The sequence below is a fragment of the Haemorhous mexicanus genome, chromosome 29, assembly GCF_027477595.1.
Source record: "Haemorhous mexicanus isolate bHaeMex1 chromosome 29, bHaeMex1.pri, whole genome shotgun sequence".
Lineage (NCBI taxonomy): Eukaryota > Metazoa > Chordata > Aves > Passeriformes > Fringillidae > Haemorhous > Haemorhous mexicanus.
Genome location: NC_082369.1, coordinates 4,988,020 through 5,108,782, shown reverse-complemented (window position 1 = coordinate 5,108,782; position 120,763 = coordinate 4,988,020). Strand labels below are relative to the sequence as shown.

The 120,763-nt window shown below is 56.7% G+C and overlaps 10 protein-coding genes and 2 non-coding genes across 21 annotated transcripts; 5 read left to right on the top strand and 7 right to left on the bottom strand.

Moving 5' to 3' along the window:
• Nucleotides 1-3,092: 3,092 nt before the first annotated feature.
• PCSK4 (proprotein convertase subtilisin/kexin type 4) lies at nucleotides 3,093-10,758 on the bottom strand. Its single transcript, XM_059869804.1, has 15 exons — nucleotides 10,555-10,758; nucleotides 10,051-10,155; nucleotides 9,875-9,970; nucleotides 9,145-9,273; nucleotides 6,973-7,055; nucleotides 6,783-6,871; nucleotides 6,137-6,309; nucleotides 5,850-6,062; nucleotides 5,527-5,627; nucleotides 5,130-5,233; nucleotides 4,916-5,033; nucleotides 4,605-4,775; nucleotides 4,284-4,408; nucleotides 3,634-3,753; nucleotides 3,093-3,562 (listed from the first exon to the last, which is right to left on the bottom strand). The coding sequence occupies exons 1-15, from the start codon at nucleotides 10,756-10,758 to the stop codon at nucleotides 3,174-3,176; spliced, it is 2,220 nt and encodes a 739-aa protein (XP_059725787.1). The 3' UTR covers nucleotides 3,093-3,173.
• A 146-nt stretch (nucleotides 10,759-10,904) lies between these two features.
• REEP6 (receptor accessory protein 6) lies at nucleotides 10,905-15,610 on the top strand. The gene is made up of 5 exons (XM_059869799.1): nucleotides 10,905-11,111; nucleotides 13,188-13,281; nucleotides 13,521-13,659; nucleotides 14,358-14,526; nucleotides 15,210-15,610. The coding sequence occupies exons 1-5, from the start codon at nucleotides 10,997-10,999 to the stop codon at nucleotides 15,257-15,259; spliced, it is 567 nt and encodes a 188-aa protein (XP_059725782.1). The 5' UTR covers nucleotides 10,905-10,996; the 3' UTR covers nucleotides 15,260-15,610.
• Nucleotides 15,611-15,674: 64 nt separating this feature from the next.
• On the top strand, nucleotides 15,675-17,753 carry C29H19orf25 (chromosome 29 C19orf25 homolog). Of its 4 annotated transcripts, none has more exons than XM_059869801.1 (3): nucleotides 15,675-15,760; nucleotides 16,279-16,452; nucleotides 16,772-17,753. In XM_059869801.1, the coding sequence occupies exons 2-3, from the start codon at nucleotides 16,305-16,307 to the stop codon at nucleotides 16,951-16,953; spliced, it is 330 nt and encodes a 109-aa protein (XP_059725784.1). In that variant the 5' UTR covers nucleotides 15,675-15,760; nucleotides 16,279-16,304; the 3' UTR covers nucleotides 16,954-17,753. The 4 variants fall into 4 exon arrangements, with proteins under 4 accessions (XP_059725784.1, XP_059725783.1, XP_059725785.1 ...); XM_059869800.1 differs by having other exon boundaries at nucleotides 15,707-15,786; XM_059869802.1 differs by having other exon boundaries at nucleotides 15,726-15,795.
• LOC132339508 (granzyme M-like) lies at nucleotides 17,727-20,622 on the top strand. Of its 3 annotated transcripts, none has more exons than XM_059869798.1 (5): nucleotides 17,727-18,265; nucleotides 18,356-18,500; nucleotides 18,870-19,130; nucleotides 19,375-19,497; nucleotides 20,374-20,622. In XM_059869798.1, exons 1-4 carry the CDS (start codon nucleotides 17,727-17,729, stop codon nucleotides 19,468-19,470), a joined length of 1,041 nt encoding a protein of 346 aa, XP_059725781.1. In that variant the 3' UTR covers nucleotides 19,471-19,497; nucleotides 20,374-20,622. The 3 variants fall into 3 exon arrangements, with proteins under 3 accessions (XP_059725781.1, XP_059725780.1, XP_059725779.1); XM_059869797.1 differs by having other exon boundaries at nucleotides 19,282-19,497; nucleotides 20,379-20,622; XM_059869796.1 differs by having other exon boundaries at nucleotides 19,282-19,497.
• On the bottom strand, nucleotides 19,483-35,031 carry APC2 (APC regulator of WNT signaling pathway 2). The gene is made up of 15 exons (XM_059869795.1): nucleotides 34,930-35,031; nucleotides 30,756-30,914; nucleotides 30,569-30,659; nucleotides 30,327-30,495; nucleotides 30,146-30,254; nucleotides 29,945-30,058; nucleotides 29,639-29,716; nucleotides 28,365-28,445; nucleotides 27,902-28,283; nucleotides 27,711-27,806; nucleotides 27,476-27,615; nucleotides 27,299-27,376; nucleotides 27,099-27,215; nucleotides 26,753-26,967; nucleotides 19,483-26,386 (listed from the first exon to the last, which is right to left on the bottom strand). The coding sequence occupies exons 2-15, from the start codon at nucleotides 30,894-30,896 to the stop codon at nucleotides 20,998-21,000; spliced, it is 7,200 nt and encodes a 2,399-aa protein (XP_059725778.1). The 5' UTR covers nucleotides 30,897-30,914; nucleotides 34,930-35,031; the 3' UTR covers nucleotides 19,483-20,997.
• Nucleotides 35,032-36,531: 1,500 nt separating this feature from the next.
• Nucleotides 36,532-38,765, bottom strand: RPS15 (ribosomal protein S15). Its single transcript, XM_059869938.1, has 4 exons — nucleotides 38,684-38,765; nucleotides 38,256-38,341; nucleotides 37,253-37,487; nucleotides 36,532-36,693 (listed from the first exon to the last, which is right to left on the bottom strand). The coding sequence occupies exons 1-4, from the start codon at nucleotides 38,684-38,686 to the stop codon at nucleotides 36,580-36,582; spliced, it is 438 nt and encodes a 145-aa protein (XP_059725921.1). The 5' UTR covers nucleotides 38,687-38,765; the 3' UTR covers nucleotides 36,532-36,579.
• A 1,491-nt stretch (nucleotides 38,766-40,256) lies between these two features.
• DAZAP1 (DAZ associated protein 1) lies at nucleotides 40,257-65,147 on the bottom strand. Of its 3 annotated transcripts, none has more exons than XM_059869789.1 (12): nucleotides 64,980-65,147; nucleotides 59,262-59,302; nucleotides 58,645-58,811; nucleotides 58,317-58,382; nucleotides 57,677-57,784; nucleotides 55,352-55,400; nucleotides 51,041-51,123; nucleotides 47,642-47,795; nucleotides 45,250-45,279; nucleotides 44,677-44,817; nucleotides 43,752-43,934; nucleotides 40,257-40,846 (listed from the first exon to the last, which is right to left on the bottom strand). In XM_059869789.1, the coding sequence occupies exons 1-12, from the start codon at nucleotides 65,009-65,011 to the stop codon at nucleotides 40,674-40,676; spliced, it is 1,227 nt and encodes a 408-aa protein (XP_059725772.1). In that variant the 5' UTR covers nucleotides 65,012-65,147; the 3' UTR covers nucleotides 40,257-40,673. The 3 variants fall into 3 exon arrangements, with proteins under 3 accessions (XP_059725772.1, XP_059725771.1, XP_059725774.1); XM_059869788.1 differs by having other exon boundaries at nucleotides 57,677-57,787; nucleotides 64,980-65,146; XM_059869791.1 differs by lacking the exons at nucleotides 51,041-51,123; nucleotides 58,317-58,382; nucleotides 58,645-58,811; nucleotides 59,262-59,302; nucleotides 64,980-65,147 and having other exon boundaries at nucleotides 57,677-57,790.
• Nucleotides 64,764-68,987, top strand: GAMT (guanidinoacetate N-methyltransferase). The gene is made up of 7 exons (XM_059869792.1): nucleotides 64,764-64,926; nucleotides 66,423-66,608; nucleotides 67,185-67,330; nucleotides 67,410-67,473; nucleotides 67,825-67,892; nucleotides 67,985-68,095; nucleotides 68,285-68,987. The coding sequence occupies exons 1-7, from the start codon at nucleotides 64,785-64,787 to the stop codon at nucleotides 68,423-68,425; spliced, it is 858 nt and encodes a 285-aa protein (XP_059725775.1). The 5' UTR covers nucleotides 64,764-64,784; the 3' UTR covers nucleotides 68,426-68,987.
• A 526-nt stretch (nucleotides 68,988-69,513) lies between these two features.
• Nucleotides 69,514-74,875, bottom strand: NDUFS7 (NADH:ubiquinone oxidoreductase core subunit S7). The gene is made up of 9 exons (XM_059870265.1): nucleotides 74,785-74,875; nucleotides 73,718-73,786; nucleotides 72,986-73,022; nucleotides 72,656-72,724; nucleotides 72,209-72,323; nucleotides 71,220-71,399; nucleotides 71,092-71,138; nucleotides 70,107-70,195; nucleotides 69,514-69,708 (listed from the first exon to the last, which is right to left on the bottom strand). Exons 1-9 carry the CDS (start codon nucleotides 74,873-74,875, stop codon nucleotides 69,611-69,613), a joined length of 795 nt encoding a protein of 264 aa, XP_059726248.1. The 3' UTR covers nucleotides 69,514-69,610.
• TRNAN-GUU (transfer RNA asparagine (anticodon GUU)) lies at nucleotides 73,503-73,576 on the bottom strand. The gene has a single exon. It is a non-coding gene; the product is annotated as a tRNA-Asn (tRNA).
• On the top strand, nucleotides 73,795-73,867 carry TRNAF-GAA (transfer RNA phenylalanine (anticodon GAA)). The gene has a single exon. It is a non-coding gene; the product is annotated as a tRNA-Phe (tRNA).
• PWWP3A (PWWP domain containing 3A, DNA repair factor) lies at nucleotides 74,387-84,050 on the bottom strand. 3 transcript variants are annotated; one of them, XM_059869786.1, is made up of 15 exons: nucleotides 83,955-84,050; nucleotides 83,183-83,225; nucleotides 82,442-82,537; nucleotides 81,935-82,026; nucleotides 81,618-81,688; nucleotides 80,274-81,212; nucleotides 79,695-79,808; nucleotides 79,272-79,342; nucleotides 78,752-78,828; nucleotides 78,205-78,265; nucleotides 77,875-77,950; nucleotides 77,562-77,612; nucleotides 76,979-77,409; nucleotides 76,205-76,293; nucleotides 74,387-75,974 (listed from the first exon to the last, which is right to left on the bottom strand). In XM_059869786.1, the coding sequence occupies exons 3-15, from the start codon at nucleotides 82,496-82,498 to the stop codon at nucleotides 75,899-75,901; spliced, it is 2,205 nt and encodes a 734-aa protein (XP_059725769.1). In that variant the 5' UTR covers nucleotides 82,499-82,537; nucleotides 83,183-83,225; nucleotides 83,955-84,050; the 3' UTR covers nucleotides 74,387-75,898. The 3 variants fall into 3 exon arrangements, with proteins under 3 accessions (XP_059725769.1, XP_059725770.1, XP_059725768.1); XM_059869787.1 differs by having other exon boundaries at nucleotides 83,949-84,019; XM_059869785.1 differs by lacking the exon at nucleotides 83,955-84,050 and having other exon boundaries at nucleotides 83,183-83,485.
• Between the last annotated feature and the right edge of the window lie 36,713 nt (nucleotides 84,051-120,763).

Below are 120,763 nucleotides of genomic sequence, written 5' to 3'. Positions count from 1 at the left end.
CTCCCGCTTATCTCCCTTCCGGCGGAGCCGAGCGTGTCCCCCCCCCCCGTAACCCAACCCTGGGGCTGGTGGCGGCCACCGCGGGGCCCCTGTGGGGACAGGATGTGACCGGGGGGGCGCTGGGGCACTTCGCCCACTCGGGGGTCCCTTGAGGTGGGCTTGGAGCTGGTGCCAGGGGAAGCTGAGACCTCCCAGCTCGCGTGGCTGGGGACTGTCCCCAAACTGGGGTCCTGGGGACAGCTGCCTGCCCAGGAGGGTCCTTGGCACCTCGGGAGCCAGAAATGAGCCCCGGGACCAGCTGGGGAGCCCAGAGCTGAGCCCAGCTGGTGCTAGAAAACTCTGAGTGATTCCAGGTGCTCCGGGGTGATTTGGGCTGCAGAGGTGCCTCCACCCTATAAAAATGCCCCCTCCCGCCCCCACCTCACGGTTAATTTGGGGCTGCAGGAGGGGGGGATTTGTCCCTGGCAGGGTCGCAGCCATGGCGGGTTTGGGGGCCACCCCACGCACGAAAAAAACCCCCAGGGAGGATCAGGGGCTCTCCACCCCGAGGGCTGCGGCTCGTGGTCGGACCGAGAGCCGGCAGAGAGAGGAGGAGCGCGTCCTGCGGGGGTGGGCGCGGGTCCCCAGCTCCCCCACCACGCCCGGGAAGGGACGCCTGGTCCGGCGGGGACCCGAGGGGAGTCCCGGCCCCGGGGAAAGCGGTGAGCGCGTCCGTGCCCGCGGAAATCCCTGCGCGGGGCAGGGGGGCTGCCCTGGCTGTGCTGATGAGACCCCTCTGCCCCACAGACCCTGCGAGACCCCCAGCACCGCCCGGCCCCGGGCACTTCTATTTCTCGGGGCTCCCTGAGCTGGAGCATCAGGACCCTGCTGGCCCTGCAGCCCCCAGCCTGTGAGTGTGAGGGGGGTCCCCATAGCCCCCCAATATGTGGGGGGCTCCAACAGCCCCCTCAGCAGCGCTGACCCTCTGCCATCCCCCTCCAGGCCGAGCCCTGGGGCCCTGACCCCCGCCAGGGACGGTGCCCGGAGGGTCCGGAGGAAGCTGCAGCACACCCTGGTCCTGGAGCTGGTGAGCTGGGGGGGGGTCGGGAGGGGCTCTGCAGGGTCTGGGGCTGACCCTGACCCTGTTCTCTGTCCCCAGGATGGGATCCTGCTCTACTCCTCCCTGCTCGCCCACGGGCAGAAGGATGCCACTGCCACCTTCACCACGGACTTCCAGGCGAGTTCCTACAAGGTGGGTGCCAGGGGTTGGCACGGTGGGTGTTGAGGCTGGGGGGGCCTGGGGAGCTGTGGTTTGGGGCCGTGGATGATGTGGCTCTTCACTGCCACCCCGTGTGGCCTCTGTGCCAATGCCCCTTGTAGCTGAAGGGGCTCTGAGATCCCATGGGTGAGGGGTGGGGGATCCTGCTGAGGGCACTGAACCCCCCTTGGGGCTCCCCTCGCTGTCAGGATGCGAGTGCTGGAGGTTTTCCAAGATGCTGTTCCCTCCCAGGTCCACGTGAAGCTGCGTCCACACGTGCAGGAGTTCTTGGAGAGCCTTTCCAAGACCTACGAGGTACCCAGAGCCCCCGGGGTCTGTGGGGTGACCCCTGGGGGGTTGGGGGAACTCGAGCAGCCCACGCAGGACCTTCACCCTCTCTCTGCCAGATCATCATCTACACCACTGCGAAGAAGGACTATGCCAAGAAGCTCCTGGAGGTGCTGGACCCCAAGAAGAAGCTGATCAGGTGATGGTGCTGGCAGTGCCCTGCTGGGCACCCCCTGGGCGGCAGGGCGGGGTCCCCACGGCTCTGTCTCTCTGCCAGGTGCTGCCTCTCCCAGTCGGATTGTGTCTGCTCCCAGGGCTGCTACTGGAAGGACCTGACCCAGCTGGGCAGGGACTTGGCCAAGACGGTGGCCCTGGACCACACCACGCAGGGCTTCCCTGCCCAGGTAGGGCAGCGCCGCTCCCGGGGGGATTCGCGTGTCCCCCGGTGCCCGGGAGCTGTGTGGGATCCAACCCTCCCCATGTCCCCCCCCAGGCTGCCAACTGGATCCAGGTGCCACCGTGGTCTGGGGACCCTGAGGATGAGGAGCTGCTGCGCCTCATCCCAGTGCTGGGGCAGCTGGGCCAGGCGGTAGGATGGGAATGGGGCAGGAAGGGGACGTGGGGATGGGGACATGGAGAAGGGGGGATGGGGATGGGGACATGAAAGGGACAGGAGCTCTGGCACTACCCCATCTCTCCCTGTGCAGGAGGATGTGCGCCCCGAGATCCAGAGGCAGTTCCAGCCCCACCAGCTGCCCACTGAGGATTAGGCCAGCCTGGAGGAGCAGGATGGGGAACACCTCTGGGGGAGGTGGGCATCCAGCACCTCATCCTACAGCCCAGGACTCACCCTTGGTGTTTGCAGGGATCTCAGCTCATCCCTGGGGGCTGGGGGTGTCCCCAGGGAGAGCCCCTGCCTTTGGAGACAAACTCCATCCTGGCTCCCTCCTCCCCCTGCTCTGGAAGGTCCAGCCAAGGTTTTCACGGGTCATTATAAGCTTGGAGAAAAGTCTGGCTCTGCCCTTAATTCCCAAAACTCTTCAGCTGAGCAAACACAGTGCTGGGGAAGGGGAGGGGACACAAACCACCTCCCCAGTGTCCTGGGGCAGTCCAGGGTGCTGGCACGGGGCCGGTGCCCCCGGGACAGCCCCAGCTGGCAGCTCTCCCTGTCCCATCCGTGCCCGGTGCCACGGGTGCCACGTGCCGGGGCACAGCTGCCACTGTGCCTCTGCCAGTCCCCGTGGGACAGAGTGGCTGGGGGCGCAGCCACCCTGGGACCCCTTTTCTAAGGCCTAAAGCTGCTGGGAACGGGAACTGGGGACTCTGGAGGAGTTCTGGGCTGGCCTCGGCTGCCTCCGCTCTGCCGGAAGCCTCAGGGGCTCCTGGCCGAGCTCCTGCCGTGGCCACACGGGTGCAGCTGTTTGGGGACACGTCACAGCTCGTCCCTCTGAGCCTGGGAAAGGGCACAGGCCCCTCCGGGAATGTCTCTGTCCCCTCGCACAGCTGGACAGGGGTGGGACCATCCCAGGCGCTGCTGGGAAGGGGAATCACCCTTGGAGAGGGCGGCTGGAAAGGAAAGGCAACAACCGGTTTATTTCAGAAGGCGGGAACGATCCCTGCTCTGTCCCTGCAGCAGCCCAGGCCGGTGTCACTCTGTCCTCCTGGCCCGGGGACAGCACAGAGCTCCTTTGCAAGCACGGAGGGCCAGCCGGTAGGTGGGGTACAGCACCCCTGCCAGCAGCAGGCTGCTGCAGGCGAGGACAGTGACAACCACGAGGTCCCTGCGCAGCCTCACCGGGCTCGGGGAGCCCTCTGCGGGCCGCTGGCAGGTGTGGGTGATGTCCCAGAAGGTGTGGCCCGAGGGACAAGACGTGCAGTTGTTGGCCGAGGAGCCCTGGCAGGTGTAGCAGGAGGGGTGGCAGCTGGCACACACGAGGGCAGTGTCCCTAGGGGTGGCACTCCGGGTCCGGCCGTAGTAGCGTGGGGGGCAGTAGGACAGGCAGGAGCCGTGGTGGGTGTACAGGGAGCTGCCACAGTCTGTGGAGAGAGGCTGGGGTGAGACCTTGGGGACCAGAGCGTTGTCACTGTCCCCTCAAAGCCTCGCTCACCCTCGCAGGCTCCCTGCTTGTCCCTCCTGAGGCACTCGTCGGTGGCAGTGGCTGCGGAGCGCCTGGCTGGCATGTCCTCATCTGTGCCATGCAGGTGCAGGATGAAGCTGGTCAGCTGGCCTGGGGACAGGAGGGACAAGGGGCTGGAAGGTTTGGGGCCTGGGGACAGGAGGGACAGGGGGCTGGAAGCTTTGGGGCCGGGGGACAGGAGGGACAGGGGGCTGGAAGCTTTGGGGCCGGGGGACAGGAGGGACAGGGGGCTGCCAGGTGAGGGATACAGGGGGCTGGAAGCTCTGGGGCCTGGGGACAGGAGGGACAGAGGGCTGGAAGCTCTGGGGCCTGGGGACAGGAGGGACAGAGGGCTGGAAGTTCTGGGGCTTGGGGACAGGAGGCTGCCAGGTGAGGGATGCAGGGCTGGGAGCTTTGGGGCCTGGGGACAGGGGGGACAGGGGGCTGCCAGGTGAGGGACATGGGGCTGGGAACTTTGGGGTTATGTCCTGCTCCTGGCCCTGTTCTGGCCAGGGAGACCCTCAAAGCCAACACAGGAGGGCTCATGGCCAGGAAGGAGAAGGCAACAAATTGCCCATCCAAGGGAAGGGAAGGAAGGATGACCAAGCACAGGGTGAGCCCAGTAAAAATGGGGCACCCACCTGTGTTCTCAGCATCACCCTTGTTCTCCAGCCGGAGGGTCCAGATCCCCTTGGGATTCTCATCCCAGAAGTGTGTGGACATGAAGGTCCAGTCCTTGTAGCCGTCCTGGCTGGTGTCGTAGGGGCTGGAGGAGGAGAGCAGAGCTGGGAGTGCCAGCCCAGGGCCCTGCAGGGGCAGGGTGTGACCTGAAGGGTCACCCTGTGCTCACTCTGAGGGGGCACTCCCACCTGGCAGGGGTCCAGGGGGAGTTTTGGGCCATCTCTGGGAGTCTCCAGGCCCGGGGGTGGCTGTGGGAGCCCCGGTGCTCCCTCTGTCCTTACCGCACTGTCACCAGCGTGGACGTGGTCCCCATGGGGCTGCTCAGAGCCACCACCAGGTCCCCCCTGCGGCTGTAGCTCAGGGACAGCTCCACCTGGACGTGCTCCAGGGAGCGGATGCTCTTGGAGCAGGAGGAGACATCCGTGGAGATGATGAGCCTGGAGCTGATTTTCCTGCCAGGGACGAGCTGTGGGTGAGGGCGTTCCCTCCCCTGTAGCATCCAAGCACAGCAGACCCACATTTTGGGTCCCTGTGCCTGTGGTGGCACACTAAGTCCCCGTGGGAGGCTGGACCTGGGGTCACTGTCCCTTACCTGGGCACCTGGACAGCCTGGACCGAGCACTTCTGCTGGGGCCGGGTCCCTGTCCACGTGGTGGCCTCCTGCACCAGCAGCCCCGCGTCCAGCAGCCCGTAGCCGTAGTAGTGGCTCACTGGGACACAGGTGCCACCCAGAGAGGGACCTGTGAGCCCCTCAGAGCCACCAGGGGCTGCTGGAAGGGGTTTGAGGGGCTGAGCCCTGCACTCACCCCTGCGCCCGACACCGTTCTCAGCCCAGTCCTCTGCCTGCAGGTGAGCGGGTTTGGAGGCCCTGATGATCAGGTGCTGCAGGTCACGCCAGGTCAGGGCTGGGCTGGAAGCAAGGAGGATGTGGGGACAAAGGTCTGGGTGGGTTTTTAAGGGGGAGATTTGGCTCTTCTGGGGTGGGTAAAGCAATTATCTGGGCCCAAGCTGATCCCCCCCACGACCTCCTTCAGTGCCAAAATGGGAGCAAAGAGCTCCAGAGGACAGCCCTGCTGCTCTCCATGGCCCAGGGGGAAGGCCACAAATCTGCACCCCAACCTTCCTGCTGCCCCTCCCCCTTCTCATCCCTGGTTAGGCACCAGCTCTCCCTGGGTAGTGTCCCTGTGTCTCGGTGTCACCTACTTGGCCTCCAGTGCCAGGGCCACCATGCCCGCGGCCAGCGGGGCCGAGGCGGAGGTGCCGGTGTGTTTGTCTGTGCAGCGGTGGTGCAGGTCAGTGGTCACCTGGGGGGACACGGGGGGGGTCTCAGGACTGCTCCCAAGAAAGCTGCCTGGGGTTGGGTACCTTCAGTAAATTCTCCTTTCAGATCCCTTTGAGCTTTTGGGGCTCTACACAGACACCAAACTAAGGAGGACTGGGACCAGCCCAGCCCATGCTGGGATCTGTGTCTGGGATCTGTGTCTGCCCTGGAGCTGCTGCTCTGGCAGAGCTGTTGTGACACTCACAATCTGCACCTTGCTGATGGTCCTGCTGCTGTAGGTGGTGGTGAGGATGGCAGGGCAGCCCTCGCTGTAGAGGGGCCGGTGCCCATCCCCCAGCACGCTGCCCACCGACACCGTGTAGATGCTGTTGGTGTACCCGTCGCAGTTGCAGTTGTCATAGTTGGTGCCACCGTTGCCTGAGGCCCAGATGAAGATGGAGCCGAGCCCACCCCGTCCCTGGTGAAGAGCAGAGGGGGGTGAGCAGGGTGTCCTCATCTCCCTGTGGCCCCTGAGGCCAGGGCTGGGCTTACTTGGGTGACCCCTCTGCGAAAAGCAGCCGCAGCCAGGACTCCGGGCCCATCCACCGTCCTGCCATCGTCCTCGGGGCCCCAGCTGGCGCTGTAGATGTGGATGTACTGGGGCTGCAGGCTCAGGGCCTGGGCCTCCACAATGTCCACGATGGAGCCGTCCAGCATCCTCACACCTGAGGGCAGGCACCGAGCAGCAGTGGCCGAGGGGTGGCAGCACCCGGGAGGGGACAGGAGCCACGAGGGAACAGAGCCACACACGTGCCACACTGAGGGAAGGACCTGGGGGCACCTTGCCAGGCCCCCCCCAGCCCCCCAGAGCTCTGAGCAGCTTTCACATGCCCCTGCCCTAAGGAGATCAGTCCCCCACTGGTCTGTGCCCTGCCATGAGCCACTTCCCAAAGCTCCTGTTAAGCCTTTTGTAATTAAGTCCAGGGAGCACTCCCAGCTTTTAACCCCCTTTGCCACCCTCACTTCCACAGCAGAGCCTGAGCCTGCCCTGCTGGGTGTTGGGCTGAGCATCAAAGCCCTGGGAGCACCTACCCTGGGCCCCCCTGTAAAGCCCAGAGCAGCCCACCCTGGGCTCCTGCATCCCCACAGGGGGCTGCAGCTCATTTCCATCTTCCCTCCCAGGGGAGCCACCTCTCACCTCCGATTTTGGCGTTGTAGGCGACGCCTGCCCCACAGATTCCATTGTTGGCCACAGCTGCCACTTCCCCTGCACAGCGTGTCCCATGCCTGGGGGGGACAGAGTGACCCTGTGAGGGGTAGGGACAGCCCCAGCCCCCAGAACTGACCCTCCCCCCAGTGTAGAGAGCTGGGTGGAGCCCAGGACCCACCAGTTCTTGTCGCTGTCACTGTCGCTGTATCGGGGCTGGGGATCGGGGTCGTTGCTGTTGAAGTCGTAACTTGCCAGCGGGTCCTGTTACAGAGGGAGGCAGTGGCGTGTCCCCGAGGGCCCGGGCAGGGCTGTGACAGCTCGGCACAGGCGCCTGGCACCGAGCCCGGCGGTGGCACCGCCTGCCAGCCCCGGGGACAGCGGGGCCCCTTCGTGCCCGGCTGCGCTGGGAGCTGGAGCTGAGTCCTGAGAGGGAAGGGAGCACCAGGAGGGGCTGTGGGAGCTGGGCAGGGGCTCAGCCTGGAGGAAAGGAGGAGCAGGGGGGACCTTGTGGCTCTGCTCAGCTCCCTGACAGGAGGGGACAGCCAGGGAGGGTGGGCTGTGCTCCCAGGGGGCAACAGGACAAGAGGGAACAGCCTCAGGCTGGGCCAGCTGGAGACACCAGCAGCAATTTCCCCATGGAAAGGGTGCTCAGGCCTTGGCAGGGGCTGCCCAGGGAGGTTTGGAGTCCCCATCCCTGGCAGGGCTGGAGGTGGCCCTCGGTGCTCTGGGCTGGTGAGGAGGTGGGCACAGGTTGGACTCGATGACCCTGAAGCCCTTTGCCAACCTCAGTGACTCTGGGGCTCTGCACAAAGGGGTGAAAGCAGCACAGCTTTGCTGTTTCCCTGACAGAGCCCAGCGTGCTCTGTCACCTGAGGGTGACCCTCACTGGCCACACAGCCCCAGGAGAGGAGCCAGGAGCCACGGGAAGGGTTGGTTGTGTTCCACACCCCCAGCACTGCCTTTCCTTCCCCGTGCAGCACAGGAGGCTTTACCAGCTGTACTGGCTTTGCAGCTTGCTGTAATTACACCTATTTGGGGGCTCCAGAGCGTGTACAAGTTCTAACATTTCCTCCGTGTGAGATTGCACTGAGGGAGGCTCCAAACCTTGGATCCAGCCCTGGAGAGGCCAAGCTCCCTGTGCACAGTGCCAGGGTGAAGGCACTGACCCCCTGAGCTCCTCCTCACAGTGCCAGGGTGAAGGCATTGACCCCCTGAGCTCCCTGTGCACAGTACCAGGGTGTAGGCACTGACCCCCCGAGCTCCCTGTGCACAGTGCCAGGGCTGGGGTGAAGGCACTGACCCCCTGAGCTCCTCCTCACAGTGCCAGGGTGAAGGCACTGACCCCTGAGCTCCCTGTGCACAGTGCCAGGGTGAAGGCACTGACCCCCTGAGCTCCCTGTGCACAGTGCCAGGGTGAAAGCACTGACCCCCCGAGCTCCCTGTGCACAGTGCCAGGGTGAAGGCACTGACCCCCTGAGCTCCCTGTGCACAGTGCCAGGGTGAAGGCACTGACCCCCTGAGCTCCCTGTGCACAGTGCCAGGGTGAAAGCACTGACCCCCCGAGCTCCCTGTGCACAGTGCCAGGGTGAAGGCACTGACCCCCTGAGCTCCCTGTGCACAGTGCCAGGGCTGGGGTGAAGGCACTGACCCCCTGAGTTCCTCCTCACAGTGCCAGGGTGAAGGCACTGACCCCCTGAGCTCCCTGTGCACAGTGCCAGGGTGAAGGCATTGACCCCCTGAACTCCCTGTGCACAGTGCCAGGGCTGGGGTGAAGGTACTGATCCCCTGAGCTCCCTGTGCACAGTGCCAGGGTGAAGGCACTGACCCCCTGAGCTCCTCCTCACAGTGCCAGGGTGAAGGCACTGACCCCTGAGCTCCCTGTGCACAGTGCCAGGGTGAAAGCACTGACCCCCCGAGCTCCCTGTGCACAGTGCCAGGGTGAAGGCACTGACCCCCCGAGCTCCCTGTGCACAGTGCCAGGGTGAAGGCACTGACCCCCTGAGCTCCCTGTGCACAGTGCCAGGGCTGGGGTGAAGGCACTGACCCCCTGAGCTCCCTGTGCACAGTGCCAGGCTGAAGGCACTGACCCCTGAGCTCCTTCCTCACAGTGCCAGGGTGAAGGCACTGACCCCCTGAGCTCCCTCTGCACAGTGCCAGGCTGAAGGCACTGACCCCCGAGCTCCCTGTGCACAGTGCCAGGCTGAAGGCACTGACCCCCTGAGCTCCCTGTGCACAGTGCCAGGCTGAAGGTACTGACCCCCTGAGCTCCTCCTCACAGTGCCAGAGCTGGGCTGAAGGCTTTCCCCCCCCCTCCCCGGAGGAGCAGCCCCCTGGACCCCCCCATAGTTACGTAGTTGGCAGCCAGGTCGGGATGATCCTTCTCCAGCCCATCATCCAGGACAGTCAGCACCACCCCCAGCCCCGTGTAGCCTCTGCTCCAAGCTGTGAGGATGTTCAGGTCGGGGTGGATGTCGTTGTTCTGGAAAAAGAGATTAAATTTGATGGGCAGCCCGGGGTCACCTCAGGGTCCTGCTGCCTCATCACTGCCGGTGTTAGCTCGCTTTATGCCCTGAGAAGGGCATTGCCAGTGGTCAGGGAGGGATCCTGCCCGTCTGCTCAGCCCTGGAGGCACTTCTGGGGTGCTGTGCCCTGCTCTGGGCTCCTCAGGACATGGAGCTCCTGGAGTAGGTCCAGTGGAGGGTCACAAAGTTGAGGAAGGGGTGGGAGCATCCTGACAGGAAAAGCTGAGGGAGCTGGGGGCTGCTCAGCCTTGAGAGGGACCCTCAGCCCTGGGTGTCCCTGTCTGCAGGGAGGGCTCTGGGCAGGGCCCAGAAATGGCACCAGAGGAACGGGCAGGGACTGATCCCAGGAATTCCCCCTGCACAGAAGGAAGAATTTCTTCAGTGTGCAGTGAACAGAGACCAGAGGGGCTGTGGCGACTGGAGACATCCCAGAACAATCCACAGCGATCCTGTGCCCTCTGGGGTGGTGCCGAGCAGGGAGGTGGCACTGGATGCAGCACTGGTGCCTTCCATCCCGTGACTGGGGTGGGATTAGGAGGGGAAGGAGCCTGTTCTCACCATGTACCACTGCCTGGGGAACCAGGGATCCGTGGGCACCACGGCCATGCCTCTCCTGGAGCGCCTCTTCAGCGTCTGCTGCTCAAACCACAGGACCTGGGCAGGGAGCAGCGCTGTGGGTGCCGGGCAGGGCCTGCCCATGGCTGTGCCCTGGCTCCCCGTGCCCTCCTCCCTACCTGGGGGTCCCTGCTGAGCCGCATGTGCCACCCCCAGTGCCTGCTCAGGGCTCTCTGCCTGGTGCCACGGTGGCTGAAGTGATAAAAGGGCTCTCCCTCCATCACCTGCGGGCACAAAGAGCCGCTCTGAGCTTTTCTAGGGGGCAGCTGTGGAGGTCAGGGTGGTGAATTGAACACTACAGTGCAGGACAAGCAGGAAGTGTCACTCGGGGACAGAACGGGGTCCTGGGTGCCCCTGGGGGGTCCCTCGCTCAGCCCTGCATGCTCAGAGGCCGTTTGCTCTGAGGGTGGGGGGGACGCTGGCACACAATTCCCAGATTCCCAGGACACGTTGGAAGGGAAGTGCTGAGGAAGTGTTGGACAGGGCTCGGAGCAACCTGGCCTAACAGAATGTCCCTGCCCACGGGACAAGCCATAGGGACAAACAGTGGCGAAACAGGGCGGGTACGAGCGAGAAGGTCGGGCCAGAGGCACAGGGATGGGCTGGGCCCAACCAGGCCGCACCTGGCCCAGGTAGAGCAGCCCGTGCCGGCGGGCCAAGGCCCGGGCGTCCCGCAGCCCCGCCGCCACCCGCACTGCCCAGCTGCTCAGGTAGACGCGGGGCTTGGCGGGGCCCGGAGGAGCGGTGGCGGCCACCACGAGCAGCGCGAACAGCACCGGGAACAGCGACAGCGACAGCGCCGGGCCGGGCCCGGGCCGAGCCGCCATGAGGCCGCGCCGCCACTGCGCGCGTTGCCATGGCAACGGCGTCGGCCCCGCCCCCGCACGGCCTCGCCTCATTGGCCTGCCTCGCTCCCCGCCCCGCCTTCTCATTGGCCCCGCCCCTCCGCTTTGCACCGCCCATCTCCGCTGGCCACGCCCCCCGGGCCGCGCTGACCGGGGCGCGGGGTCGGGGTCGGGGTCGGTCCGGGGCCGCCGCCGCCGCTCCAGCTCCCGCATCACCGCCATGGCCGCCATGCAGCAGCGCCTGGAGCGCTTCCTCCACAGCCCCGGCCCGATCGGCGACCTGCTGGGTCAGCTGGAAGCCCGTACCGGCGTCCAACGGCTCTACCTGGCCTCAGGTGCGACCGTTACCGCGGGGCCTCCCCGGTTCTCCCGTTCTGTCCCCTTCTCCCCCGTATGGTGGGGCGCCTTGGCAGCTGCTCGCTGTGGCTCTGGGCTCAGCACCGGGGAGGGCAGGCAGGGCCGCCCTGGTTTGGGGGTGCGGAGCGGGGCCGGGCTGGGAGGGGGCTGGGGGTGTCACCGCACTGCCCTCGCCTTCCACAGGCACAAAATCCCGAAACCCTAAAGCTCCCAGGGTCCGAGTGTCAGAGGTGTCAGAGAGACCCTCGAGACCCCTGGCCCTGACAGGGGGGTCCCCGTTCTGGGTGAGCCCCCAGCTCATGGTAGCTCAGATCGGGCACTGGGGATGGGAGCTCGTCCCCGTGTCCCGCCGGTGGGACTGTGGGGATCCGGCCTTTAACCGGATCCCTGTTGTTCATTAATGAGGAACCAGCCTGACTCTCCCTGGGGATCCTCCTCCTGGCACGCCGTGCCCCCTCTCCCTTGACCCTCGGCCCTGTGCCCTCTCTGCCAACTTGAACTCATCCACGCGCTCCAATTTGAGATTTCATATCAAACCTCCCGGGGGGAGCTCGAGGCTTCCTTGTTTGCTGTGTCCCTCCAAGCCTTTGACCTCCAGGTGTGATTTCCTGGCCCTTCACCTGCAGCAGGGCTGGTGTTCCCACTCTGAGGGGAAAAGTGCCCGTGAAGGAGCACGTGCTGCTGTGCAGGCTGTGTTTGGATGTGGTGCCACTCAGGCGTTTTCCAAGCAAAACAATCCTGGGGATTGGTCAGGCTCAGCTGTGATGGTAGAACAGGAGTGGACACACCAAAAAGGGATGGTTTTGCATTCTGGATCCCTGTCCTGGAAAAGAGAAGCTATTGCTGAACTAAAAATTCCCAATCTCTCCCTCCTATGGCTCTGGAGCAATCCCTAATTTGTGTTTGAAGCCGTGGGCTGGGGTTTGGAGCAGCCTCAGGGCAGCACCACCTCCAACTGCTCCCGGAGCAAAGCCTTTCCCTGGGCTTTTGCTGTTACATAAATTTCTCTGGGGGTTCAAATCCCGTGAAATCCCTTCTAAGGCTCTTGGGGAATGAAACCCAGCACTGCCTGGACCTGCCTGCCCTCCTTGGAGGGAGGTTTGGGATTTCTCCAAAGCCACGTTGCTCCTGCCCGTCTCCCGGGAAAGACCCGGAGCTGTGGGTGCCCGGATCGGGGCCGGAGCTCAGCCCAGGAATGCTGCAGCGAGCAGAGCTGGGATTATCCGCCCTCCAAGCCCGAGCAAGGACTTTAATTCACCCACACAGACAGGTTAATTCCCAGCTTTCTTGCTGCTGCTGCTGCTGCTGGAGGAGTTTGTTCCGGTGCTGGGCTGCACAAAGCGCTCCATCCCGAGTATCCCTGAGGTTTTCCTGCCCTCTGAGCCCTGCTGTGAGCGGGGCTCTGCCGTGGTTTCCACCCCAAAATCTCCCTGTCCCACCTTCCCCACCCACGCTCCGCTGCTCCAGCCTCCTGCGAGTGTCCGAGCGCTGGGCAGGCTCCGCCAAAGGCTGCGGCTCACATTTAACTGAGCGATCAATTAAAGCGATCTAATTGAGTGGCAGCAGGGCAGCGGGGTTGGATTGCCGCTCCCAGGGGAGCCAACCCTTCCTCTGCCGCGGGGAGCGCCTGCGGGAGGAGCCGGGAGCCTGATCCGGGAGCGGGGCTCGTCCTTGAGCCGCAGCTCGGGGAATGCCGAGCGGGGGAGACGAGCGGAGCCTTGACTTTGGACCATGGGTGTGTTGTCAGCGTCTCCGGTTCCTGCCGCCCTGGCCCCGCTCCAGGGGCCGAAAGTGCTGCGAGTTTGGGGTGGTAAAGTCCCATCCGAGCCAGGGGAGGGGACGGACGGTGACAGGAGCGGGTCACGGGTCCCTCGGGGAGGAGCGGACTCCGCCACGTGCCCCGTTCCGTCGAGCGCCTCCTGGAATTAACCGGGGGTGGTCGTTGCCCCCTGGCACGCCCCTGTTCCCGCTCTGGGATGAGAATCCCCCTCAGGAGACCCAGCGGGGTCTCCCCTGGTGACAGCGGGCTCCAAACTGTCCCCTGTCCCCCGCAGGCTCCGTGACTTTCCTGGGGCTGTACCTCATGTTCGGCTACGGCGCTTCCCTGCTCTGCAACATCATCGGCTTCGTGTACCCCGCCTACGTCTCGTAAGTACCTGTCCCACACCTGGAGAGCGCTCCCTGCCCTTCGCTGAGGGTCTCCCTGCTCAGTCAAGAGGCAATTATGGCTGGGAAGCTCTTGAGACCTTCCTGGAAGAGCTGGGACCGTGCCAGAGCAGTGGGCAGGCTCCCTCCGCGGTGTGGAGGATTTGGGAAGGTGGAGCCCAGCCCGGGGCTGCAGCAGCCGTGTCCTTCCTTCCTTTCTTCTTTCCCCTGCCCTGCCGCAGCATCAAAGCCATCGAGAGCAACAGCAAGGAGGATGACACCATGTGGCTCACGTACTGGGTGGTCTACGGTGTCTTCAGCATCGCTGAGTTCTTCTCCGACCTTTTTCTCTACTGGTTCCCCTTCTACTACGCCGGGAAGGTAACGGCTGTGCCGGGCTCCTCCCGTCCCGGGGCTGTGCCGGGCTCTTCCCGTCCCGGGGCTGTGCCGGGCTCTTCCCGTCCCGGGGCTCTGCCGGGCTCCTCTCGTCCCGGGGCTCTGCCGGGCTCCTCCCGTCCCGGGGCTGGACGGGAGGAGCTGGGTGTGGTGGGCTCTGCTGGTGGTGATGCCCAAAGAAGCTCCCTGGAACAGAGCTGGGCAGAGTTAAAGGAATTAAGTAGGGATTTATTAAAAGGCCTTCAAAGGATTCACCTTGGGCAGTGCAAGAGCCCAGCCAAGGCTACACCCAAGCTGGATGGCGTGTCACGAGTTGTCACACTTTTATAAGTTTTGGTCTGTTTTCATATTGGGGTTAATTGTCCAGTTCCAGCTCCAGGTGGGGCAGTCCCATCCTCCCAAATTGCCCTACTCAATTCACTGTTGTTTTACACTTTTTGGGCCTGAAGCTGCAGCGGTGTCCTTGGTTCTGGTGCTGGAAAAGAATTTTTTTCTGACAGAACTGTGAGGAGAACTGCTAACAATTTATATAAAGTTCAGAGTTATACACTAAAGCAGTACACAATCTGGAAAATATGAAAGCTGAAACTTAAGGCATCAGAGGGGCTGCACCCCGCCCAGATCCTGGGACCTCCAGTGAGCTGGGGGGCCCTGGAGCAGCTGAGCCCCTGCTGTGCCCGCAGTGCCTGTTCCTGGTGTGGTGCATGGCCCCAGTGCCCTGGAACGGCTCCCAGCTCATCTACCACAGCGTCATCCGACCCTTCTTCCTCAAGCACCACCAGGCCGTGGACAACATGATGGGTGACATCGGCACCAAGGCCCTGGACGCGGCCTCCAGTGTCACCCGAGAAGGTGACTCCGGTCCCCCTGTCCCTCCACCTGCTCCGTGTCCAGGTTTTCCCAGCGCAGGGGCGTGGGCAGCTCGTTAATTAGCGGCGGGTGATTATTTCTCGGTGCCCATGGACACCGTGACAGGAGCCCCGGGGTCACCGTCCCCTCTCTAACCTCTCTCTCCTCTCTGCGCTGCACGGTCCAGTCCTGCAGACTCTGGCCAAGAGCAGAGCCCGGCTGGCGGCCGGGGTGGCCCCGCAGCCCAGCCTGCCCGTATGTACCGAGCCGCGGCTCCCGCTGCCGGGAACGGGGCCGGGCTGTGCCTCGTGTCCCCCGTGGCACCGCCCAAACCGCTCTGCTCCCGCTGCACCGGCGCGGCTCCCGCACAACCGGCCCTTTCTCCCGTGGCGTGGGTAGAGCAGGCGCTTCCCTCCCGCTTCTCCGTAGCCAGACGCCATCCGTGTGTCCATCCGTGTGTCCATCCCTGTGTCCATCCCTGTGCCCACGTGCCCCTCAGCGCTGCTGCCGACCTGGGGCTCCCCTCCGAGCCCCCCGGGGACGGGGAGGGCAGGGCTGGCTGTCACCGCCGTGTTCAGCGGGACCGGCAGGGAGCGGGACGGTCACGCGGGGCCGGGCCGGGCAGTGCCCCAGGACACCGGCCACTGTCCCGGGGACGGGTACTAACGGCATCCGTGTCTCCGCAGGCGTCAAAGCATCCTTGAACCTGGCAGAGTTCGTGGAGAAGGTGAAGTAAGAGGGGCACCGGGACCACTGGTACCGGCACCACAGCCCCGGTACTGGGACCAGTACCGGCACCACGCCCCCAGTACTGGTACCGGCAACCCCCGTTCTGGCACCGAAGTCCCCCACACCGGCACTACAAACGCCGGTACCGGCACCATGCTCCCGGTACGGTACCGGCATCCTCCGTTCTGGCACCGAAATCCCTCATACAGAGGCCGGTACCGGTACCGTGCTCCCAGTACCGGCACCGTGGCCCTGCTAACGGCACCGGCCAGCCCGGGCCGTACCCGCCCGGGATCCCGAGTTTCTGCAGTCCGACTCTGTTGTACCCCAGCCCCCCAATAAACCCCGGTGCCCCCGAGCGCCGCTCCCGTCCCGCGTGTTCCGCGACCCCGCGCGGCGCCTTTAAGAGCGGCTGGGGGCGGAGCCTTTGGCCGAAGGGCGGGGCTGTGTTGATGACGTGTCCGGGGCGTGGCGGAAGTGCGGCCGGAATAGAGGAGTCGGTCTGTCTGTCCGTCTGCGGTCCGGGGGTGGTCGGTCTGTCCGGTGGGGGGATCAGGGGGCTCTGTCTGTGTGTGCGGGGGGCGGAGGGAGCCGGTTTGTCTGTGCGGGGGTGGGGCTCTGGCTGTCTGTCCGTCTGTCCAGCGGCGGGGGTGGGGGCAAGAAGGGTTCTGTCCGTCTGTCCGTCCGTTCGAAGGGCGGGGTGGGGGAGTCTGTCAGTCTCGGGGGAAGGGAGTCGGTCTGTCTCGGGGAGGGGAGCAGCACAGGGGATCTGTGTGTCTGTTTGGGAGGCAAGCAGGTGTGTGTCTGTCTGTCTGTCCGGAGGAGAAGGTGGGCGAGTGTTCTGTTTGTCCATCCGGGAGTACAGTGAGGGGGCTCTGCCTGCTGCGGGAGGTCCGTCTGTCTGTCCAAAGGGCAGCACAGGGGGTCTGTCCGTCTTGGGAGGATAGAAAAGGGGAGCTGTCTGTCTGTCCGGGGGGGGGGGGGGGGGGGGGCAGCGCAGCGCCCTCACCTGCCCCCCTTCCGCAGCCCCTCCCACATGAGCCTCCCCCGGGATGAGCTCCAAGGCCAAGAGGGTGCTGCCCACCCGCCCTGAGCCCCCCAGCGCGGAGCAGATCCTGGCCGACGTGCAGGGCACGCTCCCGTCCGACCCCGTGTTCGTCCTCCCCGCCGAGCCCCCCCAGGACCCCGGCCCCGCTCCAGGTGAGCCCTCGCTGGGGAAGGGGGGACACGGGGACCCCCCCCCAGCCCCGCTGAGCCCCCCCAGGACCCCGGCCCCGCTCCAGGTGAGCCCTCGCTGGGGAAGGGGGGACACGGGGACCCCCCCCAGCCCCGCTGAGCCCCCCCAGGACCCCGGCCCCGCTCCAGGTGAGCCCTCGCTGGGGAAGGGGGGACACGGGGACCCCCCCAGCCCCGCTGAGCCCCCCCAGGACCCTGGCCCCGCTCCAAGTGAGCCCTCGCTGGGGAAGGGGGGGACGTGGGGACCCTTCCAGCCCCGCTGAGCCCCGGCTCTGCCCGCCAGGCTGCCCCGAGCCCGCGGCCGAGGAGCGGGAGCGGCTGTACCGGCAGATCCGCTCCTACGTGGGGATGAACCAGCGGCTGCAGCAGTCCCGGGAGCAGCTGCGGGAGCGGCGCCGGGAGCTGCAGAGGGTCGGGGAGGCGCTGGACCGCGGCATCGCCGAGATGAGGCAGAAGGCGTTCTGAGGGACCGTGGTGGGCGCCTCGGGACACCCCCACGCTGTGGTTTCACCTTCCCAAAGCGATTTGCGTCGGGAGGATCCGGATTTGCCAGGACAGCGCCGGCTGTGCCACCCCAGTGAGCTTTTCCCAGGGAACACCGGGATCTGCCAGGCCAGCACGGTGGCACCTTCCCGGTGCTGGGATAAAGGCTTGCACCCCTCCTTCTGCCCCTGAACCGGCTGCCATGTCCCTCGTGGGTGGCACATCCTCTGCTCCCTACGACTTTTCCCTCTGGTACTTCCCCGAGGATGACCCCATCGCCTCCCGCATCGCGGAGCGCCTGAGGGAGGAGGGATTTCGGGGCTTCACTGAGCACCAGGACCGAGTGGCCGGGACATCTGTCATCCTGACGGCCGTGGAGGCCATCGAGGCCAGCCGGGTGGCCATCCTGCTCCTCTCGGCCAAGTCCCTGGGTGACCGGTGGTGCCAGCGCGTGTCCCAGTGGAACCTGTTCCGCAACATCCACCAGCGCGGCCCCAGGGTGGTCCCCGTGTGCGTGGGGGTCACCAGAGCCGAGGTGCCCCCGTTCCTGCAGCACCTCGTCCCGCTGGAATACCAGAACGAGTTCTTCTTCCCGCGGCTGCTGGCCAGCCTGAGGTCCCGCCCAAGGAGCGGGGCCAGGCGGGTCCCGCCCAAGGGGACGAACTGAGGGACCCCCCTGAGGGGGGCTGGGTCGGGGGCCAGCACCGCCCCATGGTGTGAAAAACTGCCCTGTTTTGCTAATAAAGGTGGTGGGAATGGGTCACAAATCTCACAAAACCCCATTTTTGGGAGCTGAAGGTGCCGCTTTCTGTCTGCAACGCCGAGCTCCGGGGGGGCCGTGGGTGTTTCCCACCCCCACAGGTGTGACCTTGTGGGTGCTTCTTCCCCTTCCTGCCCCCCTGAGCTGCGTCCGTGCCCCGCTGCTGCCCTGCTCTGCTGTCACACGCCACCCGGGGCTCCTCCAGCTCGGCAGCTGCACCGGGAGACGCGGAGCGGGCGGGATGGGGGCTCGGGGCTGCCTGGGGCCGCTGCTGCTGCTGCTGCTGCCGCCCCTCCCCTGGGGTGAGCACCGGGCCGGTGGGTCCGGCGTGGGCTCGGAGTCCCTGGCCGAGGCGGTGGCAAGTGCTGGTGGGGACGGGACGTGGCTCCAGCCGTCGATCATCGGGGGACACGAGGCCAGACTCTGCTCCCGGCCCTACATGGTGTCCCTGCAGTTCGGGGGCGTTCACGCCTGCGGGGCAGCGCTGCTGCACCGGCGCTGGGCTCTGACGGCCGCGCACTGCCTGTCTCGGAGGTGAGTCCGGCTCGGCGGTGTCCTGCCCGGGGAGGGAACGGGGCTCCGGGTGACCGGCACCGGGCTGACCCCGCTCCCGGGGCGGGCCAGGTCGTGGCACAAGGGGCGGTTGGTGGTGGGGCTGCACCGATGGCGGGACCACGGGGCGGACACGCAGAACTTCGCCATCCGGGCTGCCTGTCCCCACCCCGGCTACGACCCACAGACGATGGAGAACGACCTGCTCCTGCTCCAGGTGGGGCGCGGGAAGGCTCCGAGCGGGGCTGGAGCGGCGGCGGTGCCGGGAAGCGCTGCCGGGAAGGGGCGGGGTGTTCGCACGGGGTCGGTGCAGCGGAGCTCGCAGCCGGGGCGAGCGGCTCGGTGACATTTCCTCTTCTCACCCCCAAGAGATTTCACACCTGGGTGTCATCTCCTCGCTCCCACTGGCGCTGCACCGTGCTCGGTGCTCCCCTTCGACCCGTGGTGTTGGGGGGGGGCTCCCCCTCAGTCCCCCACCTGCAGCATTGGGGTGCTCCCCTTTGACCCCCCCACCCGCGGTGTTGGGCTGTTCCCTGCCAGCCCCTCTGCCCATGGAGGGGGTTCTGACACAGCCCCCCGCCCACAGCTGGACGGGAAGGTGACACTGAGCAGGACACGGCGGCTGATCTCGCTGGCGAGCCGGGAGCCGACGCCGGGGACGCGGTGCAGCCTGGCGGGCTGGGGGGTCGTGGACCCCCGGGACGGGAGTCTGTCGCCCACCCTGCAGGAGCTGGAGGTGACGGTGATGGACACGCGGATGTGCAACAACAGCCGCTTCTGGAGCGGCGAAATCGGCCCCGCCATGATCTGCTTCCAGGGGCAGCGCCGCGGCTCGGCACCCGCCAAGGTGAGAGTTTGGGGGTCCAAGGGCTACCAAAACCCGAGCCTGGCTGCGGGGGGCTCCGGGGAGGATGCTCACCCTGAGCAGGGGAGATGTTCTCCTGGCCGTGGTGGGGGTCCCTGTCCCCTGGTCCACTCCCCGGTGTCCCCCCCCCCAGGGTGACTCGGGGGGGCCCTTGGTGTGCGGGAAGCGGCCGGCAGTGGCCGGCGTGATGTCCTTCAGCAGCAAGAACGCCGCTGACCCTTTCAAGCCGCCGGTGGCCACCTCGACCGTGAAGCACAAGAAATGGATCCAGAAAACGCTGCGGAGGGGCTGCGGATCCGGCCAGCTCAAACACACGGGATAGACCAAACACCCCTTCCTATTTACACAGGTTGGCTTTTAATTGGGAATACTGTCCAGAGTCTGGTAAAATAACATCCTTAGTACATAGATACAGTGATGGCGAGCGGAGCCCGGCAGAGCTCGGCGGGATTGTCGGTGGAGGAGGGGGAGGGCGGTGGCTTGCAGCGGGGGGCGATGCTGGCCCTCCTGCCACACCTGCTCTCCGGAGTGCTGCTCCTGGGATTTTCCTCCCTTTCTTCAGTCCCAGCCACTGGTCTCTCCCTGCCGGCCACTGCCAGGGCAGGGGGGCTCCACTGGGTACCGAGGTGTGCCCGTCCCCACGACCCCAGTGCACATCCCTGGGGACCCCCTGCATATCGCCACGGTCCTGGTGTCTCCCTGGCCCCACTGCAACTCAGAGCTCCTCACTGTGTCCCCTCAGCCACCCAGGTGTGTCCCCTGCACATGTCCCCATAGCCCTGTGTCTGTCCCTACAGCCCCCTGTGGCACTGGGATGGAGGGGCACAAAGGTCCACCCAAAGCAGGGAGTGATGGTGTAGGACTGGAGGTATCCGAGGGGTCTGGGACCACCTGGATTGGGGGTCCCTCTGCAGCCCATCCCATTCCCAGGGGCTGAGGCACTTCCCACACATCCCAGTGTTGGCACCTGGGCCCGGCTGGCAGCAGGAGTGGGGGTGTCCCCAGGGTTTTGGAGCTGGCAGGCCCCGTGCTCGTGGGCGTAATCCAGTCCTGGATGGATTCGTGTCCACATCCACAAGGACACACCGGGATCCTGGCTGCGAGCCGAGGCTCTCCTGCCCTGGGGGTGGGAGGCTGGGGGGCTGTGGGTGAAGGTGAGGGACCCCAGACCCTTTCCTGGGGGTTGGGCATACTGGTGCCAGCTCAGCACCCTGTCCCCTCCCAGAGCAGCCCCCCAGCCTGGTGACAGCACCCTGGGATGAGCCCATCGGGACCCCGGCCACGCCCCTGCTCCTCCTGCACCATTTCCCCCTGCCACTACCTCGGACCGGCACAGATCAGCCATCAGGAACCTCCAGCACGGAGTCCTGGTCCCTCAAACGGGGGTCCTGGTCCCCATGTCCCCCTCCGAAGCCTCTCCTCTGCGTCCCTTCCCCTGTTAATAAATGAGCTGCCATGAGCTGGTGCCAGACAAGCCGGAGCATGTGGGGTTTTCCTGGTACTGGATGTGCTGTGTCAGCTCCCCGGCGTGCGGGATCAGGCTCTGGGTGAGCAGAATGGGGACACACGGGGACACAGCCCCACCTCAGCTTGTCCCAGTGGGAGGGGATGGTCCATGAGAACCACCCCAGCTCGGGCTGTCAGACCCAGAACGTTCCCAGTTCTGTCCAGTCCTTGCTGCTGGGAATGGTGATGCTTCAGCAACAGCAAGACCCCAGCCGGGGCCAGCAGCAGGTTGGGGATGAATCGCTGGTCCTCAGCTGTCCCACATCCCCACGTGTGTCCCAAACACAGCCCTGGCCAGCTCCGGTGGGGCTGGGGGCATCGCAGGACCCTCACTGGGGCATCATCAAGCTTGGATTTTCTCCACCGCCTTGTCGGCCACCGCTGTCACCGCCATGGGGCTGGGGACGTAGTTGAAGGGGGTGACCCGGGCGGCCTTGCTGGGGGAGCCGTGCCGGCTGCCGGGGAAGGTCCCGGCGGGAGCCTCGTGGCCGAAGGAGATGGGCAGGGCGGCCTTGGCGGGCGCGGGGGCTTCGCCGTCGCCGGTGGCGCGGGGGTGCGGGGGTCCCTCGCGGGTCTCCAGCGTGGGAGAGGTGCTGGAGTTGGTCTTGGAGGTGGCGAAGTCCTCGGTCTGCACCACGGCGTCGCTGGTCTTCCTGGGCGTGCCGGGGGTGCCGGGGGGCTCCTCGTCTCCAGAGCCCGCCAGCGGCAGCGCGGTGGAGGGCAGCGTGCTCTTGAGGATGTGCGGGATGTCCTCGTCCCGGATCCTCCGCCACGTGCCCTTCATCACCACCACTGGGGGCTTTCCCGGCGGCCCGCCGGGAGCCGGCTCGTTCTGCCGCCGCCGCGCCGCCGCCTCGGAGCGCACGGAGGACGGGCTGGCCGCCCGCCGCGCCACGCTGATGTTGGGCGAGGACGAGTAGCGCTTGAAGGGCTCGGCTGCGGGCGCGCTGGTCTTCACCGGCAGCCGGGACGGGCTCTCGGAGCTGGTCCGGCGCGGCGGCTTGGCCCCGGCCGTGGCTCTGCCGCCGGGCTGGGCTCTGGGGATGAGCGGCCGCTGGCCGGGGGTCGCCGGTTTGGCCGCCTTGAGCTCGTCGCAGCGGGAGGAGCAGAGGAACACGGCCGGGAGCGCGGCTCGGCTGCGCTGGGGGGAGCCCCGGCGAGGCAGAGAGGTGGCCGGCGGCGCCGGGGACAGGTCGGAGCGGTGCCGCAGCAGCAGGCTCGAGGATTCCTTGATGAAGGTGAGCTGGCGCAGGAAGCCGGAGCGGTCCGAGTCGCTGCCGCTGGAGCGGGCGGATGACATCCGCACCAGGTTGAGCCGGCTGCCCCCCGGCCCCCCGGGCCGAGCCTTGGAGCCATCGACCTGCTCCTCCAGCACCGGCATGGCCCCCCGGCCCGGCAGCACCTTCCTGCTGGGCTTCTGCATGAAGGGGATGCGCACGGGCGACTTCTGCGTCTTGGACTGCTTGGGAGCCGGGGATTTGGGGGCCGGGGCTCTGGCAGGGGGTCCCGGCGGGGAGGAGGAGGAGGAGGAGCCGCTCGCCTTGCCCGCGGCCGGGCCGCCCTGTTTGGTGACCTGGGAGGGCGACGGCAACTTCTTGGGGGCGTGCTGGGAGGGCGTGGAGGTGCGGGACGAGCCCGAGGAGGGGGGACCTTTGCCGATGCGGGCGGGCGGGGTCGTGCTCCTCTTGGGCAGCGCCAGCTCCCCGGTTTCGGGGGCTTTGCCCAGCCGGTGCAGGCTCCGCGAGCGCTGCTGGCTCAGCGAGAGGTTCTTGGCCGGCGGCGCCTCGGACTTGGCCGCGGGGGTCTTCTTCGGGGTGGCTCTTGGGCTGGGGGCATCTTTGGCCAGGCTGGGCATGTAGATGACGGTCCTGCCGCGGAAGACCACGGGCAGGTTGGGCACCGGCTTGGCGGGCGCCGGGCTCCGCTCCGCCCGGGAGCTGGCGCGGCCGGCGGGACGGGCACCGGCCGCGTCCTTGCGCTCCGGGCGGCCCTTGCTGTGCTCCCTCCTCGCTGGCTCCCGGCCGGAGGCGCTGCCGGGCCGCTGCTTCTCCTGCCTGCCCAGGGAGAGCTGCAGCGTGGAGCCCACCGAGAGCCCCGACATGAAGGACAGGATGGAGTCGGACTCGGAGGAAGGCTCCCGGGACAGGGAGGCGGCAGCCTGGTGCAGCCAGGTGACGATGGAGTTGGCTCCCTCCTGGATGGCTTGCCACTCCACGCTGTCCAGGTCGGAGCCCCGGTCGGAACCGGCGTCCTCCTCGGGGTGATGCCTGGCCTCGGCTTTCCGCTCCCTCCCGCCGGCTCCCGCCGGCTTCTGCTTTCTCTCCACCAGCCTGCGGCGAGCCGCGGGCCGCCGGCGCTTGGGCATGGCCGAGCCGATGCACTTCTGCAGCAGATCATCCTCCGAGTTGAGGCTGGGGGAGCTGGGCGAGCCCCCCTGCGCCTGCCCAACGGCAGCAGACCGCGGCCAGGCGGCTTTGCCGCAGGGCTGGCCCCGCTCCTCGCCCTCGGAGAGGTTGGCGTCGCTCAGGGAGCTCATGGAGGAGCTCAGGGAGTAGCACGGCGGCGTCTCGTCCGCGATCAGGTTGTTTTGAGGCTTCGTCTTCGCCGGATGGGGGCCGGGCTCGGGGTCCTTGTGCGGGACGGAGCCTCCCCAGCGCTCCCTCCGTGGCGCCCGGCCGGGCTGGGCTCTGCTGCCGGAGCCGTCCCTGCCCGCCTCGGGCAGCTCGTCCAAATCCGGGTCGTAGAAGCAGTAGACGGCTTCCTCCGTCGGCGTAGTGTGGCACAGCGACTGGAACATCACCCCGTCCTCCAGAGCGTCATCCTTCCTCCCGGGGGCACCGCTGGCCCGGCCCACCCCCAGCTCCAGGCTGGCTGTGCCCTTCGCGAGGGTCTGGCCCCGCTTCCCCTCCCCGCGGCCCGGCCCCGCTTTGCCCTTCCCGGCGGAGCTGAGGCGGGCGGGGGCCGAGCTGCCGGAGGCCGCCCTGCGGGCCGGGATGGTGCCGGGCTGGCGGCGCCGCTCGGCCAGGGGGTGCTCGGCCTCCTCGCCCGCCGGGTACCGCAGGGTCTCGTCGCTCAGCGAGGCGGCGCTGGAGAAGTTGACGGGGGTCCCGTCGGCCGAGTCGGTGAAGGAGTCGTCGTCCTTGAAGAGGTCGCGGGCGGTGGCTCGCAGGTGCTTGGGGACGCCGGGGTGGGTGTGGGCCGGCACCAGCATGTACACGGGGACGTGCAGCGGCTTCTTGCTCTGCGGGTGCAGCACCTGCCCGGACAGCAGCGAGGTCTTGACCTTGCGGAAGCGGGAGGGCATGGCCGAGCTGATGCACTCCTTGAGAATCTCGATGTCGTCGTCGTCGGGGGGCTCGGGGCGCTCGGCCCTTCGCCGGCCCTCCAGGTACCGCTCCTCCCGCCGCTCCTCCCTCTTCTCGTGAGCCGCGAAGTTCAGGCTGTTCTTCTCCGGGAAGGTGGGGATCAGCTTGAGCTCCACGTCCTTCTGGACGTAGTGCTCGTGGAGGGGCAGGGCGCTCAGGCTGGAGGCGCACGAGAAATTCTCGTTGGGTTTCTCCACCGTGAAGTAAACCATGGAGTCCAGGTCTTGGGGCAGCTGGAAGCGTTCCTTGAAGTCGGTGATCTCCATGAACTTCTTGACGTTGTTCTCCCACTGGATGTTGAACTGGCTGGTCTCCTTCTCCGGCTGGCAGCCCAGCTCAAAGAGCGGAGTCTTGCTGCGGCTGGGGGGCATGGTCTGCCCGGGGCTGTCGGGCAGCTCGCTGGGGCTGATGGTGCCGCTGATCATTTCGCTGCACGGGTCGCTCTGGATGGAGCTGGCGATGGAGGGGCTCTCGAAGCTGCCCAGGGAGCTGACGGAGCTGCAGCGGCTCATCACCAGCGGCGTCTCCTGGATGTAATTCTCTGAGGAGCTCGAGGGCGTCAGGTCCTCCTGGCGCGAGGGAGAGGCCTCCCGCAGGAAAACCTTGTCACGCTTCGGGAAGGGGATAGTGATGGGCTGGGAGATCCCCACCGGCGTGGTGGGACCTGGATCCACCACCTTCTCCTTCTCCTGCCTCCCATCCTCCTCCCCTTCTGCGTCCCCTTCCTCCATCTCCAGGATCTCCAGGGAGGAGTCGCTATCCAGGTCGTTCTCGCTGTGGCTCTGCCCATCCAGCACGTTGTCTGCAGAGGAGAGGGAGGACAGGGAGCTGCACCGGGAGAAGCAGATTGGGGTGTCCTCCACCGAGTACTTCTGCACCGACTCCTGCTCCGCTGAGGCCGGTGGCTGGGCCGGCAGCTTCTCGGGGATCTTGCTCAGGGGCTCGGCCGCCTGCAGCAGCGCCGGGGGGAGCCAGGCTTGCTTCCTGCCCGGGAGGGAGGGCTGGGGGCCAGCAGCCGTGCTGCTCTTGGCCAGGGTCTCAAGCATGGGGACGTGCTGGTAGGATGGAGACAGCTTGATGGTGCGAACATGGGGGGCGATGGGGGGCTTGGTGCCCACCTCCTTCTTCCACTCCGTCTCCTTCTCCGGCACCTTGGGGCTGGGGAAAGTCACCACCTTCTTGGCCCGTTCGGGCAGGTCCCGCTGCTCGGGTTTGTCTGGCTCGGCCGGATCCCGCGCGGGGGGCTCGGCCCGCTCGGGTTTGCCCAGGATGCTCTTGAGGTCGAGCCGGCTGGGCCGCTTCTGGTAGCGCTGCAGCTCGTCCCGATAATCCAGGAAGGCGGCCCTGGGGCAGGGCTTCATGTGCTCCTTGGTGCAGTAGCCGTCACTGGTGCTGCCGCTGTTGAGGCTGTCGGTGGACAGGCTGGTGTAGGCCGTCTTCAGCCGCAGCAGGGTGTGCGCCCGGCTCAGGCTCTCCCGCTTGGCGAAGCCGCCGGCGTCCGACAGCCGGCACGGCGAGCAGGACTGGGCGCGCGCCTCGTGCCCGTCCTCGGGGCCGTACTGCCAGTCCAGGCAGTGGTCCTCGGAGCTGAGGCTGAAGCTGTCGTCTGAGGAGTTGTGCATGGTCGAGATGTCCTCCACCAGCTTGTCGATCTTGGCCACCGTGCTGGAGATCTTGTTGGCCAACTTCTCGGCGGCCAGCGAGACGTCGTCCTCTGGCAGCGGCGGCTTCTTGGGCTCGGTCGCCTTCCCGCTGCCGTCCTTCTCCGGCTCCGGGCAGCGCCGCTGGGCCAGCGCCCGCGGCAGCGCTTGGCCCTGCAGGAAGGAGGAGTTGAGGAACATGGAGAGGACGGAGGCGCTGGCCGTCTCCACGCCGGTGGAGATGTTGGGCACCTCGTCGTCGTCAAAGCAGCCGGAGTCGGAGGCGTAGTCCTTCACCAGGCTCTCCATGTGCCTCATCGGCTTCTTGGCGCTCTGGCCCTTCAGGCTCTGCTTCTCCATGGTGTCGAAGGTCTCAGCCAGGTGTTTGGCATCCAGCTCGGCCTCCAGCGCCTTCTGCTTGCGCATGTAGAGCGAGGGCATGCAAGAGCCCGGCGACACCACGGCCGCGTCCTTGTACTTGGGGGGCCGGTTGGTGAGGAGGTTGCGCAGCGCGGCCGCGCTGCCCATGGCGATCATCTTGTGCTTGGAGTGGATGAGGTTGCGGAGCATGCTGACCGCCCCCAGGTCCCACAGCAGCTCCTGGTCGCGGGGGCTGCGGGCTGACAGGTTCCAGAGGGTTCCGCAGGCGTTGCTGACGATGGTCAGGCTGTGCGAGCGCAGGTGCTGCAGCAGCGTCTGCAGGCAGTTGTGGTCCCGGAGCACCTGCCTGTGGGACAGAGGGGACCCCCCCTGGCCGTCAGGGTGGTCCTGGACCTGCTCCCTTCCCCATCCCAGGGGTGCAAGCTGATCCCACACCTGCCCAGCCATGACATCGCCTCAATGCTGTCCCTGGGGGCCGCAGTGCCCCCCGATCCTGCAGCACCCCCAACCATTGCATTCCCCAACACCACCCTCAGAGGCCAGGGTCCCCCATCTCCATCCCTCTTGTACCTGCAGACATATCATCCCCTGATGCCACCCTGGGGTCCATGGAGCCCAGGGTCCCCCATTCCCATCCTACCCTCAGTGCCATCCCTCGGTCCGTGGTGCCCTGGGTCCCTCAGGTGTGGCCCCACCCCGCGGTGCCCCTCACCTGTAATCCTCCCGTGTGGCAACGAGGCTGGAGACGTTCCTGAGGATGCCACCGCCGCTCTCGATGATGGCCAGGGAGTTGCTCTGGCACTTGTAGGTGAGGGTGCTGACCAGGAAGCCCAGGGCCCCCTCCACCCCGCAGATGGCCGCCTTGTTCTCCGTGCTGTGCGCCGAGAGGTTCCACAGCGCGCTAAGGACGCTCTTCAGCGTCGACTCCTGCCCCAGGAGGGGACACACAACTCCTGTCAGCCCTGTCCTGTCACCCTGTGCCCGCTGTCACCCACCCCAGGGGGACACACAGCCCTGCCAGGTCTGTCTGTGGTCGCTGTCACCCACCCCAGGCTCACCTTGCCGGCGTGCAGGGCACAGCGCATCAGCCCGGTGACGCTGCCCACCTCCCGCAGCACCTTCTTGCTGTTGATGTCAGCGCGCCAGGAGAGGTTCCTCAGGATGCTGGAGACCACCTGGAGAGACAGAGAGGGTTGAGTGGGCAGGGGAATTGTCCCCCTACCTGTCCTCCACCCCAGGGAGCCCCACCAGCACCCACCTGGTGCAGCTCCTCGCTGTCGGAGCCCAGCTGAGCCACGATGGCCTCCATGCAGCCCCGGCGGGAGCACAGCGTGGCCTGCAGGGAGGACGAGGGTGGTGAGGGTGATGCTGCGACCCCCAGACCATGCTGATCCCCCCCAGACCCTGCTGATCCCCCCCAAACCATCCCCCCCACCTTGTTGACCACATCTCCAAAGGTGAGGTTGGTGAGGGCCATCCCCGCGTAGCGTCGCAGCGCCAGGTTCAGGGGGTCGTTGGTCATCTTGTGCATCTCATAGTCCACCTGCAGCAGCTCGGCCACTGCCTGCAGCCCACCTGTGGGGCGAGGCAGGGGTTATTTGGGTCTCCCCCACCTCCAGCAGCCCGTCTGGGCAAGGTGCAGAGGGAAGGAGCCCCCTCCCCGTGCTCACCCAGCTCGTTCATGGCCCGCCGGTACTCCTCATCAAAGGACAGCTTCATGATGGCACAGGTGGCCTGGCAGATCTGCGGCTCGATGGGCACTGGCACTGTGGGGAGATGAGGGTCAGTCCCCTGTGTCACACACGATGCTCCCAGCCCCTCCCAGCCCCTCCCGGCACCCGTGGCTCCCGCCCGTCCATACCGGCGCCCTCGGGGCCCCGTCCCCCGTCCCGGCTCTGCATCTGCAGCCAGTCCCAGCAGGTCTCCGAGTAGGAGCGGATCTGCTCCAGCACGTGCAGCACCCGCATCTCCTTCTTGGCCTGGCCCTCGTCGGGCTGGGAGAAGACGATGTTGTGCAGGGCGGCGTTGGCTCTCATCCGGGCGTCCTTGGCTCCCGTGGGGCTCTCGGGGGGCCCCGGCTCCCCGTCGGAGTCGTGCAGGATCTGGATGAGCAGGGGCAGGCAGCCCGACTTGCGCATGGCCAGGCAGCTCTCCTGCGAGCTGGACATGGCCAGCAGCGTGCGGGACATGTCCTCCTTGTCCCGCGTGGCCAGCATGGACAGCAGCCAGAACACCACCTCCACCTGCGGGGGGCACACGGCGTCACGCTCAGCCCCACCGCGGGCTCAGCCCGCCCCGGCCGGGCTCCCGCTGCCGCCCCTCACCTTGGTGTTGCCGCCCTCCTCGGGGTGGGTCGGGGGGTCCAGGCTGCCGTCCCCCTCCATGCCCGGGACCTTCCCGCAGAGCTGCAGAGGAGGGGGCAGGTGGGGGGGGTCTGCATTGCAGTGCCCTCGCCCCCGTGCCCAGCCCCTCCCCAGTTTCCTGCCACCCCCTGTGGTCCCCAGTCGTTGCTGCCGTCAGAGCCAGGGGTGGGTTTTGAGCTAAAATCGGGGATGATTGGGATGGGGGGGCTGCTGCAGCTCAGGGAAGGGAGAGCGTGGGTGGGCAGCGGGGAGGGGGCTGGGACTGAGCCCACAGAGTGATGGAGGGGTGGGAAACGGGGGGCTGTGAGGATCTGGGGTTGTCTGGGGGTGATGGGAGCCGTGGGTGTTGCCATGTGGGGCTGTGGGTGATGGTGGGAGGAGGGTGATGGGACCGTGTTGATGGCAGAACTGTGGGTGACAGTGAGACAATGGCAATGGCAGGGCTGTGATGGTGACACTGGCAGGGCAGTGGGTGACAGTGGGACAATGGCAATGGCAGGGCTGTGATGGTGACAGTGGCAGGGCTGTGGGTGACAGTGGGACAATGGCAATGGCAGGGCTGTGATGGTGACAGTGGCAGGGCTGTGGGTGACAGTGGGACAATGGCAATGGCAGGGCTGTGATGGTGACAGTGGCAGGGCAGTGGGTGACAGTGGGACAATGGCAATGGCAGGGCTGTGATGGTGACAGTGGCAGGGCTGTGGGTGACAGTGGGACAATGGCAATGGTGGGGCAGTGGGTGACAGTGGGACAATGGTGATGGCAGCCTGTGATGGTGACAGTGGTGGAGCTTTGGGGGGTGACAGTGGGTCCATGGCAATGGTGGGGCAGTGGGTGACACTGCGCCGATGGTGATGGCAGCCCATAACGATGATGATGGTGACGGAGCTGTGGGTGACAGAGGGACAATGACAACGGTGAGGCTGTGGGTGACACTGGGACCATGTCGATGGCAGCCCATGGCGATGACGATGACGATGACGATGGCAGGCTGCCCACCCTGGCGTCTCCGTCGGCGGCAGATGCCGCGGGAGCCCCCGCGCCGCCCGCCCGCCATGGCCTACTTCTGGTCTCCATGGCAACTGCCCATTTCACGGTGCCCGAGCCACACAAAGCCCTGGCTGTGCCGGTGGGGACAGCGCGGGGACAGCGGCAGGGGGGCCGTGCTGGCCCCCTCCTCCCCCGTTCCTGGCTCCAGGGCCCCTCAGGGAGCAGGGACACCCCGGCCCCGCTACCTGCGGCTCCGGCTGCTGCGCCTTGTCCTGCGCCTCCATCAGCTCCTTGTCGATCTGCTCCAGCCGGGATGCCCGGATCTGGGGGGGCACAGAGGGCGTTGGAGAGGGCTGGGACCCCCCAGGACCACAAGAGATGGGAGGGAGGGGTGTAGGTGTGCAAGGAACGGGGTGTGAGCAGCTGGTGTAAGGTGTGAGCAGCTGGAGCAGGGCTCCCAAAGCCAATTGTGAGGGTACCCAGAGTTGAGCCCATCAGTCTGGGGCCCCCCAGAAGCAGAGCAGGAGGAGTTTGGGGGTGAAGGACCCGACCTGTGCCCGCTGCACCATCTCATCAGCCGTCCCGAAGCGCTCCTCCATCAGCGAGCGGATGTGCTGCGCCTCGAACTGCAGCTGCTGCCGGATCAGATCCATCTGCATGGAGAACTGGGGGCACGGGGGGTGCCGTGAGCGGGGCAGGGTCCGGGCAGCTCCCCGTGGCCTGGGGGGGGACAGGGGGTGTCCCCCACTCACCGTCTCCACGTGGGGCAGCTCGTCCAGGCGCGTGGCCAGGCTCTGCAGCTGCGCGTAGTACCAGACCTTCTCCTTCTCCTCCTTCTCGATCTCCCCCAGCAGGAAACACCTGCCCAGAGGGGAGACCCCCATCAGCACAACCCCCGGCTCCCCCAGCCCCTTTGACCCCCCAGACCATCACCTCTCCCGGTCCAGCTCCTCCAGCATGCGGAAGGTGGCCCTGCCCAGCTCCCCGGGGCCGTCCCGGTGCGAGGCGGGGCCCGGCGGGCTCTCCTCACTGCCGCGCCCGGTGCTCATCACCTCCGGGGCGAACTTGAGGTTGTAGAGGCTGGTGATGTCCATCTGCAGAGCTGGGGACAGGGACAGCGGTGTCAGGGTGGGCTTGGCGGGGTCCCTCCCTCCCCACCGTGCCCGGGCACCCACCTTTGAGCTGGTCCAGCACCTCCGTCTGCCCCGAGGACACCATGACTCGGGCCTCCTGCTCCAGCTTGCCCTGGAGGTGCTTCAGGACCTCCTAAAACAGGCGTGGAGATGTTGAGGATGGGGAGATGTGGATGGAACCCCCCCATTTCGGGGTCTGTGCCCCACCCCCAGGCGGGCCTGTCCCCACCTTCATGTCCGAGGTCTCATTTTCCAGCTTGGAGAGGTGGTTGGAGTTGTCCTCCAGCTCCCGCCGGAGGTGGCTGTTCTCCTTCTTCAGCGCCTCCACCTGCCGCACCAGCTGGTCGTACGAGGCGATGGAGCCGGACATCTTCACCTCCTCCAGCGCCTGCGGGGGGGTTTGGGGGTGGGCAGCACCCGGGGGGCTCCCCAGCACCCTCACAGCCCCCCAGGACCCACCTGGGACCACGGCACAGCGCTGGGCACCCCACCACCCGCACCCCCGAGCCCTGGAAGAGCTGGTGCCCCCAAACCCCCCCGGAGGGGCGGCCCCGGCTCAGGGTGGGGTCCAGCGCCGCCCCCACCCCAGGCAGGGCCCCCCAGCCCCCGCCTGGTTCGCAGCCTCTGCAGAGCTCCGCTCTCCGCTCCCTTTGTCTCGCTTTTGTCTTCTCCCTCTCCCAACCTTCTCCCGCTCCGCTCCCTCCGGCACCGGGGGCAGCCCCGGCCCCTCCACGGCCCCCACACCCTCCTGTGCCCCCCCCAAACCTTCTCAGCCCCCCTGTGCCCCCCCAGCCACCCCCAGACCCCCAAAGCTCCTCTTGCCGCAGTGCTCGCCGCCCCTCGCACCTGCCCGGGGGGGACACACTCGGTGCTGTCACACGGGGGAGGGGGGCCGGGGACCCCTCGTCACCCCCCCAGAGGGTCGCGGCGGCAGCGGGACCCGACGGCCCCGCGGAGCCTTCGTCAGCACCACGTGTGAGGGGGGGGAGCCGGCAAGGGGGGGACAGTGGGGACGGGGGCTCCCCTCCACCCCTCGGCTGCCCCCACCCCACATCCCCCCACCACAGCGGGTCAGGGGCGGCAGCGATCGCCCCCCCCCGGCTCTGACAGCCCCAAATCTGCTCACGGCGGCTCCCTGGGGCCCTTCTGCTTCCACGAGTCCTTTTGGGTGTCCCAGCACGCCCTTCCAGCACACGCGACAGTGGTGGGACCCAGCAACCCCCCAGGGCCCCCCCATCGATGTCCTTCACACCCCCAGGAGCCATCCCGGGCCCCCCCAACTGCTCCTTCACCCCTGCACCCCATAGTGGTGGGACACCCCATGTCCTGCCCTGTGGGTGCTGCTGTGGGGTCCCCCCCTGCCACCACCCAGACCTGCCCGTGATTCCCAAAGACCCCCACGGTGTCAATCCCACCCCCAGCTGCCAAAAATTCCCCTCGGGAGAGAAATAACCCCGGGCAGATGGGCCAGGAGAGGGTGGGAGGCAGAGGAAGGAGGGAGGTGTGGGATGAGGGATGTGGGATTGGGGATGGAGGGTGGACAACGAGGGAATTCGGGAGGGAGGGGGGCAGGAGGGTGGGTGAGGGATGCAGGATCAGGGAATGCAGGAACAGGGAATGCAGAGCGAGGGATGCAGGAATGTGGAAGGTGAGGGCTGTGGGATGATGGGTGCAGGATACAGAATATGGGATTCAGGGTGAGGGGTGGGGGATGTGGAAGGCAGGAGGCCACAGGAGGGAGGTGGGGGGATGGATGCGGGCTAGGGGATGCAGGATAATGGATGCAGGATGCGGGATATGGGATGCGGGATGAGCACGGCCTGCTGTTGCTATGGCGACAGTGATGGGGGAGCACAGGCGGTTCCCAGCCCTTCCTGAGGACTCAGATGTGGAGGATGGGGGGGTTCAGCCCTGTAGGGGATAATGGGAGCCAGGGGCTTCCACTCCTCCAGGGGAACACGTTCCCCCCTCCCCAGCACCCCAAACCTGTGGGTACCCACCCAACTGCTCAGTCAGGGCCCCCTCCCCTGGGGGGACCCCCACCCTGTCAGAACCCGGGGTGCTCGGGCAGCCCTCCCAGGGGGTCAGGGCTGGGATATTTGGGGGGGTTGATGGAGGGGGGGCTGAGCTCTGCTCTCCCCAGTTCCTGACAGGGCCGGCTGAGCGCGGCGGCGCCGGGATCTGCAGCCTGCAGGGAGGGGCCGGGACCGCACCTGCATCCACAGAGTGGCGAGACACGGCGGGAAAGGGGGGCCGGGGCTGCGGGAAAGGGGGGCCGGGGCTGCGGGAAAGGGGGCCAGGGCTGCAGCTCCATTCCAGCACCGTGATGGTCACTGTCCCACAGGACCCGGTGTCCCCCCGCGGGCTGGATCCCTGGCAGGGCCGTGGGCTGACCCTGAGGCGATGTGATGGCTCAGGATCCTGGGTGTGTCTCCTCCTACCCCCAAAATCTGCCTCTCCCTGCTGAGGGCACCCCAGGACTGGCCGAGGCCACTGGTGGGGCCTGGATCCATCCAGCAATTTCTTGGCAGGGCAGATGCTGTTGCAGATGAAGCAGCAGCTGCACTGCCCAGCACACCCTGCTGTCCTCCTCGCTGCCCAGGTGCTCACTGCCCACATCACTGCCCAAACCACTGCCCACCTCACTGCCCACAGTGCCCACTGCCCAAACCACTGCCCACCTCACTGCCCACAGTGCCCACTGCCCACCTCACTGCCCACAGTGCCCACTGCCCACCCCACTGCCCACCTCACTGCCTGCAGCACTCACTGCCCACCTCACTGCCCACAGTGCCCACTGCCCACCCCACTGCCCACAGTGCCCACTGCCCACCCCACTGCCCACCTCACTGCCTGCAGCACTCACTGCCCACCTCACTGCCCACAGTGCCCACTGCCCACCTCACTGCCTGCAGTGCCCACTGCCCACCACCCCACCTTCCTCTGCTCTGTTCACCACCGCAGTGCCTTGCCCACTGATTGCTCACCACATGTGATGCCACCTTGGCCAGGGCCACCTTGGCCTGGGCTGAGCAGGGCAGGGCCTGGGGAGCCCTGGGGGTACCCCAAGCTCCCTGCACCCCTCGCTCACTCCAGCCTGGCAGCAGCTCTGCGGATGAGGCTGGGGACAGGGACCGCAGCCATCAGCCGAGTGCGGCCACACCGCCAAAGGCACAGCTGAGCCCCGGCCGGCTGCGGCTCCTGCAGCCCCCGGGGACATTAAACAAACAGCGTGTTGTCACCAGCCCGGGCTGATCGACCCGGCCCCGGGGACCCCCGACCACAGCAAAACCCCCCCGGGGAGCACAGGTGCCCCCCAGGTCGACCGTGCACACGCAGGGACACGGGGATTGGGGATCCATCACCCTCTCCTCACACGGCATCGACCCCCGCAGCCCCCCGCAGAGCACCTGCACACACACACACAAGGACATCGTGGCCTGGGGATGGATGTAGGACCCTGGTGGGGTCCCCAACACCCCCAGCACAGCCCTCTCACAATGCAGGGCCCCCTTTATCCACCCCACGCCCCAGGGTACCCGTGGGAACCAGCAAGGTGGAATGTGCAGCCACCTCCCCACCCCCATCCGGGGTGACTGGGGACACCCCCGCCTGGGGACACGGCACGGGGACCCTTGGGGTGCCCCCCGGGTGGGGTTGATGTGCTGGTTTAGAGGCCGAGGATTTTGAGGGACCAGTTTGGGAGGTGGATTTGAGGTGTGGGTTTGTGGGGAGGGCTGGGGGTGCTGGTTTGGGTGAGGTTTTGGGGCTCCAAGTCTGAGGCTCAGCCGCAATGCCCGGCCCAGCCATGCTGGGGGAGCATCGGGAGGGGGGGGTCTGCACGGAGCCGAGCTCACATCGGGGCGGGGGGAGCTGCTGTCACCCCTGGGACGACCCCTCCGCCTCGCCCGCAGGATGGGGATGGGATGGGGATGGAGGCGGGATGGGGGATGAAGGTGAGAATGGGGACGGGGGATGCTGCTCCCTCCTCCCCCCCTCCCGCGGACTCCCCGCCGAGCCCCGGCATTGTCCGGCCTTTGTTCCTGTAGGATGCGGGGGATAAAGGCTGCCCGATCCTCCCGATTCCCCCCGAACGCCCCGATCCGCCCTGAACCCTCCTGCCCCCCAATATCCCCCCGACCCCCGGATCCCGCGGGACGGAGCCGCGCCCGCCGCAGGACGCAGCGCAGATAGGGCCGGGGGCATCCTCGCCGCGGGGAGGGGGCGCAGATCGGGGCCCCCCCGGTGCATCCAACCCCCAGCAAGCCGACACCGCACCCGATCCCCCCCGGCCCCGCCGCGTAGACCCCCCCCGCTTTCCCCCATCCCCGGCGGCTGCAGCGGCCGGAGCCGCCGGGACCCCCGGGGGGCTCGGGGGGTGCGGGGGGCAGGTGCGGCCGTACCTCATCCCCGGCGGTGCGGAGCGGTGCGGGGCGGTGCGGAGCGGTGCGGAGCTGGGCGAGGCTCCGGCGCGGCCCCGAGCAGCCGCATCCCGCCCCCGCCCCCCCGCTCTCGGTCGGGATTTTCCAGCGGCGCCGCCGCCGTTAGAGGGCGGCACCGGGGGCTCCCCGCGCCCCCCCGGACTGTGCCGGGCGGGGGGAGACGGGACCCCCGGGAGGGCTCCGTTCCCCTCCATCCGCCTCTTTTCCAGCCTCTGCAAACACGCCGGGATTTGCCCCGTCCCCATGTCCCGGGACGCACCTGCCGCTCCCGACCGGACCGGTCCCTCCAGACCGAACCGGCCCTTCCAGACCGAACCTGCCCCCTCAAATCGAACCGGTCCCTCCAGACCGAACCTGCCGCCTCAAACCGAACCGGTCCCTCCAGACCGAACCGGCTTTTCCAGACCGAACCGGCCCTCCCGACCGAATCTGTCCCCCGCGAGCCGCCCGGTACCGCCCCCGTGTCCTTGGGGACCCATCCAAGGTGCGGCAGCACCGGCTGCACCCCGGGGTCCCCCGTGGGATGAGCGGGACCCTCACGACGACCCCTCTGCAGCTTCTGCCATGTGCTCAGGCCACTGTCACCCACCGAGGCCACTGTCACCCACTTAGGTCACTGTCACCCACCTCCCAGCTGGGGCGTCCTGGCCCTCTGGTTATCGCCCTAAGGGGCTGAGAGACCCCACACGGCCCCAGCTGGACAGTGACCCAGCAGGACAGTGACCCCAGCCCCCTTGTCCCCGCCGCCACCAGCGAGGCCACCCTCTCGAGGTCACATTGCTTGAACAAAAAGGGACCCAGAGGCCGGGGACTTTCCCTAAAGGACAAATGGCCCCGGCACCACCAGCCACAGGAATGGGATGTGGAGGGGGTGAGACTTGAAGAGCTGGAGCTGGGCCCCAAGGGACCCAGCCAGCAGTAGGGACAAGGCAGGACCACCCTAGGACAAATGTCCCTCTCCACGGGACGTGGCACTTGTGACCAGCATTGGGTTCATTTGGCTCAGCTCAGGATCATCCACCTGGAATGAACTCCTCATCCCATCTTCCTTCCCATCATCACTCACCCCTGAGCATCCCCCAAACACATCCCTCCCTCCCAGCCTGAGCTGCAAACCCTCAGCTCACCCCCCCACCCGATGCCACTCTGTGATCCCTGTCACCAAAGTCCTTTGAGTTCCCAAACTGGGGACAAAAAAAATAGTTTGGGGTTTTGACATCCTGTGATGGGCCTTGGCAGCTTCTCCTGGGACTCGGGCTGGTTCTGAGCCTGGGAACCCCCCCTGCCTTCCCCAGTTCCACATTTCCGTATTCCCAGTACTTATATTAACAAATGAAGTTAAATACATGGAAATGCTGTAAATATTAAAGTGCCATTCCCCACTTCCCAGAGAAGAACAAGGAATTTATTTCATTCACTAAACCCACACGAAGATGATTTGTTTGCTGCGGGTGCTGACAGAAAGCAGTGCCAAAAACCCTGGCAATACTCAGGAAAGCATCCAGTGATGGTGGAGTGGGGGTTGAGCACACCCCAGGAATGGAGAGGCAGGAGACAGAGGGATCCAGGTGGAATTTCTTTATTTACACTGCAGGAGGCTCCCTCCCGGAGCTACTTGAGCGGGATGAAGCGGGAGGAGTGGGTGGCACCGATGCCAGGCCGGCCGTGCTTCACCGGCTTGTACGTGATGGAAAACTCGCCCAGGTAGTGGCCGATCATCTCGGGCTGCAAGTGGAGAGATCCATGCTGAGGACAGCGCCAGGGGACACGGGGACATCCCCCTCCCATCCCCATCCCAGGGCTGCCAGGAGCTTGGCACAGCCCGTTATTCCAGCTGGGCTCCTCCCCTGGTGCCTTGATGGGCTTCCCCAGCTCTGCCCCTCCTAGGAGAGGTGACACAGGAGCCACAGGGGCATTTGTGCCCTTCCAGGTGGGATTTAACGCCAGGTAGGAGCAAGAAATGGCATTTAATCCCACTGGTGTTATCAAGTGACAGCAGCCCCTGGGGTAATTCCACTCCTGGGAAAGCTCAGGGATCTGTTTCATCCCAAAGCAGTGCTGGCAGGCTGGGAGCCAGAGCCGAGCACATGGATCACTCCACAGCTATCTCAGTGCTTCAGAGCCACACTGAGACCCCTGTGGGAGCTGGCCCTCCCTGGGATGGCCAACCCCACTCCAAGGAGGAGCCTGGAACCCCCCCAGACACAGGGAATGAGCAGGATTTACAAAGAGTTACAAATGAACACTCCGGACCCTGAGCTCAGTGCGAGAGCCACCAGCTCACCTTGATCTCCACCTGGTTGAAGGTTTTGCCGTTGTAGACGCCCACCATGCTGCCCACCATCTCTGGCAGGATGATCATGTCCCTCAGGTGGGTCTTCACCACCTCGGGCTTCTCCATGGGCGGCGCCTCCTTCTTGGCCTTGCGCAGGCGCTTGAGCAGCGAGTGCTGCTTGCGGCGCAGGCCGCGGTTCAGGCGCCGCCGCTGCCGCGCGCTGTACAGCTGCATCAGCTGCTCGCTGCCAAAGGGACAGGGACGGCTCAGGGACAGCCCAGGGACCCCAAACCCAGCCTGAGGAACAGCCCAGGGACACCCCAACCCAGCCTGGGGAACAGCCTGAGGAGAGCTCAGAGACCCCACAGCCAGAGAGTTACCCAGACAGAGCCTGGGGAACAGCTCAGGGACACCCCCAGGAACCCCAAACTGAGCCTGGTGAACAGCCCAGGGACCCCGAACCCAGCCTGGGGAACTGCCTGGAGAGAGCACAGAGATCCCAGAGCCACAGAGTTACCCTGAACTGAGCCTGGTGAACAGCCCAGGGACCCCTAACCCAGCCTGGGGAACTGCCTGGAGAGAGCACAGAGATCCCAGAGCCACAGAGTTACCCCGAACTGAGCCTGGGGTATGTCCTGGAGAGACCCCCAAGAGTCAAGGTGATCTGGGGTACAGCCCCGAGGAGACCCTAAAGTCTGTGTCACCCAGACTGAGATGGGGTACACAGTAGGGAGACCCCAAAGTAACAGTGTTACCCCAAGTGAGCCCGGAGCTCGGCCTCGAGGAACTCCGGGGAGCCCACAGCCTCAGCATCACCCGAACCGAGCCTGGAGCAGGGCGCCGGGACCCCACACTGACGGTGTCACCCACTGAGGGACATTAAACAGCCCAAAAAGCAACTGCTGAGCACCCAAACCCCCGTTATTGTCGGAATTTGAACACAACTTGAGTATGGGGCAGAATCGGCTCCCCCGACCCCCAAACCCCGGCCCGGGGGGTCCCTAGCCCTTACTACGACATGTCGAGCAGCTGGTCCAGGTCCACCCCGCGGTAGGTGAATTTGCGGAAGGTTCGCTTCTTCTTCTGCTCCACCTCCGCCTGCAGCGGGATAGGGGGGTCGGGTCAGGGCTGGGGGTCGCGGCCGCCCGAGAGGGGGACCCGGGGATTTAAGACCGCTCGGCCCCGCGCTCCCCGCCCTGCACACGGGAAGGCCGCGGCCCCACCGAGCTCCGCGGGGCGCCCAGGCCGCTCCCTCCCCTCAGCCCCGCTCCCGCCGCGCTGGGCCCCGCCCGGCCGGGGAACCCCCGCAGCGCCCCGGTGAGGCCCATTCCCCGACCCCCAGGAAAGCCCCGAGCCCCGGTCGGCGCCGCCGCGGCGGGTGAAGCCCAGATGGCGGCGGATGGGGCCCGATGGCGCCGGCGGGGCCTCCCCAGCACCCACCATCTTGGCCGGGGCTGCTCGGAAAGGCCGGGCTCGGGCCGGAAGCGGCGGATCTCGCGAGAGCGGCGCGGGCGGAACGCGCGGAGAAGCCGCGCCCGGGCGGCGCTTCCGCCCTCACTGCCCTTAAAGGGGCCGCAGCCCGGGAACAGCTGTGAGGGACGGAGCTTCCTCTTCCCCCCGAAGCTTCCCCTGGTGATCCAGGGAAATCTCGGGTTCCAAAGAAACCGCTCCTTCCCGCTTGCCCAAGGTGGAAACCCTGCAGCGACAGGTCAGTCACCTGGACCTCGCAGCCACCCCGGGCCGGCTCTGAGCATCCCGGGCCTTTTTCGGAAGCCGCCTTCCTCTTTCACCCGTGGAGCTTCACCTTCCCACAGGGGCCAGAGCTGCGGGGTGAGGTGGGGACACGCCGGGCACGGCCAGCAGAACCGGCTCGTTTGGCACAGGTTGGTCCGGTCTGGCCCCCGGCAGGAGGTTCCAGATCTAACGGCCCACACGGGCCTGGAGGAGCTGGTTCTGCACAGACGGGAGCCAAATCCAAAGGGTTTTGTCCCAGTAGAGGGTGAAGATGTTGGGTGTCCTCTGCTCCAGGTGTCCCCGAGGCTCCAGGGTAGTGCTGTGCCATTTCCACGGTTTTACGCTCCTGAGGGGGTCCAGCTGGTCACACAAGTGACACCTGCACAGCCATCCCTGGAGCAGCTCCTGTTCCAGCAGGAATTTCGAGCTCACCGATGTAACAGAGCAAGAGCAGAGCCACGAGGGTTCGAGCCCGGAGGATTCACACACAGCAAGCAGAACCAAAGCCACAAAAATACAAAATTCCTTCTGAACTGATGCAAGTCCTGCCAGGAGCGACGCAGCGACGTGCACAGCACAGACACATCCCAACACACCCCCAGCTCCACCTCATAAACAATGATCAATTACACCAGGAGCGAGCCCTTCACTGCATCAGGCTGGATCAAAGCTCTTCAGCCTGGAGAATCCCTCCCCAGGTCAGACCCCATGCAGCAGTGGCTTGCTGGCAGTGCCACCCAGCAGGGTGGGCACAGGGCACAGCTGGTGTCACCACACAGACCCAGCAAAGCTGCCCCAAGGACTCCAAGGGCTGCCGAGGGACTTCTCCAGAAAACCCACACTCACAAAAGCAAAAAAAACCCAGAAAAATGGAGACAGGCTGGTGTTTCTAATCCAAAGGTTCTTGTCTTTATTCAAACCAGGGCTTGGCACTGCTCAGTGCCAAACGCACCAAAACCTTTTCGCCTGAGGGAAATCCACATCGGGCCGAGGCCTTGGGAGGGGAGGCAGGTGGAGCCGGAGCCGGCGCTCCCCACGTGCCTCTGAGCAGCTCCTGCGCCCGCCCCGGCCCAGCTCCGCCCCCGGAACAAACAGCAAAATACACTCAGCAGGTTTCTGTCAACTCCCAGAGTTTCGGAACCCTCCGCCCCAGCACTGCCGTGGGGAGGGAGGGAGGGAGGGGCTGCAGCTCTTCCCCCGCCTCCGACAGCGCTCACGGAAACCCTGTTTTAAATTAAAAAATAAGCCAGCATACATAGTAGAAAATTTCTCTTAAAAATTTCACAATCTGTAAATGTATATATTTTTTTTTCTTTTAAACATAAAAGTTTACAATATACGGTAAAACAAAGGCTCAGGAAAAATAATTTCAAAAAAAAGAAACCTGAAGTTTTGAATTAAAGCTGAAGACATTTTTAAAACCCTGTAATTTGAACCAGTGACATTTTCTTTATTTGTGCTGATGGGTTAGAGAAAGGAAAATCTTTAAAAACTGCAGTCCAAACACCCACAGCTCTGCCTTCAGAAGCCATCTGCCCCCAACCCCCGCCCCCCCCCGCCCAAAAAAAAACTGTTGTTAGGTTTTTCTTCCATCAAGTAATGTGATTGTCACAAGTTCAGAAGTCTGGGATCCCGGGCTTCAGCTGGGCCCAGAGGTCCCTGTGGCCAGCACTCACTCCCTGATTGCCAGCCCAGGCTAGCGCCGGTAGGGGTGGAATCCTTGCACGTTGTGGTTCTGTCCCCGGCCGAAGCCGCTGCCTCCGGCCGGGGGGCCGCTGGATGGCTGCACCGAGGGGCCTCCGTAGGGAGGGGGCTGCTGGCTGGGATCAGAGAAACCTTGTCCAAACCCACTCAAGTCTTGTCCATACCCTGGGGAGAAGGGAAAGGCACAGGATGAGCTTCCAGGAGCAGCCACGGGTGTGAATCCCACACCTGACAGCGCTCCCTGCCAGGAACACATCCTGAACAACACCTGGGAGGAGCAGCAGCAGCTCCGGGGTCCTGCTGGGATTTTCCCTCCTCACAGAGGAAATGGGCAAAAAGCAGAAGGGAACAGGTGAGAAGGAAGGGGGAGCTGTGTTTGGAGTAATCCCAGCCAGGCTGACAGTTCAACCATCTGCTCACAGCTCTGGGGTGCCTGGGAGCAGTTTGATTTTGGGTTGGGACCTGCACCACAGGCCACTCTAGAGTGAATTTAGGGACAGGGAGAAAAACAAGAGAATCTTCTCCTTTCCAAGAGAAAAGATTGGCTGGAATCCCTGCTACCAACACAAAATTTACAACTACATGTAAATTAAGATGACTGAGAAATTGAGAAATTTAATTCAAATTCTCATAATTAAATATCACTCTTAATCCTGGCATCAGTGCCAGCCCCTGCTCTGAAAGATGCTATTAAGGCTCCTAATTACCAAGAGCATTTCTGCAGTGCTGCCTCTCTCTGTGCAGGCTTAGAGCAGGTTTAACTCTCTTAATCCCAAACAAAGTCTCTTAGCACATCTTCAGCAGTTCAATTTCAAGCTCTGCCTGTCCCTCAAGGACTTGCTGGTACTAATGAGCACTGAAACACAGCAGGCTCAGGCTCTGGGAGCTGCAAATGCTCCTCCTGGCATTTGCTCAGACACAGATAAGCAGGCGCCCAAAACTCCAAGGGGATTGTTTGCCAAGGGGCGAGGCTGGGAGTGGAAAAACACAACCCTCGAGTTGCTCTCCCTGCACAGTGCTGCAAACCACAGCCCAGCACGGGGCTCGGGTTGTTTATGATGAGGGAAACCCACAGCACACACCTGCACAGCCACTCAGGACTCACTGGGTGCCATGCCTGGCTCTGCTCCAGCCCCTCTGCTCCCCTGGGCTGTGCCAGCTGCGTGGTTTGAGTGTCTGGCTCCTGACCTGAGCCTGGATGGATCACCAAGATAAAGCCTGGCCTGGCACAGCTCACTGGGGGGCTTCACCCAGCAGGAAGAGCTGCACTGCCCCAACACAAACCCAACACCTGAGCCCTGTCCCTGCCTCTCACCCTCTGCAACAGCTCCAGCAGGGAACAGCAGGGAATGTTCCAGGACCTGCCTGAGGCTCCTCCTCCCTGCTCAGCCTGACCTTGGGAGTGCAGACAAAGCTTTGGGGTGTGGCCTGAAGGGTCTGGAGTCAGAACTGAGGGGACTACAAGGACAAACCTCAAGAGTGCCCTGCACGGAGATAATGAATTTTTAATTATTTTAAATTAATGTAATTAATTTGATTTTGCAGGGTGAGTGTTAGTGCTGACACTCATCCTGGGTGCACACACTGAAGGATTTAGGACACTGCCCAGGATAAACCTTGCACTGCCTTATGCTCATTAGGGAACTTTGTGGCCCTTTAAAGCTCATAAGCTTTACACATTTATGTAAATAAATGCAAATTAGGGACACTTCCAGGGATGGGGCAGCCACAGCGTCTCTGGAGAACCTATGCCAGGGTCTCAACAGCCTCACAGGGGGAAGTTTTTACTAATACCAGTCTAAATCTATTCTTTTCCAGATCAAAGCCATTCCCCTTGTCCTGTGATCACAGCTCCAGATGAAGAGTCCTTCTCCATCAGATCCTTCCTAAACTTCCAACACCTCCCAAACTCTGGCTCCTCGCTGATGGAACTGGCTGTGCAGGGATTTGTGCTTTATTTAGAACAGTCCAACCCACTCCAAAAAGAGTCTGCAAAGAGCCAAGTTCTGGCAGAACAAGAAAAACTTTCGAGTCACAAAGGCAAAACTATCCATGAAATCAGCTGTAAAGAAACAAATGAAAAAACATTTTAAACTCATCAACATGAGAACATGCTGCTTCACAAACACATCTCAAAGGCTCATCTTCCTTCAGAGGCTTCTTTACATTGCTGGAACTTTGAATATTATCTATTTAAATAAAAGTTGTGAAGTTTTCATCTCATAGCAGTTTCTGCAGGAACTTGAGGCAGCACTACCACATGGAGAACATGTTCCAGCAGGGAACAGCCTGAATACATGGGCTGCTGCATGCAAAATTCCCTTCAGAAGTAAAAACTGACCAATTACAATCCCTTAAAAAAACATTAGTACAGAGCTCTTTGGAGAGATCTCTGTAGAGATATTTGGAGAGCACTGCTGAGAGACAGGGCTGAGAGGAGCAAGATGAGAATGAGAATTCCCTCTGAGCTCCCTCAGGGAGCAGCAGCAGAAATTTTACTCTGGAGCACAGGCACTTGTCTAGCAGTTTTAAAAGGAATTTGTTTTTTGTAGCACTGCCTGCCTGCTGTAAAACTTGTTAGCTCAGTGCCTTCTACCTCAAAGTTACCTACAGAGCACAACAAAGCTTTGCACAGAACTGCATCCCCAGAGAGATGGGGAAGGGATGAGAAAAGGGAGGAAAAGGCCCCGGTTTGGATCCTTACACATGCACTGCCTGTCTCTCCATGCTGCTTTTACTCTTCAAGTCTGTTCTCCAAGGTCTGGAGACACAAAAAAAAGTTCACTACAAGCTCTGTGAAGCTCTTGGAGTGGAAGTTTTAGCTGTAAGTTTGGGGAGAGTGTAAACCAGGAATTCATCCTGGCAGTGCACAAATCCCTGAAGCTTATTTTACAGCACAAAAGCAACACTTTAGAGCTAAGAAAATTCCCTCTGGCTAGAACACTGCATGATTTAAGGATGGCTTGAGCTGGTGGGAGCATTCCCATCCCAGAGAAATGCCTGCAGCAAACTGTGTCCAACACTCTGTACCCAGGACTAAAGGGAAAGGGGATAAATTGCAGTTACTCACCAAACTGACTATAAGGGAATTCTGGCTGAGCAGTCGGGGGTTTGCTCATGTCCTGAGTTGCCTGAGATGGTGGTGGTGGTGGAGGAAAAGCGAGTGGTGCTGCCCCTGGAGTGGCAGGTGGAGGGGGGACTCCAGGGGGGGCAAACTGGTCAGGTGGAGGAGGTGGAGCACCATAACTAAAACCTGGAAGGACAGAACAGGTGAACATCAACGTCCTGCTTGGCTTTAGAGATGATACAATTTAAAACCAACATTTCTGAGGCTATTACACCCCAGGTGTTTGTGACCAGTGGCTGTACAGATTCACCTCGACACGCTGGTCACCCCCATGGCCCAAAGATCTCAGCAGCTCACCTGGCACAGGTGGGAGAAAGGCAGAGCACAGAGAAAGGGATAAAGCAGAACTGGGGACCAAACTCTGTGCTTACAGACATGAGAAGTGAGGAGGAGGCCATATTATCCAAGATTTTAGGAGGAAAAAGTGATAACTGGATACTATTTTCCATCTTCTTTAAACCAGGTTTGTGACAGACTTTTGAAATGGTGGCCTGAGAGGTGGGTGTTAAAATCCTATTTGTATTTCCAGTCCCAGTTATGACCTTAATTCCTTAAGCTCCTCCAAAAAACTCTGCCTGTGTTTGGCCCAGGTCAACAGCAGTGAGCTCTAAGTTTTCTCTCTGATGTCCTAACAAAGGTGCACAATCTATCTAAATTTATTTAGCAACACAGCTTTAAACTAGAGAACAGAAATGATTACTGCATCCAAGAATAAAATAATCCAAGAAAAAATGCTATAAATTAATTATAGCTTTGAATATGTAATATGGGAAAAATAATTAAGGACAGGTGAAACACAGGGGGAAATCCAAGTCTAGCAAACAATGAGGAAAAGCTGGATGTGCTCCAGCTCCTGGGGATCACTTACTAAATGGTGGAGGGGTGCCATAGCCCTGTGGAAATCCTTGTGGAGGTGGGAATCCCCCAGGAGGTGTGGAGACTATGTATGAGGTAAATGGTGGTGGTGGGGGAGGAGCTCCTCTGCCTGGAGGAGGGGGTCCATATCCACCTGGAAAAGAAAGAGAAACCCAAAAACTGAAGCAGACCAATATCAAGGAGCTGCTGCTGGAGTCAGCTTCCTCTAGATGGGGTAAGGCTGTTGGGTGGATTTCAAATGCAGGTTCAGCCTTCTATGAATCCTCACTATGGGAAATGTTTGTCCTCCAAGTATCCCCACTGTAAATAATTGCAGTTTAGCTTGTAATCCCTTGGTAACAAATTAATGTGGCTGGAACAGCAGGATGTGTGTCAGCTCCCATTACTGAGCTGCTAAGAAGCCCCTGTCTTCCCCTCTGTTCTTCCAGGACAAATTCAATCAAGCTTTTAAATGTAGGTTAAATCCTACAGAAATCCAAAAATCACTGTGAATGCTCAAAGAAGCTGCACCCGTGCTTGGGAGGATTTTTTTCCTTTCAGAATTGGTCCCATATAATGTACTTACCAATTGCCTGTCCAGCTGGCACCCACATCCCTACAAGAGAACAAAAAAAGAGCCTTAGACATCAGTGAAGCTGCGCACTCTGGAGCAGGGATGATGCAAGAAGAAGGATTTGGCTCTGGGATAGACTGGGTATCCTCCCCATGTCCCTTACAGAGCTATTTTTATGGCCTAAGCAACATTGTGGGACTATTTCTGAATGTGTAATTCTGGAAAGAGTCTGAATCATTCAGCAAATGACACTGAGAAAAGACAGCAGTTCCCAAACCCAAATCAGATGGAGCATTCGAGAGCTGCCACGTACCAAGTGCAAGAAACTACAGTACTACAGAGAACAAAACCCTGGAGAACCCCAGCAGACTACAAACCCAAGGGATTCTTAATTTGCTACCAGGTTTATCTGAGTTATTTTTGCATTTTTTGAAGCATAAAAAAAGCCTTTCCCATCCCTTGTGCAGTGCTGAGATTGAAGGATAAATGTGCTCGTGTCTGACATTAATCTTTCCAGGAGATCAGATATCATTTTCCCTACTAATCACTGCATGGAAAATAATAGGAGTTTCTCAGTTTGCAGATTAGCACATCTGTGCACAATGTCAACCCTCAGCTGCAGCTTTCAAGTTAATCAGCACCGTGGGGAAATGAGCAATCCCTGTGCTGCACTTCCATCCATCGGAGCAGGGATGGAGCAGCCACACTCCCTGCAGCCCCCCCAGGTGAACATTTCTCATCTCTCAGAGCAAGCAAGTCACAGCAACTCAATTATCCCTCTGCATTTCTCTAGAAGTTATCAAAATTGTCTTTGGATGAACTCAGCATGTTTATCCTGCCTCTGGAATCTCAGGGGGGTTGAAGCCATCAAACCCAGGCTGCTCCCGAGCCCTGCAGGGCTCCTGGTGTGCACTGAGTGCTCCCTGAACCAGAGCTGCCTGGTGCTTTCTCAAGCTACATTAAGCAATAAAATTCAAAGGCAAGGCCATCCATTTCCCCCTCATCCCTTTCAGATTTTCCTGATAACTTCCTTTGAAACTGCCTCATCCTTGAAAAGCCATTTTTCAGCCAAATTTGTCATTGGGGTGTTGTGCAGAACTCACTCCACAGCTGGAGTCACACCTGGAGCCTTCCCAACACCTTCTCTGAGTTCCCCCAACCCATGGGAATTCCATGTGGGGAGAGGCAGCTCCAAAGGAAACAGGTAGGACACACCTGGGACACGTGCCAGGCTTGGCACTGCCTTCTGCCAATGAAACGGATTTTTGGGAAAAGCAGTGAAAAAACCTTACAAAGAACTTCGGGGTGGAAACCTATGGGAGGTGGAAATCTATGGGTGGTGCTATCAGGGAGATAAAGCTGGGAATAACATCTAGACCAGAAAACCGAAGTGCAGTGAGCTGGAAAGGCCGGACAGGGAAGGGGTGGCACCCTGACCAGGGCAGGCAGTACCTTGGGGTGCTATCAGGGAGATAAAGCTGGGAATAACATCTAGACCAGAAAAGTGAAGTGCAGCGAGCTGGAAAGGCTGGACAGGGAAGGGGTGGCACCCTGACCAGGGCAGGCAGTACCTTGGGGTGCTATCAGGGAGATAAAGCTGGGAATAACATCTAGACCAGAAAAGTGAAGTGCAGTGAGCTGGAAAGGCTGGACAGGGAGAGGCTGGCACCCTGACCAGGGCAGGCAGTACCTTGGGGTGCTATCAGGGAGATAAAGCTGGGAATAACATCTAGACCAGAAAAGTGAAGTGCAGCGAGCTGGAAAGTCCGGACAGGGAAGGGGGGGCACCCCGGGCAGGGTGGGCAGTACCTTGGGGTGCTATCAGGGAGATAAAGCTGGGAATAACATCTAGACCAGAAAAGTGAAGTGCAGCGAGCTGGAAAGGCCGGACAGGGAAGGGGGGGCACCCTGGCCAGGGCAGGCAGTACCTTGGGGTGCTATCAGGGAGATAAAGCTGGGAATAACATCTAGACCAGAAAAGTGAAGTGCAGCGAGCTGGAAAGGCCGGACAGGGAAGGGGTGGCACCCCGGGCAGGGCGGGCAGTACCTTGGGGTGCTATCAGGGAGATAAAGCTGGGAATAACATCTAGACCAGAAAAGTGAAGTGCAGCGAGCTGGAAAGGCTGGACAGGGAAGGGGTGGCACCCTGACCAGGGCAGGCAGTACCTTGGGGTGCTATCAGGGAGATAAAGCTGGGAATAACATCTAGACCAGAAAAGTGAAGTGCAGTGAGCTGGAAAGGCTGGACAGGGAGAGGCTGGCACCCTGACCAGGGCAGGCAGTACCTTGGGGTGCTATCAGGGAGATAAAGCTGGGAATAACATCTAGACCAGAAAAGTGAAGTGCAGTGAGCTGGAAAGGCCGGACAGGGAAGGGGTGGCACCCCGGGCAGGGCGGGCAGTACCTTGGGGGCCGTAGCCCTGCTGCCAGGTCGGAGGGGGCTGCCCTGCCCAGCCGTTGGCAGCACTTGGCATGATCCTGCTCCCCCACTGGCTGGCCCCTGGTGGCCCCGGAGTTTGGCTCTTGCTATCCCGAGGCTCGGCGCGTTTCACCTCCACCTAAACAAACAGAGGCAGCGCTCAGAGGGGCTGGGGGGGCCCCGCGCCCCCCGGCCCCTCACACACACCCGCAGGTACACTTAAGACTACACTTAGCATCTTATGACTTATGTCTAAGTACTTAATTATTAAAACTTAAGGCCAGTAATTTACAATGTTTCTCAGGTACAGTGTAGGTGATGGTAAGGCATTACAAGTCCTACTGTTGAGGGATTCCGAGAAAAGCATCCTACAAATCGCTTCAGTCTCGTTGGCTTTAATCTTAAAACAGCAGTACCCTCTTACAGCAGCTCTGCACTTAAAACAGCAGAATCCTGGGCATTAATGACAGACTGATTTCATGTTCAAGGCAGGAGATACGAAGATGATGTTTTCAGTTAAAAAACCAGAATTTTGAGTGAAGAGGCTGCTCTGAAAAAGGGTACTAATGCTTTAACCAAACATGTTTGGGGTCCATTTGGAAGTGACAGTTTAACCCACCCCAACTAACTGCAATTTCAGCTCTGCTCATACCTGAGAAACACACATTTTTTTGAGATTTTTTTTTTGTATTGTTGTATTTTTTTTTAAACTTAAGATTTTATTTAAATGTCTAATGGAAGATAATGACTTACCTTCCCCAGGCTAACGCTTAAAGAATCTCAGTTAACTCAAACAATGTCAGAGGGAATGGATGTGATAAGAGAATCTTACATTACATCTAACAAAAAAGTAAACAAACATGCAAGTAATAAAAATGGACAGTTGAGTCAATAAGAAGCAATCTTCATACTGTGTTAAGTCAGTGACAAAACCCCTCCTGTTTTAAAAATCAGTAACCACAGTGCTTAACTTATTTCATTCCAAGATAAAATGTCCTAGTGTTCCCAGCCATGGAATAAGTGCATTTGACCTACTTAAAATAAGCTGCACATTCAACATAAACCTCTCAAAAAAAAAAGAAAAAAAAATCCAGTTCTGATTTAATGAAACCCTCTCAGCACTTGCTGAATCTGAGGCTTTTTTTTTTTTTTCATTTCATGATTAATTTTAATGGGTGCCAGAGTACAAAGAAAATAAATCTCAATCATCAATGGGCCTGAGTAGTATGGAAAATAAAGTATTCAGAATTCTTCCTGCCATGTCTTAAAAGCCATTCATGTTGGAGAACAAACAGGAAACAGGCACAAGGCAAGGACAAAGCCCCCCCCACCCCCCCCTGCCAATGCCCCAAGGACATGAGACATGACAGTAACCAAATCTCTGTCAGCTCAAGGCCCTTCCAGAGAGGAACCAAGGGAATTTTTCAAAGGACTCAAATTAATGAGTCTTAACACATTTGCCTTGAGGGAATTCGGTTATTGCTTACAAAAGCAGAGGCCTTCTTGCAATTTTAATTTTTTCTCCCTCCTTTCAACAACATATGGATTCATTTCAGCAATACCTTTTTAATTACCAAAAAGACAGAGATACCATTTTTAAAGCAGGCATGATTAGGCAGTGAAGGAGAGAGCAGGGGATCTGGAGCTCATTAATCCTTGTGGAAGAATCCCATTAATTTTTCAGTGCACACTTGGAAGCAGGGAACTGCCAAAGTGAGGACTGAAAATTCCCTGTGCAATAGGGAGGTTCAAATTCCACACCTGCCTAGAGCCCAGCTTACCCAAGAACTGAGGCAACTCTATTAATGTGAGCTAAAAATCCCTGAATGCTGATTTTTTTTTTTCTTTTGTCACTGAAAGGGTGGGGGGGGGGAAGGGCAAAAATCAATTATTTCAGGTTGGAATTGGGTTTGTTTGGGGAATGCAGAGAATTCCAAGTCCCAGGGCTGTGCCAGCAGCAAAGCAATGAGGTGACATCCAGGCTCACACTGGGTTCTCCATCCTCTCCCAGCACCTTGTGGATGTTTATCCTTTGTTCCCATTTGGATCTGCTGCTTTGTGGGATCAGCTCCCACTTTTGGGTTTGCTCACTTTAGGGTAGGCAATTCCAAGGGGAGATCAGGGAATATTGAGGGGATACAGGTGATCCTTACACACCTGCTCACACCAGGAACCAAGAAATGATGTTCTGAATCCCACAAGTCCATTCCTTTGTTCCCATTATCAGGAAACCATCCAGCCCTGACCCCCAAAACAAGTTCACAGGAATTAAAGGCATTATTACACTGCAAAATGAACCACAACTCCACTGATAGGCAGAGTGTGTCCCTTGCTAGCTAAGTCAAGGCTTATGAAATATCAGCACATAAAAGCCCTTAAAGACAATTAAACACTCACACAATGCAATAATTTAAGGAATGTGAGAATCTTCTGTGTCTCCCTGAACACCCTCACTTCTAGCAGTTTTAACATTTAGTTTAAAATCTGGATATACCTTAAAGCTGTGCAAGGATTTAAATTTACCAGAATTTCCTGTGGTTTATTTTTCTTTAAATTACTCTTTTAAAACTTGGGTGTTCTGCAACAATTTATTTTGCATTTAGGTTTGGGGTTTTTTGGATTTTTTTCTTCCACAGGTAAAAGTATGTTCCTAGCTGAGTAACATCAAAGGAGCCTAAAAAATTCCTGCCTATCCAAGCCCCGTTTGCTGACAACACAGTATGAAGATGAAACAACCAGAGGTCACTTAACTGCATTGTGGTTAAATACTATATAGAGTACGTGGGTTGGTATCAAAGTTTCACAGTAAGTGACCCAATTTTTTAAAAAACCAATCCTTCAGGATGTTTTTTTTTCTCCCTTTTTCTTTTAAAGTTTATGATTATACAAAGCACATCGTCTGACACCACCTCAAGATTTGAGTATCAAGTACACATCTGAAGGAGTGGTATCTTAAACCAAGCCTTGAAGAACTCGGATTTCACTGGGATTCTGCTTTTCCAACAGCTGGAAATCACTGATTTCTCTCCTTGCACCACAGCAGTGCTCAAAGCAGAGGCAGTGAGCACCAGTTCACCCCAGTGATGATGATCCCAGCTCATCTGCTCAGCCAGAGCAGCCCCCAGGTCTGTACACACAAGGCCTCACCCCAAGCAGAGCCCACAGCCTGAATCCTCAGGCTTCCAAGCCCTCCCTTCCCCAGGCTGCCTCCATCCTAAGTGCCCTTCTCCAGCAAACTCAGACTTTCCCCACCTCCATGGATAAAGCCTTGAATTTGGACTGCTGTGCTCTCCCATCAACAATTAAGTTGGATTCCCCAGTGAAATCGCTCGTTGCCCAAGACTTGGTTCTTTCTTAAGGTAAAATAAAACTACAACTACACACTTTTTTGCCCATGATGTCGTGAAAATGCATGTTGACAGCCTGGTCCACTGATTGTTCGTCCTCGAAAGTAATAAATCCAAAACCTAGCCAACGACGAAGAGTGAATCAAGGTAGCAGGGTGTTGTGACACAAAACAGGATGATGAACAGTATTAGGGGCAGACCAAGGGTTCAAGCAGGGGTTTCAGATAACGACACTTGTGTTCAATTGGCAAAAACTCTGAGGAAATTGCAATGGATACTTCCTGTGAAGAGGCTTTAGTGCCTCGTCTCGATTGCGCGCATGCAGCTTCGAACTGAGCTCGTTAACCGGCTTTTAATTTGATTTTATTCCTCATCCACCTACCAGGAAATGGAAAAAAACTGCTAAAATCAAAATACTTGTGGGACAGCAGATTGAAGTCAAGCAACTTTGCTGCTCCTCCCTTTGATTCAGCCTAATTTCCCAAGGAGAACCTATCATAAATCCCTGTTCCCCAAAGCTGCAAAGCAACTTCCTCCCAATCCCTTAGCCCAGCTTCCAGTTAGGGATTATTTTCCATAGAAAAAAAAGTTAGTTTTGAAATGTAGCTGTTAAAGCATGAGAAATTTTACCACTCCATGGATGAATGAGAAGCTTCAGAAACTAACAACCTACATCAGAGGTTCTCAAGTTTTCCACACCTTGGAGAAAAAGCACGGAACAGGTGTTACTCCTTCCCAAAAAGGCAGCCCCCTGTGAGGTGTTGCTCACACAGAACGTGGTGTTGCTGCCACATCCTGAATCTGTTTCATTTCTTGTATTTCCTGTTGGTTTCCTTTTGAAAATCCACACAACTTCCCAATGGATGGCTCATTCCCTTCCAGTTGACCACAGCCCCGGCTGCTGGCAGCTCAGCTGGATCCAGCAGCTTTTGATGCTTGGAGAGAAAACTCTGGGAAAGGAGGCACAGCTCCCCTTTTGGAGGTGACTCTGAGAACCACTGCACGTAGGTTGTAGCTGCTGACACAGCCGAGAGAGTGGCAAAATAGTGGTTAATCCCCCAGGACAAGGCGGCTGCTTCATGCCATCACCCACTGGCTGCTGGTGGGGACAACCCAGGGCAGGGAGGGACACATGCAGTACAGGAATTGTGCCATTCTTTGGATTAGCTACAGAGGGGGGGAAAGGGGGGAGAGCAATAAAAATTAGAAAAGAAACCCGAGGTGCGGCGTGGGAAGCGTTTATGGAACATGGATGCGGTTCTGCTTTTCTGAAACCCAAGATTTCCCCCTTGGTTTGCGTTTTGCTTTGCAGCTAGTGCTGACAGCAGCCAAATCTTGCTCTAAAGCGTTACAGAATACAGATCTAGCACAGGAATGTCTCTCCACGCTTATCCAACTGCGTTGGGTAAGCCCAAAGAGGCCTAGTGTAGAGAAAGTTTATATATATATATATATATAAAAATACACAAAGATACAGGCCAAAATAGATTCCAGCAGGTCAAATTCTGCTGTCAGCAACAAGAGCAAAAGACATCACTAAAATAAACTGAAAATAAAAAGGAAAAAACTTGGCATTTCCCACACACAAGAGACTGGCAGTATAAACGAAGTTTTGTGGAGCTGTGATGAAAGCAGCCTTGAAGCTGAGAGCAGCATTTCATCACAATATATTTGTCTGAGTTAACCAGAAATCTGAGTGTTGGAGCCAAAGGAAAAGTGTTTGTATTTAAATCACGTTTAGTATTCCAGCCTTTGTCTAAAAAGAGATGGGGAAGAAAAACAATGGATTCCATCTGGATGTGAAGGTTGTTGTTAAATTTGATTCCAAAGCTAAAGGAGGGGAACAGAGTGTGGGATGGGGTTGGAGGGGTGGAACAGGGAGGGCAAGAGGACATTGAGAAAAGCAATAAATAAATTTTTAAAAGGGGATTTAAAAGGGTCAGACAGCACAAGATAAAGAAGAGTACAGAAATCAGAGTAACACAGCCAAAGTCCAAGGTGAAGTTTTAAGCAGAAGTGATGAAACCCACCACCTGCAGCTTTAGTTCTTGAAGGACAGGACTCTGTTAAAGGCTGGAGAAATGAACTGCATCCAGCAGGAATCCAAGAGGAACAGAGCAGAGTGACAGAGCTGGTCTGCAGCCAAGGGAGGAGGAGAACAGACACAGCAAGAACCTGGAAATCCCTTCCCAGCTGTTGGAACCAGGAGAAGCTGAGACTGCACCAAAACCACTTTGTGCCTTCAGAGATGTGACATGGCTGCTGTGCTTGGGGCTGTGGGAAGAGATTGGATGAGGCAGAGCTGGCAGGAGCAGGTAGGACTGGGAGGAAGCAAAGATCATGTGGATACCTGACCCCAGTCAGCTCCTCAAGGACATCACCTGAGCATTTGGTGCCTCCTGAGGGGCTGGAGGTATATGGATGCCACAGGGATTAGAACAGGGATCATTTTCCCTCCCCCTAGCAGTAAACCAATGTGCACTTCCACAGGAAGGGTGGTGAAGTGAATGGCAAAAGGCAAAATTCAGAAGGGTCTAAGGAGAGATGGCACTGAATTGGCCTCTGGAATTTTATCTACAATCATTAAAAGGATAAGGGGACAGAGCAGCAAGAGAACACAGAACACAGAGAGAAGGCAAGAGAAAATGTGTTCTGGGATGCACAGCCAGGAGTACCCAATACAAACTCGAGGAATTTTTCCTAGCACCCCCCAGGGACTGCAAGGGCCATTTTGGGAGATGTGTTAGTCAGCACACTAAAAAAAGCCTGGAACAGCACAGAAACAAAAGGCAGAGGGAAAAGATTCAAGAAGTGCTTAAGAAGTCTGATGAATCAGGGGAGGAAGTTTTCTGTGGGTGAAGACAAGACCTTTCCCCCACCTGGCACTTGTGCTTTGCACCCCAAGCCCTCCTTTGCCTGTGTTGCTTTTAGTAGAGCTTGAAGCAGAGAAGCCATTAATTGAGACAGGATTAATCCAGACCAGGCATGATGTTTAAGCACCTTTTGCACAGAGGCTGCAAGGCTGGGATTAAATATTGCAAAGATAGAGATGATGCAATAATTACTGAGATATTTCAGAACTTCAGCCCCAAATTACATTTGATTGCCAGTGCTTTTGTCTCCTCTATCCAAAACCAGTTGCTCTAAAGCATTGAAACAGATGAATTTATGTGCTGCTTAAATCAAAGGTATCTGCTGGAAGAAGATTAGGATAGCTAAAGCAAGAAAACAAAAAAACAAATATATTGAAACTTCGTTTACACTCCAATAAAAGACAAAGCCCGTCCCTCCTCTGACTGCGGAACTGGCCTGTACCTCTGTGATAAATTATCACCTAGAGAGAAGAAATCTAAAGAGATATCGTTAATCACAGTCAAACAATTCACAGAGAGAAAAGAAACAAAAAAAAGAACTTACTTAACGTTACCATACTTTACTATGAAACACTTAAATATGTCACTAAGGATGTATGTCTAAATTAAAAATAAAACTAAGACTTAACAGCTTAATAAATATGAAGTGAAGGATATATTTCTTAATAATGAGGCAGAAGAGAAATGAAAAGTTCAGATGGCAAACTATTCTCTAGCATGTCCAACATGCTACAGGGTGGGAGCACAGCTAAGCTTCACGTGCCAAAATATTGCCTCTACCTTGGCAAACAAATGGTGGATGCAAAGGGACGTGGGTGACATGGAATTGCTTCATATTTTGACCAAAGGTTCCCAGCTTGATTCAATATCTAGTGAATTTTTCCAGTTTTTGGGGTTTTTTATTCCCCTCCCCTCTTAAAAGCAATCTGGTATACAGGGATTGTATATTCCAATTAAAAATATACATCTATATATATATTTAAGAATTATTTTGTGGTTGTTTTAAGAAGAGTTTTTCTTTAATTTGAGGTGAAGCCATTTAACCAAAACAAAAAGCAGGTGATGGATGGATTCTGTCCTGTCTTGTGCTCTGGCTGGAGCACCCCACATGCACTTACAGACCCAACGTACCTTTCATGTGCAACAGGAGGAAAATCTGATTATTTTTCCCCCCCTCAAAAGTACCTTAAGCCACAGGAGTGGCTCGAGAATCAAATTTCATTCAACTATAAAAAAAACCCCAACCCATCAATGAGCATGAAATATCTGAGTTGAAATGCACAGACCCAAGTGAAGCTGGAGATGAAGAGTCTAGACTTGAAGTGATGTTTGCCCAGTGAATTATTCTTTTTCCTGAGGCAACATAGGAGAAAAAAAAAAAAAAAATCTACCTTTTCTGATGGTGTGAAATAGTTTGCCATCTGACTATAGGAGAGTATGAAGAAATTTCAAGGACAAACTAGATCAGCCTTTACCTCGGGGCCTCTGTTTCTCTGCGTCATAGATCATTACAACTTCAGTGACCTGGAAGAGAGAAGGGAAATTCTACTCCCTGTGCTACAAGGGGAGGGCTGGAACAGTCACCACCAGCTGGTTCCTGCTCTCTACCCACAAAGCACAAGCTAAGTGCAGCCATCATCCCAGCAACAGCACAAAACCAGGGAATATTGCTCTTCCTGGGAGTTTAGAAAGCCTGAGCTCATCTCTATTGTCTCATCACACTTGACATTTTAATTTAACATTCAGGTTTTGCACTGTTTGTACCCACTCTACGGCCTATTACACACCCCAAAGGTTTGTTTCCCAACAACTCATCAGTGTAGCTTTTTAAAACATGATTTTCCCCATTTTTAACCATTTTCACTTTTGCCATGAAAAGCAGCTTGAGCTGCAGGCAGCTCTAGGAACATGCAGGGCTCCTCTGATTGAATTACTGGAGCACCAGAGAGGCCCAGAGCACCAGTTAAACCAATGCTTTAAACAGCTTTACAAAACCCCTCTAAGTTCTGGATGAGCAGTATCAGTGGGATTTTAACCCAAAAAAAGAAAAAATGGAAACTGCAAGCTGTTCAAAGGCTTCAGGATTATTCTTCTCAGAATGAGCACCACAGTGAGCTACAATTTAAACAAAACCTGAGGTGTAATGTTTATGTCAACATTAAAACAGCTGAAGGGAACTGCTCTGAAATCTCTCAGATGCAGAGAAGTGGTCACAAAATGGGTGTGATTTTGTAAAATTGCATCTTCAAGACAATCTTAGGATATTTTTACTCGTGAGTAAAAATGAGTTGAAAGTCTGACACAATTTCATCTTTACTTACAGCTAGAAAACATTGGGGTTTGAGTTGCTGCACTCACTTGAGCACATCCTACTGGATGCTCCCAGCTGGGGCTGGGGGATCCACGTGGGGATTGTGCCATGGGACAATCAGTGCCACATTTGTCCCTCCCCTGGTCCATTTGGGTCCTCTTCACCCTGGCCTTAATGACCCAGCAATTACCAGGGCTGAAAATCAGTGCCTGCCTTGGGCTCTTCACTCTCGTGGCCACAAAACATTTGTGAGACTCCACTGCTCCAAAGGGACTCGTTACAACTTCAGGAAGATTTTCTGATTTCTATACTATGAGTAAAGTGCTACTACTTACTTTTAAGGGCACTTACAGTTGTGGCTGTTGCCTTCTACACCTGCAGGACATACCCTGTATCTCCCCAGCATCCAGGGCACAGCTGGAAAGCCAAGTCTGTGAGGAAGAGCCTTTAGAAACTACATCCCACAGCTGTGGAACGTGCTCCCTGTTTTTATTATTAGTCTACTGCAGCCTTTCAAGCTAAAGAAACAGTTGTTACCTGTTGCTTTTTGTGTTTTTAAATGAATTATCTTAATGGAATTTTAAACACTGATTTAACTTGATAAACTTAAGAATTAATTTCTCAATAAATCCTTTGCTGCCACTAAGAAATGTCAGGAAAAGGTAATGGAAAAAAGTATCAAAAACTACACTAAATGCCAATCAAGTTTATTTTTACCAGCACAGTCCTGAATTTATCTCACACAATCTTTAACTTCCTCAAACTTATTCACAGCTGGATTTTTTAATTCAGTAGTTTATCATATGCCCCCACTTCCTTGCGGGCAGTGAGAGCTGGGATAAATGGGAATTAAAACTAAATAAAAACTAAATTAAAAAAAAAAAAATAGAGAAGATACAGTCATTTCAGTCCAAGGTTACAAAGTGAATTAAAGAAGGTGCATGAGGAGCAGTTTGTCTCAGAATAGAGGTTCTAGGGACATCAGAACTGAGATTCCAGATGGTTTGAAAGCAGCTACTGCTCTCCAAACAATGGCAGGAGACCCAAATTTAACCTATCTGTACACATAGTCAAATACCAGGATCTCAAAACCCAGCCCATTGAGAGGCTCACTGTTCCCAAAAAATAATCAGCAGACATTTTTAATTGCCCAGCTGAAAGTTATCAAGAGAAAAGGGGGGTGAGGGTGGAAATAATAACAATAAAAAGAATCATTTTAAAGGCACCTCAGGAGTTTTTGAAAGAAGGGACAGAATAATGCATCAGGTAGACTTAAACATGAGGAGACAGAAGCAGCAAAGTAAATTCCACATGAGCAGCAGGTTCTGCCAAGGGACATTTCCAGATGATGAATGTTCACTACAGTTTCTCACAAAATGCTTCAGGTGCCCCTCCAGCAATTTGTCCAAATTACCCCCAAATTTGACAGCTTGAGGAAATGTGAAAAGAGGCAGCAGGGAGGGGAGACACCTTCCCCCCCAGGACTCACCACTCCAAACTTCTTGAAGTATTCCCTGAGCTCTGTCTCGCCACAGTTATGAGGAATCCCACCAACAAAAATTTTATTGGATTTATTGTTATCGCTCCTGGATCCTTTCTGCTAAATCAAGGAGGAGAAAATTCAGTCAGAAGAACAATAAGGTTGCCTGCTTCTATCATTTTACACTGAACCATGAACAATGGGCTCTGGCAGGCTGAGGGGAGAGCTCCAGCCTTGAAGTCTCCCAGGCATGAAAGGGAAGCACATTCTGAGCTCAGAGGTTCAGTGTCCCCTGTTCTTCAGAGGACCAGGAATCCAGGTCCTGTGTTCTGAGGCCATTGACTCATTCTAAACTGAAATCTAGTGAAGCTGCAGGGTGTGGAGTGGGCTGGAACAGCATCAGCCCTGCCAGTGCTCTCCAGACACTGCTCTCAAATCTGAAGAACTCCACTAAAAGCATCACTAAGAGCTTAGGAAACACCACACCCAAACTGACACTGCTCTGCACAGAGCCTGCCCATGGAAATCTAAATTAAAGACACTTTTTATGAATGAGATTTACACTCGAGTTCTGCATACAGACTTCTGCCTTTGAAACATGGCTATAATGCAAAGGAATTCCAGAGGATACACAGGGATCTTTCCTTACCCATCCTTCCTTCGGCCGTGTCCGCTCCGGCTGCATCCCCCGAGGTGTGCATGGCTTTGGATCAATCTGAAAAAAGTTCCACTTTGGTCACACTTCAGCAGAATTTTGCTCTAAAAGTTACATTTGTGGCAGCTGAACCCAGCCCTGCTGACATGCAGCTCCTCAGAGCTTAAACAACACAAGCCCTGGAGTTAAGAGCTGCCTTACAATAAATCATTTAAACCAACAACCAGGTTAACTCTGACACTGCAAATAAGGAGCCAGAATTTAAAGCAAATCTTTGAATCTGGTGCAAGAAAAAAAAAAAAACAACACAAAAGCAACTTACATTTCGGCCATCTAACGTATGAGGTCTGCTGGCCAGCACTGTTCCCACACAGTTGGGATCTTTAAATTTGACAAATCCAAATCCTCGAGATTGATTTGTTGTTTTGTCTTTCATTATTACACAGTCTACAACTTCTCCATACTGGGAGAAGTAGCTACGAAGAGTTTCTGTCAAAGAAAAAAAAAAGCAAGTATTAAACAGAGCCAGATATTAACAACACCAGACTGTGTTTGCAATTATGAGACAACAGATCAGCAAACATGGAACACAGCTTCAAACTCATCTTTTGAAAATGATCACATCTTACTTCCTGTAAACAAATGGCAGACAACAGTTTATTTCCACTCATACAAATGGAAAACAGTAGGAAATTGATTATAAAAAGGGTTGTCTGTTGATCTGACAAAAACTTCAGCACCAAACAATATAAACCTAAAAGTATTAACATATATAAAGACTATGTATACAATCATATAGCTGAGCTGTCTCTACAGGAAGTTTTATTAATTAGCAGAGGAGGAGGCTCTCAGCCCCATCTCCTCCCCACAGCAATGCCTGTTAGGAGCTCCTGGCTGGGTTTTCGCTGTGGCCCAAGGCCTGCAGCACACATTGCTCACCTTGTGTCGTGCTCCAGTCCAGGCCACCCACGAACAGCTTTCTGCAAACAAAGCACAGGGCAGGTTTAGGGGCTGCAGCAGATGCTCCACCTTAATTAAGGCACAGCTCAGCTCTTCTGGCCAGGTTTGGGGGTACCAGGACCTCCAAGACACCCTACAAAACTGTCAGCATACTCAAAGCCGCTGATGAAACCAAACCCTTCCTCCATCCCTGCTCTCTGCTCCTCCCTCACTCACCACAAAACACTCACTTGGCTGCCAGCACCTTCTCATGGGGTGAAAGCAAAAGCAGAACTGCCAGGCTCAGGCCTGAGACAGAAGTCAAACCTGTGCAGCAGGTACTAAATAACAGAGCAGCACTAATCCAGCAGTTGTGAAACCATTGTACAACCCAGTTTCGAGATAGTGATGAGCAGGTGAGAAAGCCATGGCTAAACCCCAAACTAAACTCCTTAAAACTGATTCAACTCTTCTCTGCAAAGAGCACCCAAATCTGCAGGGTTTCCTGTCCCAGCATGCCCAACGATCTGGGTGGGTGCTGCAGGAGCTCCATGCCAGGCTGCCATCTCTGCAGCTCTTTATCAACTCCTGGGTGTGCCAAAACTTCCAGCAGTCATTTACTCAGTAATTAAAGGTTGGTTAGAGCCACCTCAACACTTGGCCCTTGTCAGTACCAAGAATCAACCCCAAAAAATACCCTCACAGCTGTCTGCAGCTTCCTCCTGAGGAGCAGCACCAACCTCTGCTCTCTGGGAGCAGAGGCAGGTCCCAGGGAACAGCTGGAGCTGTGTCAGGGGAGGTTCAAGCTGGAGTATCAGGAAAGGTTCTTCCCCAGACAGTGCTGAGGCACTGCCCAGGCTCCCCAGGGAATGGTCCTGGCCCCAAGGCTGCCAGAGCTCCAGGAGCATTTGGACACTGCTCTCAGGAACAGGATGGGATTGTTGGGGTGTCTGTGCAGGGCTTTGACGATCGCTGGGCTTCCCTTCCAGCTCAGGAGATTGTGTGATTCTGTGAAAAACTCTGCTGTTAATGGCTGGCTCCATGACTCTGCACAGACAAGCACTGGGATAGTTTATTTTTGGATACCCTCTGGTTCTCCATTGGACCTCAAAAAGAAAAAACACCTTCTTGCTTTGTCTTCTTCTCACCTTCACCTATACCCGAGTACAGCTGAGGGTGGTGGGGATTCCTGCATCCTCACTTGCATGGGCAAAGTGGAATTTCTCCTAACAAAAATAAGAAAACTGAACTTCCTCTCACCTGCTCTTTTCATGGGCATGTAATGGCAGGGAGAGCCCAGTCACCCCCAGTAAGAGCTGCAGGTGCACTAGGACTACCAGGGAAGTGAAAGCCTTGCAACTGGAAGTTCCTGTGGAGCAGGGCAGCTCACTGACAAAACCAGCCTGTCCCTTTCTACTTTGATTCACTTCTCTGTGAGAGGACATCATGTCACGACCCTTCTGCACCAGCCAAAGTGACAAAATTCAATACTACACAGCACCTACGAGCCTTGTTCCACTGAGGCCAGTTCTGTTCCTAAGTTACAGGCCGAGACGTGACACGAGTCTTGTCTTTCACAAAAACAAACCAACTGTTAAGCGCTGATCAAAGCGTCTCCTTGAGCAGCCAGCAAACAACTGAGCTGGTGACACGAGAGGCAAAGACAGCCCTCAGTGTCACAGCAGCAGTGGCTGCCTCTGCTGCATTATCCTCATGCTAGAGGACGTGCCAGCCCTCCCTGCCCTCCCCGAGAGCAGCAGGGCAGGACCTGCAGCCCTGCCCTCTCTCAGAGCAGGCCTGTTTTCTGTGGGCACGTTGGGCATGACGAAGTTTCCCTCAAGGATTGGAAAAGTGCCCCCAGCTCCCTCTGGCAGCGCTCTGGCTCCTGGCACGGGCTCAGGGCCTTGTGCAACAGCAGCCAGTTCACAGCAACAGGTCGTGCTCTGCGACCAGCCAGGCTTGGCCAAGGTGGCACCACCATCCTGTCCCCCGACCACCTTCCCTCTCCACACACAGGACACAAACCCCTCTGCTGTGCCGTTATGTTTAGGGAAAATAAGTAACTCGAATTTCCTAATAGCAAAGTAAAACCAGCTGATCTACTGCTATATTCACAATAAAGGTTTGATATGTGTTAGCTACATTTTCTTCACCAACCACATATGAGGTTATGGTTTGTTTTGGGGTGTTTTAAACTAAATTTGATGGCTTGGTATAAAAGATTAATCGATTTTACATCCTTGTAAAAGTACCGGCTGTGTTCTGAGAGAACACCAAGCTGTCTGCAGGGAGGGAGGTCACTGAAACCTTCCAATTCCACCATGAATTATTTGTAGTCACCCTACATGGACTGAAACAGCAAAGCTGGGTAGCTCAAGGCCAGCGGCAGCAGCTGTATGGAAATCCACAGCCCTGGTTTATACAAACACTGTGGAATACCAAAAGCCAGGAATCCTCTGCCTTGGGATCCTCCATGGTTTGAAGACACTGAGCAGGGCCAAAGTTCACAAAAATCCAGATGTGGTATGGCACAGGACAGCTGTGAGGCACGATGGGTGTGTGAGTGCTCCTGCTCCCATGCTCAGCTGCATCACCAGCCCTTTCCCAAGGTCTCGCCCACACTCCATCCCAGAAAACTTTTGGTCCTAACAGTTTATGGGCTGGCAGCTATTAAGTTCATAGAAACATATAAAATTGATAGAATATCCTAAGTTGGAAGGGATCCACGAGCATTGAGTCCAGCACAGACACCCCAACAGTCCCACTCTGGGAACAGTTTCCAAACGCTCCTGGAGCTCTGGGGGCTGTGACCATTCCCTGGGGAGCCTGGGCACTGCCCAGCACCCTTGGGGGAAAGAACCTTTCCCTGATATCCAACCTGAACCTTCCCAGGCACAGCTCCAGCCTCAGGCTCTGCCCCTGCTCCCAGAGAGCACAGGTGGCTGCTGCCTCTTGGGAAGAGGCTGCAGACCCTGCTGAGTCTCCCCTCATGCTCTTCAATGTTTTCAGTTCACACCTGCTGACACCACACCTCCACAAAGCTCCAAATTTACAGGCTGGAGGACACTACAGTCCATCCCTGCTGGAATGCAAAGCCACTCCAGCACAGCCAGTGACAGCACAAACCACCAGCCTGGCTTTTGGGCAGGTGAGTCTGTCCACCACGAGAGTGAGATCCTGACAGGTACAGCACCCCTGAAGCAGCAGAATTCCCCACAGGGATCACCTTGGGAGCAGAAAGTGGGATAATGACTCCTCAGAAGTTGCAGCTGTATAATAAGTTTTAACCAAGTGTTCTGCCTCACTACTTCCTGGGAGAATTTTCATTGCTAATTTCTTTGTTGCCATAAACATACTTGCTGCTGGAGCAAATCAACTCAGCATTAGTAAAAAAGCATGTACAGGTATTATAAAACCAGCAAAACTCAACAAAAGCACAAAGTCTTTGCCTACATAAATAATCTGTGGTTTGATTAATAGCTCTGATCAACATCTCAGCACAGCCCCCATTAGCTGCAGGACAGAAGGATCAAGATCAGCACCTTTCTTCATCCAAACCAGGCCCAAGTAGTAATTAATTATAATAACACCCACAAGGCCCCTCCCTACCCATGCCAACACACCTGCAAGGCTTAGAGCTTCCTCAGGTACTTTTTCTGAAAATCTCTGCCTAGAAAAGAAGCTGAATTCATAACTTCCCATCCAGACCTGCCTCTCACAACAGCTTTAAACCAGAGCTTCCTTCTGAGGGCTGGAGCAGCTGAGTTTGTTCTATGCTCTCATCTTCCCTCTGAGTGCTTTTGGGGAAGGAGAATAAAGAAAATTTCCCTCTGTGATTAACCCCCAATTCTTCCCAATCTGATTACAGCTCTGAAGGATCACAGCCTGTGACTAGGAACAAACTCTGTGCCAGCCCAGCCTGCTCAGGAGGGGAGCTGATGTTCCATGGAATAACCTGGAGCCTGGCACTCACCTACAGCTCGGGAAGTCAGACCTGATCAGGTCTCTCACAAGGCACCAGACAGTGACTAAGGCCCAGGAGCAAATAAAAACACTTTCAGAGCAAAATTCACTTATTTAAACAGGCCTCATATAATGTGTGCTGGAATTGGATCACCTCTAAGGTCCTTTCCAACCCAAACCATTCCAATGTGATATTCCAATCACTTATCCTGCCTCCTGTACTTTTAGGATTTACAAATTAAGAACATGCAGTAAATAAGCAGCTTACAAAGCAGTGCAAGCAGCATGGGACAAGTGGTTCATGTTTCCAATTTCAAACAAGGTGACAGTCCTGATGGGCAAATACTGTGCCAAAACTTGCACTGGAAGAACCAGTCAAGGATTTTTTTAAATTTGGTTTTTTCTACTTTGAGCTCTACCATGCCCAAGCCTGCAGCCTGGTAATTTCAATGTCACCAGGGTACAGCTCTCAAGCAGAATAATACTGAGTGCAACTGGATGATCTCTAAGGTCCCTTCCAATCCAAGCCTTGCTAGGATTGTAAAAGCACATAAGAAGAACCAGACCAGTGTCAGGTTTTCGGTTTGAAGCCCCCAAACCCCCGGGAACGCTTAAAACCGGGATTTTCCAGCCTGGAACACATGCCGGGCAGAGGACAGCAGAGGGGAGCTCGGGAGGGCAGCCCTGCCCTGCGGGGGACACGGAGGGCGAGGGGAGGCTCCTGGTGCCACCTCTGGCCCACCACCTTCCCCCTCCTCCACCGCAAGCCCCTCAAGGTGGCCCTGATGAGTCACCAGAACAAGGTCCCCAGCGGGGTCACAGAACCACAGAACAGACCCTCAAGGACTATCGAGACCAATTCCTGGCCCTGCACAAAACTCTTAAACAATCCCACCCTGTCCCTGGGACCGTTGTCCGAGCACTCCTGGAGTTCTAGCAGCCCTGGGGCGGGGACCATTCTCTGGGGAGCCTGGGCAGTGCCCCCAGCACCCTCTGGGGGAAAAAAAACCTTTCCCTGATAGCCACCCTAAACCTCCCCGGACACAGTTCCAGCCCTTCCCTCGAGTTCTGTCACTGGTGCCTGAGAGTAGAGATCGGAGCTGCCCCTCTGCTTCCCCTCACGAGGAAGTTTTAGACTGCGATGAGATCTCCCCTCAGACTCCTCCAGGCTGAACACACCAAGTAACCTCAGCCGCTCCTCCTAAGGCATCCCCGCAAGGCTCTTCACCATGTCCGCTGCCCTCCTTTGCACGCTAACACCTCAGTATCTTTCTTATACTGTGGCGCCTAAAACTGCACGCAGGACTCAAGGTGAGGCCGCACGAGCAGAGTGGGACAATCCCCTCCCTCGACCGGCGTGTTGTCCCCCCGCCCCGTGTCCCCGCGTCCGGTGACAGGAGAGGAGGACACGACGGGGCAGAGGTGGGACGCGGGGGGATCCGGAGCGGGCGGGCGCGGGAAGCGCCGCGGGCGGGTGACCTTGGGCGCGCGCACCTGCCGCAGCCCCGCGCGCGCACCGGTCACGTGACGGGAGGGGGGGTGCGCCCTCACGGCCCCAACATGGCGGGACCGGCCCCCCCCTCAGCACCCCGGGTCTGGGACCGGCTCCCTCTTAACGCTCCCTGGCCCGCCACCGGTCCCCGCTCAGCCCCCCGGCCCGGGGGAGCTCCGGAGGGACCCTCTCCTGAGGTTGCGGGAAAAGGTGACCGAACCTCGCACCATCGTCCCAGCGCGCTGCCCTCCCCTTCCTCTCACCCGATCTCATCGGCGCCTCCCACGCTGTTCATGGCGGCGACTCCTCCGGGGCCGCGCCCGGCTCTTCCCTCCGGTGGCGGCGGTGCCAGCGGCGGGTCGTGGGGCCGCGGGCGGGCGCTCCCGGCCGTGTCCCGGTTCCCGTGTCCCGGTTCCCCCCCCGCCGCCCCCGGCCCGGCCCGGCCCCCCCCCGCCGCGCGCTCGCGCTCCCTCAGCGCCGCCGCTGCGCGCGCACCCGCCCCTCGCTACGGGGTCTCCGGGGCCGCGCCCTGGGAGGGGCAGAGAGGGGCGTGGCCGCGCGCGCGCGGGGGCCGGCGGGAAGGGCAGTCCGCGCGCGTGGTGGGCGGGGCCTGCGCGGGGTCCCATTGCCCATCCCGGGGTCCTGTTACCCATCCCCAGGGTCCTGTTACCCATCCCGGGGTCCTGTTACCCATCCCCAGGGTCCTGTTACCCATCCCCAGGGTCCCATTGCCCATCCCGGGGTCCCATTGCCCATCCCGGGGTCCTGTTACCCATCCCCAGGGTCCCATTGCCCATCCCGGGGTCCTGTTACCCATCCCCAGGGTCCTGTTACCCATCCCGGGGTCCTGTTACCCATCCCCAGGGTCCCATTGCCCATCCCGGGGTCCTGTTACCCATCCCCAGGGTCCCACTGCCCATCCCGGGGTCCTGTTACCCATCCCCAGGGTCCCACTGCCCATCCCCAGGGTCCAATTGCCCATCCCGCTGCCCGTTCCCGGGATTCCATTGCCCACTGCGGGGTCCCATTGCTCATCCCCGGCGTCCCACTACCTATCCCGGGGGTCCCATTGCCCGTTCCCAGGGGTCCCGCTGCCTATCCCCGGCGGCCCCATTGCCCATTGTGGGATCCCATGGCCCCTCCCAGGGTCCCACTGCCCATCAGCGGGGGTCTCACTGCCCATCTTGCACCGCCTGCAGCCCCCCGAGACCCTCCCTCCAGCCCTTACGGTCCAGCCCGGCTCTGCCCTGGGCGTGCGGGTCACCCCAGGCATGCCCAGCGCTGTGCGTGGCCCGGAGTGTGGCACTGTCCCCGTGTGCAGCCCTGGAGGGACACAGCACGGTGCACAGGGAAAACCCCTTCCTCCGTGTCCCCCGTTCCAGCCTGGCCTCACCCTCAGCAATGCGGGTCATTCCCGCTCCGGCCATGCACAGCACGGTGCCACCGGCAGCGGGGACACCCCGGTGACCGCCGGGCCACGTGTGACCCCTCAGGCCTGGCAGCCCCGTGGTGCCCCGTTCCCGATAAGGGCTCCCATTCCCGATAAGGGCTCCCGATCCCCGGAGGGGCCCCAGCCGGCTGTGCACACTCAGCACTTTCCAGCAGGGCTATTTAAAGCCGGCCAAGAGCCCAGTGGCCCTTTCTCTCTCTCCCTCCCTCCCTTCCCCGGCAGGCTCAGCCCGTCCAGCTGGACTTTCCTCCCGCAGCCATGAGCTCCGGAGCGGCGGCGGGGCCGATCTTCGCCGAGGGCGAGGACTGCAGGGCAGCCTGGGGGGAAGCCACGGCGGGCTACGATGAGCCCGATGCCCACCTGGAGATCCTGGGCAAGCCGGTGATGGAGCGCTGGGAGACACCCTACATGCACTCGCTGGCCACCGTGGCCGCGTCCAAGGGTAACGGGGGGCTCCGGGACATTCTGGGGGTGCAGCTTCCCCGAAAGCAGCTGGTGTGGGGGGAGATGTTCTGCTGGGGGACCCCACTGCACTGCATGTGCCCCCCACTGCATGTGGCCCCCGTGCAGTGACAGGGGCAGCAGGGCCATGGTGGCACTTGCGTCTTTGTGTCAGGGATGGGGACAGGGAGAAAGGATGCAGCCACCTCCCATCCAGATCCTGCTGATTTTGGGGCTGTTTCCCTGCCCAGCATCTGCCAGTTTTGGGGCTGTTTCCCCTCCCAGGATCTACCACTTTTGGGGCTGTTTCCCTGGCAGAAGGAGGGTTGGACATTGTTTGTTCTCACTGGGATCAACTGGGGGGTTTGCTGGGGACAAAGGGCCACTGTGGGAGGGCAGCAGGTGACAGGGACATGAGGCTGCTCCAAACTTCTCCCCTCAGTGCCAGCAGCACCGCGTGCTCCCAACCTCCACACAAAGAGCCAAATTTGGGGAAAGAATGGGTCAGAATTGAGTGCTTGGGGGAGGTTTGAGGCGGAGAAAAGCCAGAGCTGTGAGTGCTGGGTTCCACCTGCAGGCGGCCGCGTGCTCGAGGTGGGGTTTGGCATGGCCATCGCCGCCTCCAAGGTGCAGGAATTCGGTATCGAGGAGCACTGGATCATCGAGTGCAACGAGGGCGTTTTCCGGCGCCTGGAGCAGTGGGCCAAGGCACAGCCACACAAGGTCAGGGGCAGGCTGGGCTGTGCCAGGCTTGGGGGCTGCCTGTGGCCCCCCAGCTCACCACTCTGCCCCCCACCCGCAGGTGGTGCCCCTGAAGGGGCTGTGGGAGGACGTGGTGCCAACGCTGCCAGACGGGCACTTCAGTGGTGAGACACCAACAGCAGGATGGGCAGGGGCTGGGCTGGGCAAAGTGGGGGACAGCAAAGCCCAGGGCATCCCAGGACATCCCTGAGCCATGGAAAGGGGGCAGCAGTTTGGCCAGGATGCAGGTGGAGCCCACAATCCTCCCATGGGGCTGGGGACAGGGCACAGCTGTGTCCCTGGGGTGGCTCCTTGTCCTGGGGGCCATCACATCGCTGCCTTCCGGGGTCAGAGACATGGGGAGGGAATTGCAATGGGAACAGAACAATGCCAGGCCGTGGAGAGGGATTTTCCCGGGACACAGGAGCCCCTCAGGGTCTCTCCCAGCTAACGGCCAGCCCCGCGTTCCCGGGCAGGGATCCTGTATGACACCTACCCGCTCTCGGAGGACACCTGGCACACGCATCAGTTCAACTTCATCAAGGTGACACCTCGGGGAGCGGCTCTGCGGGGCGGAGCTAGGGACGGGGGGCTGAGCGGGAGGAGCTGAGCCGGATTCCCGCATTCCCGGGGCAGGGCCACGCCTTCCGCCTGCTGCGGCCCGGAGGGGTCCTCACCTACTGCAACCTCACCTCCTGGGGGGAGCTGCTCAAGACCAGGTACAGCGACATCGAGAAGATGTTTGAGGTGAGTTGCTGCCCTCCCCGAAGCTGTGCCCGGGGTGAGCCAGAGCACTCCGAGGCTGTGGAACTCATCCGTGGTGATGAGGGAACGCCAGAGGGGAGCTCGGAGGGTTTTTTCACCTGCTGTCCGTGTCCCTTCTCACATGAGACACCCCAACCCACGGCTGCTTCTCCCTGCCCTCCTCTCCTGCAGGAGACCCAGGTGGGGCCGCTGCTGCAGGCGGGGTTCAGGAGGGAGAACATCAGCACGAGGGTGATGGAGCTGCAGCCGCCCCGCGAGTGCCGCTACTACTCCCACCCCAGGATGATCACACCCACCGTCCTCAAACACTGAGGGGCCTGCCAGGGGAGCAGGAGCTGGGCGTGAGCTGAGGAGGAGGAGGAGAAAAGCTCAGATCTCTTTTAAAGCCCTTGAGAGATGAGTGGAGGCTTGGGATGGATTGCAGGGGACAAAAGGACAGGAAACCCCCAGCCCCAGGAGCCCCCTGCCCTGGAGGGGTCTTGTGGGCTCTGGGGAAGATTTCACCCTGCTCTGTTCCCTCAACACTTCAAATTCTCAATTAAGCTGGAATTTCAGAGTGTGGTTCAGAGCCTTGGGCCAAACGGGTTCCAGAACCAGCCATTTCCTCTAAAAACTGCATCATTTTGAGAAATCACAGGGTGGCTCCCTGCAAGAGTCAAATAATCCAAACCAGGTGGGAGAAATGGGGCAATCTGAGGCATTTGGAGGCATTTCAGCTTCTCCTGAAGCAACTCCCCAGGAAAGTTTCCCAACATTTTCGGCCAAAGCCCACAGCAGCAAATCCTGACCCAAACACCCCCTCACAGCTCAATAAATGTTGTTTCCTCTCTCCCCAGAAGGGATAAAGTCCATTAAAAGGAATGAAATACCCAAACTGCTGTTCCCGAGCGATTTATTTGTCTTTCCAAAGTGTGTTTGTCCCTCAGGCATGACCATTCCTCATCCCAGGCTCCTGGGATGCATCCAAGACAGGCTGCTTTATCCCTGCCCTGCTTAGGAGCTCTACATTCAGATTTATTAATCACATTCTGATTTTAAGTATTTGACTTGTTACAGAAACAATTAATTTCTGGCCCCTGTGCACACAAATATTATGGGTTTAATAGATCCTGTGTAGGAATTACCAACAAGGAGCAGGTGGTGAGTAAGGGACGAGCTCAGGGAGGGCTCAGGAATTACCTGGACATGTGTTGGGTCTCAAAACTTCCCAACAAAACTAAAAAAAAAAAAATTCTGGCAATGCCTTTATGTCACAATATGAACAATATGACATCACCTTCCCTGAACGATTGTCCAGAGCAGAAACCAACTCAGCAGTGTTATCAAACTCAGCTCCTGCTTTTTAGCCCAGTTTTTCAGCCCCTCAGATCAGAGGGGCTTATTAAAGACAGAAAAGCACCTGGACCAGGTAGAGTTTTATTGGAAGGCGTGAGGAGCCGGATTTGTGCGTAAATGTGAGCAGTGCCCTGGGACAGTGAGTGGGGACATAAATAAAGGCTATTTCCTGTACCAGATCTGCATCCTCCTCTCCCTCTTGATTTTCCTCTGCAGCTGCAGGATCCCATAGAGCAGAGCTTCAGCTGTGGGTGGGCAACCTGAGAGAGAGAAAGGAGAGAAGGGAGGAAGGTCACAGGGCAGGTACCTGCACGGAGCTGGAGCCAGCAGCAAAGGTGCCAACCCCAGGACTTATCCCAAAGCTGACTCCCCTCTGGCTTTGTGGCTGGCACAGGCAAGAGTGTAAAGAAACTAAATTGATGCTGCTTATCAAGAAGATCTTAATCAAACATAGCAATTATTTAATTTCAAAGTGTATCCAAACCCCCCTCCCACCCCACTGACGGTGCCACCACCATCACAATCCTCCCCATCCCACAATCCCTGGAGCTGCTGCAGCTTCCCCACCACTGAAACAGGAAAACCTTTCAAACCTGCACCTGACTGCAGAGGATTCCCCTCTCCCTGCCCTGCTCCCAGCTGGAGCTGCCCCTTGTACCTGGCACATAAATGTCCACGGGCACGATGCGGTCACAGCCCCTCACCACGGAGTAGGAGTAGTGGTAGTAGCCCCCACCGTTGGCACAGCTGCAGGACAGGGACAGTGACAGTGTCAGCCCAGGAAGGTGAGCAGGAGGCCAAGGGAAGGTGGCCCTGGGCAGGTGGGCACTGCCAGGCTCAGGGCCACCAGCTCCAAGGGTGACACTGCCCCATCACGAGCCCTGCCTGGGAGGGTTTCAGATGAATCCAACCCAACTGAACTGTGCCCATCACCCTCACAAAGCAGATTCCACAGCCCTCCCTCTCTGCTACAAACCCTTCTGTTCTGCTTCAGAGCTTTCCCAGAATTTGTCCTGTTCCAGCCTGGATTGGCCACCCTCAGCCAGTGGGGACAAGAAAACTTGTGGGGACAATTGTGAGAATCACAGAATCATTGAGGGTGGAAAAGACCCCTGAGACCATGGAGTCCAGCTGAGTCCCCCATGGAGCAGATTCCAGCTGAGTCCCCCCCATGGAGCAGATTCCAATTGAGTCCCCCATGGAGCAGATTCCAACTGAGTCCCCCATGGAGCAGATTCCATCTGAGTCCCCCATGGAGCAGATTCCAACTGAGTCCCCCCATGGAGCAGATTCCATCTGAGTCCCCCATGGAGCAGATTCCAGCTGAGTCCCCCATGGAGCAGATTCCAATTGAGTCCCCCATGGAGCAGATTCCAGCTGAGTCCCCCCATGGAGCAGATTCCAGCTGAGTCCCCCCATGGAGCAGATTCCAGCTGAGTCCCCCATGGAGCAGATTCCAGCACAGCAGAAGCACTTTGAAAGCCAAAAGCAAACTCTGGCATTCTGGATATTTACAAGTTTGGCAGCTGCAAAGCCCCTGAATCCCTCCCTGGGAGGATTCACACAGACCATTCCAGAAGAACTCAGAAACACAAACAAGCAAAGAATTCCCCCCACGGCACCGAGGACGTCCTGGCACTCACCTCCCCATGGACACCACGTAGCGAGGCTCTGGCATCTGGTCATAGACCTGCAGAACAGGGATGTTTGGGCTGATGGCCAGCTCCCCCCACCGTGCCCGAGCTCCCTGAGCTCCCCGAGCTCCCCGTACCTTGCGCAGCGCCGGGGCCATTTTGTTGGTCAGGGTCCCTGCCACGATCATGACATCGGCCTGGCGGGGGCTGGCCCGGAACACGACCCCGAAGCGATCCATGTCGTAGCGAGGGGCTGCCATGTGCATCATCTCCACGGCACAGCAGGCCAGCCCGAAGGTCATGGGCCACAGGGAGCTCTGTGGGGACAGCCAGGAGCTCAGGGACAGCGAGGGTGACACACACAAAGGGAGAGTTCGAGGTACAGGGAGCAAAACGGCCGGTGCTGGGGGAGTGGATACAGGGAGAGCTCCAGAGCTGCTCCCCTGACACTGCTGAAGCCACCTCAGAGTCACCCAGGGACAGCAGAGATGGGACAGCTCAGAGCCACCCAGGAACAGCAGAGAAGGGACAGCTCAGAGCACTGTGGGGACAGTGGTGTTCCAGCTCAGGGACAGCAGAGAAGGGACAGCTCAGAGCCTCATGGGGACACTGGTGTCCCAGGTCAGGGACAGCAGAGAAGGAACAGCTCAGAGCCTCATGGGGACACTGGTGTCCCAATTCAGGAACAGCTCAGAGCCTCATGGGGACAGCAGAGAAGGGACAACTCAGAGCCCCATGGGGATAGTGGTGGCCCAGGTCAGGGACAGCTCAGAGCCCCATAGGGACACTGGTGGCCAGAGAAGGACCAGCCCAGCTAAGGCAGAGCACAGCAGACCCAGAGCACTGTCACTTGTGTCACCTTCCCCACAGGCAGAGCAGCTGCTCAGGGCAGGGACAAATCCAGAAGTGCCTTTTCCTGGTGACCAAAGGGCAGTTCCAGACCCCCCACACACCCTCAGCACCTTCAGCCCGTGTCCCACACTGTCACTGGACCCCAGTGTCACCCTCTGGCCACAGAACTCGGCCAAGGGAGCTCTGAGTCTATTTTTATCCTGAGCAGGAGGTGCCGCTGGTGTGTCCCCCTCTGTCCCTGGATGCCAGGGAGCCTGCTGGCTCAGGGACTCACCCGCCGTGCCCAGTTGACCAGGTCATCGAGCTTGGCAATGACATACTCGCCACGGCTGCTGGGGACATAGGACTTCCTCTGGACAACAGCAGAGCTCTTCTGGACCTGGACAGAGCTGAAAGGAACCATCACTCCGCAGTTATTTCCTTGCAGAATAAGCATTTAACCCTCCACGGGGCTGTGACTCCCTGAGGAATGACAATGCCACCCCTCTGTTTGTAGCAGAGGATTCTCTCCAGTGTGGGATCTGTGGGTTTGGTGCTCGGGCAGAGCCCTTCAGCTATACCCCATACCCCACCCCTGGCTGCCTCTTCCCAGGGCTCCCAGAACCCCCCGGATTTTAGGAGGGAAGGGAGGAGACGCCTCACAGGAGGTGCCACTGGGAACCCCCGCCCGGGGATGGTGGCACAACCGGCTGTTCCCTGTCCCCAGGGCAGGAGCTGTCACCTGTCAGCGCGATCGGCCGCCGGCGTCTGATGGAGCAGCTGGGCGTGCACGGGACTCACAGAGCCGGGCCTGGGGACAGAAGGGGCCCGCACAGGGTGACAGGGTGACAGAGCCCCCGCGACACACTAGAGCCCCCGCGGGAGCCAGTGCTCCACAAACCCCAGCGGGGAAGGAGCCCCCCACTCACCCCCGCAGCTCGGGGAGCCGTTCAGCCGCGGCTCTGGGGTGCCCCCACCCATCACCCCCAGCCCCGGGGTCAGCGCTGTCACCGACCCGGCCCCCCCTGCCCCCGCGGTCCCACCGCCCCGGTGCCTCCAGCCCGGTGCTCACCGCCAGCCCAGCACACCGTGCGCGGGGAGCCGGAGACCTGCAAGAGAGGACGGGAGAGCTCAGCCCGGCTGCGGGCCACGGCCGGGGCCGGGAACGGCCTGGTGTCCCCTCAGGTCTCCCCCCCTGTCACTCCCTCGGCGGAGGGCCGTGGGCTTGTTTCGGTGCCCAGACAGCTCCCGCTCCCGGTCCCGCTCCCGGTCCCCATCCCCGTTCCCGGTCCCGTCCCCGGTCCCGCTCACGGCCCAGCGCCGCCATCTCTCCGCAGCCCTTCAGGCAACCTCTGCGCGCGGTGCACCCGCTAAAGGTGCCCGCGCGGCACCGCCTCAGCGCTCCGGCGGGAAACGCGTCCCCGGCGAGGGGTTCCGGAGGCACCCTCGGGCTCCGCCGCGGCCCGCGGCAAAACGATCCCAAAACAATCCCGGGTGGAGCCGGCCTCCCGCAACCGCCACAGGACTGAGCGGGAAGGGCCCGTCCCGGTGCTGTGGAGCCGCGGTAGCGTAGAAAAATAAGAAGCGGCCGTCCCTGGGTGGGCTCGAACCACCAACCTTTCGGTTAACAGCCGAACGCGCTAACCGATTGCGCCACAGAGACCGCGCTGCCGCCGATTCCCGCCTGGCGCCGTGTCCCGCCTGTCCCGTGCCGCACCTGGCCTGTATCCCACATTGCGCCTGTCCCGCGTCCCGCCCGTCCCTTGTCCCACATGCCGCCCCTCGGTCCCCACGTGTTCTTCCCACAGTGTCCCCGTGTCCTCCCGCCTAGCGGGGCGCCACCGGCGGTGACGGGTGGGGGGGGCGGAGCGTCCTCAACCAGCCGAAATAGCTCAGTTGGGAGAGCGTTAGACTGAAGATCTAAAGGTCCCTGGTTCGATCCCGGGTTTCGGCAGAAGCTTTTCTTTTTTTCCCCCCCTGCCGGCACCGGGGTTGTAAAAGCGCTGTTTTCACCCCAAAACACCTCCGAGGCTTCGGAGCTCGTTTTTCCACCCCCCCAAATTCTGCACTTGATCTTTTTAATATCCTGGGAAACACACACAAACAACAGGGAGGGGCAAAGGACTGTGGGCTGTAACACTGGATTAATGATAAATATTATTAAATAAATATGAATTATGAATTAATAATAAATATGAGTTAATGATCTTAAACTGAGCATTGAGGAGGCAGCTGAGGGAACATGGATTAATTAACACTGGACAATCACAAGCAGAGGTGGTGTGTGTCAGCCCATTTTAAATAAAACACAAGAACAAAACCCAATGAGTCCATTTCCCAGTGACTAATAATGTGAGACTGAGACAGTTTTTATGCATCAGACAAAGCTGTAAGATCCTATATTCAGGTGCTGTAACACTGGGGTTGAAGCACCACCCACCACAGATTAAAATAATCAAACAAAAGCAGCAAATGTTGATGACTCATTTCATCCCACTTTATTAAGTCCACATGATTGATACATGGTGAGGCTGAGCCTGGTGCCCAGTCCCAGGGAGTGACTGGTGGGGCAGCACTGGGAAGGGGTGGCACAAGGTCAGGATGATCCCTGCAAGTGCCCAAGGCCAGGCTGGAGGGGCTTGGAGCACCCAGGGACAGTGGGAGGTGTCCCTGCCCCTGGCTGGCCTTTAAGGTCCCTTCCAGCCCAAACCATTCCAGGATTCCACAGGTGCAGTGAAGGCGAGGTGAGGTGGTTCTGCTTCTGTGCAGGGGCCTGGAGCAGGATTATAGCAGCACTCAGGGAGTTTTGATGGAGAAGGGAACACAGGATTGATGTAAAGGAGGGGGGAGTTGACCCCCATTCCAAATTACCCCAGAGCACTGGGATGAGGGGCAGGCAGTCCCTCCCCAGCCTCTCATCTCCAAAGGGAAAGTGCCACTCACAGCTCTCAGTCAACTCCATCATTAATTTTTTATCCTAAGCCACAAAATTCATTATCCCTCCTCCCAGGCTTTAATAAAACCCTCACACTTCCTGGCCTGTCCCTATAATTGAGGTACTTGAGATAACGGGAAGAAGGAGTCCATGGAAAAACTCATTAGAGAGCACAGAGCAATTAAAAGTGTAATTAAAATATATTCAGATAATTACTAGAGCCAGGATAGACATCTGGATCCCAATTTCAACTTCTTCATTTCAAATCATCTTGGGTTTTACTGGACAAGCAAGGAGATCATATTTCATTATCACAGAGAAACCCTAATCAGGCTTTATGTATCATTTATCATTATTCATCATTAATTAGTTCTTGGTGACACTGCTTCCATGTGCCACAGCTCCAACAAAGGTGAGCAGGGAGCTGGGCAGGATTAAATTGAGAATTTAGATGAGAAAAAGACAATTAAAAGCCTCCCAAAATTCACAGAATTGTGAATTTATTGCCTCAGAAGAGGTAATAAACCAGCATTCCACTGGTTCAGGTAGAGGAAAAGGGAATGTTTTTGTTTAAGCAAACCTGGATTCCTCCTCCATGGAATTTTACTTGTCATAACAAAACAAGAACCCAAATCTTGGCGATCCAGGTGGCAGCTCTGGGCACCAATCTGATTTCCCACCTTTGGAGATCCATGAGGCAGGAAGGGTGAACCAGGAACCCCCTGGTTTTATCAGGAGCAGGGAGGCCACCAGGCACCACAGAGCAGGACAAGATCCCTTCCCAAGTCGGGTGTTTGGCTAAAAGAACCCACGTGGAAGTCGGTGGAGCAGCAGAAGCTCGGCACAGCCCTGGGGGTCTCTGGCAGCCCCCCAGGAGGGCACTGATGGATGAGGATCCAGTGGATCCTGAACACAGCGAGGCCATGAAGCAGCAAGAGCTGGGAGCAGAGGATTTGGGAATATACACACGGACTTTACAAAGAATGCCACGTTTGATACAAATCACCACTGGTTATTTACACCTGGCCCCAGGACAGCCCCGGCCACTCCTCAGCTCTCCGCAGGCTCTGCCTCAGTCTTGAGCTTTTTGCTTCCCAGAACTTGTTCATCAAACAATTCCCTCTCTCTGGAAAGAAAAACATAGAAAGTTTTAAGTTAAAACAGGGTATTATTGTCCAGATTACATCCCCTGGACCAATTACATTCACAGGGTTGGAGTAGCTCCGCTGGGACATTTTCTACATTTTGTCTCTCAAAGGACGAGGACACTGAGCTCTCCTGGCCTCACCTGAAACCTTTTCTGTATCCAACAATAAAGGAGTAAAAACCCTTGGAAAATCCTGAAGGCAAATCTACCTTTTGCTCACAGGTGGTCCTTTGATGTACTTCTCTTCTGCCTTCTCATAATCAATGTCATCCACGGCAGCAATGGCACAGATGATGGCCTAGAAAAGCATTGAATAATTAATAATAATAATAATAATAATAATAATAATCAATAAGCAAAACTAAACCATTGCCAGGGATTTGAAACTGCCTCAGCTGAGCACGTTTTGAGAAAAGGGTTCCTCAATAACTTAGAAAACTTGGATGAAACTGTTCATTGAGTGCCTGAAAATCTTAAATAAAAAATATGAAATTGTTCTGTGTCATCCCCTGGGGGGTATTTAAATCCTCAGATTAAAATATTCTTCACAGTAATTTTGTTTCTACACGAGTTAATGTTCTCCTGGGAAAATTCCTGGGAAGAACACAAAGTATCCACAACAGCTGCAAGAACAGCCAACTCACCACCCCCCATCTCGACACACACAAAGGACCAAGAAAACCCTGAGAAGTTGCCAAATTAAATAAAAAACCCCAAAACAAAGCTTTGAAGTATTTCAGAGGTAATTAAAATACATCAGGAAACTATCAGTCTGCTTTTAAAAACAACTATCTACCTGAAGCTTCTCCTTTCTGTGTTTAAAAATCAGCATTTGAGTGACTCAAGCTGTAGGCAGGGGTGAATATTCCTGCCTGGCTCAGTTCTGGGAACTCTCCCCACGTCACAACAAAGGAATAAATAATGGGAACTAGTGTCATTTATCACTCCCCAGCTCATTTTCCCCCTGTTTCATGCTCCCTCACCTCAGGTAAAAGCACATCTGAGATGAACCTGATGCCATCCCCCAGGATCTGGTGCAGGTTCTTGGTGTCCATCTCCCTGTACACCTCCTTCAGGTACCCAACCACCAGGTCCAGCTGCTCCTCATCCTCCAGATAAGTCTCCACACAGGTAATGTACCGGCTGGAATTCAGGAATTTCTTCAGCCAGCGGGATTGTTTCCCACTTTTCAAGATCCCCAGGAGATGCTCTTCAGCCCCTTTGGTCTTCACTATGAACTCCACCAGCTTCTTGTTCTCCCTGTCCCTGGCAGCTCTGGTCCTGTCAGGGAGGAGCTTCCTCGGGGGTTTTTGGGGGGAGGTGTCTGAGGAAGACTCTCCAGCCCCTTCCTCCCCTGTGTTTGGGAATGCCATCTGCACCACACTCTGGTAGCCCTCTTTCCTCACTGGGTAGCCTGAAGAAGAAACCACAAGAATTTATATTTAAATGGGTTTTCAAAAATGACAAAGGGTTTTCAGAGCCATATCAATAGAAAATAAGGAATTTTATTGCTGAGAGGAGTTTTTACCCAGCCAAGAGAATTCCCAAAGGGATGGATTCACTTACTGATATCAGCAGCAAAATACTCCAGGAAGGACCCAGTGAAAGAACGACAGCCTAAAAACCCAAAACAGGGGCAGAGATCAGTTCCATTCACCCAGGAATCAAAGCTTGGGGTTCCCTTCTCCTGGTGGATCTCAGGATGAGATGCCAGAGAAGCTGGGAGTGTCCAAGGCCAGGTTGGACAGGCCTTGGAGCACCCTGGGACAGTAGAAGGTGTCCCTGCCCATGGCAGGGGGGGACTGGATGGGGTTGAAGGTCCTTCCCACCCAAACCTTCCTGGGATTTGGTGATTCCATGGTCACCTGCCCCTCCTTACCCACTCGGATCCGATAGTCCTGGATCAGCTGGAGGCACCACTCAATTTCCCTGGAATAATTCTCCTTGGCTCGTTCCTGCAAAACAAGGAGGATTTTCTGTCCCAAATCCAGCAGCTCTCCAACAGTTTCAGCCCAGGATGCCAAGCAGGGGACAGAAATGGCCCATGACAATTCTTCCTCGCAGTAAAACAGCTCCTGCCAGAGCTGTCACAGGGATGAGAGTGGCTTTGAGGGGGTCAAGCCCCACACTGCCCCCCTGGCCATTTATATCCTGAATTTCCTGCTGCATTTGCCCAAACCCTGCAGTTCCACATCTCTGGGATACTCACAATGAGCTCCTGCTTCTCCTCACAGTCCAAGTGCTTCAGGCTCTTCAGAGACACTGAGAAACTTTTAAAGAAACACAGTCAGAGGTGCAACTCAACTGCCCCACTTCCCTCTTCATTTACTGCAGTTCTGCTTCTCCATGAAAACCCCATTTCCCAAAGAATTAAGGAGCACAAAATTTAATGGTTTTTGCTTCCAGAGCAAGTTAAAAGTATGGAATCTTCTAACAAATGAGAAGTACCTGGTTTAGAGAAAAGTTAAAGGCAGCTCAGTGTTTCCAGAAAGTCTGGGCAGCACAAGGAAAACACTGGCTGCATTCCAGGGATTTTTTTTTTTTTTGGTTTTGTTTTGGACTCCTCAGCTCTTCCCAGCAACAGGGAGCTGCCTCAACCTGCAGCATGACAAAGCACCTACAACCCTCACCTGCCCCAGCCCCTCCCTCCCAGATCAACCTGGAGAGGACTGTCCTCACCCTGCACCAGGAAAAGGGCACAGCACATGGAATATCAGAGACTGCAAATCCAGGATGGGATGGAAATCCACATTTACCCTTTTTTCTTCTCATTTGTGGTGCCATCTATGAAGAGCACACAGGCCCTCCGGTGCTTCCTCTTCACTGCTTTCACCTGGAGGGAGGATAAAGCCTCAAAAATCCTAATCTTGATAAAGCATGGATATTTTTTCTGTGGATATCACCCACTACAGCCCATAATTAATTTTTCCTGTTGCTGTAACTTTCCTTTATTACACAAAAATGAAAAACTCAAGCAGAAGCTGCAACCAGGTCCCCCAAGAGACCATTTTTAGTGCAGAAAGGGCCTTCCCCTTTCTTTTGCAAATTGGGAACCAAGTTCTGCTCCATGACAAAGGAACTGGGCTAAGCCTGTGCTCAGTACAAACAGGTGTGAAGCGACCACATTTTGAGTGCTTTTAGCACAAATTTACTCCTATCAATTTTGAAATGCTTCCACTGGAAGGTCTTTAATACTTTCAGGAAGGGCAAAAGTCACTGCAGAACTGGGAGTTGCTCCTTATCAGCAGGCTATGAGGAGGCAGGAGCTGCTCTTACCACGGCTGGCCAGTACGGATAGCGCCGCAGCTTGCACCACACCAACATCCCTTCCTCGAAGAATTTGGGTTCTGGTGTGAAAAAAAAGGGAAATTTTCCTTAAATACAATAAAACAAAACAGATGCTGCCCCTTTCTTCTTCTCCTCCAGGAGAGACTCCAGGAGTTTCTCTTTAGTGCTTTTACAGGGACCCCCAAATGCAGCACAGGGAGTCCTGAACTGAAACCCAGCAACTTCAATGCCAGGCCCTTGGCCAGTTTCAGGGATTTTCATTTCATTCTGCAGCAAAACACCCGATGAACCCAGGAAATGCATTCTATCCCAAGCCTGGACACAGCTGGATCCCCTCCTGGAACCCCCAGGGGTTGCAGGCAAACTGAAGCTCCCACAGCAGGAAGAGCCTCAGCCCTGCTGATGTCTCACCTCGATGGGACAGAACACTGGGGAAATTTTCCTCCTCTTCATCTGCCAGAGGGGAGAGTGGAGGGAGGCTCTCTGAGGAAACTCTCCTGGAAGACATCCCAGAGGGTTCCAGCCCTGCCAACAGCACCAGGATCAGGGATTAGGTCAGGATCAGCTTCAGAGCAGGTGAGACACACCTGAGTGTGACCCAGAAGGGACCTGACACACCTGCACACTTCTAGTTAGGGAATCCTAATTCCCTGATCACGTGGATAAAAGAGGGAAAGGGGAAAGAATGGGGCTGGTCTCAGGACCCTGCACCTACTCATTCAAAAACATTTAATCTCACCTTATCAGAGAGCAGTAAGGGAAAACAAGTGTGAGCTCAAAATAAACCCCAAGTTTTCCATGGAAAACCCCAAGCAACTCCAGACAACCCAAAAACCACCCAAGGCCTCCCCAGCACTGAAGGGATCAGCATTTCTGCTTCCCAGGAATGGAAACCAAAAGGAATTAAATCAGCAATTCAGGAGCCACTTCCCCAAGAGCAAAGCAACATTCCAAGGTGAGCAACGGGGGATGAAGGTTTCCCTTCCCCACCTTCATCTTCCTCGGAGTCAGGGGCTTTATTCCCAGCCAGGTGTGAAGGATCCTGGTTTTCCTCCTCTGGAGGCTGAGGGAAGGCACCAGAAGGGCCAGGTGAGGATCCAGAGTGGTTCCTGCATTTCCTGTCTGTGCCTGAGGCCACACCTGCCCCCTCCGGGTGTTTTCCACCCTCTGCCTCTCTCCTCCCATCCAGCTGCTTTGCCAGGCTCTCACTCTCACTGCTGATGCTTTTCTCCAACTCATCCGAGGCAGTTTCACAGGAGGAATCCAGGAATGCTCTCCCAGGCTGAGTTCCTCTCTTTCTGGAAGGTTCCACGGCGCCAGATTTAGAGGGAACAGAGGGAGACCCCTCCTCAGGAGCCACCTGTGCTTGATCCTGGGGGGAATCATCTCTACACCTTTTCCTTCCTTGCTGACTTCTTCCAGCCTCTGACTTACAGGAGACTCCATTCCCCATTTTGGGCTGGATTTTTTTCTGTCTGGGTGATGATTTTGGCTCTGGTTTTTTGCAGTTGTGACTGTCAGGGGCTGGTGCCACACTCAAGTCCCTGGCACCGTACCTGGCAGGGTTTGTTCCACCCCCACGTGCCCTGGCAGGGCTTGTGCCACTTCCAGGTGCTTTTCCACTCCTCCCTGGAGCCACAGAACCTCCCTGGCTGTATGCTTTGGGATCATCCTTCAGCCCACAGTTGTTTTGGGGTTTCCTTTTCCTCTTGGCAGCCTCATGCTCTGACTTTTTCGAGCGAGAGCGCAACAAGAAGCCGTGGGAGGGGGCGGGTGGGGCAGATTTCTCCCGGGAAAATTCAGGATTTGGTCCTTCTGCAGGTGGCATTTGACTGCTGGAGTCAGTCTCGTGGAGAATATCCAGGGCAATTTTAAGGGAACAGCGATATTGCAGCTCCTCCACGGCCTCACTCATGGTTTTCTTTTGCTCTGACGAGGAAAAATATCCAATAAATAAAATTATCCTCATTATTCTATCATAAACAAAAGGTATTATTATAAAAATAATAAATGTTACTCATGCTGTTTCTTTTAAGGTGCATTTTTTACTACTTAAATCATCCACAATTCCCAAGGGAAAGGATGGAGACACACAAAGACCAAGCAGGAAATGCCTCATTTTGAGGAAAACTCACATTTCTTCACCATCCCTCCTATAAACTACCCCAGGGAAGAGGAAAATGATAACTTTTTAACCTATTTTCCAGCTTTATGGAAAAGGGGAAAAGAAAATAAGTGAAATACAGAAGTTTTATCCCCCCAGGCTGAGTTTTTGCAGGGATTTTACACCCAGAAAAGACACAAAGCAGCACATTTGGGCCCCTCCCTCCTCACCCAGGGTGGAGGCGATGGCCTTGATCCTCTCCTCCGTTAGGGGAACCACGTTTGCAGAGCTCACACTGACCCTGGAACACAAAAAGGTGACTGGAACCTGCAGCAAAACACTCCCAGCACCACAAAACTGCTCTCAGACAGCAAAAACCCCAAACATTCCCTCCCCCAACTTGTCCTTGCTAGGGTTAAACATCTAAACCTTCTGCAAATCCAGGATCCCATCTCACAGGCACCTTCAGATAACAGGATTCCTTTCTTCCCCTTATTTTTTTAACCTCTAAGAATGCAAATGTGTGAGAGGAACAAGGATACTCAACTGCTTCTCCAAGCCAAGGATTTCAGCTTTAAATCCCATCCTTTTTGGGGTGGCATCAGGACTGCTCCCAGCAACTCCAGGTTTGCACAAAACCTACATTAAAAGTGAGAAATCCTCATTGAAAATCCTGACCAACAGCAAAACGTTTATCCAAGAGCAGCTTGACAGTGCCTGGGAGCAAAATCCCAGGATGGACTGGGTGGGAAGGGACCTTAAATCCCATCTCATCCCACCCCGGCCAGGGGCAGGGATTCCTTCACTGTCCCAGGCTTCTCTGGAAATCCATCCCAAGGCTCCACCACCCTCACAGGGAGGAATTTTTTCCCAATGCCCCATCCAACCCTGCCCCCTGACAGTGAGAAGTTATTCCATCGCTCCAGGCCCTCTCCATTTTTCCTGTTGGCATCTCCACAGCTCAGACAAGTTCAGACACGTTTGCTGGGACCTCTCCCTTCCTTCCTGCCCTGCTCCAAGCAATCTCCACAAACATTTCCTCATTCCTCCTTACCTTAGCTGGCCACAAACGCCTCTTCCACTTGCAGAGAATGAACTCTTGGTCAGTCATGGCTGAGCTTCACGTGGAAAAGGGCAATGCCAAGGTGTTCTGAGGGGGAAAAAAGGGAATAAAGGAGTCACCCACCTCTGTCCATTGTGGTCTTTGTTTTTTGAAGGAAATACAGGATTTAGTCAAACACACTACTACAGTTATTATTGTTCTACCTCCGGGATCGCTACACTGTATCACCCTGCAGCTTCCCCGGGATCGCTACCCTGTATCACCCTGCAGCTTCTCCAATATTGTATCTTAAATTCCATTTTTCTGTAGAAGCTGCGGCTGCCCCATCCCTGGAAGCGTCCAAGGCCAGGTTGGACAAGGTTTGGAGCAACCTGGGACAGTGGAAGGGACGGGACTGGATGGGCTTTAGGTCCTTCCAACCCAAACAATCCCAGAATTCAAGAATTCCATCATTCCAGGAGCACAAGTGGCTCTCACTGTGTGAGGAAAATACTACCAGCAATTACACAATGCAGTCATGGGCCTGCCCAATCCACAGCTTCCTGCGACCAAACCCTGAAAACAGGGAACTACACCCTAAAAATTACGCGCTGCACAGACTTTTTACACGTCATTTGATCCCAATTTTTACAGACGATTTGCACCAGAAACCTGAGCAGAGCGGCCTCACACCCCGCAGGGGTTCCTCAAGGGCTTTAAAAAAACACGTATTAGAGATCTTCCTGTACTTACAAGGTCCAGGTGCTGGGATGGCCGCGGCTCCGGGATCGCGGCCCTGCGGAGAGGAAGGGAGGGAGGCACGGACGAGGGGCCGTTAGGAGCGCCCGGAACGGCGGGGCCGGTGCGGGACCCTCGAGAGGCGGCGCGGGGACAGCGGGAACCGCCCGGCCCCAAAAACCCACGTGAGGGGAGGGACGGGACGCACAAACCCCCCCGAGCCGTGAGGGGAGGGACGAGACCCTCCCCCCAAACCGCCCTCGGTGAGGGCAGAGACCCCCAAAGTCCCGCACTCGGTGAGGGAGGGGACAAGGCCCCCAGAGCCGAACCGGTGAGGAGAAGGACGGGACGGGCCCCCCCGTCCAGAGCCCCCTCCGTAAGGGATGGGATCCCAAACCCCCCTCCGGGAGGGATGGAACCGTCCAAGCGCCCCGTGAGGGGACGAACGGGACCCCTCAATACCTTCCCTTCACAGGGGTCGCCTCCCCAACCTTCACTGCTGAGGGGAGGGACGGGACCCCCCAAAACGCCTCGGGGAGGGGAGGGACGGGACCCCTCAATGCCTTCCCCTCACAGGGGTCGCCCCCCCAGCCTTCCCTAATGAGGGGAGGGACGGGACCCTCCAAAACGCCTCGGGGAGGGCAGGGACGAAGCCCCTCGCTTCGCCCGGTCATAGGACGGGCGGGACTCCCAAACCACAACCCCGGTGCCGGTGATGGCCCCCAGACCCTCGTGTACCCCCAGACCCCGCTTTAAGGCTCGGTGGGGGGGTGGGGCCCACCGTTACCGTGCGCGCTCCCGACAACACCGCCCACCGCGCGCGCCGCCGTCCTACACACGAGGGTCTGCGCATGCGCTGCGCGCACAGCCCGGCACCGCCCCCCGACCAATCAGCGAGCGCCGCCTGGCGTCCCGCCCTCCCCGCCGAGGCCAAAACACGGGGCTCAACCAATCAGAGCCCACGCTGCTGCTTAGCCACGCCCACCACTGTGTCTATTGGCCAGTTGGGCGGAAGCCGCGCCTAGTTTGGGGAGGGCGGGCGGGGTGCGGCATGGCAACTGGGCGAGTGACGTCATAGACAGGAGCTGTGACGTCATGTGGCGGTTTGGGCCGGAGCTGCGAGCCCGGCCATGGGCAGGGACAGCGTTGTGAAAAATGCCTATTTTATGATCGGCTTTTGGCAAATATTCAAATGAATGTTATATGTGTTATGTTGGAAAGCGATGCTGTGTTAATTCTCTTAAGTAGTGCGTTAAATACAGTTTTAGGTTATAACACAATGTTAAAATAAAAACTATGCTCTGTGGGATATTTTTTTTTTAAGAAAGGAATGAGGTACTCACACCAGACAGCAGCCACAGGACACCTAAATCTTTCAGAGAAAAAGAATTTATTGCTCTCTCATCGAGTTCTTCCCGCCTTGCTCAGCCCTGGAGACACCGTCAGGATTCAGAGGAAGAAGCTGACACTGCCCAGACAGAATCCTGTGTTTGAATGGAATTTATGCATCATGTATGAGGTGTATGAATATGCAACAGGTTGTTGTTTTTAAGGGTAAATCCTCTGTTAACTGTGTCCTTTTTCGGGCTTATTTTGCCCACAAAGAGGTACCCAGACTGTCTGTAACTCTTTGTTCTTATTGTCTCATATTGTCCTAATCCAAATTGTCCAAATTTTTATTCCTCCAATTTTATTACTATTTTTATAACCATTTTTATTACTATTAAACTTTTAAAATTTTAAAAACAAGTGATTGGCGTTTTTCACACCCTGTATTCTCATAAACATTTCTATGTCTTTAGTAACATCAAGTATTAATATTCAAACCTAAACACAAATTGGTTGAACTACAACTTCTTAAAAAACCCAATTCCTTACCAGCTTAGAACACCAACCCATTCCACATCTTTAGCTCAGCTAAAGATTCCAAAATCTTTGGATTTTTAAGGAAAACAGTGAACACAGAGCCCACGCTCAGAGGTTGGATGCTTTATTCACTGTCTCCACTTGGTCATCAACACCTGGCTGGCAGAACTGTCACTCCCACGCTGCAGCAGACCAAAATGCACCTCCCCACCAGGAGTGCATTTTCCCTATCTTTAAATACAGATACCTGTGGAATAATTTTAATAATAAGAGACAAACTCCAGTGCTGGTTTGCCCCCTCCTTCACCCCACTGCTGGACATAGTTTGGGTGATTGATTTTTCACATGTAATTCCCATTTTCCTGCAGGACTGGGAATCCTGTAGCTGTTACTCAGCCTCTTCCCTGCTCTGCAGGCTCTGGGGGTGACAGCCTGGTCCTGCAAAGGGCTTTCATCAGCATTTCATGTCAGAGGATAGAAAAGAGTCTTTAAAAGCTGGCTTGGAAAACAACAAGGCAGGGTTCAGATCCAATGACACAATGCAGAGCTGGAGCTGAGCACCCTGCAAGGCTCAGCCCTCAGGGCTGGAAAAAGGAGAGGGAAAACTGCCAAAAATGCAAAGAAAAAGGGGGAATTTCCCTGTGCTGCAGAGTCCCACGGGATCAGAGGCTCCATTTCCCCCTGGGACACCTCTCTGGGCAGCTGCTTCCCCACAAAAGAGCAACTCAAGTTCAAAACAGTGCAGCTCTGGCCAAGCCATGATTTTTTTCCCAATTAAAACCTTCTTGAACACCCCATTTCTCTGCTGACTTTGGCTCCCCAAACCCCACTGGGCTCTGGGGTGGATCCTCACCCTGAGCTATTTTGATTTCTGTTCATGCTGGAGATAAACCCAAAATCCATTTGTCCTGCCCCTGCTCTGTCACCCTCAGGTCCATCACTGCTGCGTCACCTTTGGCAAAACATCCAATTTTGGAGGGTTTTTTTTGCCCTTCCCATCTCAGCTGCTCAGTGCTGCACCCCCACCCTGGGGAAGTGAAGCTCCTGTATAAATTTGGGGGGATTTTTACCCTGGACACACCGTTCTAAGCCCAAAATGTGGGGGTGCAGGTGATGGTTGCTGCCTTAGGGCTCAGCCCTGGCAGGATCCCACCAGCTCTCTGCAATTCCCACATGGAATATGGCTTTGCTGGCTGCTCACTTGCTCTCTGTTAAAATCTGTAAATGGTTATCCTTTCTCCTGCCTTTAAAAAAAAAAAAAAATCCTTTTCAAGAAGTTTGGTTGCTGTTTTCATTGAAAAATAAAAATTAAAAAAGGTATAAACTCACTGACCTCCCTCAGGGAACAGCAGTTACTGGCAAAATCTCACAATATTCAAATTCCTGTGTTAGAATTGTGACAATCCTGACCTGGAATGCCAAGGGGAGGCTGGACCAGCATTTCCAGTCCGTGACCACCCCACCACCACCACCAGGGATCCACAGCAAGGCTGAAGGTGGGGAACACACCCAAAAAAACACAACCCAGGGCTCAGGGATGGCAAGGGAAGCACTGGCATGGGCTGTTCTCCAGAGAGGATCAAACATTTGGGGTCAAAGGCTCCTAAAACCCCTCCTAACACAGCTGCAGCCCCACAGCTGGGCTGGTGACAGCTGGACATGTCACAGCTACGGCAGAAAAATAAAAAAAAAACAACTTTCAGGATTATTTACAGGAACACCTTAAAGACAACTCACTGCCTTTGCAGGGAAAGGTGGGAGAAATCCTGTTTGTGCCTCGTTTTTTTGGGATCTTCCCAAGCCACAGCGGCCCAGACCGCTGCAGAGTGGGAAGAAAAGTCACCATGGTGTCCCCTCAGCCGGCGGGGACAGACACAGGGACAGCGAGCGGGGCTGGCAGGACACGACACGAGGATGTCCCAGGATGTCTGGGGGCAGCGGCCAAGGCTCGGCGGTGTCACCGCTGTGGGGACGTTAACTGTCACAGGCAGGCCCTGGCACGGCCACCGGGGCCATGGCGGGGTGGTCACTCTGGAATGCTGTGAGGTGGTCACTCTGGAACGTGGCGGGATGGTCACTCTGGAATGTGGCGGGGTGGTCACTCTGGAATGCTGTGAGGTGGTCACTCTGGACCATGGCGGGGTGGTCACTCTGGAACGTGGCAGGGTGGTCACTCTGGAATGTGGCGGGGTGGTCACTCTGGAATGTGGCGGGGTGGTCACTCTGGAATGTGGTGGGGTGGTCACTCTGGAACACGGCAGGATGGTCACTCTGGAACTTGGCCACTGGGCCTACAGCAGGGTGGTCACTCTGGAACGTGGCGGGGTGATCACTCTGGAACGTGGCCACCGGGCCCACAGCTGGGTGGTCACTCTGGAATGTGGCGGGGTGGTCACTCTGGAACGTGGCCACCGGGCCCACATCGGGATGGTCACTCTGGAACTTGGCCACTGGGCCTACAGCAGGGTGGTCACTCTGGACCGTGGCAGGATGGTCACTCTGGACCATGGCGGGGTGGTCACTCTGGAACGTGGCGGGGTGGTCACTCTGGAACGTGGCCACCGGGCTCACAGCTGGGTGGTCACTCTGGAACACGGCAGGATGGTCACTCTGGAACTTGGCCACTGGGCCTACAGCAGGGTGGTCACTCTGGAATGTGGCGGGATGGTCACTTTGGAATGTGGCCACCGGGCCCATATTGGGGTGGTCACTCTGGACCATGGCGGGGTGGTCACTCTGGAACGTGGCCACCGGGCCCACATCGGGATGGTCACTCTGGAACGTGGCAGGGTGGTCACTCTGGAACTTGGCCACCGGGCCCACATCGGGATGGTGACTCTGGAACTTGGCCACCGGGCCTACAGCAGGGTGGTCACTCTGGAACATGATGGGGTGGTCACTCTGGACCATGGCAGGGTGGTCACTCTGGAATGTGGTGGGGTGGTCACTCTGGAACGTGGCGGGGTGGTCACTCTGGAACGTGGTGGGGTGGTCACTCTGGACCATGGCAGGGTGGTCACTCTGGACCATGGCGGGGTGGTCACTCTGGACCGTGGCAGGGTGGTCACTCTGGAATGTGGTGGGGTGGTCACTCTGGAATGTGGTGGGGTGGTCACTCTGGAACGTGGCCACCGGGCCCACATCGGGATGGTCACTCTGGAACGTGGCAGGGTGGTCACTCTGGACCATGGCGGGGTGGTCACTCTGGACCATGGCGGGGTGGTCACTCTGGACTGTGGCCACCGGGCCCACAGCTGGGTGGTCACTCTGGAACACGCTGAGCTCCGTGCCGGCCCTGGGGCCGCCGGTCCCCGCGGGCTGGGCCGGGCCCCGGGGTCCCCCCTGGCCGCGGCCGCTGCGGGAGCAGTCGTGGTGGCCGTGGTTGCCCAAGCGGCTGGAGGCCACCACGGCTTTCATGGCAGCCTGGGGTGGAGGCAGAGAATCAGGGAATTGTGGAATGTTGCGAGGGGATCAGCCAGCCCAAATCCTGGCCTGGCCCGGGATGCCCCAACAATCCCACCCCAGTAATCCCACCCAACAATCCCACCCAACAATCCCACCCAACAATCCCACCCCAACAATCCCATCCCCAACAATCCCACCCCAAAATTCCCATCCCCACAATCTCACCCCAAAAGTCTCACCCCCACAATCCCACCCCCTCAATCCCATCCCCAACAATCCCACCCCCAATATCCCATCCCCAACCTCCTGGAGCTCTGGCAGCCTCAGATTTAGGGAATTCAGTGCCCAGCACCCTCTGGGGAGGAACATTTCCCTAAAATCCATCCCAAAAATCCCCTGGCATCACTCCAAACCGTCCCTCAGGATCCAAGAAGGTGCTGCCCTTCCAGGCCATGGATGGGGACAGTTGTCTGTCACTTTAATTTTTTAGGGTTTTCTACGTTTTTTGATGTTTACATTTTCATAACCAACTTTTCCCCACCCTTTTTGTAAATTACTCATCGTTCTGAATCCTTTTAGGGAAGCAGAGAAATTCCATAGGCTGCTCGTTGGTTTGGCGTCATCAGAGAGGTGGCACTTTGACTTTTTAATCCACTGTCACTTTTAGAAATCTATTAAATGTCAGGGGTAGAAAATAAACTTCCCTTTCAGGTGTCCCCTCCTCACCTTCAGCTTCCTCCTGGCGTTGAATTCCTGCAGTTTCCTCTGCGTGCTGTCCATGTGAGCGAATTTTGCTGCTTTCCCAGTGACCCAGGGGTGCTGCAGGGCCTGGTGAACCGTCAGCCTCTTCTGGGGATCCAAAACGATCAATTTCCTCACCTGAAAGCGCCAAAACCGCTAATTTTTGATATTTTGTAGTAATTCCCCAAATGTATCAATTTCCTGACCTGAAAGCGCCAAAACAACTCAGGTTTTGATATTTTGTAGAAATTCCCCAAAATTATCAATTTCCTCACCTGAAAGCGCCAAAATCGCTCAGTTTTTGATATTTTCTAGTAATTCCCCAAAATGATCAATTTCCTGACCTGAAAGTGACAAAATTGCTAATTTTTTTATAGATTGGAGTAATTCCCCAACACGATCAATTTCCTCACCTGAAAGTGCCAAGATTGCTAATTTTTTTATATTTTGGAGTAATTCCCCAACAATTTCCTCACCTGAAAGCGCCAAAATCACTAATTTTTGATATTTTGTAGAAATTCCCCAAAATTATCAATTTCCTCACCTGAAAGCGCCAAAACCGCTCAGTTTTTGATATTTTCTAGTAATTCCCAAAAACGATCAATTTCCTGACCTGAAAGAGCCAAAACCGCTAATTTTTGATATTTTGTAGTAATTCCCCAAAACGATCAATTTCCTCACCCGAAAGCGCCAAAACAACTCAGGTTTTGATATTTTGTGGTAATTCCCAAAATTTATCAATTTCCTCACCTGAAAGCGCCAAAATCACTCAGTTTTTGATATTTTCTAGTAATTCCCCAAAATGATCAATTTCCTGACCTGAAAGTGCCAAAATTGCTAATTTTTTTATATTTTGGAGTAATTCCCCAACACGATCAATTTCCTCACCTGAAAGCGCCAAAACCGCTAATTTTTGATATTTTGTAGAAATTCCCCAAAACGATCAATTTCCTCACCTGAAAGCGCCAAAATCGCTCAGTTTTTGATATTTTCTAGTAATTCCCCAAAATGATCAATTTCCTGACCTGAAAGTGCCAAAATTGCTAATTTTTTTATAGATTGGAGTAATTCCCCAAAACGATCAATTTCCTCACCTGGAAGCGCCAAAATCGCTCAGTTTTTGATATTTTGTAGAAATTCCCCAAAATGATCAATTCCCTCACCTGAAAGTGCCAAAACCGCTAATTTTTGATATTTTGTAGAAATTCCCCAAAATGATCAATTTCCTCACCTGAAAGCGCCAAAATCACTCAGTTTTTGATATTTTCTAGTAATTCCCCAAATTTATCAATTTCCTCACCTGAAAGCGCCAAAACAACTCAGGTTTTGATATTTTGTGGTAATTCCCAAAATTTATCAATTTCCTCACCTGAAAGCGCCAAAATCACTCAGTTTTTGATATTTTCTAGTAATTCCCCAAAATGATCAATTTCCTGACCTGAAAGTGCCAAAATTGCTAATTTTTTTATAGATTGGAGTAATTCCCCAACACGATCAATTTCCTGACCTGAAAGTGCCAAAATCGCTAATTTTTGATATTTTGTAGAAATTCCCCAAAACGATCAATTTCCTGACCTGGAAGTGCCAAAATTGCTAATTTTTTTATATTTTGGAGTAATTCACGGTAAAATAAGGAAAATTATAATAAATGTATAATAGATAAATAATAAAAATCAAATAAACCATAAAATTATCATAATAAACCATAAAATCAATCATAATAAATCACAAACTCGATCACAATAAATCACAAAACCGATCATAATAAATCATAAAACCGATCATAATAAATCATAAAACTGATCATAAAAATAAGGAATAATAGAAAGAAAAATAAATGAATAAATAAAATAGAAAGAAATAGAAAGTAGAAATAGAAAGAAATAAAATTTATCCTAAAATCAATCATAAAATTAAGGAAGAAAGAAAGAGAGAAAGAAAGAGAGAAATAAATAAGAAATAGAATAGAAAGAAATAGAAAATAGAAATAGAAAGAAAATCATAAAATCAATAATAAAAATAAGGAAGGAAGAAAGTAAAAGAAATAAATAAGAAATAAAATAGAAAGAAGTAAAATCAATAATAAAATCAATAATAAATAAATAATTATTTTAAAAGATCAACATAATAAATTAAACAAATTAATCATAAAATCAATCATAAAAAATAAGGAATAAATAAAAGAAATTAAAGAAAGCAAGACTGCATCATAAGAAATAAATAAATAATAAATTCACATGAAAAAACAGTTAATAGAAATGTGGGGGAAATAAATAAATTTAATTAGATAAATATATGCAGTAAATACATGAACATAAAATCATGAAATGCACAAAATACAAAATATGTGGGTAATAAATGAAAATAAATAAATGTAATAAATAGATAAAAATAAAATCATAAAATAAGTGAAACCAATAATGAAAACAGTGATAAATAAATGAAAATTTGTAATAAATAAATGAAAACTTGTCATAAAGACATAAACATAAAGCCATAAATAAATGATAAAATGTGATAGATAAATAGAATTAAATAAATTTATAAGTGGATATAAATGAAATCATAAAAGAAACAATCACAATGTTATAAATAAAGTAATTAATAAATGAAGGGATCAAAATGAGATCATAAAAGAAATCATAACCATATGGAGGAAATAAAACTGAATAAATAAAAAATAAAATAAGAAAAAATAAAGGGAAGGAAAGGAAGAAGAGAAGAGAAGAGAAGAGAAGAGAAGAGAAGAGAAGAGAAGAGAAGAGAAGAGAAGAGAAGAGAAGAGAAGAGAAGAGGAAAAGTAAAATGACAAAAAATGAAATAAAGTGACATAAAATAAAATAAATAAGATAAAAATAAATTAGAATAAAATAAAATAAAGTATAAAATAAAAAAAAAATTAAATTAAAAAAATTAAAAATTAAAAAATAAAATAAAATAACAAATTTAAATAAAATAAATTTAAACTAAAAAATAAATAAAAATAAAAATAAAAATTAAAAATAAAAAATAAAAAATAAAATAAAGTATAAAATCAAATAAAAAATTAAATTTAAAAAAATTTAAAAATTAAAAAATAAAATAACAAATTTAAATAAAATAAATTTAAATAAAAATAAATAAAAAATATATAAAAATATATAAAATAAAATAAAAAATAAAATTAAAAAAAATTTAAAATAAAATAAAAATAAAATAAAATAAAATAAAATTAAAATAAAATAAAATAGAATAGAATAAAATAAAATAAAATAAAATAAAATAAAATAAAATAAAATAAAATAAAATAAAATAAAATAAAATAAAATAAAATAAAATAAAATAAAATAAAATAAAATAAAATAAAATAAAATAAAATCTCCAGTTTCCTGAGGCCAGCAGTGCCTGACTCACCAAGTCCTTGGCGTTTGGGGACACCTCGTCCCACCAGGGGGACACGAACTCGTAGTCGCAGGTGAGGATGCGGCCGTACATGTACTGATCCCCCCGCGGGTCAAAGAAGGGCTCGAAGCCACAGAGCCTGGGGGGACAGAGCCGTGGGACACGGGGCCACCAACCCTGCCACCCCCCACGGGCACGGCCACATCCTCCGAACAATCCCTCGCCAGGATTTCTCCTCCTGGGGAGCTGAGACGCCTCGGAGAAAAAGGGAAACAAGAATTTTGTGATTGCTTCTCCTGCGTTCTGCTGCTTTGGAATGGGGCTGGAGATTGTTCATCAGCTGGTCAGTGTTTGATTTGTTTTATGTGAGTTGTTTTGACTGGAGATTGTTCATCAGCTGGTCAGTGTTTGATTTGTTTTATGTGAGTTGTTTTGACTGGAGATTGTTCATCAGCTGGTCAGTGTTTGATTTGTTTTATGTGAGTTGTTTTGACTGGAGATTGTTCATCAGCTGGTCAGTGTTTGCTTGGTTTCATGTGAGTTGTTTTGACTGGAGATTGTTCATCAGCTGGTCAGTGTTTGCTTGGTTTGATGTGAGTTGTTTTGACTGGAGATTGTTCATCAGCTGGTCAGTGTTTGCTTGGTTTCATGTGAGTTGTTTTAACTGGAGATTGTTCATCAGCTGGTCAGTGTTTGCTTGGTTTGATGTGAATATTTTTGACTGGAGATTGTTGATCAGCTGGTCAGTGTTTGCTTGGTTTCATGTGAATATTTTTGACTGGAGATTGTTCATCAGCTGGTCAGTGTTTGCTTGGTTTCATGTGAGTTGTTTTGACTGGAGATTGTTTACCAACAGCTCAGTGTTTTTTAATTGGTTTCATGTGAATTGTTTTGACTTAATGACCAATCACCATTCTCTTGTTAAGGTTCTGTCTGTATCCTTTCTCTATTCTGTAGTGTAGTTTTAGTATAGTATTCATTTATAATGTATTATAATGTAATGTAATATAATACTATAATATATAATAAATATATACTATACTATAGTAGTATAAACTATTATATACTATTATATTCTATACTAATATATTATATAATAAATATTATATAATTAATATTATAAAATTAATATAATATAATGAATATTATATAATTAATATAATATAATTATATTATATAATTAATATAATATAATTATAGTATTTATAGTAATAGTAATTTATAGTAATTATAGTACTAATTATAGTATATAATTACTGTAATATATACTAAGTATAGTATATATTACTATAATATATAGTAATTATAGTATTTATAGTAATAGTAATTTATAGTAATTATAGTACTATTTATAGTATATGTTATATTATATTATCCTATATATATTATATTATATTATAGTATAGTATAGTATAGTATATATTATATATATCTATTATATATATATATTTTATATATATATATATATATATATATATATATATATATATATATATATATATATATATATATAGTATATTACATTCTAGTATATTTATTATTTGCCTTCTAAAAACACAGACTCAAATTCCCTCATTTCCTCCTTCATCCAGACCCTGCAAATTCAACCCCCCGCAGCAGGGACAGAGGGGACAAAGCCCCCCCTGCTGTGTCCCCTGGCTGTGACACTCACAGGATGTAGGTGATGACCCCCACGCTCCACATGTCCACCTCTGGTCCATAGGGACACCCGTGCAGGATTTCGGGGGCTGGAAGGAAAATTTGGGGGTCAAACACATCCATGGTGGGGGGTCCCAGTGGAGAAAACCCTGCTGGGCACTGGCAGGGGTGGAGAAAAGGGATAAATGGGGAGGAAAAGGGATAAATGGGGAGGAAAGGGGAGTAAAGGGGAGGAAAGGGGAGGAAAAGGGGAGGAAAAGGGGAGGAAAAGGGGGAGAAATGGGGAGGAAAAGGGGGAGAAATGGGGAGGAAAAGGGGGAGAAATGGGGAGGAAAAGGGGGAGAAATGGGGAGGAAAAGGGGAGAAATGGGGAGGAAAGGGGAGGAAAGGGGAGGAAAGGGGAGGAAAGGGGAGGAAAGGGGAGGAAAGGGGAGGAAAGGGGAGGAAAGGGGAGGAAAGGGGAGGAAAGGGGAGGAAAGGGGAGGAAAGGGGAGGAAAGGGGAGGAAAGGGGAGGAAAGGGGAGGAAAGGGGAGGAAAGGGGAGGAAAGGGGAGGAAAGGGGAGAAATGTGGCTCTGTGCCAGCCAAATGTGTCACAGTCCCAGCTATTCCTGCACCCAGCTGTGCCCGGCCTCAGGCAGGCAAAACCCCCTAGAATGTCCTTCCCACCCCAATTTTCCTCTCTCCAGAATGTCCCTCCTTCCCTCCCTCCCCACTTTTCCTCTCCCCACAATGTCCCTCCTTCCCTCCCACCCCAATTTTCCTCTCCCCACAATGTCTCTCCCTCCTTCCCACCCCAATTTTCCTGTCCCCAAAATGTCCCTCCAGCCCCGGTTCCCCTCCCTGCTCACCGCAGTACCCCGGCGTCCCACACACGGTTTTCATGGTGTCCTGTTCATCCACGATCTTGGAGAGCCCAAAGTCACCTTGCAGGGACACGAGGGAGTGGCAGTGCCATCAGGGAGGGGCACTGGGACCCCCCTCTCATGCCAGGAGCCCTGGCCAGGTCCCCAACCCACCGATTTTGAGGGGTGCATCAGGGGACAGGTCTGCGTAGAGCAGGTTCTCGGGCTTCAGGTCCCGGTGGACGACCCCGTTCTCGTGCAGATACTGCAAGAAGAGGAAAAGTGGGATGTGAAAAGGAAGGGAAAGGCCTCAGACAGGATTTGGGAGGTGGCAGCAGCAACTGGGGACCTGGCACAAACTTGGGACCAGCTCGGGCACAGCCACCACTGTGGCGGATCCGTATCCAGTCAGGAGTTCCTGGTTTTCAAACCTTCCTGTTGCCATGGAAACTCTGGGATGCAGAGCAGCCCTGACCTTCCTCCTCCCTCCTCTCCATCCCCCCTGAGAGCAGATCTGTCTTCACTCAGTGGTGCCTTTGGAAGGGCAAGGGGAGAAATGAGGTGTTTGGGATGGGGGCAGCTCTGGGTGCCTCTCCCCAGGGATATTTGGGATTGGGGCAGCTCTGGGTGCCTCTCCTCAGGGATATTTGGGATGGGGGCAGCTCTGGGTGCCTCTCCCCAGGGATATTTGGGATGGGGGCAGCTCTGGGTGCCTCTCCCCAGGGATATTTGGGATGGGGGCAGCTCTGGGTGCCTCTCCCCAGGGATATTTGGGATGGGGGCAGCTCTGGGTGCCTCTCCCCTGGGATATTTGGGATCAGTGCAGCTCTGGGTGCCTCTCCCCTGGGATATTTGGGATGGGGGCAGCTCTGGGTGCCTCTTCCCAGGGATATTTGGGATGGGGGCAGCTCTGGGTGCCTTTCCCCTGGGATATTTGGGATGGGGGCAGCTCTGGGTGCCTCTCCTCTGGGATATCTGGGATGGGGGCAGCTCTGGGTGCCTCTCCCCTGGGATATTTGGGATCAGGGCAGCTCTGGGTGCCTCTCCCCAGGGATATTTGGGATGGGAGCAGCTCTGGGTGCCTCTTTCCAGGGATATTTGGGATGGGGGCAGCTCTGGGTGCCTCTCCCCAGGGATATTTGGGATGGGGGCAGCTCCAGGCACTCCTCCTCAGGGATATTTGGAATCAGTGCAGTTCTGGGTGCCTCTTCCCAGGGATATTTGGGATCAGTGCAGTTCTGGGTGCCTCTCCCCTGGGATATTTGGGATCAGTGCAGCTCTGGGTGCCTTTCCCCAGGGATATTTGGGATGGGGGCAGCTCTGGGTGCCTCTCCTCAGGGATATTTGGGATGGGGGCAGCTCTGGGTGCCTCTTTCCAGGGATATTTGGGATGGGGGCAGCTCTGGGTGCCTCTCCTCAGGGATATTTGGGATGGGGGCAGCTCTGGGTGCCTCTCCCCAGGGATATTTGGGATGGGGGCAGCTCTGGGTGCCTCTCCCCTGGGATATTTGGGATCAGTGCAGCTCTGGGTGCCTCTCCCCAGGGATATTTGGGATGGGGGCAGCTCTGGGTGCCTCTCCCCTGGGATATTTGGGATGGGGGCAGCTCCAGGCACTCCTCCCCAGGGATATTTGGGATGGGGGCAGCTCCAGGCACTCCTCCCCAGGGATATTTGGGATCAGTGCAGTTCTGGGTGCCTCTTCCCAGGGATATTTGGGATCAGTGCAGCTCTGGGTGCCTTTCCCCTGGGATATTTGGGATGGGGGCAGCTCTGGGTGCCTCTCCCCAGGGATATCTGGGATGGGGGCAGCTCTGGGTGCCTTTCCCCTGGGATATTTGGGATGGGGGCAGCTCTGGGTGCCTCTTCCCAGGGATATTTGGGATGGAGGCAGCTCTGGGTGCCTCTTCCCAAGGATATTTGGGATGGGGGCAGCTCTGGGTGCCTCTCCTCAGGGATATTTGGGATCAGTGCAGCTGTGGGTGCCTCTCCCCTGGGATATTTGGGATGGGGGCAGCTCTGGGTGCCTCTCCCCTGGGATATTTGGGATGGGGGCAGCTCTGGGTGCATTTCCCCAGGGATATTTGGGATCAGTGCAGCTCTGGGTGCCTCTCCTCAGGGATATTTGGGATCAGTGCAGCTCCAGGCACTTCTCCCCAGGGATATTTGGGATGGGGGCAGCTCCAGGCACTCCTCCCCAGGGATATTTGGGATGGGGGCAGCTCCAGGCACTCCTCCTCAGGGATATTTGGCTGCAGCCCCCCCAGTGCCACCCCCTCCCCGGGCTGTCCCCAGGGCCGCGTTACCGAAACGGCCTCCAGGATCTGCTTGACCACGTGCGCCGCATCCCGCTCGCTGTAGAACCCCCTCTCCACGATCCTGTGGGCACACGGAGCCTTCAGCCCCCTCCATCCTCCTCCTCCTCCTCCCAGGACCCATCCCCTGGAGCTGATCCTCACCTGTCAAAGAGCTCTCCCCCCGTCACCAGCTCCAGCACCAGCGCGATCTCCGAGGGCGTCTCGAAAATCTCCTTCAGCTTGATCTGGAAAAGGGATAAAAATGAGATCATAAAAGAAGCAACCACAGTGTTCTAAATAAATCAAGTAATTAATAAATAAAGGGATCAAAATGAGATCAAAAAAGAAAATAAATAAAAGGAGGAAATAAATAAAAGGGAATAAATTAATAAATAAAAATGGAAGGGAAGGGAAGGGAAGGGAAGGGAAGGGAAGGGAAGGGAAGGGAAGGGAAGGGAAGGGAAGGGAAGGGAAGGGAAGGGAAGGGAAGGGAAGGGAAGGGAAGGGAAGGGAAGGGAAGGGAAGGGAAGGGAAGGGAAGGGAAGGGAAGGGAAGGGAAGGGAAGGGAAGGGAAGGGAAGGGAAGGGAAGGGAAGGGAAGGGAAGGGAAGGGAAGGGAAGGGAAGGGAAGGGAAGGGAAGGGAAGGGAAGGGAAGGGAAGGGAAGGGAAGGGAAGGGAAGGGAAGGGAAGGGAAGGGGTTTAGGAATGTGGGATGTGGGATATGGGATATGGGATGTGGGATGTGGGATGCAGTGTGGTATTTTCTGGGGTCCCCCATCAAGGGGAGGAAATGATGAATCTGACTCCATGTTCTTAGAAGGCTAATTTATTATTTGATGTATTATATTATATAAAAGAATGCTATACTAAAGCTATACTAAAGAATAGAGAAAGGACACAGACAGGCTTAACAAGATACTAAAGAACAACCTGTGACCCTCCAGAGCCCTGACCCAGCCTGACCATGATTGGTCATTGAATAAAAACAATTCACATGTTGGATAAACAATCTCCAACCCCATTCCAAAGCAGCAAAACACAGGAGAAGCCATCAGATAATTATTGTTTTAATTTTTCTCTGAGGCTTCTCAGCTTCCCAAGAGAAGAAATCCTGGCAAAGGGATTTTTCCAGAAAATGTGACAGTGCCAGTGCAGGAATGCTGTGCAGGGAGGAGACTTTGACCACCAGGGAGGGTGGAAAGGGTTATTTCAGGGCAAACATTTCCTTCCTCTGCTTCTTTGGGCTTTCCCCACTCTTGATTTGTTTTCACCTGAATTTTTTGAACTTTTCGCAGCAGCTCCACTCACTCAACAGGGATTAAAGATCAATCTGGGAATGTGCAGAGCCCTGATCCTCTTCACATCTCTGAGCTTGTTTGGCAGAGGAGGAGCTCCTTGACAACTTTGGAATTTTGCAGCTCCATGGGCACCTCGGAGCCTCCATCCAGCCCTGGGAGTGGGAGTGACTCCAGCTGCATCCCATGGGATGGATCCTGATCCTGCACACCTGGGGTGGGATGGATCCTGATCCTGCACACCTGGGATGAGGTGAGGGAGGGCCAGACACACCCTGTGAGGTCACAGCCACTCTGGGATCAAGGCTCTGGAAGTGGCCCTTGGACAGTTCTGCAGCAGAAGAGGCACCAAACCCTTGTTTTCCTCCTGACTTTTTGTGATTCAGCTCCCACACGAGCCCTTTGTGCCTCCACAGCCCATCTGGAATTAACAATTCTCTCTTAAAGCCACGTCCAAATGCAATTTTTCCTTCTTTTTTTAAAAAAAAAAAAATGGAAACCCAAGAATTTCATGCTTCTTAAGACTTTTGTGACACTGCGAATTTCATGGGGCTTTAATCATTCCCTTCCCAGGCTGGGTGACAAGCCTTGATCCCCTGCAGGGTGAGAGACACTATGTGGCAGCTTATTGCATTATAATAATACACAGAGCACTATAATTTTCCTATTAACTTCAAAAGTTTACAATCCTATTATCAGCCTCTGCTGAGGTCGGTGCTGCACGATAGCAGCAATAATGGAGCAGAGCAGCTCCTCTTCAAACATCACTTGAACTTGGGGATGAGCAGAACCCCACGGAAACCTCGGGGATTTAAATATTCCAACGGGCTGGATCCTCCTCTGTGGCTCTGAGGAGCTGCTGCCTGGAGAGGGGAGGGCAGAAATTGGATTTTCTGTGGTGTTGCTGATAACACATCAGAGAGGAGCCTCTTCCCATCCACCTGGGCTGCTCCAAGTGTGTGATTCCCAGCCTGCCTCTCATCCCTGTGTCTCTCCAGATGTGCTGGGATGGAGGAAGTGTCTCCATGGAAGAGGCTGAAGCACCAAATTGCCCCAAAACCACTGAAACACCCCAAAACGGGCCCATGCTGAGCTGGCTGAAAGGTTTAGAGACAACCTGTCCCCAGTGCTTTGAGCTCTTCATCTCTGGTTTTGGGATCTTTGGGAATTCTCTTGGCTTCATCTCTTGGTGTGAAGGTTTTGGGCTTGGCTTCTCCAGAGAGCAAAACTCCGAGGATGGGCTGGAAGCAGCTGTGCCCAGGCTGTGAGGGATGCTGCAGTGGCAAGACAATGTCCCAGCGATGTCCCAGCGATGTCCCAGTGATGTCCCAGCGATGTCCCGACCACAATCCCAACAGGAGCAGGGCCTGTCCCAACCCTCAGCCCCACAGCAGCTCCCAGGTGGCTTTTTCTTGTCATTTCCTTAACTCAGGTGTTCTCCAGCATCTTCCTGCAATTTCCCAGAGCAGCCATGCAGTCGGGAATGAGCCTTTTTTGGGAGGTGGGGGGCACGGAGGCCCCTGGCATTCCAGAGGGGCTCTGCTGGCCCTGGCTGGATTGGATCTGCTCCAGCCCTGCTCCTGTTATCCCTGGAGTGCTGAGTGGGCAGCACACAACCCCAGCCCCACAGCCCTGGCCTCCCCTTTTATCTCCCCTGGCAGGATTCATTCCAGACAGGCAATTTTCCGTGGGATTCGTTTGATCTCCTCGATGGAAATTGCCTGCCTGGTGGAAATCTCAAGCCAGGGAGTGGGAAGGGGGAGGATGGGGAGGGTCCTCGGCCTTGGATATCAGAGCTGGGGGCTCAAAGGAGCTGCAAGGACCAGGAATTTCATGTGGCAGCGAGGGGGGATCACCTGGATGCTGTCAGTGAGGCAGGGAGGGGACAGGGGGTGCAGGGAGGGTTTTCCATGGGGTGATCCCTTCATTCTACACCAAGATGAGGACAAGGACATTCCAGGCTGAGTTAAGGGCAAACCCACCCCCCAGCAGTGGTGGACCCCACCCAAAGGGAGGTGGCAGCTGTGTCACCAGGGTCCTACTCACGATGTTGGGGTGCGAGAGCCGCAGCAGGACCCCGATCTCCGTCCTCACGATCTTTTTGTCGATCTGGGAAGCAGAGCCCGTGCAGAGTTTGTGTCACCTGCGCTGCCAGGCCTGGCTCTGGCTCCCCACCATGCAGAGACCCCACCCCATCACACCCAGCACATTTTATGGCTGTCCCAGAGCCCACCCCCACCCCAAATCCATGTGGGACCCCCAGACTGTGGGAGCGACGCCTGGTGCCAGCCTCATGCCCATCCTGGTGCCAAGGGGTAGGGGAGGAGAGACACCAGCAGCCCTCCTGCAGCTCCCTGCTGCTCCCCCTTCCCATCCCCAGCCCCTCTCACCGTTTTCTTCAGGATCTTGGCAGCGTAGGGAGCTCCCGTGCCCTTCTCCTGGCAGCTGAACACCACCGAGGTGGCTCCCCTGGAGGGCAGGGGGGACATGAGGATGGCACAGAGATGGGGGTCCCCCTCCCCCTGGGCCTCCCACCAGCACTTTTGGCAGTGCCAGGCCCTGGGAGCTCAGCGTGGATTCATTCCACTCCTCATGGATCCGGCTTTGCACGGATCCCCCTCCTGCAGCATCCCCCCCATTCCTGAATTCCCCTCTTGTTTCATCCCCACCCCACATCCCCTTCCTGCACCCCCTCCTGATGCCTCCCTCTCCCGCACCCCCTCCCGCGTCCTTCCCGGCTAAGACTGTTTTAATTAAACCCGACTTCTACCGGGGGTTTAAATCCTTAAGCGCCTTTCACGACGGGCCGGATCCGCCGTGTCCCCGCTCGCAGCCTCTCGGCGACAGCAGCGACACTGCCGGGGCCCCATCCCAGGCGACTGGCGTCACCAGACACCCGCCAGGTGACACCGCTGCGGGTGACACCGGGGCGGCCGATGGCGATCTCAGCTCGAGTTAATCGCGTTTCCCGAGCGCTGGACGGTGAAATCAGCCCAGCGCTCCCGGCCATTCCGGCGCTCATTTGCAATTCCATCTCTCCCTGCCTGGCTTCTGGAGCAGATTAATTCCTGCCCCCGAGTAATCGGCCGCGTTTTACTGCACTTTGGCTTCGCCGCCGTCTGGGACGGAGCTCAGGCTGTGCCTGCAGGTGCCCGGCAAGATCAGATCCTCAAAATCACCGAGTTTCACACCAAAACCTCCCCTGAGCCCACCAACATCCCCTCAGGCAGCCCCCGCGCTGCCGGGTGCTCTCCTGAAAGAGGGATTTGTCTCCAAACCCAGAGCAGATTTTGCAACTCATCCGGCTGAACTTGGGAACGGCGTTCCCATGGCAACGGCAGCGCTGGGTACCAGTCCGGGATGCTGCGGGATCCAGGAGCCCCAGCCCTGCCCAGCTTCAAAACACTTCCTCTTTTTGCCAAACATTCCCAGGAAACTTCAGTTTACAAATAAAAAGTGACCTGGAAACGAATTGTTGCAGCTGGGAGGGGTGGGGAGGGGCGGCCACCACCTGCTGCAGCTCAGGAAAAAGGGTAAAAGCTGCAATTTGACCCCAAAATGGCATCGCTGCTGCTGCGACGGCCACAACAACGCTCTTCCAGCGGGAGAAGCCACGAGGTTATTCTTGGAATTTCCCAGCTGGGCTGGTCACAGGGCAGGACCCTCCACCCCCTCTCCACAGCTGAATCCCAGCCAGGATCTGTCTCCTCTCACCCTCCCTTCCCATTTTTCCGCACGGACAATTCCCAGCCTGATTCCCGCCGCTAACGAGATCATTTAGGAGCGCTCGGCTCGGCGTTTAGGAGGACTCGGGGTGGCTCCTGTGCCCGCTGTGCCCGCGGCGCTGCCCCTCACGCGTCCCCAATTAGGGCAGCGCTCGGCTCCGCGCCGGAATTCGCCACACCTCGGCCCCGCCGGCCCCCGCCGCCGCTCAGGACCTCAAATAAATATCCCCAATCAGCCTTGCCTGCGACGGGAGATAATTGCATTTGCTTTCCAGATGAACTGGAAAATGTCGAACGATGGGATTTGCCGAGAGAGCCTGGAACGTGCGGCCGGGAGCAGCCCCGGGCTGGGTCCTCCCCGCTGTCCCCACGTCCCTCCGCCCCTCTCCTGCTCGCTGGGGCTTCCTGGCTGGAACTGGGTCCAGCCTTGCCAGGAGAGGCTCTGAGGGAGAGCTGTGCCTGGAGAATGGGCTCCCAGCAGCCCAAATCCCACCCAGATCCCACCACGCTGTGAGGGGGTGGCTCCAGGACAGAGAGCAGCTTGATTTAAATCTGGTGCTGAAACTGGATGGATGGATGGATGGATGGATGGATGGATGGATGGATGGATGGATGGATGGATGGATTCCAGGGGCTCCAGGCCTGTCATTCTGTCCTACATCCCTCTGTAAAGGGCTGGGTACTGCCAAGTACAAACCCTTAAATTCCTGCTTTCACCAAAATCGCTGCTTTTCAGGATTCTCTGAGGATGGAAACCCAGAGGCAGCTGGGGCTGGCCCAGCCTGAACCACCAAATCCCCCTGTACTGAGCCAGGGCTCCGAGGCAGAGCTGCCTCCCCCATGGCACAGCCCAGAGCCCCCACAAACGGGATCATCAACCTTCCCAGCACAGCCTCCTGGCACCCCCTGGCACCCCCCTGCCCAAGGGGCACTGGGACACCACGATCACAGCCCTCAGATGGGCTCTCCAAGCCAAATCCAGAGCTGGGAATTCAGACTCTGGCACTGCCTGGCCTTTGCAGGGGGCTGCTGCAGGCAGGGCCCTCACTGCCCATCCCCAAAGCCTTGGGGTGCTCAGAAGAGAGATGGGTGTCCCCATGATCCCATGGACATGAGGAATGTCCATCTCCACAGGCCCAGGGACCCCTGACCCAGCCTGCAAACCCCCAGTGAGCACTGCCAGACCCTGGCTGCAGCGTCACAGCAGGGCCAAGGCCAGGTCACACCAGAGGGGAGTGTCTGTCACCATCCATCCCTTTACCCATCCTTCCACAGCCCTTCTACATCCATCCTTCTCCCCTGCTTGTCCAGCCCTTCCTGCATCCCTTCATTCTTCCATCCCTCCTCATCCATTCCTCCCACATCCGTCCATCCCCTTCCTATCTGTCCCTCCCTTCCTGCATCCTTTCCTGCATCCCTTCACCTCCCATTCCCCTTCATCCCCCTCCCCAAATCCCTCCATCCCCCCAATCCATCCCCTCTGTATTCCTCACCCCTCCCCACATCCCTCCATCCCCCTCTGCTTCCCTCCCTCCCTCCTGCCTCCCTCCAGCCCTCTCCCCACCAGGCCAGTCCCTGCCCCAACCAGGACCCGCTCCCACCCCCGGGGGGCTCCTGCCCCTCCCAGCCCCTCCCTGTTCGCTCTCCCCGCCCGGTACCGTCCCAGCTCGGGGCCCACGATGTAGAAATCTTCCAGTGCCGCCTCCCGGTGGGATCCATCGATCCAGAACTCGCTCTCGCTCTTGGACGACGGCATGATGGGCTGGGGGCTGCGAGCTGCCTCCAGCTGCTGGGAAGGGGAGACCCCGGCATGGATCGGCGCAGCCCCCCCTCCTCACCCCCACCCAATCCCCCTGCGCTTCCCCGAGTGCCCAGATGGCTCGGGGAAAACCAGCGCTCGGGATTATCGAGCGCCATGGAACCACGGCCACAAATCCCCTTCCCACCCGGCACGTACGATGCCTTTTCCGAGATAATTCCCCCCGCTGTGGGATGTTCCCCCCCCGGCCTTTTCCACCACCCCTCTCCCCCTTTCCCCACCCCATTCCCACCTGTCTGGGGTCCCCCCGGTTTTGCAGAGCTCACGGACTGGTTTGCACCCCGATTCCTGCAGCCTCCCCCAGCCCCCCCGGCCCTCCACACGCCCCCGGTAATTTTGGGGTGGGGTCGTGGCCCGGCACGTACCATTACCTGCGGCGCCGCTCGTGTCCCCCCCGGCGCTGCCTCATCCCCGGCGCAGGGCGGCCGTGCCGAGGGTGGGCACGGGGGGTCCCGAGTCCGCGGGGCCGGTGCTGAGCCTGCCCGCGGCCCCCCGGGCCCGTGCGGGCCCCCCGGCTGCTCCCCAGATCGGGGGTCACGGCTCAGCTCCTCGGCCGGGCTTCACGGGGCGCTGGGCTGGGAGGATGCAGGGACGGGAAGATGGAGGGACGCGGGGATGGAGGGATGCAGGGACGGGAGGATGCCGGGCAGCACGGATGCAGCTGCCGGGATGGGAGGATGCAGGGATGGCGGGATACCGGGCAGCACCGGGAGGCGGGGATGAGAGGCTGCCGGGAAGCGGGAGCGCAGCGCTGCAGGGAGAGAGGAAGGTGGGGATGCGGGGCCGGGGCTGCGGAGCACCGGGACCCTCCCCGGCAGCATCACCGGCTCCGCCGCGCTCCCGCCTGGCTCGGCCGTGCCACCCCCCGGCCCGGCGCCGCCACTGCACCCCCCCCGCCGCCCCCCGCCCTCCCGGGGCTACGGGACCCCCGCGGTGCTCGGGGAGTCCGGGCAGCCCCGACCCCACGCCCCGCAGCGGCAGGACCGGGACCAGGGCGGGGGCACCGCGGCCGCTCCCCGGGAGCACCGGAACCCCCCCGGTGCCGCGCCCCCCATCCCGCCCCGCAGCCCGGGGAGCACCCGCAGCCCCGCGCTCACCGGGGCCGCGCTGCGCCCCGCCGAGCAGCCGGAGCCGGGAACCCCCCGGTGGCGGGGGTCGCGCACCGGGGGGCGCGGGCGCTGCTCGGAGCGGCCGCACGGTGACGCCGTCGCCCACCGGATGGGAACGGGGGGGGCGGGGGGGAAATGGGACGGTGGGAGGGGACGGGGTGGGGCTGAGATTGGGATTGGAGAGGGATCGAGTTACGGGCCTGGAGTGGGAATGGGCTGGGAATGGTGGGGATGGCGCTGGGAATGGTGGGAATGGGCTGGGAATGATGGGAATGACACTGGGAATGGCACTGGGAATGGCACTGGGAATGGCACTGGGAATGGGCTGGGAATGGTGGGAATGGCACTGGGAATGGCACTGGGAATGGCACTGGGAATGGTGGGAATGGTGGGGATGGCACTGGGAATGGTGGGAATGGGCTGGGAATGATTGGAATGGCACTGGGAATGGCACTGGGAATGGTGGGAATGGCACTGGGAATGGGCTGGGAATGGTGGGGATGGCACTGGGAATGCTGGGAATGGCACTGGGAATGGGCTGGGAATGATGGAAATGACACTGGGAACGTTGGGAATGGCACTGGGAATGGCACTGGGAACGGTGGGAATGGTACTGGGAATGGGCTGGGAATGATGGGAATGGCACTGGGAATGGTGGGAATGGCACTGGGAATGGTGGGAATGACACTGGAATGGTGGGAATGGCACTGGGAAAGGCACTGGGAATGGTGGGGCCCAGCTGGAGGAGGGGGATGAGCAGTGGGGGTGGGGAGTGAGATGGGACCAGGCATGGGTGGGTTTAGGGTGGGATTGGGGTTGGAGCGGTGCCCACAACAGGGAATGGAGATGGGATGAGATAGGGCAGGGCTGGGACTGAGAATGGGATGGGAGTGAGGATGGGGTTGGGTTGGGACGGGGTCAGGGATGAGATGGGAATGGGGATGGGATGGGGATAGGGCTGGGGTGAAACTTGGGTTAGGGCTGGGGCCAGGAACAGAATCAGAATGGACACGGGATTAGAGAAGGGATGGGGCCAGGGATGGGACTGGGCTGGGACTGTGGGTGGTGTTTGCGTGGGGCCAGGGATGGGATGGGAGTGGGGATGGGATGGGAGTGGGGATGGAATAGGTCCAGGAATGGGGTGGGAGTGAAGACAGGGCTGGGGTTTGTCTGGGAAAAGGATAGGAATGAGGCTGGAGTGGGGCCAGGAACAGAGTGGGAGTGGGGATAGGGTTGGGGTGCTGCTGTCCCTGTGTCTGGGGCCACCCACGCTGCCGGTGGGGTGTTGTGTTCCCCACAGGAAAAGGAGCAGGAAATCCCTCCTGAACATCCAAGGCAAGGAAACAACAGATTTTTATGTTTTTCTATTAAGAATTGGAAATAGGGAGAGCATCCCATAGCACAGTGACCCTCCAGTGGGACTGAGGGATAGACAGGCCCTGAGGATGTTTCAGGACGCCCCCAAATCCCTCAGCACAAACAGGAGACCCCCCAAAAGGCCCCGCCATGAAGGTCTCACCAGCACGAAACATTCTCCTTGTCATGGGCTCCCCGAGTATTTATTAGAATATTTTATCATATCTGAGGGAGGCAAACTCAGCCCTGCTTGATCTCCTCCAGTTGCAACTCCCTTTTGAAAGGGATGTTGAGTACAGGGAGTGACCTGCTCCATGAATAAATTGACTCTGCCTCCGTCTCTCCCTGTCCTGGAATGTTGTGGAGACGAGGGTGGGCTGCAGAGGCTGCTTTGCATAATTAATATTTATCACTCCATCCCGAACAAGCACAATCCCCCTGTTCATCCCCAAAGAGTGGGGGGCTGTGTTGGCAGAGGGGAGGCAGCTCCTTCCCTTTGGGAATCTCATCCCTGGGCTCCTAATGAGGGGTCCAACCCCCCCTGGCACCCACAGACACCCATGGGTGGGCACGGGATGGGGCACGGCGCTGGGTCAGCCTGGACTGAGGGAAATGGGGATGGGAGTGGGGCAGTCCCCCACCCCTGCACACCCCAAAATCCTTGTGAGGTGGGGAGCAGCAGCTGTTCTCAGCCAGGACACGTTCCCAAGGTGCAGATCCAGCTGCTGGCAGCAGGAATTGTCCCATTCCCTGCCGAGTTGGTGGGACTCTGGGGCTGGATCCGCGCCTCCAGCCTTTTGTCTGCGGGAGAGGAATTAATTATTTTGTTCTCTCATTACCCTGGACTAAAAATCCATTTCTGAGCAGCATAAATTTAGGTGCCTGAAGTGGCTATTTTAACATCCCGGGAAACATTTCTCTCCCTCCCTCGCCCTTTTCCCAATCATTTCTGTCTCATTGGCAGCCATCGATGTTCCGGATGAAGCACAAGATGGAGGGACATTATCCAAACCCGGCGAAACGGCCCTTCCCGGGTGGAAAATGGGATGGCAAGGCTGAAAGGGGGTCCCCAAGGTCCCCCCAAACCCCCAAACCCCCCGGGCTGGGGTCTGGGACAAATCCCAGCGCGGGCAGAGCGGAGTGTGAGAACGGCCCCGCGAGGGACCGGCTGCTGCCGTGTGCTGCTCAATTGTTTGGAACATAAAATGGAAATTAATACATGGGGTGACCCCCCCCCGGCATCCCCCCTTCCCCCCAGCGCCGCTCGCCTCGTTAATTGAACGGCGCGAAGCAAATGAGGTCAGAGCTCACTTGAGCCAGACAAGGACACGGGAACACGCGCGGCTGCCGGCGAGGCAGGGCTGTACCTGCCCGTGTTTAGCATTCCTGCCGGGATCCGCTCATTAAAAACCTAAAAGGCGGCTTAAGCATCCCATTAGAGCCGAGCCGGGCTCTGGAGCCTTCCCTCGCAGACGCGTTTGCGGGGAGAGCGGCGTGGCAGACGGGCACGGGGAGGGGGTTTGCGGTTCTGCCCCCTCGCCGGCTCCTCGGGGGGCTTTGGAGCTCTTTTGGGGGTCCCTGGAGATCGCAGGGGTAGAGGGTGAGAGATGCTGAGGGTGAGAGGGGTAGGAGAGGTGCTGGAGGCCGGGATGCTGCTGGAGCATCCCAAACGCCGTGTCTGGGTCAGGCTCCTGCTGCTGGGACTGCTCCATCATCCCCTCTCTTTCCAAGGAGATCCCCTCAGCCGGGCTTTGGGAACAGCTCCCACGCCGTGCCTCAGTTTCCCCAGCTCTGGCAGGGCCTTGGCTGTGGGTGCTGACCCTTCCCATTTTCCAGGTGTCCCCAGGGGTGCTCCTGGCTCCATCCCCAGCTCTGGGTCAGACCCTGCAGGTGCTGCTCCAGCCCGGCCTGGCCATGGATCACCAGGATTTTGGGAAGAGGTGGCACACGAGGATCCCTGTGGGACCCCTCCCAGTGTCCCCTCACCCAGGACAACCCAAGGGGGTCCGTGCCAGGGCTGTGGGCACCGATCCACGGGAGGCTCTGTTCCTGTGGCACTGATGCTGTCCCTGCTCCAGGGGCCAGCTGGGGACCCCACTCCTCGTGTCCCATCCCAAACAGGACCCCAACAAGTGGCGGGCACTCTGAGCCACCCCGAGGCCGCTCAGTGCCCCAGCCAGGAGCACCCACACTTCAAGGCCACTTTCAGGTGGCACCTGAGAGCCACCTTGTGCCACCTCCCCGGGGCTTTGGCTTCCCCAGCCGCTCCATCCTCATCCCAAGGAGCCAACCCAGAGCCCACCCAGCATCTCCTCTTTCCAGAGGAGGCTCAGGCATCCAGCATTCCCTCTTTCCCAGCATCTCCCTGCATCCTCCTCCACTTCCTCCCTCTTCCCTTTCTCCCTCTCTTCTTTTTTTTTTTTTTTTTTTTTTTTTTTTTTTTTTTTTTTTTTAAGACAAGAAATGAGTTGTCTTCCTGCAGATGTGACTAAAAGCACTCTGGAAATGTCAGCCACTGCTGGAAAGGGACCCAGATAACATTTAGCTTTAGGTAAGAGAGTAGATTTTCTCTGCACTAATTCATATTTATAAGCTCTCGTGTTCCCGGGGAGAGCGCGGCGCTGATGGCACTCGCTGATTGCCAGCGCGCGGAGCAGGGAATTGTTTTCATATCCGAGATTAAAGAGTGCTTTCTGCTCCCAGTGGCACCTGTGTATTTACACTGGTCATTCTCAATTCATTCTTATAAGATTAAGACTGGAAATGGGAAATGGTTATAAAGTGCTGAGCCCGGAGGGGTCGGGGGATGTGACAGGGACGGGGCAGAGCCCGGACCCTGCAACGGGAGCAGCTCGGTTCAAGGAGGGGCTCTGCTCTCCCTGGGTGAGAAAATTCCATCCAGAGGGAAACTCCTCATCCAGATCCCATGGGATGGTCACTCTGAGTGACCCCAGCAGAGATGGATGGGGATAGTTGGGGATGGATGGGGGCAGAGCCTGGACCCTGCAACGGGAGCAGCCTGGTTCAAGGAGGGGCTCTGCTCTCCCTGGGTGAGAAAATTCCATCCAGAGGGAAATTCCTCATCCAGATCCCATGGGATGGTCACTCTGAGTGACCCCAGCAGGGATGGATGGGGATGGATGGGGCAGAGCCCGGACCCTGCAACGGGAGCAGCCTGGTTCAAGGAGGGGCTCTGCTCTCCCTGGGTGAGAAAATTCCATCCAGAGGGAAATTCCTCATCCAGATCCCATGGGATGGTCACTCTGAGTGACTCCAGCAGGGATGGATGGGGATGGATGGGGATGGATGGGGATGGTTGGGGATGGATGGCTGGAGCAGTGTGGGCAGCAGGATGGACATCAGCTCACCACAGATTAGCTGAGAGCTTTATTTCTATTAAGATTAGGTAAAAGATTTATTTCTATTAAGATTAGGTGAAAGATTTATTTCTATTATGACTCGGTGGAAGATTTATTTCTACTATTATTATTTTTCAACACATCCCGGGGTTTGTGTCAGCTGATTAAAAGCAAACAAGTAAAGCTCTTCTTCTCTGTGGCGGATCAAGGATTTGGGAACTTTTAGAGCTTTATTTAGTTTTTCTCTGTTTTATTTAATTTTTTTTTTAAATCGTGTTTGCAAAGTGGCTGAGCAGCTCCGGAGAGAGTTGGAGGAGTAAACATGGGGGCAAAGGAAAAAAAAACCAACCCGGGTTGTGTCAGGGATTGAGGGGTTGGAATTAGGGGGAGGAAGGGGCAAAAAAAGAGGGAGGAGGCGGTGGGGGATGCAGGAGGGGTTCGGGGTGGAAAGGGAAAAAGGCGAAAGGAGAAACAAGACAATGGCAGAAGGCACCCCGGGGACTTCCTGAGAGGTTTTAGAAATTCAAAATACGCCTTAGAGCCTCAAAGCTGTGTCAGTCACAGCCCTGGCGCAGGGATCACTAAGGCTGCGGCCAAACAATACCAGATTGTGTGAGGAAGGTGGGAAAATCGGGGGTCTCAGCGGCTCCCGCTCACACCAGCGGTTCCGCCCGTCAAGCACGCGTTCCACATGAATCAATTCTGGACAGAGCCGCGGCATAATCCCCGCCAGCCTCGCTATGACAACTTGAAGGAGAATTCGGCGGCTGAGTGACAGCAGACGGAGAACTGACAAGGCAAAAGGCCGCAGGACTTTCCTGCCCTTTTTTCCCCGTTTTTTTTCTTTTTTTTGTCTTTTTTTTTTTTCCTTTTTTCTTTTCCCTTTCATTCTCCTTTTCCCCCCACTCCCCATCCCAGGAACTTTTCCCCGGGCGGCTCCTCAGGGCGCACACGTGTCCCTGTGCTGCTGGTGGGGGCAGAGGGGGTTTGCTCCCTCCCTGCAGCCCCTCTGCCCTTTTCTTGCTCCCAGGGACCCTTCCCACAGCGGGATGCTCGGGGCTGCGGTCACCTCTGCCGCCCAGACGGTCATGGGGGGACACGGGGCTGTGACCTCCAGCCAGGGTGTTGGTGACAGAGGACACGTGGCACTGGCACCTGGCTGCAGCTTCAGCACAGGGCGGTGAGACCCCCAAACTGGGGGCTCACAGCATCCCCTGTGGGGCTGGAGGGACAGGGAGAGCCTGGAAGAGCAGAGTGGCTCCCCCAACCCAGCCAGCGAGGCTTTAATTACTCCAGGCTCATTATCAGAGAGGTGTAATGAGCCCTGTGGGTTTTCCAGTTAATCCTGGGCTGTGGTCACCCACGTGGGAGTGTTGGGGTCACCTTCAAGGGGGTCCTGACAAATTCCACCCCTGACCCAGGGGACATTGGTGGCACCCACTGCATTGTGCCAGCAAAGCCACCAGCAGGGCCAGGGCTGGGCTGGGGGCTGGGGGGGTTTTGTGGGGAGGGGACCAGCACCCCTGAGCTGCTCCAAGCCAGTATTTAAAGATTCCAGTGGTTAAAGCTGCTCCTCCATCCCCAGAGCTGAAAGAAGCACTAATCACCTCCCTGCGCCACCCCCCGCGCTCCCGCCTCGTTAGGTAAACGAGTGTATTATTAATAATCATATCAAGGATAAAAAGTGCTTTTGTCACCTTTGGATCCCGCTCCTTTCCGGGCTGCCCTGTTCCGGTTCCACATGCCTGCTCAGGGAGGAAGGAGGGAGAAAGGAAACTAATTAAAAATTGCCAGTGTCTTATGTCGGAGCGTTTGGGTGCGTTGGGTGGTGAAAGACGAGCGGCTTGTTGCAAGAAAATCAATTTTACAGTTACAGGAGCAGAATAAATAGAGGTGGTGCGTTAAGGCAGGAGGATGAGCAGCCTCTGAGGGCTCCAGCTCCGCAGGGATACGGAATGAGCCATCCCGGGATGCTCCAAGTGTCCCCGTGTCCCCAGCCCATCCCGCCGCATCCCAGCTCCATCACCCGGCAGAAGGTTTTGCTCAGAACCTGAAAAACCACCAAAAGAGCTCCTAAATTCAGGCTGGGCGCCGCAGCTGGGGCAGTAATTAGGGATTTTTTCCCAGGAAATGAGGAATTGGGCCCCGAAAGCCACGCAGAGCATGGCTGGGAGGTGCACATGGACTTGGGGGGGGTCACCTCATCCCGACCCCGGGCAGCCCCGGCACGTCCCGGCTCCTGCTCGGAATCCATTCCCATCCCCGCCGCACGAGGCTCCATCTGTATTTTATTCCTCTCGCCTCTCCGCAGGCCTGTGGCTAAAATCTATTGGTTTCGTGCAGGATTTCATTGTCTTTTTGGGGTCAGGGAAACGGTGAAGCAGCCAATTCCCCTTGGCGGGGGGGTTAAACGCTGCTCGCCCCGCGCAGCGATCCCGCGGGGGCCCCGATGCCTGGGAATGAGGGAGCAGCAGCCGGGGGTCCCGGACCAAAATGACTTTTATGCTAAACGGGATGCGGGAGGCGGGAGCCGCTGGGAGCGCGGCTGGAGCGGCGCGGGGCGGGGGGGTCCCGCCTCGGGATCTCGCTGCTGCTTCCAGAGCCATCGGCCGGGACCCCTCCTGCTCCGCTGGATGCAGCAATCCCTTCCCAGCTCCTATTCCCGTCCCTTTTTTCCCCTTCCTGGCCTGGCTGGGCTCGGTGATCCTTTCCCAGCCTGATTCCAGCCCCATCAGGTCTGTCCTTGCTTTGCTCGTGGCACCAGGACACGCCGATCCCTAATCCTCAAATCGTCCCTCACCGGTTTTACATCCATCTCTAAGCTCCTCATAATAGATTTATTTAAAAAAAAAAATTAAAAAGGGAAGGAAATAAAAACTCTCTGTGGGTTATTAGGGGATATTTTGGTTTTAATTGAAAAGTACCCAGAGCAGAGGGGCTGGATTTGGATCCGCCCCGGTGCCAGGGACGGGACCAGATTATCCCAAATGTTACAAGCATCCCTTTGTTGGGAAACAGAGGAGGAAAGGAGCCTGTGAGGGACTCCAGGTGGGGTCAGGGAGTCCCCAGGTGGGGGCAGGGAGTCCCCAGAGCGTTCTGTGCAGGGGACACAGCCAGCTCTGTGCCGTGGATCCCTGGATCCCAGGGATGGTGTTTGCCAGAGCAGCTGCTCAGCTCCCGAGATGTTCCTGGAGTTTGCTGGGCTGGGATTTTTTGACCAGGAGCTGCCTCGAGCAGGCTCTGGCCTGAGAAAAGGGAGGTCTCAGGGTGAATCAGCATTTCCGAGCTGTGCCAGGCATCCCAAATCCCCGCTCTCCATTAGCACCTAATAAAAACGGAGCTAATTATGAATTAGAGCGGGATGAAAATGTTTTGGTTTCTGTTCCCCGGGAGCTGCTCAAACCCCTCGGCCAATTTGGAGATAAGGATGGACAAGATCCCTCGGCCCCAGGGCCAGCGAGGGGGCTGCTGGGGGGACAGAGCTGGGGACACCCAGAAGGCAGGGCAGAGCTGGGGGCACACAGAGCTGGGAGAATGCAGAGCTGGGGGCACCCAGGACCCAGAGCAGAGCCGGGGCCACACAGAGTCAGGGTCACTCAGAATCTGGGGAGCCACCAAGGCTGCTCTGCACGAGGGATCCCTGCAGGAGGCACGCTGGGATCAGCAGCATCCCCGGGATGAGCGGCTGCTGCCCACACCGGCTGTGTGAAGGGCACAGTGGCTGCCCCGGTGCCACAACCTCTGCCCGGCGTGGCCCTTTTGGGGACCCGGAGCCTCCTGGGCTCCCTGGGCCACCAGGAGCAGCCCCAGGCTGGCACGGGCTCGGCTCGGCAGGGCGAGGAGCTCGTTGTGGATTCACGGCACTCCCCGGCACAAATGGGTTTAAACTACCTTAAGTGTTTCAGCAGGGAACTGGCGCTGGCGGTGTAACACTGTATTACCACAGCATTAGGAGTGAAGTATTGATCCTAATCCCCTGGTTCAAAAATAGGATTATCAGAAGGGGAGGGGAGGGAGGGAGGGGGTGCGGGAGGATCCCCGTCCCCAGCCCCCGGAGACCCGGTCCCTGCGGTGGAGGGAGAGGTCGGGGCACGGCGGTGGCACCTGGGCGATCAGGGCGGTATCCAGGTATCCCTCGGCCCTGGAATGGCTGCTTGCCCCCGGATCCAGCCGCACCCCTCAGGGGTTTGCCCGCCCCGAGTTCTTCGGGAGGGGGCACGGGGCGAGCGGGAGCTGCCGCCGGGGGGCTTCTCCTCCCCAAAGCACCTCGGGGGGCAGCGACCGTGGCGGGAACCGTTCCGTCTGACTGTGTCCAGGCTCGCATTCCCATTCCCATGAAAAGCCATCTCCCCGACTGATCGATTGCCACGCCGGTGCTCCTCATGGATTGATTGATTGACCGATGGAGCGAGCCCGGCCCGGGGCTTCGAGAATTCCCCTTGCTGCTCCTCCTGCTACTTCTTTACCTTCTGGAGCTCGGTGAGGGGGGAACAGCGGCTGCCGTGGGGCACAGGGGGAAGGGGAGGCTGCGAGAAGTGGGGTTACAACAAGGTTACACCGAGGAGTGGAGTGGCACAAGGAGCAGGTGACACCGAGGGGCTGCTGCCGTGCCCCGACCCTCCTGCTCTGCGCCCCCAGACCCCCGAAGCCCCAGGGCTGATGGTGCTGGTCAGTCAGTGATGATGGGGGGTGGATTCCCTGAATTCCCTGGGGTGTGTCCCACATCCCGGGATCCCGGGCATCCATCTGGGGCCGTCTCCTCACTATAGATTAATGTCCATGACAGAAGCTGGGCAGGGATCGGGGCTCTTCTGCGCGGGAGAAAAGGGAGGGTCTGTGCAGCCCCCAGCCCATCCTGCCTGGTTTATGCCAGCCCCGCTTTTTCTTGAGCCCCGGAGCCGGTCCCAGGGTGACCCCCCCCCCAGCCCCTCCCCGGCCACGGCCTCTCCCCGCCTGGCTGACTCTCCATACAGTTCCCATTTCACTCCTAATCTCCTCTCTTAGTTTTTAATCCCCTCTCTCCTCCCAGGCTGCCTTTCCTTGTCCTCCTCTCCTTCCCTCTCCCTTCGCCTCCCCCTCCCCGCAAGACAAATTACCCTTAATGATATGCTGAAGGCCATGACACCCATGTTGTCTCTTTGTCATCCTTCGCGGTGCAGCGTGAAAAGATAATACAAACCGCGGCACTTATCTACAATTGAGCGCCAAGACAACCTGCTAATCCCTTAATAACGCGGCGCCGGCCCCACGGCTGCGCTCCCGCCGCTGAATGCCAAATCGGCCAAATCGCCGCCGCTGCCAGCGCCCGCGGCCCGGCTCGGGGTGCCCCGGATCCCCGCGGGGCCGTGGTGCCGCTGAACGGGGGGAAAAACTCGGTACTGGAGCCCAAAGGTGCGGGGAGAGGATGGGGAGATGGGCATGGCAGAGGATGGGGGGATAATCAGCCATCGATGGGTGCAAAGGGCTGCGGAGATGGGGGGAAAACCTCGATAAATGGGTGAAAAAGGATGGGGAGATGGGGGAAAACCTCGATAAATGGGTGAAAAAGGATGGGGAGATGGGGATCATTGAGTGGCAGAGGATGGGGGGATATCCCCACTTAAAATATTGGGGAGATGGGGGAAAGCCTCGATAAATGGGTGAAAAAGGATGGGGAGATGGGGATCATTGAGTGGCAGAGGATGGGGGGGAAATCCCCACTTAAAATATTGGGGAGATGGGGGAAAAGCCTCTACAAATGGGTAAAAAAGGATGGGCAGATGAGATAGTCAAGTGGCAAAGGATAAGGGAATAATTATCAATAAATTTATGCAAAAGGATGAGGAGATGGGATCACTGAGTGGAGAGGATGGGGGAAGTCTTCAATAAATGGGTACAAAAGGTTGAAGATGTGGGGGAAAATCCTTGATAAATGGACCTAAAAGGGTGCTGTGATTGGACCATGGAGTGGCTGAGGATGTGGGGAAAATCCTCAATAAATGGACCTAAAATATTGGAGGGCTGGGGGAAAAAAATCTCAGTAAATGGACCCAAAAAGTTGCTCTGATGGGATCATGAAGTGATGGAGGATTGGGGAGTGGGGGGTAATTGTCAGTGAATGGGTGCAAAAAGTTGGGGAGGTGAGGAAAAAATCCTCAATTAATGCATGAAAAGTATGGGGAAATGAGATCACTGAGTGGCAGAGGATGGGGAAAAAAAATCCCCATGAATGGATCTAAAGGATGCAGTGGCAGGAGAGGCAAGCATGGGGTGGGTACCAGCTCCGAGGGGGAAGAGGCCAGATCCCTGCGGGCCCCTCCTGATTCTGCTGGTGCCCATGGAAATCCTGTCTGGGACGGCTGGTCCTTGTCCAGCTGCAACTTGCAGGACATCTGGGCACATCTGGGCACTCCAGAGGGGTTTGTGCCTGGTGTCCACCCCCCAGGATCCCAACTGTTGAGTGGCAATGTGGGCTCAGCCACAGCCCCACGGGAAAAGGTGTGACATCCCTGCAGGTCCCATCCCCAACCTGCCAGTGTCCCATCCCAGATGGCCAATCCCAGCACAGAGCACGGCACAGACTCGAGGTGCACCAACATCTGGGCACATCTGGGCCTCCCAGAGGAGTTACACTCAATGCTCATCCCAGAAATCCCATGGGAGAACGAGCGCGGCTGCACCCAGCACGTGACAGCCGCGTTGGGGACACCGGGTGACACCGGGACGCCCCACACTGCCCTGACAGACAAGAATTGCCGCTCAATTTCCGGCTCCCTTTCCCCTTCCCACCCCCACCGTGATTTACCTCTCCCCAGAGGAGCCCAAAAGCTGTAAACACACTTTTATTTGTCAGTCGTGTCCCCGCAGCCGCGCGGCTGTTGGGAAGGTAATAAATGATTCCGGTCCTCTTGGCTTGATGATGTCGGGATTAGGAGCCCTACATATTTTATGGAAACCTCTACATGATCTTCCTTGATAAATCATTTAAATAGGAGTGTCTTTTCTTGGTGTGGGATATAAAATATTTACTGGAGCGGGTGAAGGCTGTTCATCCGTGTTTACCCTCCCGCTTCCCAGCCCGGCTCTGGTGACAAACAGCTCAGCCCTTCACCAGCTCAATGGCACCTCGGCTGTGACACAGGGACAGGTTCCTTGGGCTTGAAAGCTGGGAATTTTGGGGATTTATGTGTTCCCCTAGTTGCTTTTTGCTACAAAAAGAAGTGATTTTGGTGCAGCATCAGAGCATCCTCCCTGTGGCGCCCAGCAGTCCCATGCCAGGGTGTGTTTGCCATGCCATGGCAAAACTAGGATTGCTGCAAGGATAGGAGCTCACCAAGGGGAGTTTCTGGGACCAGCACATCCCCTCAGCTGCATTTTGTCACAAGAAGAAGTGATTTTGGTCCAGCACCCCAGAGCATCCTCCCTGCAGCACCCACCAGCCCCCTGCCAGGGAATGTTTTCCACCAGTTCCAACCTGCAACCCCGGGGTTCCCCAGCATCTCCTGCATCCCCGGGACCTGATCCCCCCATCCCTGCCCACCTCATCCCCACCTCCACCCCCGGCAGCCTCCTCAGCGTCCTGCTCCCTTCTCCATTAGCATTCATGGCAATTCTTTTCATTTGTTACCTGGCAGGGGAATGAAAACACGTTGTTCCCCGCAGCGGGGGGTTTCCTACGGCGAGCCCCAACTTTTCAATCATTCCTTGGCAGCGCCGTGGCAGAGCGCGGCCCCCCCGCCCCCCGGGCAGGAGCCGGCGCTATTAAAAGGCTCACCCAGGGGCATGTATTTTCCATAAGACGCCGTGTACATGCTGTGCAACATTCAGGAGGATCATGCTGGAGCAATTGGTCCGGATATAATGCCGGTTACCTTGCGAGAGAGCAGCTCCGAGGGGAATGGATGCTTGCTTGCTCCGTGCCTGGGGGAGAAATCGCTCCCTGCGAAGCTCGGGGGTTGTGGTGTGGATGATCAGCGCCACCCAGGTCCGTGTCTGCTGCCAGCCAAACTGGGATTGGAACGGGGGAAAGGCACAAGGAAGGTGGCCTGGGGGTGGGTGAGATGCAGTGACCTCCCGAGGCTCCCTCACCCATCGCATCCATGGGATACTGGGAAGAAATCCTTCCCTGTGAAGGTGGCGAGGCCCTGGAATGGTTTTCCCAGAGGAGCCGTGGCTGCACCTTCCCTGGAAGTGTCCAAGGCCAGGCTGGATGGGGCTTGGAGCAATCTGGGATAGTGGAAGATGTCCCGGCCCATGGCAGGGGTGGAATGAGATTGGCTTTAATGCCCCTTCCCACACAAATCATTCTGGGATTTGCTGACTCGATGATTCCCAGGAATCCTCCACGGACGAGGGGCTGCAGCACCCCCCTCCCACCCCTCCACCACCCTCCCTCCTCTCCCTGCGCCCCCTCCTCTCCTTGGGGTGGGGAGGAATTACCAGCTGAACAAAACCAAATGTCCAATGGCCTGAAAAGTTCCATTTCCTGCCCCGCGGACGGCGCGGAGGGAGCGGCCACGGCTGAGCACAATTACACACCCGGCTGGGCCAGCTCCTGCAAATCGATGGCCACAAAGGGCCGGGGGTCTGACCCCTGCCTCCCCCAGCAGCCCCCCGCCCGCCGGGGCCGGGCACGGCCGCGCATCCCGGTCCGCCGGAGGGAGCGGCTGGGAGCCGCTGCTGTGCGCTCGCCTCCCCGCTCTCCTCTCCCGCGCTGTTTCCATAAATCATCCCCCGCTCTGGGATTCTCCAGGTGCTCCGCAGCTGGCAGCTTGTTACAGGAGCGTTCCTGCTTGTACCGCTTGTACCTATCAGGAGATAAGGATGGGAGGAGAGCGATGGCCGGGCAGGCGGGGAGGGGGCGGTGGTGACAGCCGGAGCGGACGCGGGGCCAGGAGGGACATCCCGCATCCCCCGCGAGCTGGATCCGGGGCAGGAGCCGCCGCCGGAGCTGCTGGAGGGACGTGAAGGAGCCCGGGAGGTGCCGGTGAGCCCGCGGGGAGCACTCGGTGTGCGGGGTGTCGTGGTCCCCTGCGTGGGACGGGACAGGGGGACAAAGGGATGAGCCCCCCAGCCCTGCTGCACTGCTCGGAGGGGCTGGTGGCCACTGTGGCAGCCTCGGTGGTCACTGTGACAGCCTCGGTGGCCACTGTGCCAATCTCAGTGGCCGCTGTGGCAGTTCCATCCAGGAGCCTGAGCCCTGCAGCACCCACCAGCCCCTGAGGAGGGACAATGCCATGGGGGACCCAGGGTGGCAAGGGGACAGCCTGGCCACTGGGAATTCATTTCAATGGAGCAGACTGAAGGTGGATGTTGGAGAAAAATTTATTTGCATCCCAGGATGTTCCCAACTCCCTGCTCTGCCTCGAGCAGCCTCGGGGAGGGTTTGGCCTCCTGATGAACGTTCCCGTGGCACACGGTGGCCGTGGTTGCCCTGAGCCACAGTGGCATCCCTGCTGGAACAGGCACCTTGGTGGCACAAATTGGGAAAATGCCTCTGGAAAGCCCAGCAGGGATGGGTGAACATCCTTGCCTGGCTGAACATCCCTGGAGTGAGGACCAGGGGAGGGAGGGAGCTGGGGACCATCCTGAGCCTCCTCACAGTGCAAAGCTGGATCACAGCACCGGGCCTGGGGGAGCTGCACCCCCTGTGCTCTCCACAGCTGGAATGTTGCACCAGGTGGGATATTCCACGGGCCAGTGGAGCACCCACTGCCTCCAGGGGATTAAATGAAAAGTAAGAAAATTAATGCTGAAATACTGAAAGGAGTAGCAGGAGCGGAGAACTTGGAACAGTACACTCCAGGATAACCACGGGGCCCGGGATCCCTGGGGGTCCTGGTGCCTTTGCTCTGGAGCAGGTGGGGAGCAGGACAGCAGCCCCGTGGAATCAGCCCCAGTTATCAGCTGGAATGACTCAGCTCCACTCCTGCTCTGACATTGCAGTGATGGGGATCCCACAGCCCAAACAGGATCCAGCACACGGAGCATCCAGGCCCAGCCCAGCTCTCCATCACCACCACTCCTCATATCAAACCTCGATGCCTCTGCAGAAGAGACGGGCTCTAAATGATCCCATTCAGGCCCTGAAGCCCCACGACTCCATTAATTAATTACTAACGATGATCCGTCTCAGCCTCGGCCTGCCCGTTCGCTATTTTTACCTCCCTATTTCCAACTCCCAGTGTTAAAAAAATCATGAGCCGGGTCTCAGAAAACCTCCTGAGCGGGTCTAAAAACTCATTTTTTGGTCAATCCCTGCCAGGCTCTTTCGCTGGTGGTTCCCTCTGACGGAGCAGCAGTGACAGTGGAGCTGGAGGTGGCACCCACGTCCCCGGTGGTGGGTGGCATCGCTCCCGCTCCTGGCACACATATGGCCCTTATTAAAAAGCAAAATTATTCTTTCACCCTCTGGTGGCAAAACTTCAGAGCTCGGATCAGCTGTGGGAGCCTCAATTAATTACCAGCGGGTTGCTCCTATTGCTGCTAATTATGCTGGAATGGGCATAAAATGCCAGGAAGGAGCACGGGCTGCTCCAAAAAAGTTTAGGATTTAAGAAAAGAAAGAGCTGAGGCAAAGGATGCTCGTGATGCCACCTCAAAAAAGCCTGTCCCGGCTTTGGTGGCCTGCCAGGATGTCACCTATTCCTGGGGAAACTGAGGCAGTGGCAGGTGAGGAGCCGGGGGAGCTGCCAGCCCCGAGAGCCCACCCGCCAGGCAGCCTCGCCTCCTATAATTAAGTACTATCAACAATTGCACATTAA

Bases quoted from the DNA above. Each gene is read 5' to 3' on its own strand.
- PCSK4 (XM_059869804.1), bottom strand. From the start codon at position 10,758: ATGGCGGCTCGGCCCGGGCCCGGCCCGGCGCTGTCGCTGTCGCTGTTC. The intron at 9,274-9,874 runs GTGAGAACAGGC...CTCTTTTTCCAG, and splicing joins TCCCCAGGCAGTGGTACATG to AACAACGACATCCACCCCGA. The intron at 5,234-5,526 runs GTAGGTGACACC...CCTTGCTTCCAG, and splicing joins GCCCTGGCACTGGAGGCCAA to CCCAGCCCTGACCTGGCGTG.
- C29H19orf25 (XM_059869801.1), top strand. From the start codon at position 16,305: ATGAGCTCCAAGGCCAAGAGGGTGCTGCCCACCCGCCCTGAGCCCCCC. The intron at 16,453-16,771 runs GTGAGCCCTCGC...TCTGCCCGCCAG, and splicing joins GGACCCCGGCCCCGCTCCAG to GCTGCCCCGAGCCCGCGGCC.
- REEP6 (XM_059869799.1), top strand. From the start codon at position 10,997: ATGGCCGCCATGCAGCAGCGCCTGGAGCGCTTCCTCCACAGCCCCGGC. The intron at 11,112-13,187 runs GTGCGACCGTTA...TGTCCCCCGCAG, and splicing joins ACGGCTCTACCTGGCCTCAG to GCTCCGTGACTTTCCTGGGG. The intron at 13,282-13,520 runs GTAAGTACCTGT...GCCCTGCCGCAG, and splicing joins GTGTACCCCGCCTACGTCTC to CATCAAAGCCATCGAGAGCA.
- LOC132339508 (XM_059869797.1), top strand. From the start codon at position 17,727: ATGGGTCACAAATCTCACAAAACCCCATTTTTGGGAGCTGAAGGTGCC. The intron at 18,501-18,869 runs GTGGGGCGCGGG...CCCCGCCCACAG, and splicing joins ACGACCTGCTCCTGCTCCAG to CTGGACGGGAAGGTGACACT. The intron at 19,131-19,281 runs GTGAGAGTTTGG...CCCCCCCCCCAG, and splicing joins GCGGCTCGGCACCCGCCAAG to GGTGACTCGGGGGGGCCCTT.
- RPS15 (XM_059869938.1), bottom strand. The intron at 37,488-38,255 runs GTAAGGGCTAGG...TCCCTTTGGCAG, and splicing joins CAGCTGCTCGACATGTCGTA to CGAGCAGCTGATGCAGCTGT. The intron at 36,694-37,252 runs GTGAGCTGGTGG...CTCCACTTGCAG, and splicing joins TCAACCAGGTGGAGATCAAG to CCCGAGATGATCGGCCACTA.
- GAMT (XM_059869792.1), top strand. From the start codon at position 64,785: ATGGCGGGACCGGCCCCCCCCTCAGCACCCCGGGTCTGGGACCGGCTC. The intron at 67,474-67,824 runs GTGAGACACCAA...GTTCCCGGGCAG, and splicing joins GCCAGACGGGCACTTCAGTG to GGATCCTGTATGACACCTAC. The intron at 67,893-67,984 runs GTGACACCTCGG...TTCCCGGGGCAG, and splicing joins ATCAGTTCAACTTCATCAAG to GGCCACGCCTTCCGCCTGCT.
- APC2 (XM_059869795.1), bottom strand. From the start codon at position 30,896: ATGTCCGGCTCCATCGCCTCGTACGACCAGCTGGTGCGGCAGGTGGAG. The intron at 30,059-30,145 runs GTGAGTGGGGGA...CCGTGCCCCCAG, and splicing joins AGCTGCCCCACGTGGAGACG to TTCTCCATGCAGATGGATCT. The intron at 29,717-29,944 runs GTCGGGTCCTTC...GTGCCCCCCCAG, and splicing joins AGATGGTGCAGCGGGCACAG to ATCCGGGCATCCCGGCTGGA.
- NDUFS7 (XM_059870265.1), bottom strand. From the start codon at position 74,875: ATGGAGTTGACTGAGAGCTGTGAGTGGCACTTTCCCTTTGGAGATGAG. The intron at 73,023-73,717 runs GGGAAGAACACG...CCTCTCTTGCAG, and splicing joins GGAGGACACGGGGACACTGT to GTCTCCGGCTCCCCGCGCAC. The intron at 71,139-71,219 runs GTACGGGGAGCT...CCTGTTCTGCAG, and splicing joins TGGCCCCGGCGCTGCGCAAG to GTCTATGACCAGATGCCAGA.
- PWWP3A (XM_059869786.1), bottom strand. From the start codon at position 82,498: ATGACTGACCAAGAGTTCATTCTCTGCAAGTGGAAGAGGCGTTTGTGG. The intron at 82,027-82,441 runs GTAAGGAGGAAT...CTTTTAATGTAG, and splicing joins GGCGTTTGTGGCCAGCTAAG to GTTTTGTGCAAACCTGGAGT. The intron at 75,975-76,204 runs GTAGATTTGCCT...TTTTCTTTCCAG, and splicing joins GGACCACCTGTGAGCAAAAG to AGAGAGGGAATTGTTTGATG.
- DAZAP1 (XM_059869788.1), bottom strand. From the start codon at position 65,011: ATGAACAGCGTGGGAGGCGCCGATGAGATCGG. The intron at 58,383-58,644 runs GTAAGTTGCTTT...AACTTTTTTCAG, and splicing joins ATACGTTAGATGGCCGAAAT to ATTGATCCAAAGCCATGCAC. The intron at 55,401-57,676 runs GTGAGTCCTGGG...TCTCTCTTCCAG, and splicing joins ACTTCAAGAAGTTTGGAGTG to GTCACTGAAGTTGTAATGAT.